The sequence below is a fragment of the Cornus florida genome, unplaced genomic scaffold, assembly GCF_030987335.1.
Source record: "Cornus florida cultivar Cherokee Brave unplaced genomic scaffold, ASM3098733v1 CherokeeBrave_3.0.0_Hap2_Chr01, whole genome shotgun sequence".
Classification (NCBI taxonomy): Eukaryota; Viridiplantae; Streptophyta; class Magnoliopsida; order Cornales; family Cornaceae; genus Cornus; species Cornus florida.
This window is the reverse complement of record NW_026775571.1, coordinates 4,770,646-4,914,824: the sequence shown is the minus strand read 5'-3', so window position 1 is coordinate 4,914,824 and position 144,179 is coordinate 4,770,646. Positions and strand designations below refer to the sequence as shown.

The following is a 144,179-nucleotide window of genomic DNA, read 5'->3' as shown; positions in this document are numbered from 1 at the left end:
TTCAGTGAGATATTTTAGGGGTCCACTAGATGGATTCCCGAGTTGTAATAGAAATGGAGAAGTAGGATGTATCAAAATCATTCTTTGTTAATTAAATTTTATTCTAAGGTTTTGGATTATTATTCTAGTTTTCTTTTCAGCAATTTATTTATTCTTGTTTTTCTTATTTGTATTCTGTGTTCGATTATTGCTAATTGGTTTGATATCCTCGGGTAATCGGGCGTGGGCCTGGCCAACCCGCATCCGGAAAATCCGGGGGTATCACATCACATGACTTTAGGAAAATCATTACAGAACCTAAACATCACATTCCATCTATTAAAATTGATAATATGAGTCATAGCATTCAAGTCCTCCATAAAATCCATAAATTAATAGAATTTACAAAATATACTTATCAATTTATTCCATATCCAGAATAGATGATTTCAAGTATTTACTATTCTTATACTTCTGTTTAAATACAACTAAACAGTAATAAATTATATATGCCAGAAAAATTCCAAGTTCCAGTACATAGTTTAAATGTTCAAAACAGTTAGCAACTCCCGCTATTTCTTAAATTTAATTTGCTCCAATCCTTAACCTAATCATGGATTAATATTTTCCATAGTATAACAGGTTTATTCCAGACCCAACAACAATTTAAAATAGCTTAAACAAAGTTCCAATACCCTATACAGACCAAACAGTGCACAGAAACCAAACTAAGTGCGTTCGTTGAGAGCAGGCTCATTCAAAATAAAGAGCCTGCTCTTTTTTTCAAAAGAGCCTGCTCAACTATCCTAGGAGCCGGCTCCTAGCATGATAGAGCCGGCTCCACATTCCTTTGGAGCCGGCTCTAAGGTAGAAAGAGCCGGCTCTAAGGTAGAAAGAGCCGGCTCCTCCTCTTCTTGGAGCCTGCTCTTCTCCCTTTAGTTGTCGTCGTCCGTTCTGCTGCATCTTCTTCGACTCCGGTGTTTTCCAGACCTCTATAAGGTTCTTAATGATTTTTCTAGGGTTCAATCTTAGTTCTAGGGTAATCTTAACCCATTGTTAACCAATCCTAACTTGTATAGAACACAACCCTTTTTGAAGCAAACAATTACAGAATTCTCAGTTCTAAACTAATTCGATTTAAAACGGATTTCTTCGGTGAAATTTGAATACTGTTTTTACTACTTGATTAAGAGTTTAATCTCTGCCCTAGATTAGTTACTAATCATCAATACACAATTATGATCTCCATTTAATCAAAGTTTAACATAAACACCGAGAAGAAATAAATAACAGAAACATCAAGGATTAGGCAAACCAGATTATCAACGAGACTAAAGAAAAATCATATATGCATAAATGACTTGTTATTACTTTTATTTAAGTTCGTTTTAATCTTTATTTAAATCCCTGGAGTCCAACTAGACATGCACAAAACACGAATTAACGGGAAAGAGAATAACAGAGACTTGCCTTTGAGTTTCATATTACAAACTCTAAATTGTCGTCTCTGAATTGTCCCTTGCTCTGCCTTCCTATGCCCCCTCTTTCACTCTCTGTTTCTCAACAGTCCCTTATGATACAGACGTAACTTATGGTCTATTTTTTCTAAAACCCTAACCCCAGTAAGCTTATGTATATATAGGCTTCAATTTACCAAACCCTAGTCCAACTCTAATTATAAGTCGGCCAACATTAAAACCTAAAACCCTAAATTCAGATAAATAAAATAACTACACTGTGAAATAACTAAATAACCTAATTAACCAATTAAGGTAACTAAAACAAATTACATAATAATAAGCAATTAATTTAATTTAACTCAAGAAAATAATTAAATGCACTAAAATAATTTAAAACAATTAAATCACACTAAAGAAATAAACAAATGCAATTTAAACAACAAAATAAATACCAGGACTATCCTTTTGAAATTAGGGGTATTATATATACATTATGTGCTAACTGAAATAACCTATTACTAATGCGAGACCAATCTTTATCTATCATCTTTGTCAACCTACTTGAAACCTGTTACGTCAAATATATGAAATTTAGATTTTTTTATTTTTTATTTTTATTTTTTATCAACTACTCTTCTCCTCATGCACTGTTAATATTAATTTATAATATAAGCAGCAACATCCTAGAAGTATGCAAAACTTTCAAAGAGAACTGGAAACCAAACAAATACATATACTAATAATTTTGCTGAAATTAAAGTTTTTTTTTTTTTTTTTTTTTTAAATATTTAAAATAAGACATATCACTTTCTTCTTGAAAATCAAGCCAGCATGGCAATAAGAACAAGTGCATATAAATATTTTTTGAATTTTTAGTCCGGGAAGTCCCGTGTGGGTCTTACGCCCAAATTTGGGTGTCCAAAAAATATTTTTTGGACTTAATTAAATATCTTGCATGTTATTTGATGTATATGTGAGGGTATATGTGGGTTTTTACATGGTTGTGGCATTATGGGGATTTATTTTTATGTGAGAGGCAATTTGGACCTTTTAGAGGTCAAAGGTGGGCCCCAACCTTTAACTATGTTGGTGGTGGAGGACAAAAGGGTGTTTGGGGCCTCTTTTTCTTCAGCTTCTCTTCTTCTCTACTACAGCCCACTCTCTCTCTCTCCCCCCCCCCCCCCCCCCTTTTTTTTTTTTTTTTTTTTTTTTTCACACCATTTTTACTTACATAAGAGCTTAGATTTCCTCCATCTCCACTAGGAATTGGAATTTGCCATTGAAGGCAAAGTTAACGAGCTTAACGAGATGTACGATTTGATCAGAGCGGATTTTCAATTTGGTGAATTTGGCATTTTTGAATTTTGGGCAAATTTTGGGGGTTTTATCTTCAATTTGAGGTAGGGGTTTTATGAAACTCAAATTCTTTGATTCTTGTGAATTAATTCTCTTATATGTGCCATGACTATGTGTAAAATGTGAATATGAAGCTTGTTGGTTAGAGTTATTGTGCAAGTGATGATATATACATGTTTTAAGTGCTATATATGTGTTAAATTGCGTGACTATGTGAATTATTGTGAAATGATATGCTTAATGGATAATGTCACATGAACTACTTGTCTAAATGTCATGAATGTGAAGTTGATTATATAGAAATTGATGTATTAATTATCTCCCAAGCATGCAAGTAAGATTGTGGTTAATGTATGAGAATTCATGTTGGCATAACATTGAAAGGGAATGTAGCATTCATGCCTTTACATTCGGTGAGTTTGGAAATTATTTTTGAAAAGATAAATTGACTAGGGAAAGGTTTTGAAAGGAAGTTTGTAAAAACTGGATGGTAAAGAGTTACCTTGTGTTTGTGGCATTAGTGGAACCTAGAGGGGATGTAGGAAGACTGCCCTACACGTGGTTGAGTTACCTATGCCCCAAATGACGCTAAGAAGTTACCTTAGGTCAGGGATAGTTAGCCAATCATTCTCTCGTGGTGCCTAGGAGTCACCTCGAGTGTGGTTATATTAACGGTTTGATGATAATAAAAATTCACCCTACTTCTATTTCGGTTGACCGAAATAGCCCTCATTTGCGCAGCCCTTTAGTTCAGTTTCAGCACTGATGATCCAACTTTGAAAGGCCATAACTTCTTCGTTTCTAATCCAAATGGGGTGATTCTTAAGCCTAAACTCAAGGATTTTGAGTCAGCTTTCCAATGGTACCTATTAAATTCTCAGATTCCAAACACAGTGAGAGATATTCATGTTTTAGTGGAGTAGTGTTAGTTTTTCACTTCAACCAGAAAAAGGGCAATTTGTGGGATTCTTAGCCAATATTCTTAAACCTTTTGGAATGTCTTGAAATGATTAGATTAGGTTGTATTAGCCTTGTTTGACTTGTTTAGAGTCAAGTCGCTCACTTTAATTGTGAATTGACCGTTTTGCCCCTTTGATAACGAATTTTGTCCTTTTTGACCTTTGTTTCCGCTTTTGCTCTCTTTAAGTCCCGTGATCTCATGAAAGGTCACATTAGTGTGTTAGGAGTGATTCCTATCTCTTAAGACCTCGGTTTATCATTTGCTTCCGCATTTCAGATCCGTTATCGGATTAACTTTCGGTTCATCACTGAAGCACCGGGTTGAAAAACTTGGGCCGTCACAACCATGCTGGTTTTTTTAACCTTCTCCGATCCATCCGAGCTTCACTATGTGGGTCCTACATGACCTTTAGGATGAAGGAACCCTATGGACGCGTCCAGTTACTAATAGAATGGCCTAAAAGGTTATTTTTACCCTTTTTAGCCCTAGAATGGGCGACTTCAATCCAATTTGTTTTCTTTCCATTTCAAGTGACCACAAATGATTATTTATGACTTAAAAGGCAATTATAAGGTTCCCAATGAGTTGTATGGTCCAAAATGACCAAATTACCCCTATAACTCTAATTGGACCGGTTTAAGGTTACAGTCGATTCTTTCACCCTTAAGTGAATCATATTGATTTATAATCATTATTATGGTGTCATTATCACCTTAGTGCACGATATTGGTCAAATAAACCATTTTACCCTTGGGTGGTTCTGAGTCGTGTCATAACCCGATTAAGGTTTCAGATCTTGGGTTTGGGTTATTACATAAAGGTCTTGAAGCAAACAGGATATAAGAACTAGGTAGGACCAATGAGAATCTGAGAAGGGGTTGGAATCTAATACCGACCCTTGTTCAATCTGTTCAATGGGTACCCAGAACCAGAAACATCATCATCTCCTTTTTCATTGTTGATTTCAATAGAAGAAGAAGAGAGCATAGAGGCATCCATTAGTCCTATTTTTGAACTTAATCAGGTTACCTTGAGAACTGATCATTAGCAAAATTACTTTTTCACTAGTTTAGTGTGCGAGTGTGTGCATAAAATTGGTTCTTTAGATTATAATATACGCTGAACTGAGCTATTGATGAAGAAATTTAGAGGGGCGGGGGGGGGGGGGGGGGGGGTAAGGGTGTGACTTATTATAAAGCAAAGATAGATAATGCAATTACTTTATACTATTAGGAAACTACATGCATGTAGGTGCCAAATTTGCATAGCTCATACTACAATTATCATAGGCCATAATGGCCCCTACACCCTCATACTTAACCAGATGATCGAAAGAAAGGAAGAAGAAACCCATAACCATATAAACCTACAACGTAGAAGAAGAGGCTCAGTCAAAAGCATTCCAAAATCTCTGATAAAAGTTTTAATACAAAAGTTTTGGAGTTTCTTCAAATCAATTATTTACCAGTCCAAAAAAATGAAATATAATGTCTTGAATACACACTTCCCTATCTATAGGTATGCCAAATAACTAAAGCAAGTGGTGGGTTTTCGAGTGCCTTAGCTTAGGAAGAAAAGGCCCAACTTTGATTCTAAGTTGATAAAGTTTAATTATATGTGAATAAGTAAAAAAGTCAACATATCGTCTATTTGTGATAATATTTCAAGCTTCGTAAAAAGGTCTCAAAAATTTGGTCGAAAACTTTCATTAAGTTTTTGGTTTAAGCCTTAAGGCCTCGACTTTGATTGAGTCGGTTCTGCTCCTTTGAGTGATTGGGACCAAAACACAATGTAATTCCCTTTCCCTTTACGCGGTCTTCATGGTCACATTCTTTCTTTTCTTTTTTATTTTTTTCTTCTAAATTTGTTCATATTCAATTCTCTTTTTATAACAAAGGGCTCCAGAAATCAAACAAAGAGAAAAAAGTGACCAATCTCACCTTTGGATGAAACAAACCATGTTTTGTAGTGACACATGTACATCAAACCAATAAAGCATTCGCATATGCACAAACCAAACAAATTCATACACACTGTCCCCATAAATACGAGCCTTAAACTATAGGCACCCATTCCCTTCTTAAGCAATACATCCGCGCCTTAAAGGATTTAGATAATTTAAAATACTAATTAGCAATAATCAAAACAAGTAAAAGAGAGAAATGGAACACAAAACAATGTCTACATATTTAAAAGAATAAAAATGTAAAAGACAAAGGCTGTCTAACTGAAGTAAATTAAATTTAATGCAAAAAAATGAAAATAAAATGATGGAAAGAAAGAACACATGCATGGTTTTAGGCCATTTCACTTGTATAACAACACATTTATTACATATATTATATCAAGTGCCAAGCAATATAGAAATACCAAAGTGAAACATTATAGAGACATTTTATTTGAACATGTGAAAGTCATTCAAATACTCTACTACAGAGAAGATCCTCAAATCAATTCAACTTCATGCAATAAACAATGCAAAGAGAACGGAACATAGAAATCATATTGTTGTATATTATAATTTTCTAAAAACAAAATAGTAGAGAAGATTCAGAGCATGTAAATATAAATTTGTATATATATATATATATACATATATAAATACACATTTGCAACAAAGACCGGGGATGTAATATAAAACCTAATAGAAAATAATCATCACAATTTCAAGCATTTGACGAAAATATGCAAATATACACACACACACATATACACAAACACACACACATGCACACGTTATACAGATGCTAAGAATTGTATAATTAGAAAATTTTCACAAACACCGATTCTACGTTTAAGTAGAGAAATTGAATTTCTCATAACAATCGATCGACATAAATGAAAGCTAACGAAGTTATATGTGTATATATATATATATATTGCATATATAGACAAAGGGAGAACCGTAGACGATAGTTGAGAGTTGAGATACAACTTTTGAAGGTCAAGGAAGTTGAGCTTCGGAGGGAGGGGGCGAGGACGCCATTGCTGCTTATGTAGAGAGAGAAACATAGAGAGAAACTTACTTAGATATGAGTGCATAGATTTAGGTTATGCTCAATTGATCACATCCGTTTAAATTATGAGTTTCGTTCAGCGGGTAAAAATGGATTGAGAAAATGAGAAAGTTTTTGTTTATATTAACTTTGCTACTTTATTAACTTAATAAAATTAGAAAATTGAACATGCCTCAATTAAACAAGTTAAATAAACCTTGTTAATAAGAAAAAAAATATGGTAAATGTAAGTTTCAATAACAAAATTTCTTTTGACACTATTTTTATTTTTCTATACTATAAAGTACGATCTCAATAACAAAAAATTATTTTTGTATAAGGTTTAAGAACTTAATGTGGTAAATAAAATGCGGTAAATAATCATTTTTGTTGTAGTTGGTTTAGATTTTCATTTTTTTCATTTCTGATTTAAATCTTTGATTAATACTCATAAAATAGGGTTATATATATATATATATATATATATATATGCACACACAAATTTTGTAGTCTGCAAATAAGAATAAAATATGGAGCAAAAATAATATTTTATTAAACTAGAAAAATTAGAGTACAATCCTCTGTAATATTCTTTATAAAAGAATAAGGTCCTCTGATTCGATCTCCTTTTTGTTGGTTGGATCCAAGGGTTGCATGACCTTGATCTTGAATCACCGTGGAATTTGAATGGAGAATGGCACGATTTTATGTGCTTGTTATTGATCATCATGAAATTTGATGAAGAACAGCACGATTTGATATGCTTGGTGTTCTTCGCTTTTGGGTTTGGATGTTGGGGATGAGTATTGGCAGAGTTTCTACATTTCTCTCTAGAATTCTGGATTTCTAAATTCTGAATTTGTGTGTCTTCCTCTTTCCTCTAGGCCTCTATTTATAGGTGTTGAACCAAGAGGGGGGTGAATTGGTCAAAACTTTGCTTTCAAAATTTTCTCGCACACTAAGCAAGCAATCAAATAACAGATAACACAAGATTTACAAGGAAACCCTCTTAATTATCGAAAACCTTGGTTCTTGGCCTCGGCGAATAAGCAATCCACTAGTTTTATGTATCTTGTTACACACTCAGCTGTCTCACTCTCTACACACATCCATGTGTGATACCCCTCGACTCCGAGACATGGGTTGATCAGGCCTAAGCCTAAACCCGAGGAGATACCAAACAATCAATATATAAACAAGCAGGAATACAAAAAGATTTAAGAATTAAATATTAAAGCTGAAGGAATTCTAAATATAAAATCCTCAAATAAAGATTACTAAAATCCAATCCTTCCAAAACCTCCAAGAGTACAACTCGGAAATCCATCTACTGGACTTTTAAACAAAATCCCAACTAAAACTGAATAACTGAAAATAAAATCCCAAATTAAAATATAGAGAGAAGTCCTACGTAATCGGATGAATGAGTGATTATCTCCGCTTAGCACGATCAAACTCTAAGGCTGGAACCATTGAACACTTGAAAAATAAGAGTGGGTCAGCCCCACAAACATGTTCTATTCTAACTGCAATCCATACATTGACCCGATACACAGATACATCCTAGATATCTCATAGTATTTATCTAATCCATAAATATACACACACACACACACACACACACACACACACACACACTAAGGGACATTCATTGGATGTGATACCCCTCGATTCTAGAGCCACGGGTGATCAAGTTTTAGCATAGAACCGAGGGATACCAAACAATTAATATGTAAACAAGCAGAAATAAAAACTGAATTAAGAATAAAATAATAATGCGCTGAAAGAAATCTAAAATAAAAATCCTCAAACTTTAAATAATAAATTAATATTATTTAAATCCTTCAAATCCGTACAACTCGGGAATCCTTCCAGTGGACCCCTAATATTTCCAAATGAGCAATAAATACAAATACCAAATCCAAAACTAAAATAAGAAAGGAAATCATATGTAGTCGGAAAAGTGAGTGTTTGTATCTGCATCAACACGATCAGCTCTAAGTCTGGTACTGATGAATACCTGAAAAATAAGAATGGGTCAGGCCCACATGCAAGTTCCAACCTACTATAATCCATACATAAATCCGATACGCAGATACATCCTAGATAGCTCAGCAATATCTAAATAGTCCGTAAATAAAAATATATCCATACTACAGGACTTTCCCTGGACTACAGGCCTGTCTCAACCTGACTAGCAGACCTAGCAGGGCACACATCAAACCATTATAGCCAGTTATGCATCCCAACGCATATACTCTCCCTAACCATCGATCCTGAGACTCAAGCTCATATCGTGGTAACATAAATATATATATATAAATTCCATCCAAAACCAATGAAGTGCCGCTCAACTGTTCATTGCCAAGATACGACATTTACTTAGGATTTTAATGTTTCAATTAAATCCCTATCATTCCTACTGCAGAAAAATATAAAGCAAACATCCGTTATGTCGTTCAACTGTTTTAGCTGACAGAACGTGCATCTATGTAGGATTTAACTGTTTTAGTTAATCCATTCCTTATATATGAAGAGGTAGGACTTAGCTTTTGATCTGATCCATCTTTGATATACCACCGTCCCATACCGGTGCATATAATGCATATGATCCATAAATGATGCGCACTCAAATTGACATCAAGTATATCTAGAAACCAGCATAATAGAAATCAGATATTATTAAGGTTCTATAATGCATCCAGTATATGATTATAATCAAAAAACTTCCATTTAAATTGTTAAAGCATTGATAGACAATTTAAACCATCCATATCCATCCAATTGACAAAACAGAAATTTCAACAGTTCATCAATTAACGCCCACATCATGGTATAATGACTATCAGAAATATGACCTGAGCACATTATACTAGAAATCCCTAACCATACTCTCATACTAGTTCATTTAAATTATTAAAACAAAGACTAGTAATGAAAGTCCTCTTTAATCCCTGATGACATGAAAATTATTGTTTCATTACATGACGTCCTTTTTAATCCTCCATCTTAAAACCTATGCCTGACATAATATGTCAACTAAAAAGTCTCACTGCACATCATATAAAACCCCAACAGTATTTTATACTTACCCAAATAAACTGGTTAAAACAAACCGGCAAATAAAAGCTCCTCCACTCCTGATAGCATTCAACCATGTATTTAAATTACATAACGTCCACAACTACAACCCAACCAACCCTCATGGAACTTAAATATATCATAAATATCTTTGATATAAAAGCCTAAACATACCTGTTATCTCAGTTCATTGAATTTGCTAAAACAACTGGTAACACAGTCCTCTTTCCCTCCGACGGCATTCACATTTAATATTTTATAATTCATACCATCTTCTCTAGTTAACCCACCAACTTATACTAACTATTTTAAAGATCTAACAGGTGAATTTTAAGTATTTACAACCTCCCATACTTTCCAGAAACTCCGTTCAAGCCCCTAAAGTCAGAAACATTACCAAAAATACCCCCTAAGGGGTTTCTGTTCAAGGGAGCCGGCTCCCCCCCATGGCAGTCGGTTCTTTATCTTCCAGAGCTGGCTCTCCCTCATGGAGAGGTGTCTCTACTTTAATGGGAGCCAGTTCCCTCACTTAGGGAGCCGGCTCTCTCCACCTGAGAGCCGTCTCTACTCCATGCGTCTTCTCTGCTTCGTCCGGTTGCCTTCTGCGCTTCCGGCGAAGCTTCCAGTCACTGTCCCAACACTTTTAACATTCCTAGGGTTCCATCTAAGTTCTTATAGTCCTAGAAACTCTTCACCTTCCATTATGAATTAATTTACAAAAGTTTCAATTCATAAACAAAACACAGTATGCAGGGAACCAATTTTAGTTCTTTAAAAACAACAAGTTACAGTCTGCTACACATGCATCAACCATCAGTTTTAAAGTTAAATTAAACCCTAGAGACTATAAAAAATGCACAGAACACAAGTTTATAGGAAAAAGATAGACTGAAACTTGCCTTTAGGTTTTGGTTTGAAACCTTTCAACGCCATCTCTAAGGTTTCTGATGAACTGATGACTACCGGCAACCCTCCTACTGCTCCAGTTCTATCTCACAGTAAACCATTCCTTCCTCCTTGACATGACCTTCAGTCCATAACTGAAAGCTTTTCTCAGTTTCCCTTCGTGGTTTTCCCCTCAGCCTCTCTGTTTCTCTCTTCTTCTAGTTACGAGGAAAAGGGTTTTTAAAACCCTTGCAGACATACTGTTCTATATATATAGACTCATGCAAAACCCTAATCCTAATCCCAGCATACTCATACGTCGGCTACCCTAATTACATAAATTAAAACCCTAAACTTAAATATACGCAAACACTGTATTAACAAATGACCAAACAGTTACATCCATTACAATTAAATAAATAATTAAATAATGACATTTAAAACAAATAAACAAAGGAAAACAAACAAATAAATATAATTAACTAAATAATTCAAGACACATAAACAATTAACAATTAATTTAAATACACACAATAATTAATTAAGCAAATACACATAAAACAAATTCACCATTAATCAATTATGGAAACAAAACACATACATCACATAATTAAATAAAAATGCAATAAAAATCAAAATTAAATTTATCCTTTTGAAAACTAGGGGTATTACACTAGACTACAAAGGGGGTCTCAACCTGAATAGAAGACAACATTCAAAACGCACCTGAGTGGGCATGAGTACCTAAGCCTAACAGGGTACACCTCAACCTATCATAGCCAGCTACGCATCCACTGCATATACGCGCCCTAACCATCGACTCTAAAACTCAAGCTCATATCGTGGTACCATAATCATATATTTAAAGTCCGTTTAAAACCAGAGTATGTCATTTAATTATATGTTGATCTGACATGAGATTTATAAACCGGTTAGTCACCCAACTTATTCAGTTGATCTGACTTAACCACAAATAACAATTAATCCGTGTAGTCACTCAACTAACTTAGTTGATCTAACCAAAATATAAGTAGGATTCAATTTTTACAATCCATTCCCTTATTCCAATAGGGTAGGCCTTAGCGTTATGAGCTAAACCATCCCTAATATGCCACCGTCCCATACCGATGCATACAATCCATAACATCCAGACAATTGACAGAATTTAATATAATAATTCAACAATTAAAGTCCAAAACAGTAATCCATGTACTTACAGAATAGTGTTTAATATTTCAGCAATTAAAATCCAAACCTTAATCCATGTAATTGCAGAAACGAGTTTAATATTTCAGCAATTAAAATCTAGAGTATGCATAGGTCAAATCTGATAAATAAATAACCATATTGTGCATCTAAAATAAGATTTATAATCATGTTATATCCCGCTAAATTGCTAAAATCAAATTTAGCAATTAATTTCCTTCCATCCGTTAACTGCATGCAAAGTTGTTTACTTTCATACTGTTTAATCCATTAGCCTACAAGCATAAATTAGACCATAAAAGGTTTTAATCCCACATGAAACCAGTATTTAGGACCCCCCAGTACAGTTCCAAACAGTCCAGAATACTTAGTTCGTCCAAACAACGCCCAAAGAAAATCCCAGAATGCATCTATATAAGAGAGCCTGCTCTCAGAACTTGAAAGCAGGCTATGTAAAGCATGGAGCCAGCTCCATGCCCCTTGGAGCCGGCTCTAGAGGGGTGGGAGCCGTCTCTAAACCCCCCAAAGTCGGCTCTGCACTTGAGGGAGCCAACTCTCTCTTCCATGGAGTCGGCTCTCTCCCTCTCTGAGAGCCTTGATCTATTTCTGACCGTCTGCTTCGTCTCCGGCCTCTTCCAACCCTTTTGTTCTTCATTAATACTGATCTAAACAGTCTAATTTATTTCCAGTGTCATCCCAGTTTTCTACTTAAAATAGTTTGCATTAAGAACAACAACGGAAACAATTACTGATTCATTACGCTTTAAGGTCCGACGATGAAAACAAATTTTGCAGCAACTATTCCAGATAAAATTAGACACATGCAGGCGAATAATCTATCATATACTAAGCATGCAAGATTCTGTTAATGTTTAATTAAAATCCTAGAGATCATCTAGGTATACACAGCACACAAGCCAAGGGGAGAGAGACAGAATAGAACTTGCCAGTGTGGTTTTGGAATCAAAACCTTGTCGCCGTCTTCCTAAGCTTTCCTACGAATTTCATTTACTATCAACCTCCTATTGCTCAACCTTCCCTCCTCCTAGGTCCGACCTTTAATCCACAGCCGAAACCCCAACTGTAAACTCTCTATTTTTCTCAAAATCTCTTTTTGTTTCTCTCACAATCTCTAGTACGTGAATAAGGTTTGTCCAACCCTAGATACACGTACTGTTGTATTTATAGGCTTAGGTATACATAACCCTAATTCTAATTATAAACCGAGAAGGAGCAGAAAATAATTTCATTTATAATCTATGTCAGCTACCCAATATGTGACTTCAAAAATAAAACCCTAATTTAATATTATAATTAATAACACTAATGTAATCCAATTAATTCCATTTAACCAATTAAAACCAATTTAATCCAATTAAAAAAAATAAAACTACAATTAATCAACCAATTAATCAAACAATTTAAGTAAATAACAATTAATCAATTAATTAAAATAAACAGGCACATAAACAAATAAACAAATTAAAATAATAGGCACATAAACAAATAACCAAATTAAAATGCCAGAAAATAATTATTAAAATACCAAGACTATCCTTTTAAAATTAGGGGTATTACATTCGTCCCCTCTAATAAAAAGAATTCTGTCCTTGGAATTTGCTCTTACCTTCTTCTAATATTTTAGGAAACTGCGAGCGAATGACCTCCTCTCGTTCCCAAGTAGACTCAGCCTCATTGTGATGACTTCACTGAACACGAACCAAATGGATAACCTTATTATGAAGAATTTGATCCCGACGGTCGATAATACAACATGGTGGCTCCAAATACATTGCATCCGGCTGTAACTCAATCTCCCCAACATCGATATGCTGACACCGATCCTCATCTCGCAGAAATTTCTGTAACATGGAAACATAGAACACATTGTGTACGCGATCTAAATTATTCGGAAGGGCCAACCGATAAGCGACAGCTCCACTCGATCCGTAATCATGAATGGATAGACAAACTGCGGTGACAACTTCCCTTTCTTCCCAAAACGCATTACACCTTTCATAGGCAACACTTTGAGTAGAACCTAACCCTAACCTAAAACTCCAATGCTCGAGTACAACGATTTGCATAACTTTTCTACGTACTCTGGGCAGTGCGCATGTGATCCCGAATAAGGGCAATCTTCTTAGAAGTATCCTTAATGAACTCAGGACCCAAGAATATGCTCTCGCCAACCTCCATCCAACAAACAGGCGATCGGCACGGTCGACCGTATAATGCCTTAAATGGTGCCATACCAATAGTCTTCTGGAAACTATTGTTATATGCAAACTTCACCAATGGCAAATAATCCTCCCAATGTCCCTTGAAATCAAGAACGCACGAACGTAGAATATCCTCCATAATTTGATTAATTCCCTCGGTCTGTCCATCAGTCTGAGGATGATAAGCAGTACTAAGATGTAACTCTGTACCCAAAGCTTGCTAAAAACTCTTCCAAAATCCTGACACAAAGCTCGAATCCCTATCCGATATAATAGACAACGGAATGCCATATAATTTCACAATCTCTGTAATGTAAAGTCTCGCCAACTGCTCCGAAGTGAAGTCAGTGCGAATAGGTAAGAAATGAGCTGATTTAGTCAACCTATCCATGATGACCCAAATGGAATTGTGATCCTTAAAGGAATTCGGCAATCCCTCCACAAAATCTATAGAAATGCTCTCCCATTTCCACTCCGGTATCGGTAGTAGCTGTAAAGCTCCTAGCGGCCGCTGATGATCAATCTTGACCATCTGACAAATACTACACCGAGAGACAAAAATAGTGATGTCCCTTTTCATACCTGCCCACCAAAACTGCAGCTTCATATCCTGATACATCTTATCTCCTCCTGGATGAACAGAAAACTCAGAATGATAAGTCTCAGTCATCACATCCTTCCTCAATTCATCAGCAGCAGGTACCACCAAACGTCGCTTGTACCTCAAACCTCCATCAGTCCCAACATAGTAAAATGGGACCTCCCCAGAAGTTATCTCTGCAATTTTGTCAATGCACTACTGATCCATGAGTTGTGCCTTCAAAACTTTATAAATGATAGAATGTGTAACTACCATGCAAGCCATAAAAGCATCCAACAACTCATCCACCGTCTTCAAAGCATTCCACTCAGTAGTGAATAGAGCAAAAAGACTAGCAACAAGTCGGCGACTGAGTGTATCTGCCACCACCTTCGTTTTCCCTGGATAATACTGTATAAAGAAATAATAGTCTTTCACAAACTCTAACCATCTGCGCTATCTCATATTCGGCTCCCGCTGAGTGAACAAATACTATACTCTTGTGATCACTAAATAATCTGAAGGATTCTCCCAACAGATAATGCCTCCAAATGGGTAAGGCAAAGACCACAGCTGCCAACTCCAAGTCATGTGTTGGATAATTAAGCTCATGAGGCTTAAGCTTTCGAGATCCATATGAAATTGGTCGCTCCTCTTGCATCAAAACACATTCAAAACCTTGCAAAGAAGCATTTATATAGAAAAGATACTCAATCCCACTCTGTGGAGTAAACAGAACCAGTGCAGAAGTCAACTTGTACTTTAGCTCATCAAAAGCTTCCTGACAGTGTTCATCCCATATGAACCGTACACCCTTTTTAGTCAGATGAGTGAGTGGTCCTGCTATCTTTGAAAACCCCTGGATGAACCTACGATAATATCCTGCCAATTCGAGGAAACTCCAAATCTCGATAGGTGAAGTAGGCTGACCCCACTCAACTACTGCTGAAACCTTGGCTGGATCTACCACTATTCCCCTTTCAAATACCACGTGACCCAGAAACTTCACCTCCCGCTGCCAAAATTCACACTTCTCGAACTTGGCATATAACTGGTGTTCACAAAGTGTCTGTAAGACTATGCGAAGATGTCTAGCATGATTCGTCCTCAGACATTGAATAAATCAAAATGTCATCTATGAAGACAATAACAAACTGATCTAAATATGCCCTGAAGACTCTATTCATTAAATCCATGAAAACTGCTGGTGCGTTAGTCAGTCCAAAAGGCATGACACGAAACTCATAAGACCCATATCTAGTGAGAAACATTGTCCTCAGAACGTCTTGCTCCCTAACCCAAAGTTGATGATATCTAGAACGTAGATCAATCTTAGAAAAATACGTAGCTCCCTTTAATTAATCAAAAAGATCATCAATCCTGGGCAAAGGGTACTTATTATAAACAGTAACCTTGTTCAACTCCCTGTAATCTATACACAGGCAAAGCGAACCATCCTTCTTCTTCACAAACAAAACTGGTGCTCCCTTGGGTGAAGTACTTCTACGAATAAAACCCTGGCTGAGTAATTGCTGAATCTGATCCCTTAGCTCCCTCGTCTGCACTGGTGCTATCATGTACGGCGCCCTAGCAATAAGCATAATGCCTGGAGCTAAGTCAATTATAAAGTGTATCTTATGACTATGTGGCAACCTTAGAATCTCCTGAAATACATTCAGAAAGTCCTGTCCAATTGGTATACTATCCAATGATACAGTAATCCCCTCCACTATTTCTTCCTCCATATGGAACAAATAAGTGCTAGTGACCCCGTTAGAACATGGCATAGCAACGACGTACATATCCTGACTAGGTATGGTGAACACAATAGACCTATCGTAATATTAACTTGGGCATGGTAGTGAGATAACCAATCCATCCCAAGTATCATGTAATAAGTGTGCATGTCCAGGACTAAAAGATTGGCTAGAAATCTGAGTCTACCAATATTTAGTGTCACGTGCCCATCACTCTTATATAGAATGGCTGTATTGCCTAAAGGTGTAGAAATACCCTGAGGTCTATTGCATACCCGCGTTGTCTTCCCAAATAAAGCAACAAAAGATCTAGATACAAATGAGTGTGTAGCACCCGTATCAAATAAAACATGACATTTTAAACCATGAATAAGAAACATACCCTCAACAGCCTGAGGTGCCTGAATATCCTGCGGCATGGGGTTAAAGACCCTGATGTAACGCAACTACTGCGGTGCTTGTCCCTAAGGTTGCAATGGTGATGCCGGATATATCTGTCCCTGAATCCGCAAAACCTGTGGAGTGGGTAAAGGTACCAGTGCCCTCTGTCCCTGCTTCACATGTTGTCCATGTCCCTGTCCTACTTTAGAACACTGTATAGAAGTATGACCATACTCTCCACAAGTGTAGCAACTACCCTGAAAAGTGCCAAATGGCCTCCTCTATTGGTTAGCCTGTGGTTGATTCTGTCCTGCCTGTGGTCCCCCATTCTGCTGCCTCTGAATAGGTGCCCCATCCCTGTAAGCATCTGAACCACCTTTGTGCTTCTTCCAAGACTATTGTCCCTGGAATTTGCCTTTGTCATTCTGTCAGTGTCCATTGCCATTTCCTTTCTCAGCTGATTGATTAACAGAGTCTCTATCACCCTGCTTCTCACCCTTAGCCTGTCTAAAGTCTACGGTCAATTGATACTACTGTAAAGCGGCGTCTACCACTTGAGCATAAGTAGTATAGGCTGGACAACCGGTAATAGATCATTTAATAGACCACATGAGTCCCTTAACGAAACTATTACGCTTCTTTTCCTTTATATCCACCTCGTCTAGAGCAAAAAGAGATAAGCGCGTGAACTGCTGCTCATACTCTGCCACTGTCATGTTTCCCTATTGCAGATTAAGGAACTTAGTCTTCATAGCTGTCCTAACTGTATAAGGAAAATACTTTTCATTGAAGCGAGCACTGAACTGATCATAAGTCAATGAAGTCCTCTCCTCTGTGATGGTAACTGACTCCCACCAGTGTAGTGTATCTCCAACCAGCTTGAATGTAGTAAGCATCTGCTTTTGAACCTCCGTGTACCGAACCAATCGAAGATGTCGCTCGATATCTTTCTTCCACTGATGAACTGCTTTCACAACGGTGGAGCCTGTGAACTCAGGTGAAAGAACTCCTGGCCTTTTCCTAAGGATTAGTCGGAACAACCGGTGCTAGTATAGGTGCCTGCTGAACCAGTGGTTGATTCCAAAGTGCAGCTATTACCCCTACTTCTATAGCCCGAGTAATGAGGTCATTGATATGAGGATGATACTCTAGATCTCCTTCTTCTATCCTGAGTCTGCTGAATTTCCTCCTGCTCTTCATAGAACTGACCATCCTCATCCTGAAACCCAGGCATTTGTTGCTCTTCCTCCGTTTGCTGACGCCGCATGCATTCCTGCTGCCTACGTACCGCTCTCCTCTGTCAACTGTTCATGTTCTGTCCTTTTCTAGCGTTAACCATGCTGTTAACATAGAAAGATAGACATTAGTATGATTTAAATGGACCGTATAGGAATACAATGAATCTTAAACTTAAGCTCTAATCAAGAGAAAACGCTACGCGGAAGTCTTAATACGAAATACCCTAGAGACACTTGAACCTGGAGTGCTCTGATACTAACTGTGATACCCCTCGACTCCGAGACATGGGTTGATCAGGCCCATGCCCAAAGCTGAGGTGATACCAAACAATCAATATATAAACATGCAGGAATACAAAAAGATTTAAGAATTAAATATTAAAGCTGAAGGAATTATAAATATAAAATCCTCAAATAAAGATTACTAAAATCCAATCCTTCCAAAACCTCCAAGAGTACAACTCAGGAATCTATCCAGTGGACCCCTAAACAAAATTCCAACTGAAACTAAATAACTGAAAATAAAATCTTAAATTAAAACATAGAGAGAAATCCTACGTAATTAGATGAATGAGTGAGTGTCTCCGCTCAGCATAATCAAACTCTAAGGCTGGAATCGTCGAACACCTGAAAAATAAGAGTGTGTCAGGCCCACGAACAAGTTCTATTCTAACTGCAATCCATATAGTGACCCGATACGCAGATACATCCTATATATCTAACAGTATCAATCTAATCCATAAATATATATATATATATATATATATATATATATATCCACACTAAGGGACATTCACTGGTTTACAAAAAGGGTCTCAAACTAAATAGAAGGCAATATCCAAAACGTACCTGAGTGGGCATAAGTACCTAAGCCTAACAGGATACACCTCAACCTATCATAGCCAACTATGCATCCACTGCATATACGCGCCATAACCATCGATTCTGAGACTCAAGCTCATATCGTGGTACCATAATCGTATATTTAAAGTCTGTCCAAAACCAGATTATGTCATTCAATTATATGTTGATCTGACATAAGATTTATAATCCGGTTAGTCACCCAACTTATTCAGTTGATCTGACTTAACCACAAATAACAATTAATCCGTGTAGTCACTCAACTTACTCAGTTCACCTGACCAAAATATAAGTAGGATTCAATTTTTACAATCCATTCCCTTATTCCAATAGGGTAGGTCTTACGTTGTGAGCTAAACCATCCCTAGTATGCCACCGTGCCATACCGGTGCATACAATCCATAACATCCAGACAATTGACAGAATTTAATATAATAATTCAGCAATTAAAGTCCAAAACAGTAATCCATGTACTTACAGAATAATGTTTAATATTTCAGCAATTAAAATCCAAACCTTAATCCAAGTAATTGTAGAAATTAGTTTAATATTTCAGCAATTAAAATCCAGAGTATGCAAAGGTCAAATCTGATAAATAAATAACCCTACTGTGCATCTAAAATAAGATTTATAATCATGTTATATCCCGCTAAATTGCTAAAATCAAATTTAGCAATTAATTTCCTTCCATCCGTTAACCGCATGCAAAGTTGTTTACTTTCATACTGTTTAATCCATTAGCCTACAAGCATAAATTAGACCACAAAAGGTTTTAATCGCACATGAAACCAGTATTTAGGACCCCCCAGTACAGTTCCAAAAAGTCCAGAAAACTTAGTTTGTCCAAACAGCGTCCAAAGAAAATCCCAGAATGCATCTATATAAGAAAGCCTGCTCTCAGAACTTGAGAGCAGGCTCTGTAAAGCATGGAGCCAGCTCCATGCCCCGTGGAGCAGGCTCTAGAAGGGTGGGATCTAGCTTTAACCCTCTACACTTGAGGGAGCCTGCTCCCTCTTCCACGAAGTCGGCTTTCTCCCTCTCTGAGAGCCCTGATCCGTTTCTAACTGCCTACTTTGTCTCCGGCCTCTTCCAACCCTTCTGTTCTTCATTAATATTGATCTAAACAGTCTAATTTATATCCAGTATCATCCCAATTCTCTACTTAAAATAGTTTGCATCAAGAACAACAACAGAAACAATTATCAATTCATTACGCTTTAAGGTCCGATGATGAAAACAAATTTTGCAGCAATTATTCCAGATAAAATTAGACACATAAAGGCGAATAATCTATCATATACTAAGCATGCAAGATTCAATTAATGTTCCATTAAAATCCTAGATATCATCTAGGTATGCACAGAACACAGGCCAAGGGAAGAGAGATTGAATAGAACTTGCTTATGTGGTTTTGGAATCAAAACCTCGTCACCATCTTCCTAAGCTTTCCGACGACATTCATTTACTGTCAACCTTCTACTGCTCAACCTTCATTCATCCTAGGTCCGACATTTAATCCACAGCCGAAACCCTGACTGTAAACTCTTTGTTTTTCTCAAAATCTCTCTCTGTTTCTCTCACAGTCTCTGGTACGTGAATAGGGTTTGTCCAACCCTAGATACTCGTACTGTTGTATTTATAAGCTTAGGTATACATAACCCTAATTCAAATTATGAACCGAGAAGGAGCAGAAAACAATATAATTTATAATCTATGTCGGCTACCCAATACGTGACTTCAAAAATAAAACCTAATTTAATATTACAATTAATAACACTAATGTAATCCAATTAATTCTATTTAACCTTTTAAAACTAAATTAATCCAATTAAAGAAATAAACCTACAATTAATCAACTAATTAATCAAACAATTTAAGTAAATAACAATTAATCAATTAATTAAAATAAACAAGCACATAAACAAATAAACAAATAAAAATAATAGGCACATAAACAAATAATTAAATTAAAATGCCAGAAAATAATTATTAAAATACTCATGAGCGCTAAAAAGTAAACTTTTAAACCCCTTAAGCTTGAGTGTTCTACGACATTTATCTATCTTATTTTCCCGTTTTAGTACTTATTTGTGTTTTTATCTATTTTAGGTCAATAATGTTAAAATGGGCTAAAAATGGTTTCTTAAGGCCTTTTTGGAGTCAAACTAAGTCTTAGTGATGATCCGGAGCAAAAAGAGGATGATTTGGAGCAAAAAGAGGCTGATGCTGAAAATTTGCCAAGTTGGATCCATCCAACTTTCTGAGAAAAGTTGGATGGATAGAAAATCAAAGTTAGATCGATCCAACTTTCTGAAAAAGTTGGATTGATCAAAAATCAAAGTTAGATCAATCGAACTTTTGCTGGTAGCGAGCTGTCTTATTCCGTGCGCGCCCAAAAGTCCACCTATCACATAGTAAGGGATTAGATATTTTTGGGCCTATATTCCTGACTTAATGACTAAGAAAAGGACCTTCTATATAAAGGGAAGTGACCCATTTGTAAAGGAGCTTTTTATCTTTTTATTTTTTACATTGTATTTTTTGCTTCTCTTTCTAGTAAAGTTAGAGATTAGGGTTAGAAGAAAAGGGGGAAGTGGAGGCATATCTCAAGATCCATCTCTAGACCAATCTCTCTCTCCATCTCTAGAGCTTCAAAGAAGAAGAAGAAGAAGAGGAAGAAGAAGATGGAGCCATATTTGGAGCTTGATTCTATGACCACATCCACCTCCTCCATGATTGGCTAGATCTACACTTAGGGCTTGGATGAGCCCTAAGTCTTGTGTAATCTAAACCCTTATATTTCTATTTTTGGGGATTTATATATATTGTTGTGATTAGTGTTCTAGCCTTGTGAATTTAATGAATCTTGGTATATTTCTATGATTTCTATGGTTTAATTCTTCCTATTAATTCTCTAGTTTATTTACATGTCTATGTGTGATTAAATTGGGAATTATTTCTTACATGATTCATATGGATTAATTCTTTCTATTGATTCTCTATCTGACTACATATTGTCTTATGTGTGATTATTTGGGAATTAATCTCTACACTAGATTCTCTATGTTGGTTGCATGTCTATGTGTGATTAATTAAGGATTTAGTGATGGCTAGACATGGGTTTTCATTGAATGGGTTTGTCAATTAATTTGATAGTTTATACTTATACTTGATGGGTTGTTCTACAATTTAATTCATGCTTGTAGGTAGGTAGACAATCTAAGCTTGCTTAGATATTCCATGGCTTATTGTTGCAAATTCCATGATTCTCTAGATTGATGTGTACTACAATTGTTGCTACTTAGATGGGTCATGCTTAAAATTGATGGGTTGTACTACACTTAGTTTAGGTAGACAATTCATACATAAATTAGATGGTCCATGCTTAATATTGCAATTGGTAGTCGCATTTTGTTCACAAAAATGTATTCCCCATTAATAGAAAGCAAATGGTTAATTACACGAGCTTAGTGGTAATTCCAACACCCTAAGTCCTCTCTTCATATATCTTAAATCCCTATCTCTAATTAGTTTTATTTCACTTTCTTTTTAATTAATTGCTTTCTAGAGTAATCAACCAATCTCTATCGTTTGCAATCTTGTGATACACTAGAGTTGAAGTTAAAATTCCAACACGTATAATCCCTTGGGACAATCCCTACTCACTCTTGCTACTTTAGTAGTAGTGTTGGTAGTGGTTTTTATAAATTTAAATTTGACCTAAAAGACTTTTCTTGAACCGCACATTCACTACATTATTTTGACGTATACAAGCGGCCTCGTCAAATTTTGGCGCCGTTGCCGGAGATTAACGGTTTTGTTGGAATTAAACTAGACAATAGTGTTCATTTGATTGCTTCTATTTTTTATTTTATTTTCCATTGTATATTCTTTTCTCTTGTTCTCATTATTATTTGTTCAATTAGGTACTTGACTACAAGGAAGGCAAACTTTTGAACTTGAAGCAATAATTGGAGCTTAAAGCTAATATTAAAATTTGAAGTTGCTTAAGGACTGTTTTAGTAATTCTTGGAACTCTTGTATTTTAATTGTTTCACTTCTTTGCATGCTTGTGATAGCCCTTGTTGAGGCTCATTTTATTACTTAAATTTTTATCCAAGCATAGGCCCATGTTGAAGCCATTATTTGTTGCATTTGGGTTTTAATTGTGAATAGAGGAATTATTTGATCCAAGTTTGGGGGGAAATTATATCCCTTCACCTTATACTCCTCCATCATATTTTAATCCTTATGAGATTGAGTCCAATTCATTTCATGCATCATCTTATTATGGACTTGATCACTCCTTTAATCCTTCTAATGACTATTACCCTCCCCTAATTTTATGATGAACCAACTCCACCACCTTCTAGGTACTCACCCGGATTTGAAGAAAAAGTGTTAGCTTTACTTGATGTGCATATTTCACAAGCTCCACTTATTAAGTCTCATTCTCAAACTTTAGCCAATTTAGAAGCTCAAGTTGAGCAAATTGCAAGTACTCTTTCTCGTCAAGAGGAGGAGGAAGAGGCAAATGAAAAAATGGCAAGAACTTCAATGTATGAGGATGAGGAGGGTGAGGAAGAAGTAGCAAGTGAGCTAATGCCTAGCACTCTATCTTGTATAGAGAAGGAAGTGGCAAGTGAGTTAGTGGCTAATCCAATAGAGCATAACATGATTAATGAGGACTTTCATTATTTTGATTATGATTTTATCTCGAACATTACTACTTTAGAGAGTGAGGAGATGTTGACCACACTTGAGGTAGGATAGAAGGAGGATGAACTCGTAGAAAAGGGCCTTCTTTCTATTATCTCCAATGACCCTCTTGAGGAATGCCTTTTTGAAATGTATAAAAATTGTGGTTTTGACCTTGAAAGCTCCAAAAATGAAATAAATTCTCTAATGGACTCCTTAGCTAACTTGGAAGGTGAGGAGATGGTATTTTTGAGGAAAAGGAAAAGGAAAAGGAGGAAGAGAATGTGTTTCTTGATATCCCAATTGAGTCTTTGAAAGATTTTGCCTTGTCAAGTGTAAGGCCCCTCATCATTGATTTTATTTTCAAGACCGTGGATGAAAGGAGCAATATCATCTCTTTCATTTCTTTTCAAGTCATTCTTTTGGAGGATGATTTCATTGTCATAAGTGGGACATTAAATGAGAAAAGTGAAAAGAGGATCAATAAGGATGTTTCATATCCGGTTTTTGATTCTTTTGATTAGTGAGTTAACCCAACGTCTTGCTAGAGACGCTAAACACTAGTATTCGTAGAGTTTCAAAACTCTATTCCTACCTCATTTCTTTTTATTTTTATTTTGCGTTCTTGTGTACATTCTTCCATCCATTTTTCAATCTCTATTTTTGTTACCATCATTGGGGCTTAGCATAGGATTTTCTGCACTTTCATGTTGAAAATTGAGCATTTTGCATAAGTTCGATCGATCGAACTTCAAACCTGCATCAAACCTGCATCCAAATCACTCACTGTCTCATTGATCCAAGAAAATCATCAGATCTCAGTACTCAGTTAGATAGATTAGAAAACCTTCGATCGATCCAAACATCAAGTTCGATCGATCTGTAGTTTCAACACTTAAAAAAATTTTGAGCCTGTATCAACCTGCATATTTCAGCTCTATGTCAGATCAATCGAAAACATTCCTAGATTGATCTAAAGTTCTTCGATCTATCCAACTTCATTATTGGATCGATCGAGATTCTATACTTAAAAAAATTTTCAAAGCACTACAAATTTCATACTCTCTATCCCATCGTGCGAGCATAGATCGATCATGGTGTGATCGATCCAAGTCAAGATCGATCACAGCTTTGCCCCTTTGAATTTTTGACTTTTTCTTCTTTCTATTTTTATTTTATTTTATTTTTCATCTTCTTTGACTTTTGTTATTTCTTTTATTTTATTTATTTTCTCTCAGAAAAAAAAAAGGTTTTAAAATTTGTTAAAAATACAAAAAATTTTGTTTATTTTATTTTATTTTCGAAAACTCCAAAAAGATTTTTATTTTATTTTATTTTCATTTTTACTTTCAAGATTTATTTTTATTTCGAACTTTTTAAAAAAAAAAAAATCCCAAAAATATTTTTCTTTTCTTTTATTTTATTTTATTTCCTTTTATCTTATTTAAAAATATATATATATTTTTTGTTTAACTTTAATTTTTCTTAATTTTTAATTTTTTAATTTCGAAAAAAAAATTAATAAATAAAAAAGACGGTTTTTCAATGTAGCATCCCGTCTTGCTAGAGACGTTAAACTTAGCACCCACATGACACATTGTGTCTTTTATCTCTTGTATAGTTCATGTCCATTTGCTTTTTTATTTATTTATTTTTCTTGTATTTTGTTTCATTGTACATACTTGTTATGTCATAAAAAAAATAAAAAATTAAAAAAAAAAGTAAGAAAATTTTGTATATACTTGTATTGTACATATTGATTTTTCATTTCTTGCATTGTATATATTCTTTCATTGCATTTTGTCTTCTTTATTTTTCTTTTTGCATTTTGTTCATGCATTTTATTCTTTGTTTTTCTTGCATTTTGTATATACTTACTTTCATAAAATGAAAAACATAAAAACTTTTCAACATTGTGCCCTTATGTGTAGTCATGCATGCTTTATGCTTTAGTTAGGGCTTGATCTCATATCTCTCTTGCATCTTGTGTTATATTGCCTTAGAATGTATAATTTGATTATTCTTATCCCATTTGATATTTGATGTGAGTTTTCTAGTGTGGTTATTCAAATGAGATGTTGATTCCAAGTTTGAGGGAGACCCTTTTCATATTGGATCATTACCGGGCTTCATACTTTTGCCACCACGGTATACTCTTTCCATCTTTTCTATTGTTCTCGTTGCATATTGAGGACAATGTGCGGTTTAAGTTTGGGTGTAAGGTGTCTTGTTGCATTCTACTTAAAGTTGAACTTTAAATGCATTATTGAGATTTGAGATCCATGTTAGCAATGATTTTGATCTTTTGAGGACTATATTGCTTAAAATTTAAAAATTGCTTGACTTGAGAGTCCAATACTCCTTGTATGCCTTGTGGATGCCATTTAGGAGTAAATTTTTCGAAAGATTGATATCTTGCTTGCATTTGTGGTCTACATCATCTTGGTTTGTGATTGTTTTGAGATTCACTCTAGGATTCTACACTAGCACAGGCGCACACTAGCATTCATTTGTGGGGTACATGCTTTGTTGACTATTGAATTGGTTATATCCCAATTGGGCTAGTAGTGCATTGAAAGCTTTCATTCTTGATAAAGGTGGATAACAACCCCTTTTCACTAAGTAGCTGGGATACTAGCCTCATCAAGCATTGAACTTCTCACGCCGAAAGGTGGAAGGCCCAAACTCTAGGTTAATAATTGAATTGAAAAAAAAAAAAGAAAAAAAAAAGTTGCAAAAGTAAATAAAAAAGTGAGGACTTCTCCCAAAAGGTGAGAAGTGGGAAATGATTAGATGGAGGTTGTTTTGATTTGTAGCCTAGTTGATTTGAGCTTGTAAGTCCGTAGGGGTGTTTGAACGCCTAATGCCCTAAAGCCATCTGGTTTGGGAGTCATTGACCTAATGCTCGATCTCATGAATCACTAGAAAGCTTAAGAGATCAACACATTGCACCATGCTTTCATCTTTGATCCTAAAAAAAAAAAAAAAAAAAAAAAAAAAAAAAAAAAAAAAAAAAAAAAGGTGAAAAAAATAAACACACCTAGAACAATAAAGCTTTAATAAAAGGTCCACTTTTTGTCTTGATGATCGGTACTAGATTTGTGTGCTAGTTTGAGCGTAAGGATGTGATTAATTTTTTAGTTGGCTAAGATAGCAACATATTTGATGACGGTCTACTCAAAAAGGATTCTAGAGTTGTTTTGATTTGCATGATCATTTTCTTGATGAGTGGAGGACCATATTTGTTTGCTTAATGTTGAGATTTTGGGAGATTGCTTGGAAAGGGTTGAAAAACTGCATACTTGCATACTTGGTGCCTCTTTTGAAAGAATGAGCTTAATGTTTGTGGGTATCATTTCTGAAAACCCTCACGAGACTTCACTCGTCCACTAGGGGTAACCTAGGGGTTTAAAAGGCTTGTTGCATGTGCTAAGTGCAATCGTGTTCCCTACGAAAGTGGCGTTATCCATTTATTGCCTTCTAGTTATAGTTGTTTAGTTGTTCATTTCATTTCTTTACTTCGTAGTTCATTGCTAAGGACTAGCAATATTTAAGTTTGGGGTGGTGATCGATCGAACTTTGCTATTTCCCACCTTTGGCTTCATTTGCTTTCTTCTTGCTCCACTTTGCTCCTTTCTTTGTATAATCCCAGAATTGCTTCAATTAAGCTCTTATTTTGCTGAGTTAGCTTATTTTTGGGATAAGTGCCTGAAAATGGAAATAATACGAAATCAATCTAAAATGGTAAAGTAAGATAGATAAAGGTGCTAGAATGCCTAAGCTTAAGGGATTTAAATACGCACTTTTAAGTGCTCATCACACCCCCAAACTTAAATATTGCCAGTCCCTAGCAATGAACTAGAAAGTAAAGGAATGAAATGAACAACTATACAAGTATGAATTAAGAAAACAATAAATGGATAACGCCACTTTCGTAGGGGACACGATTGCACTTAGCACATGCAACAAGCCTTTTAAACCCCTAAGTTACCCCTAGTGAACGAGTGAAGTCTCGTGAGGGTTTCCAGAAATGGTACCCACAAACATTAAGCTCATTCTTTCTAACGAGGTACCAATATTGCAAATAAGCATTGGGAGAAAACTACCTTAAGTATGTAATGTTTCAAACATTTCTGAGCAATCTCCCAAAATTTCAACATCAAGCAAGCAAATATGGTCCTCCACACATTAAGAAAATGATCATGCAAATCAAAACAAATCTAGAATCCTTTTTGAATGGACCGGCATCAAATGTGTTGCTATCTAAGCCAACTAAAGAATTAATCACGTCCTTACCCTCAAACTAGCACGCAAATCTAGTACCGTTCATCAAGACAAAAAGTGGACCTTTTATTAAAGTTTTATTATTCTAGGTGCGCTTATTCTTTTCACTCGATTATATATATATATATATATATATATATATATATATATATTCAATTATTAACCTAGAGTTTGGGCCCTCCACCTTTCGGCACGAGAAGTTCTGTGCTTGATGAGGCTAGAATCCCGGCTACTTAGTGAAAAGGGGTTGTTATCCACCTTTATCAAGAATGAAATTTTTCAATGCACTACTAGCTCAATTGGGATATAACCAATTCAATAATCAACAAAGCATATACCCCACAAATGAATGCTAGTGTGCACCGGTGCTAGTGTAGAATCCTAGAATGAATCTCAAAGCAATCACAAAATCAAGATGATGTGGACCACAAGTGCAAGCAAGATATCAATCTTTCGAAAAATTTACTCCTAAATGGCATCCACAAGGCATACAAGGAGTATTGGACTCTCAAGTCAAGCAATTTTTAAATTTTAAGCAATATAGTCCTCAAAAGATCAAAATCATAGCTAGATATGGACTAATCATAGAAATATCCCTCAATACACAAGTCATGCTCAAAATTTTGAAATTTAAAACTAACACTGTAAAGCACCATTCCCCCCAAACTTAAATGGCACAATGTCCTTAATGTGCAAAGAGAACAAAAGAAAGAGTATACCAGTGCAACTAAGCAGGAATGATCGGGAATGAAGTATCCGAAGTGGGTGGCATGGCCCCCCTAAACATGGGATGAACTGTGGTCCTGAAAATTGGCACTTGGATAAACTTATCAGATAACAAAATTAGATAATCAGTGCACAGTGGACATGTAAGTGTAAATGGGATAAACAGATAAAGAGATGAGAGAGGTATAAGGGTGGTCCTGAAAATCGGGTAGTATTCTCTCACTAAAGTCACTGTGATGCACCTGATGGAGTCAAATATACAGATATGAGAATATAATCATATGACATCCATAGCAAAAATAGATATATATAAAACAGATATAGTGCAGGTACAGCAAAAATATCAAAGCCGACAGACCGGCTGTAAAAATAATAGTACTGTACAGTGACAAAAATAAAGTATCAATAGGAGAGAGGGATCATGAGATAGAAGGAACTGGGAACTCAGAAGGATGAGGTAGGACGGGCAGGTCGGGCTCCGTGGATATCTCTTTATAGATCTCGGAACATGGTCGTCACATCCGTGCGGAATGCAGCAAAATCAGCTCTGTGGGTTGTGAGATCAGCTCGGATGGCAACAACAGTATCCTTAAGCGTCTGCAGACGTACTCCAAAGCCTGGGGTCAGATCTGGAGCCTCATGCATAGATGAATCAGAAGAAAGCTCCTGAGTCTGCTCCTGCTCATGAATGGGCGACACAGCTGGAGAGTACTACTCTGTATCATCTGCAGGGTGCTCTAAGTCAATATCTATATGATCTACAGCTGGATGGACTAGTGCGTCATCCACTGCGGGATCTGCTGCTGCTGCCTGTGCCTCTGCCTGGGCCTCCTCCTCCTCTAACTCTGCTACAGCCACTACCGCGTGGTCCTGCAGTCTGGTAATGATAGATCGGTAGCTCTTATCCCAGTCCTTCTTTAGGAAGTGATAGGAACCTCTCTCGGGGTGCTCCCGAGGATGGATGGGGTAACGCTGATCTATCAAAATTTGGGTGATGAGGTGGCTGAAAGGAAGAGACTTAGCCCGTCCGGGCGTCTCTTTGCTGATGTACTCGTCATATAGCTTCCTCATCACGCTCCAGATGAGCGCAGGAATAGACACCCAGTGCCCAGTGTAGAAGGCATAGAGGGTTGTCAGATAATCGCCCCTCCTCTGAATCTTGTGCCCCGCCATGTAAATGTTCCGATAGAGAACGGAATCAGTGAACCAAAGGTCGTCTGGAAGGAATGTTTGAGTGGCGAAGGTCTCACCACTGGCATGATTACCTGTAAGAAAAACCGTCATGTCGGCGTAAGAAGGCCTGAATAGCCTCGGATAAGTGTCCTGAAGCTCCGGAGGACATCTGTGTGGACAGCGGCAAGAGCGGGCTAGTGAGTCCACTGTGATAGTGATCGGATGGCCATCTACAGAAGTGACCAGCTCTGCTGTGGTACGCGGGGATAGTCGAAGGTTCTGGTAAAACAACTGTACTAGCTGCGGGTAGACCGGCTCTGTGACGGGGGCAAGAATAGCGGCCAGGCCCCTCTGAGTGATATCATGGTAAGCGGATTGGGTCAGCACCGATCTAGAAAAGAAGGCCATGTCAAACACTGACTCATGGTCGACCATCATGTGCGCATATCTATGCGCGGGCTTATCACGCTCCAGATGAGCTGGCTGAGCTGGTATTGGTGAATGCTCAGCTCCGGTATGCGGTGGAGATGGTGATGGAGTGAATGCAAGATGAGCCATAGAGGTGGATGGTATATGGTCATCCTCAGCCTCATGAGATGGTGATTGAGGTGGGGTAGCCTGTGCTGGCTCCTCCCGTGCATAAAAGGGCTCTGTTGGCTCCTCTGTCCGTGGTCTAATGTGTCAGTGGGGCCCGTGTTACCTGTTGGCAACGGTCTTCCTCTTAACCATGGCCTGCAAAAAGAAAAAGAAAAACTTGCAATGGAAGTTAGTACCAGAGTAAGAAATTTAAAGCTCAATATAGAAACATGTATGTCAAATAAAAATAAACAAAACAGATATGACATAAATCTATGGAAGTGGCAGGATATGAAACATGCTAAACAATGTAAGTATGAAATGCATCCAATGTGGAATATCACAGGCATTGGGCATATATAAGATAGCATGAACATAAGATATGATGAATGAAGTGTGTGTGTGAGATCTATGAAGTTCGATCGATCATGAAAAAGAGTGAGATCGATCATAAAAGTTGGATCGATCGAAAATAAGTGAGATCGATCTCACAACTTCGATCGATCGGGGACATGAGTTCGATCAATCTCTCAAGATCAATCTGAGATACAAGTTCAATCGATTGAACTGTGCGACGATGAAAACTCAAAGGTCACAGATCTGTGACTTTGGAAGCACGGGGCCCACACGAATGTGTTCATGGGCCCATCAACACAACAAATCATCTAATCCCATCACCCAATCATGGCCCATACTCCCAAATCGAATCAAATCATCAAAAATATATACATATATATATATAGATATATAGACACAAATGCTTCAAGCTTCAACAATGGAGGATTTTGTCATGTATATAGCATGTATTCAACATATAAAGCACGTATGCACAAGATTGAAGCTTAAATCATGAGGGACATTCTCGGATCTTACCTCAAACGATGGGAAAAGTTGAGATGTGGAAGAGTGAAGATGAATCTGAGAAGGGAGAGAGAGATTGATGCTTAGATGCTCGCCGGAAAGTTCACTGGAGGTGGGAGAGGTGATGGTGATGATGCACAGTGACGACGACGAGAGAAGGGGGTTAGGGTTTGTAGAGAGGGTGAGATCGATCTAAGGTATCGATCTAGAAAACCCTCGATTCTATTTTTAAAAGCATTCTTGACAGAGTTCGATCAATCGAACTTCAACTGAGATCGATCGAACTTTGATGAACTCTCTTCGAAGTATTTTTTGATTTTTGAAATTTGCAAAATGAAAAATTAGAAATTGGAATTAAAATTAAAAATTGGAAAATAGAGTAAAATAAAATAGAATAAAATATATTTTTTTTCTATTTTCTTTTTTTTTTGGTTAAATTTAATTGAATAAATAATAATAATTAAAAACGAATTAAAATATTTTTGAAAACTTTTTGAATCATAAAATAAAATAAAATAAAATGAAAATAAAATAAAAGTGAAAATATTTTTGGATTTTTAAAATTTGAAAAGTCAAAACAAAGTCAAAATAATGAAATAAAGAACTGAGATCGATCGAAACAAGAGTTCGATCGATCAGACAGAGAGCAAAAATATGCAGGTTTTTGGCTCAGAAAATTGGCTAAGTGTTGGAACATGAAGATCGATCAAACTTGGAAGTTGGATCGATCGAAGAACTTCTTAATCGATCATGGAATGTTTCGATCGATGAGACAGAGAGGTGAAATACGCAGGTTTATGCAGGCTCAAAATTTTTCTAAGTGTTGAATCATGAGATCGATTGAACTTGAAAGTTGGATCGATCGAAGGTCTCTTGATCGATCTAAGAGTTAGTTCGAACGATGGGACAGAGAGGTGATTTGTATGCAGGTTTCTGCAGGTCGAAAAATTTTCTAAGTGTTGGATGCAGAATGGAGTTCGATCAATCGAACTCAAGTTTGAGATCGATCGAACTATGCAGAATGCTCAATAATGACATGAAAGTTCATGCAATCCTCACCAAAGTTCCTTTCAATCATATGAACCAAAAACAAGTATCTAGACTTCGCAAGAAATGAAATTTAAGATAGAAATGGGGGAGGAATAGGGTTTTGACACCCTACGAAATGTCTTTGCTAGTCTTTAACGTCTCTAGCAAGACATTGGGCTCTTTTAGCCCGGATCAAAGATCTTATAATGTATCCCCTCCTTGTTGGGGTGATAGATGCTTTGAACTCCACCCAACAAATGGTTCTTTGAAGAACTTGTTGGATTAAGCTCAAAAGAAACTTTTGGTCCCTTGTCTATGCAATCACAACCTTTGGGCTTCCATGCCCTTTCAAAGCAAGAATTTGGAACAAGATTTTGAGAATGCAAGGTTGAAGATGATCCTTTGGAAGTTTTGGTCTTACACAAAAGCTCATTTCCTTGACATTGAAGATCATGACATTTATCTACAACATCAACCTCTCCTTCATATTTGTCAAATGAATTGGGCGTGGGATTAAAGATATTCAACTTCACCTTCATGTGGCCAAATGAGATCTTCATTATCCCCGTCCTACAATTGATGTTGGAATTAGCGGTTGCCAAGAAAGGACGACCAAGGATAATGGGAATTTAGCTCTTAAGGTTGAGGACCGGTTCCTTGTCTATGACAATGAAATCAACGGGAAAGAAGAATTTATCAATCTTAATCAAAACATCCTCAATTATACCCCTAGGCTTCTTAATGGATCGGTCGGCAAGTTGCAAAACTACCGACATCGGTTTCAATTCACCTAGGCCCAATTTGACATAAACCGAGTATGGAAGAAGGTTAACACTTGCTCCTAACTCAAGAAGCGCCCGATTAATGATATGATCACCAATAATGCATGATGTAGTGGGTGAACCGGGGTCCTTAAACTTTGGAAGAGTGTTATGTTGCAAAATCGAGCTTACTTGCTCTGTCAAAACCACTTTTCTTGGTGCTTGGCTCTTGTTCTTCTGCTTTTGGGTGCACAAGTCTTTCAAGAATTTGACAAAAGCCGGAATTTGCTTGATTGCATCCAATAGTGGAAGATTAAATTTCACTTGCTTAAACATCTCCACAATTTCATTGGTTTTTGCCTTTTGCTTGTCTTTTGAAATGGACCCTTTTAAGGCATCCAGAAATTGAACCTTTGGTTCAAACACTTTTTCAAAACTTTCTTTTGAACTCTCTTCAACACAAAAAGTTTTTAAATCATTTTGTTTCAAATCATTTTTCAGCAAAACCTTTTCAACATCATTTTCAAAATTTCTTTTTCAAAACTTTCTCATTCACAAGATCATGTATATGCAATGAAAGAGGAATGGGATGTGAAACGGGACGGGTGACAACTTGAGGTTGCACCGGTTGACTCTCTTCATTGGATATTCCAACTTGATTGTCTACAATCCTACCACTCCGCAAGGTAGTCACCGCATTAACATGTTCAATGGTGTGGCCTTCTGCTGAGGAATGGGTTTCCACAACACATTGTTGCTTAGGTGGGGCATTAATAGGCATCTTTCCCTTCTCTCTTGCACTGAGAGTGCTTGTTATTTTCCCTACTTGGGTTTCTAGCTTCGCAATAGATTGAGAGTAAGAATGAAGCAATTGAGTGTTAGCCTCTAGAGTGCCTAAAGCATTCAAAACTTTTTCTTCAAAGGCGGGACTTCTAGTATTACCTTGGGAATAAGATTGGTTGGGAAAATGAGAATTAGCAAATTGATTCCCTTGTGATTGATAAGGTCTATAACCTTGGGATCCTTGGTTTTGAAGTGGAGGTGGAATGTACTTCCTTTGAAAACCGCCTTGGGAAGGGTTTGAGCCCTCTCCTTAGTTTTTCCAAGAGAAATTCGGATGATTCCTCCAACTTAGATTATAGTGAGTACCATAAGGATTGTTCCCTTGGTTCACAAAAGCTGCATTGACTTGTTCATTAGGTTTATTTTGCACTTGTCCGTGAGGACAATGAGAAGTAGAATGAAGAACACTAGAACAAGTCATACATGTTTCATTTGATGCACGATGAGAATGGTTAGGAAAGGAAGATACTTGGTTCGCCGAGTTTTGGTTAATCAAAAATTGATCAAACCTTTGAGATAAAGACTTCATTTCGGCGGCTATTTCATTTGAATGGTCGACTTGATGTAAGCCAACACTCTTCCTACCTTGTGAATTTCTACCATTCTTGGATGATAGGGTTCTATGCAAAGAATTTTCACTCATGCTCTCATAAAGACGCCACATGTCATCCTCATGCCTATCAATGTATGAGCCACCCATGGAAGCATCAACCATACCCTTATAGTTGTCCGATAAGCTTTCAAAGAAATATTGAACTAATTGCCATTTGGGCATGTCATGATGTGGACACTTCCTAAGTAATTCATTGAAGCGTTCCCATGCCTCATGAAACGTTTCTCCATCCCCATGTGAAAATTCTTGAATTGAGGTTCTCATGGCATTGGTCTTAGAAACCGGATAGTACTTCTTTAAGAATTCTTGTTCATTTCTGCCCAAGAAGTGATTGAAAAAGGCCTAAGATTGTTAAACCAATACTTTGCCTTGTCTTTTAAGGTGAATGGAAAAAGTTTGAGTCTTAAAACCTCTTCCGGCATGTCCGTATATTTTACGGTGGAACATACTTCAAGAAACTCATCCAAATGCTTGTAAGGTTCTTCACTTGGAAGTCCATGATAGTTAGGAAGCATTTGAATGGTTTATGGCTTAATTTCATAATGATGTGCTCTAAATGGAGGCAATTGGATGCATGTAGGTGCATTATACTCATTAGGCACATAATGGTCTCTTAAAGCAAGAGGTGGATTAGTTACTTGAGGTGCAACATGAACACCTTGGTTTTGAATTCCTTGATTGATGATAGGAGGTTGTAGAGCATACATTGGCCTTGACATTCTATATGGAACTTGGCCTTGTTGTTGTGGTGGTTGGTGAATGAATGGCATTGGCATGCCTAATGGTACTTGTATGTTCTCATTGTGCACATTGGAATGAAGGATACCTTGTTAGTCAATGTGACCAAGGTCCTCAACATGATCATTATTATGGTCATCCATTGATAGATTGGCTCTATTTGAACTTCCTCTTCCCCTAGGATTTCTAACGATAGATTCAAGATGCAAATCAAGAGGGACAAGAGTTGGTCTCAATGAACGACGTCCATGCATGCACAATGCAAAACACAACAAGCACAAAGAATAAAAAACACTATGCCTTCACAACAATGCAATTAGACTTCTTCGACAAACACTTAATTCATACTCCCATGCTTTAACAACAATGATGCAAGAACAATTAAAAATAAGCCTCCATGCGGGCCGACGATTTAACTAAGGGATTGAGTAAAGAAAGTCTCACAAAGGTCCTTTAGTACTTCAACTCCAAATTTAAAGCTTAGCTTAGCAAATTTTAGAATTTTTAGCTTTTTTTCCTTGCTTGCTTAGCTTGAATGTTCCTTTGCTTGCTTCCTTTCCAACAATGCACCTAATTAAGTAAGAACAACACAATAAGTAACCAAAAAGAAAAATAAAAGTAAAGTAAGGACATGATCAAAAGAGTAGTAATCCTAATCAATTCCACAAATCCGACGTTGCCAAATCAAATCAATCAAATCCCTGACAACAGCGCCAAAAACTGATGCAAGTGTACCACCCCACCACATCAAGCTTGAGAGTGTGTGGATTTTAAGGCGAGGGCTAAGAGTTTTACATTTATAAAAGCCACTACTACCTTTCACTATAAATATAGCTAGGGCGAGTAGGGATCGTCCCAAGGGATTGTGAGGATCGAGCAATGTCGTGGAATCGTAATTAGGGCTAGTAGGTCGAGTGATCAAACAATTGGTTGGTTGGTTGATTAGAGAGCAACTAAATTAAACTAAGTGATAACAAAGAATGCAATTAAGAGTAAGTAATAGAGAGAGAGAGAGAGAGATCTTGGGGTTTAGAGATCACCACCAAGCAATGCATTTCTATACCATTGACAAGTGATTAATGAGGGCAAAAGGTGTGTTGCAATATTGGTGTGTGTGTATGTTTGGTTGATTCAACAAGCAAGGATGACTAGTTAAGCATGTATTGTCTAAATATCATGTGAAATGCACAATATATCTAAGCAATGAAGCATATATTGTCTAAATAACATGTGAAAGGCACAATAGATCAAAACAAGTCATTAATCCTTTCATTAAGCTCACAATCCAAATACAATACAAGGATAGAGACATAGGTTACTTGTATTCAAAAGCTTGGATCATCAAACAACAAACATAGATTGTCCTCCCATTTAACACTACACTATAACTACACTATATCTACACTACTAGCATGAAAATAAACTAAGGGAGAGGCACAATCCATCAAAGAATAAGTATGAACCATCAAGAGAATCACAAAAGCATTCCTTTAAGCACTATGTTTTGACAATCTCCAAATCTATAGCATCAATACACATAGACATGCATCAATAACACAAAATCTAGAGACAAGCACATGAACATCTACTCTAGCATACATAGACATATGGATAAAATAAAATGATTAATTGGAAACATTAAACCACATAAATCATTGAATAAACAAAATCTATATATATCAAAGTGTCAAAATATCAATTACAACACTAATCCCTCAATAATACACAAGACTAAGATATAGAAAGCATGCTTGGGGCTAACTCTAGCCCCAAGAGGATGTCTAGCAACTCATGGTGATGTTGCTCCAACCCTCAAGGGCTAACTCCATGGTTAAAATCTGCTCCTTGTTGATGAAGAACTCCAATGGTGTCTCTAGCCTCCTCCTCCTTTAAGCTTGCTCTCCAAGAGATGATGTGAAAATGATATTGGCTCTTCCCTTGTAAAAAGCAATCCTTATCCTTATATAGGTAGGTCAAAATGACATCCAAAATGAGCTGGGGTCATGCACACAATATTCCCTAATGATTGGATAAAGGATAACTTTCAATGAGATGGAAATTTAACTTTTTGGCACTGGAGGAAGTTCGATCGATCGAACCTTGGACTTGGATCGATCGAACTGGCTGAGATCCATCGAACTTAGGCTAGATCGATCCAACTGGTTGAGCTTTTTGGGAAAAAACAAATCTGAGATATTTTGGGAGATATTTATGGGAAAAGGACAAAAGTGGTTAGTGGGTGGTACAACTGTGGATATGATCAATCATTTGAATAACGACAAAAGTGTTCGATCGATCGAAGGGTGGTGTTGGATCGATCGAACTTTTTGGACTTTATGCTTTTGGGCCAAGGCTTGGATCTATCTTGAAGTGCTGAGATCGATCATTATTCGATCGATCGAACCTTGAAGTTGGATCGATCGAACTTTGCTACTTCCCACCTTTGGCTTCATTTGCTTTCTTCTTTCTCCACTTTGCTCCTTTCTTTGTTTGATCCTAGAATTGCTTCAATTAAGCTCTTATTTGGCTGAGTTAGCTTATTTTCGGGATAAGTGCCAGAAAATGGAAATAATACGAAATCAATCTAAAACGGTAAAGTAAGATAGATAAAGGTGCTAGACTGCCTAAGCTTAAGGGGTTTAAATACGCACTTTTCAGCGCTCATCACACCAAAATTTGACGAGGCCGCTTGTATACGTCAAAATAATGTAATGAATGTGCGGTTCAAGAAAAGCCTTTTAGGTCAAATGTAAATTTATAAAAACCACTACCAACACTACTACTAAAGTAGCAAGAGTGAGTAGGGATTGTCCCAAGGGATTATACGTGTTGGAATTTAACTTCAACTCTAGCATATCACAAGATTGCAAAAGATAGAGATTGGTTGATTACTCTAGAAAGCAATTAATTAAAATGAAAGTGAAATAAAACTAATTAGAGATAGGGATTTAAGAGATATGAAGAGAGGACTTAGGGTGTTGGAATCACCACTAAGCTCGTATAATTAACCACTTGCTTTCCATTAATGGGGAATACATTGTTGTGAACAAAATGCGACTACCAATTGCAATATTAAGCATGGACCATCTAATTTATGTATGAATTGTCTACCTAAACTAAGTGTAGCATAACCCATCAATTTTAAGCATGACCCATCTAAGTAGCAACAATTGTAGCAAACATCAATCAAGAGAATCATGGAATTTGCAATAATAAGCCATGGAATATCTAAGCAAGCTTAGATTGTCTACCTACCTACAAGTATGAATTAAATTGTAGAACAACCTATCAAGCATAAGTATAAACCATCAAATTAATTGACAAACACATTCAATGAAAACCCATGTCTAGCCATCACTAAATCCTTAATTAATCACACATAGACATGCAACCAACATAGAGAATCTAGTGTAGAGATTAATTTCCAAATAATCACACATAAGACAATATGTAATCAAATAGAGAATTAATAGAAAGAATTAATCCATATGAATCATGTAAGAAATAATTCCTAATTTAATCACACATAGACATGTAAATAAACTAAAGAATTAATAGGAAGAATTAAACCATAGAAATCATAGAAATATACCAAGATTCATTAAATTCACAAGGCTAGAATACTAATCACAACAATATATATAAATCTCCAAAAATAGATATACAAGGGTTTAGATTACACAAGACTTAGGGCTCATCCAAGCCCTAAGCGTAGATCTAGCCAATCATGGAGGAGGTGGATGTGGTCATGGAATTAAGCTCCAAATATGGCTTCATCTTCTTCTTCCTCTTCTTCTTCTTCTTCTTCTTCTTCTTTCTCTTCTTCTTCTTCTTCTTTGAAGCTCTAGAGATGGAGAGAGAGAATGGTCTAGAGATGGATCTTGAGATGTGCCTCCACTTCCCCCTTTTGTTCTAACCCTAATCTTTAACTTTGCTAGAGAGAGAAAAAAAAAAATACAATGTAAAAAATAAAAAAGATAAAAAGCTCCTTTACAAATGGGTCACTTCCCTTTATATAGAAGGTCTTTTTCTTAGTCATTAAGTCAGTAATATAGGCCCAAAAATATCTAATCCCGTGCTATGTGATAGGTGGACTTTTGGGCGCACACGGAATAAGACAGCTCACTGCCAGCAAAAGTTCGATCGATCCAACTTTGATTTTCGATCGATCCAACTTTTCTCAGAAAGTTGGATGGATCCAACTTGGTAGATTTTTAGCATCAGCCTCTTTTTGCTCCAAATCATCCTCTTTTTGCTCCGGATCATCACTAAGACTTAGTTTGACTCCAAAATGGCCTTAAGAAACCATTTTTAGCCCATTTTAACATTATTGACCTAAAATAGACAAAAACACAAATAAATACTAAAACGGGAAAATAAGATAGATAAATGTCCTAGAACACTCAAGCTTAAGGGGTTTAAAAGTGTACTTTTCAACGCTCATCAAATACCGAGACTATCCTTTTAAAATTAGTGGTATTACACCATACACCAAAGTAGACACTAGTTTTCACAACCAATACACATACACTAGTACACCATAATGCATCCACGCACTCCACCTATCCTAAGCAACCACGCTTGGACCCAAAAAGCGCTTAATAGCTTAATCAACCGTAGGGTGAGCGATCATGCCTCACTACCATTTACAATAAGTGTCAATACACTAAATATAATGAATTTTTGCAACAATTAGAATAGGTTGGGCAACACAGAATTCCAAGTTACTGCCTTAGAACTGTAATCCGCTGGATCTACGGTCTGAGGGGTAACATAAGAAATTCCTTTTGAGATTAATTCACCAGCGCCTCATACAGTCTTCTTTCACTGTGGTACTCATGTTCATAGCTTTGCATAATCAAAAACAACATGAGTATATCACAAAGTTCAGTCAAAGTTCTTGGTTCAGAAAATAACAGCTTCAACACAAAAAGCTTTGGCATAAGATAGCTTCAGCATAGATAGCTACAGCACAGAAAGCTTCAGGAAATAATAGCCTCAATACAGAATAGCCTCAGCACAGATTAACTTCAGTACAAAATAGCTTCGGCACAGAATACTCAAAACCAAACCATGCCATATCTTAGTCACAAACTGAACTTTATCAATCTTGATTCATCAAAATATACTAGCTAGCGGCATAGATCATCATGAAATAGCTAAGTATAATCCAATAGCACTTGAATCCAAGATTTCTTCAGAAAAACAAGCTTAACTAGTGACCACACCATCCAAGTTCATTTTCAACATATTCTTAAAACACACATAGTCTGAACAAGTGTAAAAAGATGAATTATACCTGTGTCAACCTTCAAAATCGATCACAGCAGCTTGAAGCATCAAGTTACTACTCAATACATCCCTCGTATCAGCAACTTTGACATCAGCCTCAACTCAGCAATCAGTACACACCTCAAAGTGGATTCAATGAGTTTTTCTTGTATAGATCATCATCAAATAGTAGAGAAAAACTTTCTTGACATAGTATACTTTAGGTTTCTCAGCAGCAGCTCAATGTGTAACGTAATTCAAGAGGCTTAAACCCTAAGGAGCCTTATAGCAGCATATTTATAGTGATACTGAATTACACAAGGCCTCACATTCCACGGATATACAACTGTCACCACTAGCCAATGATTGAGAGAGCACATTTCAGATATTTTCAGAGCAATAGACCAATACAGACCTGCCACCTCAGCTAATTTTGTCACTATTCTTCCAGCTACAGCAGGTTACAAGTTTGAGTACTGAATTCCATTTCTATCCAAATTTAGCCTCTAAGTATGATATATTCTTGCATATACCAGCTCTCTAGGACCACTGAGACGTATCACATTCTTCTCTAGGACCGCTGAGACGTCTCACATTCTTGAGCATAGCTAGAAAAGACTGTACTGCCCTCAAAACAGATTTAACACTACTCAGCCCTATGATAGAGTCGAAGATGTATTCCTCACAATGCAGGTTCAATTTCAGTGCAACGCAGGTACCTGAGCATACGTATAGTGCTGAACCTTCACTATCCGAGGCTGAGCACCTGTAGTTGTTGAACCTTCACTGTCTAAGGCTGAACACCTATAGCTGCTGAACCTTCAATGTCCGAGGCTGAGAACCTATAGCTGCTAAACGTCTGAGGCTGAAGTATTGCAATACTTTTTGACATTAAAAGGCAAACATTCCTTAAGGTAACTTAGGACCAATAATCTCTCCCTTTTGCCTTTAATGACAAAAACCAAATAATCTTGAAAAAACTTTTAAAGATAAAGGTTCAGTAAGTAAAACAACCCAAATGTAAAGGAATAGCTTGAAACTATCCTTATTTCAGTCCATTTCTCCCCTTTTTTAACATTAAAGGTCAGAAGGTGAGTAGGACCAATAATATAAGTTCAAGATAGAGGAGGAACAACCCTGAGAAGAGCTCGAAGTGTTGAGAATCTCTGAGGAAGAAGAGGTTTGGTTATGATGTTTGCAAGTTAATCTTCAGTAGGCAAATAGGTAATATCAATAAGACCTTTTTGAACTTTATCTCTGAGAAAGTGATACCTGATATCAATGTGTTTACTCTTCCAATGCAGTATGGGATTCTTACTGATAGCAATAGCACTTTGATTATCACAGAAAAGTTTAGGAGGTCTTGAGAATTAAATGCCAAGATCTGAGAGAGTAGTTTTCATCCAAAGTAATTATAAACTAGCTTGTGAGGCAACTATATACTCAGCTTCAGAAGTTGAAAGAGATATAGTGTCTTATTTTTTACTCAATCACGAGACCATATTTGAAACCAGAGTGTAGCAACAACCCGAGGTACTTTTTCTGTCAGGTAAAGATCCACCCCAATCAGCATCTGAGAAGGTTGCAATAGACATTGAGGATGAGTAAATGTAGAATAGACCATATGAAATGGTGCCTTTGACAAATTTGAAGATTCTTTTGGTAGCTTGAAGATGAGAAACCTTTGGATTACTTTTAAATCTGGCCACTAAACCCACTAAATACATTATATCAGGCCTTGAAGCAGTAAGATACAGCAAACTACCAATGATTGACCTGTAAAGTGTTAAAGGAACAACTTCAATGTTGCACTCCAGTGAGAGTTTGGTATTAGGACATAGTGGTGTTGAGATAGCCTTACAATCATCTATTTTGAACTTTTTAAGTAGCTCCAAGGCATACTGTTGCTGAGAGATGAAGATTCCAGAGGAAGTTTGTGTAATTTGCAGGCCTAAAAAGTATCTGAGAGTCCCCAAGAGTGACATTTCAAACCTTGTCTTTATGAGATTGGCAAATTCTGAAGCTAATGAGGTATCCAAGCCACAAAACATGATATCATTAACATAAATTTGCAGAATTAGAACTGTTCTTAATGAGTTTTTACATAAAGAGTATTATCAACATTGCCTCTGTGAAATCCTTGTTCAACTAAGAATTGATGCAGCTTCTCATACCAGGCTTTGGGGGCTTGCTTGAGACCATATAAGGCCTTACTTAGTTTGAACACATGAGAAGGATACTTCAAATCTTCAAAACCTTTAGGCTATTTCAGGTAAACTTCTTCATTTAAGTCTTCATTTAGGAAAGCTGACTTAACATCCATTTGATATACTTTGACTTGTTTGTGACAAGCAAAAGACAGAAGCATTCTAATGGATTCCATTCTAGCAACTAGAGCAAAAGTTTGATCATAATCAATTCCATCTTGCTGAGCATAACCTTTACACACCAATCTTGCCTTATTTCTTATTCCTAATCCCTTCTCATTCATCTTGTTTCTTTAAATCCACTTTGAACCTATCACATTCTTGTTTTCAGGTCTGGGAACAAGTGTCCAGGTATCATTATTGTGAATTTAATCAAGTTCCTCTTGCATTACAGCTAACTAATCTTTACTTTTATGGATGGCAGCATAACAAAGTGACTGTATTCTTGACTATCTTTAGCTTCTAAATCTTTCAGCTTCTTTTTGTTTCTCATTTGAACTCCGGCTTGAGATGAACCAATGATGTTCTCAGCTTAAACCTGCTTCTGCAGCACTGGATAGGTGATTTCTTTTGGGTTTTCAGGTTCAAAAACTGAGGTACTGGCTTCATTTGAACCAGATGTGTTGTAACTGTCTTCAATAAGTGTTGATTGAGGATTCTCATCAAATTTCACATTAATTGACTCAATCACCTTCGAAGACCTGAGATTGTAGCATCTATAAGCCTTGTTTTTTATAGAATATCCCAAGAATATGCCTTCGTCAACCTTTAAATCAAGCTTTCCCAAACTATCAGTGTGGCTTAGTATATAACACTTGCTGCCGAACACCTTGAAGTAGTGAACAGTTGTAGGTCTTCCATACCATAATTCATAGGTGTTTTGATTGAATTAGGTCTGAGAAGAACCCTATTTATGATGTGCACAATAGTATTCACAGCTTCAGCCCAAAAACCCTTTGCCAAACCTTTTTCAAGCAACATTATTCGCCCCATTTCTTGAATTGTCTATTTTTTCTCTCCACGACTCCATTTTGTTGAGGTGTAGCTACAACAGAGAATTCTTTCTTAATCCCTTTGTCATCACAATAATGTTCAAATTCTTTCATGGTGAACTCTAAACCAAAATCAGACCTGAGCTTCTTTATAGTATAGCTTCTTTCATTTTCAACAAGATTGATAAACTTAATGAAGTGTGTAATAGCTTTAGACTTTTCTTTCAAGAAGTAAACCCACACCATTCTACTGAAATCATCAATGAGCAGTATGAAATACTTACTACCACCAACACTTGTGGTTCTGGTAGGGCCACAAAGATCCATATGTATCAAGTCAAGAGCCTTAGAGGTATTGATTTCCTTGGAAGGGAATGACACTTTGGTTTGTTTCCTTGTTGACATGCTCTACAAAGGTGATCATCCTCAAAACTGATGTTAGGCAGTCCTTTAACAGCTTTCAGTTTTAAAATCTTGGACATATTTCTTGAATGAAGATGACCTAACCTCTTGTGCCACAACTTTGCTTCATCACAGGTTGTTAAATTACATTGAGAGACCTGACTTGCTTCAGTGACTATGTACACATTTTCTGAAGATCTATTAGCTGAGAATAAAACTTGTTTTGATTCAAGATTAATCACATTACATCTTTCTTTATTGAAGCAAGCTTTCCTTCCCACTGTCACACAATTGACTTAATGCTAAGGAGATTATGTTTGAGTCCTTCAACCAATAGAACTTCTTGAATTTCTGGCAATTCTTCAGACTTACTCACAGTACTAATTCCAACAATCTTAGTCCTTTGATTATCTCCAAAGATAACATTTCCACCATCAAATTGCTTTAAAGAATTAAATTTGGAACCATCACCTGTCATGTATCTTGAGCAGCCACTATCAACATAGCATTTGTCCTGAATATTACAAGCTTTAAAGGCTGTATACACAAGAAGACTCACAGAGTTCAGCTTCTTAGGAATCCACATCATTTTCGTCTTCACCAATGATCCTTTGTCCTTGACCTTCTAAGCCGAAGCTAAGTCTGACTTCTTAACATACATTCTAGTTATCTTGAAGTTCCTTATAGCCGAGGTAACAAAGTCTCTCCTGTTAAAGTTTAGAGCACTGCAGGTGTTATTCAGTAACTCACCCTTGAACCTTGGAGGTTTTATGATAGGAAACCGTGTATACACTTCACCAGATATGGCTTTGACAAATACAAAGTGAGTTTGATTGACCTTCGTGGCTGAATCACACATATAGCCAATTCCAATCTTCCCAATTTGCTTTGTGAATTGCTTCTGGATCTCAACTATCTTTAGGGATCTTTTTTCAAGAATGAGAGACAGTTCTTCTTTACACTTCTTGGTAGACCACTGAGTGTTGACTTGAGATTTCAATAGGCTTTGAAAAATAAGAGAAACTGAACATAGCATTGAAAGTTTAAGTTTAAGATGTTTAGTAAGAATTTGTTTGGACTCTAACAATTTTGAATTGAGTCTTTTTATCTGGGACTTTTGTTGATTACACTTCACTATAAGCCTTTCACATTCTTCAAGAATTTCCTTAATCTCAATGTCACTATCTTCTTCAACTTGAACTGAAGTTTGTGGTGCTTCGAGAATTGCCATAAAGAGACCTTTATCTTCTTGTGTCTCCTCGAATTTATCTTCTTCAGGAGCTGTATCCCAATCTGATAAGTGCTTTTTTACTAAACCTTCCTTTATAGTTACCTCCCTCATTCTTCTTCTGACTTTGCCCCTTTGAGTTCAAACATTTGATACAACAGAACCAGGTTTACCACAACCATAACAGGTTACATTTTGTAGCTGATTCTTCTTTTTAAACCTAAACTTCCTGAATTTCTTAACAAGGTAGACTACCTCATCTTCCTCATGATCATCTTCAGACTTTGTTTCAGTTTCTTCAACAACTTCCTTTGCTTTAAGAGCAGCTTCTCTTCTATGAACAACTGGAACACCAATTCTCATTTCATAAGCAGTGAGAGAGGCCTGAAGCTCGTTAATCTTCATTCTAGAAAGATATTTGTCTTCAAGAATTGTCACTTTAGGATTGAATCTAGAAGTGAGTGACCTCAGTATCTTCTTACAAACATTAACATCCTTAATATCTTCACCAAGAGCTCTCATATTACTGACAAGGTCATTGATCCTGAACATGTACTCAGTAACAGTTTCTCTTTCTTCCATCTTACAAACCTTATACTGAACTTTGAATAGCTGTATCTTATTCTCCTTAATAACCTTATTTCCTACATGAGCTATCTGAAGAGAATCCCATATTTCCTTGGCTGTTTTACAATTTTTAACTCTGGTAAACTCTTGTTGCCTCAAGGCACAGAAGAAAACATGTTTGGCCTTGCCATCATTAGCCACAGCTAATTTATCTTCAACAGAAGGGTTATCAGGATTAAGAATCAAAACACCATGTACGGTAGCATGCCAAACATCATTGGACTGAGACATTAAGAAGGCTTCCATTCTAGTTTTCCAAGAATTATAGTTTGAACCTTCAAACCCTGGAGCTTTGTTGATAACTTGACCTTCCTCCATTGTTGGGATCAGCTGCAGGCTTATTAGAACCTCACAATGCAGACTAAAGCTCTGATACCAATTGTTGTACTAAGAGGGGGTGAATTGGTTAAAACTTTGCTTTCAAAATTTTCTCGCACACTAAGCTAGCAATCAAAGAATAGATAACACAAGATTTATAAGGAAACCTTCTTAATTAGGGAAAACCTTGGTTCTTGGCCTCAGCTAATCAACAATCCACTAGTTGTATGTATCTTGTTACACACTCAGCTGTCTCATTCTTTACACACACCCATGTACCAAAGTAGACACTAGTTTTCACAACCAATACACACACACACACTAGTATACCATAGTGCATCCACGCACTCCCCCTGTCCTAAGCAACCACGCTTGGACCCAAAAAGCTCTCAATAGCTTAATCAACCATGGGGTGAGGGATCATGCCTCACTACCATTTACAGTAAGTGTTAACACACTAAATACAATGAATTTTTGCAACAATTAGAATAGACTGGGCAACACAGAATTCCAAGTTACTGCCTCAGAACTACAATCCGCTGCATCTATGGTTTAAAGGGTAAAATAGGAAATTCCTTTTAAGATCAATTCACCAGCGCCTCATATAATCTTCTTTCATTGTTGTACTCATGTTCATAGCTTTGCATAATCAAACACAGCATGAGTATATCACAAAGTTCAGTCAAAGTTCTTGGTTTAGAAAATAACAGCTTCAGCATAAAAAACTTTGGCATAAGATAGCTTTGGCATAGATAGCTTCAGCACAGAAAGCTTCAGCAAAGAATAGCCTCAATACAGAATAGCCTCAACATAAATTAACTTCAGTACCGAATAGCTTCGGCATAGAATACTTAAAACCAAATCATGCCATATCTTTGTCACAAACTCAACTTTATCAATCTTGATTCATCAAAATATACTAGCTAACAACATTAATCATCATGAAATAGCTAATTATAGTCAAATAGCACTTGAATCCAAGATTTCTTCAGAAAAACAAGCTTCACTAGTGACCACACCGTCTAAGTTCATTTTCAGCATATTCTTAACACACACACATAGTCTGAACAAGTGTAAAAAGATAAATTATACATGTGTCAACCTTCAAAATCGATCACAGCAGCTTGAAGCACTAAGTCACTACTCAATACATCCCTCGTATCAGCAACTTTGATATCAGGCTTATCTCAGTAATTAGTACAAACCTCATAGTGGATTTAATGAGGTTTTCTTGCATAGATCATCATCAAATAGCAAAGAAAATCTTTCTTGACATAGTATACTTGAGGTTTCTCAGTAGCAGCTCAATGTGCAATGTAATTCAAGAGGCTTAAACCCTAAGGAGCCTTATAACAGTATATTTATTGTGATACTGAATCACACAAAGCCTCACACTCCACGGATATACACCTGTCACCACTAGCCAATGATTGAGAGAGCACATTTCAAATATTTTCAGAGCAATGGACCAATGCAGACCTGCCACCTCAGCTAATTTTGTCACTATTCTTCCAGCTACAGTAGGTTACAAGTTTGAGTACTAGATTCCATTTCTGTCCAAACTTAGCCACTAAGTATGAAATATTCTTACATATACCAGCTCTCTAGGACCACTGAGATGTGTCACATTCTTCTCTAGGACCACTGAGACATGTCACATTCTTCTCTAGGACCACTGAGACATGTCACATTCTTGAGTATAGCTGGAAAAGACCGTACTGCCCTCAAAACAGATTTAATACTACTCAGCACTGTGATAGAGCCGAGGTTGTATTCCTCACAATGCAGGTTCAATTTCAATGCAACGCAGGTACTTGAGCATACGTATAGTGTTGAACCTTCACTGTCCGAGGCTGAGCACTTGTAGCTGCTGAACCTTCACTGTCCGAGGCTGAACACCTGTAGCTGCTGAACCTTCACTGTCCGAGGCTGAGCACCTGCAGCTACTGAACGTCCGAGGCTAAAGCATTGCAATACTTTTTGACATTAAAAGGCAAATATTCCTTAAGGTAACTTAGTACCAACAATAGACTTCTTAGATCCATAGGATAATGACACGTGTCCTCTTCTGATAGGGATAAAATCATAACTGGACCGGGCCAGTTATATTATGATAATTATCCTTAAAAAATAATTATTCCAAATATATTTCATTAGAAATAATTATCTTTTCCTTTAATCATCTAGGTTGGACTAATTAAATAATTTAAGTCGACCAAGCTTGGGCTAATTAAATAACTTAATTAAACATTAGACCTATATTTAATGGGTCAATTTGTCAAAATCAAAGCCCACTAAAATTTTAGTGTCTACAAATTGGCCCCACTTTGAGTCCCATGTTTGACAGGACTTGTCTCCTTTTTCAAGTGTGACTTGAAGTATCCAACTTGGTCTTTGAATTGTAAAAGGCTTTCCTATCTAATTTTGGATTATAAGATTTCCTCTTTTCCTTTTTTATCGAACTTTGGATTAGAATTTTACTTTCCAATTTGAATTTGAATTATATAAATCCTAATACAAATATGAGGTATTTTGTTACCTATATATACCACCAATGTTATAGGGTTTGCTATCAATTCCAAAGCCTCTGAAGACTTGATAGATTGCGGCCTCTACTCGAACAAATAATTGGTATGATTTTTCTTTCTTCTTTTTATGCATTTTTTTTTTCTCTCCTTTTTTTTTCACGCAATTTTTTTTTTCATTTTTTTTTTTCTCTTTTTTTCCACGCAATTATTTTCTTTCTTTTTTTTTTTCTCTTTTTTTTTTCAAGCAAATTTTTTTTTTTTTTTTTTTTTTTGGATCCACTGATCCGTTGGAATGCATCTTTACTAGTCCCTCTCGGACCCATTGTTCCATTGGAATGCATCTAGTCCATCAGGACCCATTGTTCTATTGGAACACATCTTTATTAGTCCATCAGGACCCATTGTTCCTTTGGAACACATCCTTTCTAGTCCGTCAGGACCCATTGTTCCGTTGGAACGCATCTAGTCTATCAGGACCCACTATTCCGTTGAACGCATCTAGTTCGTCAGGACCCACTATTCCTTTGGAACACATCTTTACTAGTCCGTCAAGGCCCATTATTCATTTGATATGAAATTCACATACATTCTAGCAGGGTAGGAAGGGTCTGCTAATGATTCGAAGATTTTAAATGAGTGCATCCAGAATGAGGATTTCAATTTTCCATCACCACCCGAAGGTAAAAATATTACCTTTCATTATTTATGCATTTATCATTACAAATACATTAATTTTAATACTTAACATACTTAACATGACAGCTAAGTTTTATTTAGTGGACTCTGGGTACGCCAATCAACCGGGATTTTTGGCCCATTACCGGGGTCGACGTTACCACATGCAGGAATATCGTAGACATACTAGAGGACCACATGGTAGAGAAGAGGTATACAATTTTAGGCACTCGTCATTGAGGAATATCATAGAGCAATGTTTTGGGTTGGTAAAGATGAGATTCGATATATTGAAGCAAATGCCCCCTTATCACTTTGACACTTAAGTTCTTATTGTCATTGCTTGTTGTACATTGCATAATTTCATAAGATCCCAAGGTGAATCTGATGAAATTTTTTATTCTGAAACCCCTCAATCTTCACAAAATGAACCTGATGTGGATGACGATGTTCAGGTGGTCAGTGCTACTAATACACAGATACGATAGATGGATATTTATCGTGATGGTATTGCCAACCTAATTTGGGAGCACTGTAATCACTAATTATAAAACTGTCTAATAGTGTGTAGAATTTTAATATGGATAACTGTAATAACTAATTATATTACGTAAATTAAACTCAGATGCTCCTTATTTATGGATAACTGTAATAACTAATTATATTAGGATATCAAATATTAAATGCTTTAGTACTTGTAGGCGCACTTATGTATAGGCTTGAAGGTGAGCGACCACAATGTGCATGTGGTAAAGGTCCTATGCATCTGTATAGGGCTCGAACTCCAAAAAATGATGGTCGACAATTCTATAGCTGTCCAGCTCGGGAGGTATGGTTTTAAACTTTTAGGTGTTATTTCTGTTACTGTTTCCTAATTGTATAATTTATATTTCTTGTAGTCACATATGAATGCATTTATATGGGTGGATGAGTTACACCAAGGTGCACAAGTTGAAGAACAGGTTCAATCTGACTTGGACAGAGTCATTGCAATGATTTAAAATGAACAATGTAGACAGAAATACATGCTCTTCCTAGGTTGTGGATGTCTTGCTATCACAATCATGTTTATTGTGATTGTCCTCTTGTTGCTCATTGTCGTTGTTATTGAAAGATGAAGTTAGATAAACTTCCATCTTTTGTAATATATGACATGTAATACGTATTTAGTTAATTTCCTGTGTTTCATTTGGTATGTAATATATACTTAAATGGTATATTTTGAACTGCGTATTAGTTGCTGTTGTATTCTCTTCTCTGTCATTTTGGGAGTGAGCTTTAGGGCATTTGTAAAATTTGTTACTGAGGTCATTTACACTCTAAATTTGCAACTTAATATGAAAAAAGGTTAAATATATCTTGTTTACTACTTCTAATTATTTCATTCCTACCGTGTGTTATGTGTCATTTTGTTTTTATCTAATGTTGTTCATGTGTTTTGTTTTGCATAAGGTTATTTACACTTTAAATTTACAACTAAGCCTGAAAAAAGGTTAGATATATCTTGTTTACTACTTCTAATTATTTCATTCCTACCGTGTGTTATGTGTTATTTTGTTTTTATCTAATGTTGTTCATGTGTTTTGTTTTGCATGAGGTCATTTACACTTTAAATTTACAACTAAGCCTAAAAAAAGGTTAGATATATCTTGTTTACTACTTCTAATTATTTCATTCCTACTATGTGTTATTTTGTTTTTATCTAATGTTGTTCATGTGTTTTGTTTTGTATGAGGTCATCTACACTTTAAATTTACAACTAAGTCTGAAAAAAGGTTAGATATATCTTGTTTACTACTTCTAATTATTTCATTCCTACCGTGTGTTATTTTATTTTTCTCTAATGTTGTTCATGTGTTTGGTTTTGCATGAGGTCATTTACACTTTAAATTTACAACTAAGCCTGAAAAAAGGTTAAATATATCTTGTTTACTACTTCTAATTATTTCATTCCTACCGTGTGTTATGTGTTATTTTGTTTTTATCTCATGTTGTTCATGTGTTTTGTTTTGCATGGGGTCATTTATACTTTAAATTTACAACTAAGCCTGAAAAAAAGTTAGATATATCTTGTTTACTACTTCTAATTATTTCATTCCTACCGTATGTTATTTTGTTTTTATCTAATGTTGTTCATGTGTTTTATTTTGCATGAGGTCATTTACACTCCAAATTTGCAGCTTAGCCTGAAAAAAGGTTAGATATATCTTGTTTACTATTTCTAATTATTTCATTCCTACCGTGTGTTATTTTATTTTTCTCTAATGTTGTTCATGTGTTTTATTTTGCATGAGGTCATTTACACTCCAAATTTGTAGCTTAGCCTGAAAGAAGGTTAGATATATCTTGCTTGAATTAAATTTGTGGATGGTGTCCCTTGTTAATTGAATTTTGTGAGCGGTGTCCCTTATTGAAATAATTTTGTGGGCGGTGTCCCTTGTTAAATGAATTTTGTGGACGGTGTCCCTTATTGAATTAATTTTGTGGGTGGTGTCGCTTGTGTTTATTGTGTTTTGAAATTTTGGAAATGTCCATTTTTAAGGGGAAATCATGCCGGATTTTTTAAAAATAAAATAAAAAAAATTGAATTTAACTCTGCTTTATATTTTACTACTATAGGTAATGTCTTGTTTTACATTCAAATTCATTTTTTGCTACTACATTGAAGGACATGGCAGTAAGTTGTAGGCAGTGGCATTAGTGGGATTGATAGGAAGCATTCTCCAGTTGCTGTAACTCCAGAAAGCTAGTGATCTCTAAGTTAATCAAATGGAGGCCTATGCAAGTATAAAGAAGTGGGTGTACATTTTATGGAATGAATATTAGTGATCTCCAGTTGTGTGTACATTTTATGTAAGTGTAATGAAGTGTGTGTGTACACACATACTATTTTTAAGGAATGTCTAGCTCCTTATATGTGGAAGTATATATGTGAATGGTGCAACCCTCAAATTCTTAAGATTGTGATGTACAAAGCAAAACTATATGTGGAAGTATATATGTGAATGTTGTTCAGTCTTGTAAGAGGGATCTTCCTTGATTGCTTGCTTTTAATCTTTATTCATATTTATCAATTCTGCTTATGGTTGGATATTGTATGAAATATTCACAAGTCCGTTATCAAAATAAATACTCAAGAAAAGAGAAAATGGTCTCATGACTAAACAAAAAAAATATTACCAATTTGAAGGACCTCCACTACAAAATTTCAAACTAATCTAAGTGAAGTAAAACTATTTACAAGCTTTAATGTCCACCAAATATCAACTCTGACCAATTCAAGAATATCAACGTTTTGGCTTTGTTTCTTGTTAGTTTTAACTACAAGGATCTCTCTCTCTCTCACATTCATCATGAATTTATATATATATATATGAAACAAAACAAAGTTAAATGGAATGCAAGCCAAAAGAAAAAGATAAATGGAGTGCAAAGATCTGCTCTCATTGAAACATTATTACAAAGTTAGATTTGTAATTTGGTTGCCATTAATCATGTTTATACAGATTTATTCATTATTACAAAGTTTTAGATTTGTAGTTTGGTTATCACTATACATGTAAATTTATTCATAATTTTTTTTCCCAACTCTAATGCAGAATATTTTTTTTTTTTAATTTTAACAAATTATCTCAAATCATAAAGAAAAATGGACTATTTACATATAAACTTATAATTGTATTCATATATATAATTTTTCAAAACAGAAACAAAACAGTCTTTACCAAACAGGTATTCTGTTATTGATTCAGAATTTTTGATAACAAAACACCTAGTCCCAAACATGTTTTGTTTCCGGATTCCTTAAAACGCATGACAATACCAAACGCGTTATCATGTTTCTGATATACAATTATCAAAAACAAAATAATCGTTACCAAACATGGATCCGATTTCTACTAAAAATATACCAATACCAAAACAGTTATTTACATATCATACCAAACCATAACATATAACGTTATCGCCATCCAAACGGACCCTTAATGGATCAGTTAATGCTTCTTTTATTTTTGTAGATTAAACCTCTTGTGTAAACAGATGGCTTGGGATGGACACTTCCGAAGGTGTATCAGGATCGATATAGAACTTGGCATCGGTAAAATGAGATTCTGCTTCTGTAAATGGTTTATGGTACTCCACAATCGTTTATACGCCATTATTGTAGAATTTGAAACATTGATGAAGATTCGATGGAATGACGTCATTACTATGTATCTAAGGCAATAGTTAGCTTTACCCGAATCATAACAATAACCCTCTGTCCTCCTTGGTTAAAACCTTGAATAATAAGACGGCTACGAGATACTCGTCGACTGTGATGCTGAGATTTTTCATCGTATATTTTGGCATGAGATTCACCGCTAATCCACCATCAACAAGAATTCGAGTAACTTTTTGTTCTTTTATGTAACCAAAAATGAAAAGAGGACAATTATGCAGCTTCGAACCCAACTGAAGATCCTTGTCAGTGAAAACAATTGGTGCATAATATGAATCAAGCATACCTCTGACTACTTCATCATCATCGGACTTTTCAATGATGGTTGCATCCTTTGCATGATTTTCTATAGTCTGGGCTTCATTTTGATCCTTGTTATTCTCATCATTAGGGCTCATTTTCTCAGTTAAAACCATGTAAGCTGTCACAACTTCGTCATCTATATATCCTTTTGGAAAGAACTCTTGCAAAATAATGGACTTCTGGATCCCTTTGCTCATAGAGGCATGTTTGGATTACTATGTCTTCTTGACCCATTTTATATTATGGCCATACTGTTTATGGCGATATTGAGGTTTCTTCTTCCTTTGCCCCCTGTCAGAATAATTAGTTTGAAAAATGTCAGCTCGTTGCTTTCGTAGTTTCTTTCTTGTTACCGAAGTCCATCCTTCTTCATCATTCTGAGGAAAGATTCTTCTAATTGATGAAACGTCAAATATATTTCCTTGGCCAACATAGATGGGGATTGGTTCCGATGAGCCAAACTGGATGATTCTGCAATATATCTCAGAATTTGAAGGTTGAGAACGAACGCTCCCCACGACAAAGGTTGTCAAAGTAACAGTAGTATGATTTGAAGTTACAACTTCGTCTGTGTCCAACAACATTTTTCCTTGTTTTGCCAGATTCGTCACCACCTCCTTGAAGATAAAACACTTTTCAATTGGATGACTGACAATATGATGATATTTGCAGTATTTTGGGTCATTAACACGTCCCATCTCTTGAAGGCGTTTGCATTCAGGGAGTTCAATAATTTTACTTTTAAGTAAGCATTCCAATATGACAGGAACATCGAAATCGGGGAATGGATATTCTTTCTTCTCTAATTCCTTTAGCATAGGACGCTGTCTTTCCCTCTCTTGAAACTGGCGAGGCTTTTTGTTATCCTTCTTGTTATCTTTAACTGATATCTTGATTGGGGTAATTAAGATAGCCATGGAATCTTTAGCAGCGATTTTTGATAACTTGTCGCCCTTCTTCCAGTCCTTCTTGTCTTTGCGTGGTTCTATGGTTACCAGACCTTTGTCGTCATGGGATTTTATACTAATCTCTATGTCATGGACACGTGTAGCCAATTCTTCAAATGTGCGAGGTTTTATGCTTTGGAGAATGTAAAGAAGGCCCCAATGCATTCCCTGTATACACATTTCTACAGTAGAGATTTTTGACAATCGGTCCTTGCAATCAAGACTAAGTGATCGCCACCGATTAATGTAGTCAATTACAGGTTCATCCTTCCATTGCTTCGTGCTAGTCAATTCTATTACACTAACAGTACGACGAGTGCTATAGAACATGTTTAAGAATTCTCATTCTATTTGGTCCCAACTATCAATTGATTCTGACTTTAGGTCGGTGTACCACTCGAACGCGTTTCCTTTAAGGGAGTGAACAAACTGTTTAACTAGTAAGTCCCTATTAGTTCCGGCATTGTTGCAAGTCTTGACAAAATAGGCAATGTGTTACTTAGGGTTGCCCTTTCTGTCAAATTGCTGAATCTTCAGAGGTTGGTATCCGACATGCATCCTCATACTGTCGATTCTCTTTGTATAGGGCTTTGAGTACATGAAAGTGCTCTATGAGACTCCTCCGTATTGGGCTCGAATTATATTCGTTATCATATCTTGCTATTGTTCGACAAATAATGAAGAGACTGAAGAAGCATGATTGGTTTGACTAGCCGCTTGTTCTATCACCGATGTCTGTTTGGGGTCCTCTATACGAGTACCTTGTGCCATAGAATTAGGATTCCTAGACGGTGGTGGTGTAGAAGTTGCAAGATTCCCAGATGGCACTGCTGTGGAAGATGTGGGATTCCTAGATGGCACCGCTGTGGAAGCTGTAGGATTCCCAGACGGTACTGGTGATTCACCAAAGGTCTGAACCTCCAATTTGTTCATCAGTGTAGCGATTTGCAAGTCCTTTTCTTCAAAAGTCTTTGTGAGGTTCTCAATGGAACGAGCCATAGTTGTTAATTGTTCCTCCACCGTGGCAGTTCCAGTCATCATAGCAGCGACTATATCTGAGTATGATAGGCCTTGAGATCTGGGGGTGAACTGACACTAGAGTGAGCATCATGGATGGAATAAGGTGAATCTGGTGGCGGAATCTCCTCTAAAACAACGTCAGGTTTCTAGACATGTTGAGTTTTCACGTTCGCCAGCTTTGCAGGATTGGTTTTCACCAAGTCTTGCTAATGTTTGGATAACGCGATTGCCTGGGACTTGCTACGTGTCACAGGGCTCGCCAAGGTACTTCCATCACTTGATTTGGCCTTCGTGCCATTTTTCATGGTGGCTTTGGCGTTAACCTTTGCAATAGCGATGTTCTTTTGGACTTTCTTATTTGTCTGAGTTTCAAGGGGAGCCATATAATCTGATAATGAAGAAACTTGATGGTACGAGAAAGAAATTGAGAGGCAAAGGATGTCTCACTGGGTGTGCCAGAGATTTGTACACACAAATTTTGTAGTTTACAAATAAGAACAAAATATGGAGCAAAAATAATATTTTATTAAATTAGAAAAATTAGAGTACAATCATCTGTAATATTCTTTACAAAAGAATAAGGCCCTTTGATTCGATCTCCTTTTCGTTGGTTGGATCCAACGGCTGAATGAGCTTAATCTTGAATCACCATGGAATTTGGATGAAGAACGGCACGATTTGATGTGCTTGTTGTTGATCACCGTAAAATTTGATGAAGAACGGCACGATTTAATGTGCTTAGTGTGCTTCGCTTTTGGGTTTGGATATTGGGGATGAGTATTGGCAGAGTTTCTGTATTTCTCTCTGGAATTCTGGATTTCTGAATTCTGAATTTATGTGCCTTCCTCTTTCCTCCAAGCCACTATTTATAGGCTTCTTGTATCCATTGGATGATGAAACGTGTCCTCTTCTGATAAGGATAAAATCATAACTGGGCCGGGGCGGTTATATTATGATAATTATCCTTAAAAAATAATTATTCCAAATATATTTTATTAGGAATAATTATCTTTTCATTTAAACATCTGGATTGGGCTAATTAAATAATTTGGCCATGTATATGAATGGGTCTTCTATTTGGGATGGTGGTGGTAGTGTCTAGGTGTTGTGGTGGTGGTTGGTTTCGAAGTTAAATGGCATTAGTTAGAAAGGTTAAATGAGTTATTTCATGAGTGGGGGCATTTTGATAATGTTTTAATACTACAATAGCCTAAAGGAGCGTGTTTGTAAACTTTTCAAATCTGAGGGGGGTGATGGGACTGCGCGCAAGGTGTTAGTGCAATTAATTAACCCATAAAATTAAATAGGCCCAATAGAAAACTTGTACAATAAAGAAGTTCAAAAAACTTCTCAAATCTCCAACAACAATAGGTTTGACTATCACTTCCCTAACACTAATATAATAGTAGTAACAGTATAATTAATTAATTAATTAATTGTAAGAAATTTCATTTTGTTGTAAGGTTTCTATAACACCGGCACAGAGAGTTTTGGCTGATCATATGTCTATGTCTGATATATTTCATAACAACCAAATATATATGGTGGCATTATTGTATTAATATGCATGAAAAACTTCGGGAATTGCAACTTGTCTGTTTATAAATTTAAAATCAATCTTCTTTAATGCACTCCTAACGAATCTTATGACCCTCTCTCTCTATATATATATATATATAATATGTATATATTTATCTAAATATACATGGGTGTTGTTTATATAAGAAGACAATCGATCAAGTCTTCATATAATTTTAAGAAATAAGTTTAGTATAGCAAAGAGGCCTTAAAACATGGAGGTAGAAATGGCAAGGTCTTCATCTCTTCTTCAGATATCTAGCTCAGCTAGATTTTCATCAAGTGAAAGAGATGATGATGAGGTTGAGCTACAATGGGCTGCCATTGAGAGACTACCCACGATCAGACGGCTTAGAATGTCTCTATTTGATGATGATGATGGCGAAAACAGTATCAACGGCAAACAAGGCAAGACAGTGAAAGATGTTACTAAGCTTTGCCCACTTCAGAGACAAGTGTTCATGGAGAAACTCATCAACCACGTTGAAGTAGATAATGGTCGATTGTTGCTTAAGATGAGAGAACGCATGGACAAGTAAGTTTCTGTATCTTATGACATAATATTCAACTAAATGTGGAATCAAATATTTATGAATGACTTGTGTTCAGCTTTTTTTTGGAATAATAGCACTCAGTTGATGAACAAATGTTTGTGAACGAACTCGTGAAAAATAAAAAAAAATAGTGAACACTTTTCAGTATTTGCTCCAGTTTGTGACTTCTTTTCTTGTTAATCTTTATACCAAGAAAAATTATCAAAGGAGTGTACTTAAATAAAAATGTTTTGGGGTGAGTTTAAGCCCACATGAACCCACCCCTGAATCCGTCCTTCCATGCAAATGTGACACTATAGAATATATATGTCTGTGTGTGTGAGAGAGAGAGAGAATATATATATGTGTGTGTGTGTGTGTGTGTGTGAGAGAGAGAGAGAGAGAGAGAGAGAGAGGGAGAGTAGGCCTGCATGGTTTGATACACTACAAATATACTAGTTAGTTTCTTGGCTGAAATTGTGCAAGTATGAAACAGGATTGTGTCATCCCAACAATAGAACTCAATGCATGTCTTAGAGGCACTGGAAATTGTTAACCTCCGATTTAAAGTTTTGAATTTTTTGTCGCTTACACATACAACACTTTGGTGTGCATTGGATCTATTGATTGATGATAACTTGACATGCAAGTAACCACGTACAAAACAATAATATGACTAAAGAATAGGACAAATAGGGTACTTCGCCCTTTTAAGTTATATTTTGATGTTTTAAGCCCAATATATATATATATATATATATATATATATATATAAGTGGCCTTTTAGGATTGGTTTGTCACCCAAGTACTGGCTTGCCACTTGTTTGACGAATAAGGATCCTCTCCATTTGCACAGTAATTCATTTCCTTTATTTTTGTGAGTGAAAGTACATCCCAACTTTTTTCTAGAGTGCATTCCAATATTTTCCTACTGTGCATCCCAAACATAACTAACGTGGCCATTTCTGAACACTCTTTTCAAAATGGAGGAAATAACACACTATATCACTAGAGGTGATTTTCACCCCTGGTTTGACATCACCATCTTGATGAATGAAAGAAAAATCGAATAAAAAAAAAAAAAAAAGGGAGAAAATTTTAAATGTATGAATTATTGGCATTGGCCAATCACAATTAGATATGTAAGTAAAAAGTTAATTTTTTTTTTACACATTTCTAAAACTATTGCTTGCATATTCAATGATAATTGGCCCAGTATAAAATTACTTAAATGATCAAAGTAATTTATTATTATTATTATAGGCTAGTTTCTTTCTATGTAAAATATTTTTTCCATTTTTCGATGCTTGATTACACATAAAATTGAGTAAAAAAATTTACCTATAAAATATTTTTCACCATTTCAACAAAAATGACTTAGGGATACAACATTCTAAAGTCATTTTATACCAGCCCCAAGAAAAAAATAAAAGTAAAAATATGAAAATATATGTTTTTCTAAGGTAGAAAAATCTCCTCAATACAATAATTTGGGATTTCTCCAACATCCCGAAACTCTGCTGGACACTTGCTGTAGCCTATTATTCCCTCCACCATTCTGAATGAAATTGAAAGGTGAGAGTTTGAGTTTATCAACAAATCGGTGCATGAATTTTTTGTCAAAGAAAAAAAAAAAAAAAACACATGATACATTATTTGTGTCATTAGAAAAATATCGGTTTGGTAGTTCCTAATTAATAATTAATTATTATTGACAACACTAACAATTGGAAAATATCTGTGTGTGTGTATATATATATATATATATATATATATATATATATATATATTTGTGTGTTTAGTTATATATGTGTACTTGAAATAGTATAACCCCTTCCTCCCAGAGAGGTTAAGTCCCAAGTGCGACAAATTGATCGACTAAGATACAGGGTCAAGTAAAGAATATTGAAGATGTTTGCTATGTACGGTTAATCTCTTTGATTGCAATATTATTATTATATATTTGCCGCAAGTGGGTAATAGATTTAATCACAAGATAAATTTGGACTTTTAACAACTATATGAATCTCAAATAATTGAAAATAATACCAATCCAGCTGTAGATTCGAAGCCAAAGGTGAGATGGTGGCACAAATAACACACACTCGTCAACATTCACTTCAAAAAGTTAAGATGAGAAAATATTACTAAATTATAAATTTTTAGTACTCTCTTAATTATTAAGCTATATTTTGATGTACATTGTTATATCAATAAATAGGACAACTTTTATTAGGGGGTGGATAAATAATATGTGAATCCGCAAATTCGATCCATCCGTCCAAATCGGATCGAATTATTACACATACGGATCAATGATAGATTCAAAAAAATTGAATTTGTAACTCACGGATCGTATTACGGATTAGACTATTAAAATCTAATATGATTTGTGAGTCTGATCGTGTTAGTTGATGATCATTTAATGGATTCTAAGAATGTTATTAGTCAATTATCATTTAAATATATTAATTAATATTATAAATTAAATTTTATCTACTAGACTATGGTTAAAATAAATAATATTAGACAATTTAAAAAAAAAAAAAAAAAAAACCCGTAATCCATGGATTCAATCTGTCATTTCACGAATCTGATTCGATTCATTATTTCACAGTGACAGATTCATTTTCTTTAATCCGTTAAAAGTGGATCGAATTAAAATTAATATTTAATTCGATACGTGACCATCCTAACTTGTACATTTCATAAATATAAAAAACACAATGTTCTGACATACCGGTCAAGCTTACACCCTACCGACAATATATCTGACGTCATCACAACCACCGCATCATGGAGTATCTCGTTTATAATAATTTAGTCATATGCACATGATTTGGGTTGTTTTTAATTAAATTAATCTTTATATTATACAGCATAGTATCCTGTAGTTCGACTTTTTGAGGTTGACTTGGCTGTGTTATCGATGAAACCCCAGTCCCAAAAAAATAATTTACTTGGCTGTATTCACCAAGAAAGAGGGTTTGGACTATGTTATGAAACATTGGTAAGTTTCTGTCGGAGCTGCCTTTCTTATGAGTCCAACATCAATACATAGATATTTGCTCTGTTTTATTATTATTATTATTATTATTTTAATATTAATTTATTTATTGCATTTTAGTATTCTCTTGTAAAACATTGTCTTGCTGCCAAATGCACAGTTAGTTAAATAATTGTACAGGAAGCTTCATGTGACTTTGGGTGCATGGATAGAAAGAGTGCTAAACAATCAAACATTTTTTCCCAATTATTTGGGTCGACTACATGAATCTTAATTCTATATATCTTCATGTATGACGCAAAACCAGTGAAAGAAACTTAACTTTAAACCCTATCATGAAGATCTCAAAATCACCCCAACAGGAGTGAGTCATCTAATTTAACCAGCAACAAAAGCTTGAACTGCCCAACATGATGTTCTTCCGAATCCAACAAAGACAACCACTTCTTCTAAAACAATATGAAATGTCCATCCTTCCAACACACTCGATTAAAAAAGATCACGAATAACGTTTGAACTTAACCCTTCAAAATCTAGAACAGGATGCATTATATATGAAGAATACATTATGCAGACATAACCGCAGTATGTTCTTTGGGGAAAAAGTCCATGCAATTTTAATCTAAGCCAATGTTCAAATTATATAACCAGTCCAGTGATTCTATACACAACTTCAAAGTTGTACACTAAACACCTACAAAACTACAAGCTTTGGTTCGTTAGCATTTTCTGAGGGAAGTTAGTTGCTGGCTAATAAAAGTAAAATCACATTCTGAATCTAGCAAAAGATTGCTAGGTTAATCTTATAGATATGAATGCCATGGTTTGCACAACGACATTGGTCACCACCCAATGCTTTTCAAATGAATTTGTAGAAAAACAGAAATCATTCCTATATTTCCCAGCCATTTCTAAGTTCTAACAGAGAAGATTTTTGTGGACAAGGGGTGACACGGAAATTATTATTAAAATGTCAAACCTAGATTTATGAAATGTCATTGCTTGAACAAATAGATTTTTGTTGTAGGGTTGGTGTGAAATTGCCTACCGTGGAGGTCAGATTCATGAACCTGTGTGTGGAAGCACAATGCCAAGTGGTACATGGCAAGCCTCTTCCCACTTTATGGAACTCTCTGAAGAGCATCTTTTCTGTGAGTGGACTGGACTGGCTTGAACTTTTCTTGCTAGAACTTACCATGGCAGTGTTGAAAATGAACTTGCTTTACTTTACCTTTCGTATGTCGAAGCTTCTCATCTGTATGATTATGGGCAGATCTTTGTCAAAGTTCCTTTCTGCAAACCAGAGGAAGCAAAAATTAGTATCACAAAAGGAGCCAGTGGGATAATCAAACCTTCAAGGTGGTAAAATCACCGTATATGCACAAATTCATACACATGCATCAGACATACACATAAAGAATAATTCATACTTAACAATGTTGTTTCTGTTTATGTGTTCCCAACTTCCGGTTACACAAGTAAATGGTTTCTCACTGACGTTTTATAGTAGGATGACCCTGTTGCTTGGCCCTCCAGGGTGTGGGAAAACCACTTTACTAAAGGCCCTTGCAGGAAAACTAGACAAATCTCTGAAGGTCCTCCCCTCCTCTCTAATATTTGTTCAAACATACATATATATGTTCTTCTCACTTGTTAATGCTTAAGGATTCAAATTAAGTGTGTTATAGTTGGCAAAACAAACAAGGCACTTAACATCCCTAGTACAGTGTGAACCACATTTGTAACAAAGATTACCCATGAGAACAGGAAGATCTCTGGCTAGCAATCACAACTATACAACATGCATACTTTTGAATCTGTAAACACAGAGGGGCAGACAAACTGTCATGACATTAATTGCTAGACAACTTAATGGGAAGTCTTTTGAAGTTCTGATCAGTGACCAACCAGAGTCGATTTCTGTTCAGGTCACTGGTGAAATTTCTTACAATGGATGCAGGCCGGATAATAATCTTACGACTCAGAAAACAACAGCTTACATAAGCCAATATGACCTGCTTATTCCTGAGATGACAGTACGGGAAACAATTGATTTCTCTGCTCGTTGCCAAGGTGTCGAAAGCAGGACAGGTAGGTACTCTTTTCTTGGCCTCTGAAACAATCTCCGATTTGCCATAGGCAATGCAGCTTGATATCACAGATGTCTATTAGCTAACTTCTCGGTCTCTCTGTAAAGGAATCATGGTGGAAATCAGTCAAAGGGAGAAGCATGCAGGAATTATTCCTGATCCAGACATAGATACATACATGAAGGTAAATATGATTTGTTCATATATATCTTTTTTCAAGAAACAGAAGTTTTTTTTTTTAAGCTAATAATGTATAGGAACATATATATCATTGCCATGTAAGTGGGCAGTGTCTGAGGAAAAATACACTATGTTTTCTCCTTTACAGGCGATATCAATCAGTGGGCTAGAGAAAAACCTTCAAACTGATTACACTCTGAAGGTAACTTGAAGGATTTCCGGAAATACAGAATCCTGTATAAAATGGGATGAAGCGTTCTGATGTAGTGATACCAGCAAATTGTGCAAGAACCATTGCTTTTAATCTGTTCTCCATTTTGATACCATATTTATTGCTGCTCAGATCCTTGGACTGGATATTTGTGCTGATACACTTGTAGGTGATGTCATGAGACGAGGCATATCGGGTGGTCAGAAGAGAAGGCTGGCAACCGGTGGGTGGTCAGCGAATTTTATACATTTTTTTATTACATCCATTCTTTAGCTTTAAATTCTCAAATATCCTCTTCATTCTGCGTCAACATATTTAAATTGTTACTATACAAGCTTGATAAAGACATTGACACCATTAACTAGATCAATCTGACCTTGTGAATTAACAAAAATAGAACAGACCCCATGGCTATCAACACAACAAAAGTTTTAGTAGAGACCATTATTTAGAATCAATTTAGTATTAAGCAAAACAATTTTAGGAAATATTTCTAGGAATTTGACTGTTGTTATAATGAAAGGAACATAGGATCAAAAATTTTACAATAACATGATATATAATTCTCTTAGAAGGTGGTGCATTTCATTATTCCAATATGATTCTTGAAACAACTGGAGTTGTAGTCCACACACGTATACATCAAACATTATCATCATGATCATCCTTAGCTTTTCCCATATAGATGGGGCTGGCCACATATTCTTTTTCCCACTCTTTTCTATTAAATACCATATCTCCTCTAATATTTATATATCGAGCTAAAAAAAATAGCAATACAAGAAAAAGTTGAATTGCTAGGTCAGTGAAAATATCAACACATGATGATCTAATATTACAGAAGTTTGAAATGTACTATAAACAGCAATACAACTACTACAACAACTACCAGGCAAGTACTTGGGGTCAGTTACATGAATCCTATGTTTCCATTTTGCTCTATCTAAATCCATAGCTTCGGTCAAACCACATGCTATCTTATTCTTCCTTACTAACTCTACCCACGTTAACTTTGGTCTTTCTCTTTCCCTAGTATTACCCTCAATGTGACTATGTCACTCTTCCTAACTAGCGAACTTAAAGGTCTTCTTTGCGCATTGTCCAAACCATCTTAACCATTTTTTATTTTTTATTTTAAATTGTATCTCCAATTTGTGGTACTTAACCATCTGTTTTTCCCTAAATTGGTACTCACACACATATCTCCATGGAGGGTCGAACCCCTGACCTCCCTTTGGGAAGTAAGGGCCTGTTACTTAACCATCTCCCGAATGTGATCATTTCTAGTTCTATCATTTCTAGTCTTACCGCACATCTGTCTCAATATTCTATTTTCTCTACACTCACCTAATGCACGTGCTTATTCAATTGAACTTCCCACCCAATCATAACGTGATACACCTATCACACAATGCACTCGATGCACTCTTCCATTTAACCCATCCTATCTTGATTCTATGATTAATGTCATCTCAAATTTCTCCTTCACTATGAATAATTGGAGCCTAAATAACGAAAATGTTCAGTTTTTTAACCTCTTGATTCTCAATCCGAACTACATTCTCATGTGTATTTTTAGATTTACTAAAGTTACACTCCATGTATTCAGTTTTTATTTATACTTATCCTAAACTCTTTTATTTTATTTTATCTTATTTTTTATAAGTAAGATTGAATTAAAAAGAGTTCAAAAGGGGAACGCAGCCCACAAAAACAATCAAGGACCAAATAGGGCCCTTAGCCTCTCAATATGTCCAAAAAATCAACTCTCTCCCCAGGGATTTACAATTTTTACAAGAAACTCAACAAAAAAGAGAACTAAAAATAGTGAACTTCGGCGCCCCGAGAGGAGTCTCCTCCCCATCAAAGGATCTCTTGTTCCTTTCCTTCCACAAGCACCACCAAACACACAAGGGCACCACTCTCCAAAAATCACAGGCTTGGGGACCCACTATACACTGCCTCCAAGCCTCAATCATGCCTAACAAAGACGGGGGAATAACCCACTGGACGCCAAACAAAGCAAAAAAGCAAGCCCCAGCTTTCCCTAGCCACAAGATAATGCAGCAAGAGATGATCAACCCGACTTATTAATTTAAAAGGTAAACTACTAGGGGCTTCTGTAGCCTATACCGGACCGACTCTTCATCCCGCTTGCACATGCTACACCAATTGACAATAACATGTCCCCTCCTCCTCAGATTGTCCAAGTCAGGATCCTTCCAGATTTGTCATCGAAGCAAAAAAGGCCATGAGGGGTGCTTTTGTGCACCACACAACTTTTCAAGGGAAAGCAACCGCCGGGAGATCAGAGAGCTCTATCGAAAGAACGCACATCAAACCTCCCATGAGAAGAGAGCACCCACACTCTAGAATCAACTACACCACAATCCACCTCCTGGCAATACGACATCTCCAAAATAGCCAGGGCATCCTCCAACTCCCAATCCTGAAAATCCCTCGAAAAACGCACATCCCAGGTAGTCCTCCTGCTATCAAGCTGATAACAGTCGGCCATCAAGGCATGCCTATCAGCAGCAATCCGGAAGCATGCCTAAACTCTTTTAATTCTAATGCTTCTCTAAACCTCCAAAATTTGGCATTAACTCCTCTAATCTCATTGACTAAAACAATATCATCAGCAAGTAACACATCATGGAATATCATCTTGGATGTATCTTGTCAACTCCCTTATAACCGAGGCAAAAAAGTATGGGCTTAATGCTGACCCTTGAGGTAAGCCAACAGTAATTGGGAATTCACTTGTTTCCCCTACAGGTGTCTAACTATACTTAACCATCATACATGTCTTTTGTTGCGTCAATAAATTTCTTTGTGATTCCTTTCTTTTCTAAAACCCTCCATATTAGATCTCTCTTCTCTCTATTCTTTCCATTAGTCTCCTCAACAAGTAAATAGCCTTCATCGTTGACCTTCCCACAATGAATCAAAATTGATTTCCAACACTTCAGTCTCTCGTATTAGGCATTTTTTAATCACTCTCTCCCAAAGTTTCAGAGTGTGACTAATTAATTTAGTGCCACAATAATTATTACAACTTTGTAAATCCCCTTTATTTTTATCTACAGCCATTATAATACTCTTGGTTGTTATTATCTTATTAAACAATTTTGTTAACCAACGCAAGCCAACTTCTCCTAGAACTTCAAAACCTCAATAGAATTGCCTGCACGGCTCACCATACATCTTCTCAGTTGTTATTATCTTATTAAACAATTTTGTTAACCAAGACAAGTCAACTTCTCCTAGACACTTCCAAACCTCAATAGAAACACCATCAGGTCCTAAAGCCCTTCTACAAACAGCAATATATACTGAATTTTAGTTTCACATTAATCATCATTTGCAAGATTTCTCAGCTTATTTTCCATCATATATTTCAGTTGTTTTCTCCTTACCTAGGCTTAAGTTCCAATTGTGTATTTCCTATGGTAGGAGAGATGATTGTCAGTCCAAAAAGAGCATTTTTTATGGATGAAATCTCAAATGGCTTGGATAGCTCCACTACCTTTCAAATTGTAACTTGTCTTCAGCAATTAGTGCACGTCACAGATGTTACTGCATTGATCTCACTTCTTCAGCCAGCACCAGAAACCTTTGATCTCTTTGATGACATTATCTTATTTGCGGAAGGAAAAATAGTATACCATGGCCCTCGAGCCGATATTCTAAAGTTTTTTGAGGATTGCGGTTTCAGGTGCCCAGAAAGAAAGGGTGTTGCTGAATTTCTTCAAGAGGTACATACATCAAATATCGTACATTCTTTTTCTTCTTCAGATTTACCTTATTTCACATGCCCAGCTACAATATGCACAGGTAATCTCCATTAAGGACCAGGAACATTATTGGTACAGTATTGAGTTGCCTTATAGATATATTACAGTGGATGAATTCTCTGAAAAATTTAAGGCATCTCATATTGGACAAAGGCTAGATGAGGAACTTTCAAAGACATTTGACAATTTCCAGTCCCAGCAGATTTTCCTTTCCCCTAGCAATGACAGCAAATACTCTGTGACCAGATGGGAGTTGTTCAAAGCTTGCATTGACAGAGAAGTTCTACTTATGAGACGAAATTCATCTGTTCACGTATTCAAATTAGCACAGGTAATTTAGTTTTCAGATTTAGTCTTGGGTATTCCATTTGTTAGCTACTTACTTACAGGAATGAATCCTTATGCAAGCGTTCTTTTTTCCCCTATTGCAGCTCGTGATTGTTGCACTCATAACAATGACAGTATATCTGCGTACCAGGATGGATGTGGACTTGAAGCATTCAAATTATTTTATGGGCTCTTTGTTTTATGGGATTATCAGAATCCTGACCAATGGAGTTGAAGAATTGTTTATGACTGTCTCTAGACTTGCGGTTTTTTACAAACAGAGGGATTTTAACTTCTATCCTGCATGGGCTTATGCAATTCCAGCTTCTCTACTGAAGATCCCCTTTTCCCTGGTGGAGTCCTTTACTTGGACAGCTCTTACATACTATGTCATAGGATATAGCCCAGAAGTAGAAAGGTGAGAAAGAAAAGATCACCTAATTGCACTTTCTCCCTCCAAACACGCACACAAAGCTAATTAAGTTTGAGGGATATAGGATTTTAACCCTAAGCTCCGCCAGAGGGTAGCGCAAGGCCGTGATCCAGACCTAGAAGGGGAAGGGGGGTGAAAAGGTCTTTCTAGGTTAATTAATTGAATCTTTTAACTAACTTTTAAATTTACCTAAACTAATAGAAATTTAAATAGTTAATCTTAACTGCCAAACTAATAACTCAATCCATCATCTCACAAATCACAAAAACAATGAAGTAAGGTAAAAACAACACAATGGACAGTTTTTCGAGTGAAAACCTCAGGGGGGAAACCACGGGACCTGATACACAGATCAAATCAACTAATGAAAGAAGTATTACAATTAGGTTAATCGGTTTTCCCAATTCCTAGAAAAAAACCTAATTACCTCTTGACAGACTGATACCAAACTTCACTTAAGTCTCGAAGCCATTCAACTCCTCTTTCAACAGATCCACGCTTCACTTGATTTTCTTCTCCACAAGCACTTTGATCTCCATGACTAGTCATCCAATCCAAGTATCTTCTTTGGTACCGAGTACAGTGTAAGCTCAGTAATAATGGACGATCAACACCTTACATGCAAACTCACCAAACTTTTTGGATAGATGAAATAAACCAATAGTCTAGCAAAAATCTGCTAAAATTCACTCTCAACTCACGCTATATGCTCTAATTCTAAGTTATGCTCAGAGAGAAAAAATATTATGCTTGTTTAGTTTTTCCTGAGCACAAGAGGTTTTTATAGAGTTTAACGTTATAAAACACTTGCCTCAGCACAAGAGGTCTTTATATAGAGTTTAACATTATAAAACAGTTGGGGATTTAAGAGATTTGTCTTGAAAAGGAAACTGATTTTCGTATATTGTAAATGACCGAGACAAGCCGACAGTTGTCCAGTGACCTTGGACTGATTCTTTGATTGATTGAAGTGCCTTGTGCTACTTCAAACCAGGATTTTATTCTAAGCAGTTTCCAAAAACACTTTAATGCATATCAAAAAGGGATTTTATGAATCAAACAAAGAAACTATGAAATCCTAGTTGATGAATGCATGAACCTTAATTTTTCCCTTGAATGTAGATTTGCTTTCTTGAATATGCCCTTAGACAAGAGGTAACCAATTCACTCTCTAACTAACATTCAAAATCTATCTAAAAATAAAATAAAATTACAGACTTCCAGCTCTTGGCATGAAATTCGCCAACATAAATCACATTGCCTAAAGTTCTTTCAATTTAATGTTGTTTCTAGGTTTTTGTGCCAATTCCTTCTGTTTTTCGCTCTACATCAAGCATCAATAGCCCTCTTTCGTTTCCTTGCATCAATTTGTCAAACTGAGATGGCTGCAATATTTAGCTGTAACATCTCCATACTTTTTATGCTGTTGCTTGGCGGATTCATTATTCCACAATGTAAGGACGTCTGAAACTTCCTTCACTAATTTCTGTTGGAGCCATATGAATCGTTTTCTGATCAATATAATCTTAAACTTGACAGCTTCTTTGCCACCTTGGTTGTGGTGGGGTTTTTGGACTTGTCCATTGTCATATGCAGAAATAGGAGTGTCCATAAACGAATTCCTAGCTCCAAGATGGGAAAAGGTCAGAATTTATCCACAGAATACTATAGTCCTTTGTTAACAAAACTAAAACAAATGTTAAATTTATTGTTCGTCAACTACAACTACTACTGTTTATAGGTCACATCAGGAAACTTGACTGTTGGACAAGAAACTCTGTCACGCCATGGGGTGAACTTTAAAGCTTACTTCTATTGGATATCACTGGGTGCACTGTTTGGATTCGCAATAGTTTTCAATATTGGATTTACCTTAGCTTTGACATACCTTAAGTGTAAGTTTGCCTCTGCTTCGTATTCATCTCTGTTTATAGATTGAGAATGAAGACTGCTGACCCGCAATAAAAATTTGTATGAAATTAGCTCCAGCAACATCCCGGGCAATTATTTCTTATGAAAAACTCTGCCAGCTGCAACAAGATGAAGATTGCAAAGATGAGACACACAAGGATAAAGAACCACCTTCAAAAACACACGCATTACATTATACAGGAAATGCGGGTGAGATGATACTTCCCTGTATTCAACCTATTTCTTATAAAAAGATGACAAACAATATGGACTCAAAAAGGAAAGCTAATCAGTTTTTGTTACAACTTCAATATCTGAAGATGCAGCAAGGATGGTCTTACCCTTCGAGCCTATGACATTAACATTTGAACGTGTTCAGTATTTTGTTGATACTCCACTGGTAATTATTCATTTTCATGTTAGACTCTCATGAGTTAAAGATACCATTTGTTGGTCACTGTTTCTGATGCATTTGTTTTGACGCAGGAAATGAGAAGACAAGGATTCACAGATAGAAGACTCCAGCTTCTTCATGACATGACAGGAGCATTCAGGCCAGGAATTCTTACAGCTTTGATGGGTGTAAGCGGAGCTGGAAAAACAACTCTCATGGATGTACTTGCTGGAAGGAAAATTAGTGGTTCTACAGAAGGAGATATCAGAATTGGAGGATTTCCCAAGGTCCAAGAAACATTTGCTAGGATATCAGGGTACTGCGAGCAGACTGATATTCATTCTCCCCAAATTACTGTAGAGGAATCTGTGATATTCTCAGCTTGGTTGCGGCTACCCCCTCAAATTGATACACAAATAAGAACTGTAAGATGTGTTTTTTTATATATTATGATGAAATGCGCCTCTACAATATTCAATTTCAACTCAATCTACACATAGTTTCTCCATCTTTTGAAGATTTATTGACTTTTTGGAAAAGCTCACTGTACTGGAGAATTTGAAGTTTGTGCCTGGTGCTTGAAGGATTAGCCGTAGGCTCTGATGTTAGAGTAGGCTATGCCTAACTAGACCTAGAGGGAAGGTGAATTGGTCTTGTAAACAAAACAACAAACTTTAATCAATTTTTAAATTTCAACTATCACAATTAACTGAAATTTAACTATCAATCGAAAAGCATGTAAAAATAGATAGAGTGCAGAAATATAAAGAGCAAAATACACACACCATAAGGAAAAAATTCATCCACACACACGAACACCAATTTTTAAGTGGGAAACCCCCACAAAGAGGACCTAGTCGAGGCAAATCAAATCCACTAACAGAAGAAAAGTATTACACACTAGAGTAACCAAATTCTAAACCCAAGAATCCCCTGTTACCTCTAACCCAGACTCACGTCATACGATCCAATCCGATCTATGCTTCTATCAGTCAACGAATCCACTCCTCAAGTAATCCACTCTTCAACCTGTGATTTGATTCCAATGACTAGTAGTGTCTGATTGTTGGTTTGTTGTGTGAAACTTGATGTAGTGTTGAAATCCTTGAAGCTTTAGGAATTACAAGCTTATATATTATTAAGATGAGCAGAAGTACAATAATACCCATGATCATTACTCATTACTACAATAATTACATCTAACACTCCCCCTCTAGCTGGAGCATAAAGATTAAACATGCCCAGCTTGAAGCACAACCGTTGAAATGCACCACGAGGCAACGGCTTCGTAAGAATATCACCTAGCTAATCCTTAGAGCAAATATATGGAGTAACAATTTGTTTCCGCATCAACAAATCTCGAATAAAATAACTTATCAAAAAAAAAAAAAATCTCGAATAAAATAACAATCCACCTCTATATGCTTGGTACGCTCATGAAACACAGGATTGCTAGCAATGAAGATAGTAGGCTGGTAATCACAATGCATCGACATAGAGTAGGAACATTAATACCCATATCCTGGAGAAGAGAGCGAACCCATAACATCTCAGAGGCGGTGTGAGCCATGGCACGATATTCAGCCTCCGCACTAGAACGAGCAACTACCGTCTGCTTTTTACTGTGCCAAGTAACAAGATTACCACCAACAAAGGTGCAACAACCAGATGTAGCCAATCAGCATCACTAAAACCTATTACAGATAAAGAAGAAGAAGGCTTATACAACAATCCATTACCAGGTGCACCCTTCAAATAACACAGAATACGACAAACAGCCTCAAAGTGAGGTCGGCGAGGGGCATACATATGTTGACTGACCACACCAACAGCATAAGTAATATCCAGGTGAGTAATAGTAAGATAGATCAATTTCCCAACTAGGCACCGATATCAGCCAATATCGGCAAACAACTCCCCATGTTCACCATCAAGTTTGACTATAGAGTCCATAGGAGTATCAGCCGGTCGAGCACCTAAAAGACTGATCTCAGCCAAAAGATCAAGAACAAATTTCCGTTGAGACAAGGAGATGCCTTGACGAGAACAAGCAACTTCAATCCCAAAAAAATAGCAAAGAGCGCCTTAGTCTTTAGTATGGAAATGTTAACCCAGATATCATTTCAATTCTACAATGCTTGTTGAATCGCTTCCAGATATAATAATATCATCGACATAAACAATCAAAACAATCTTACCAGCAGAAGAGTGATGAATAAAGATGAAATGATCAGAAGTAGAGCGCTGAAAACCAAACTCAATCACCATAGCACTAAATCTATCAAACCAAGCACGTGGGGACTGTTTTAGGCCATAGAGAGCCTTCCGCAGTCCACAAACAAGGTGCTCACTACCATCAACAACATAACCAGGTGGTTGATCCATGTAAACCTCCTCATTTTCTTTTGATAAGTTAACGATATATTAACAAAAACGCACTCAGAGAGGAGTGAACCATTAACAAAAAATAAAATAAAAGAATGTAAACACGTCAATACAACAATAAGTTGTCAACAAAATCCAATAAACTATCTACAGATGGGCAATTTATCCCATTAACCCAAGAATAAAGATAATGAAGAATATTCGCCTTGATAACCCACACAGACAACTCCTGGCCTTCAAAAGATCTCCTATTCCTCTCATTCCACGACCCCCACCAAGTACAAAGAGGTGCAACCCTCCACGCCTTCCTAATCCGACTATCCACCCTACTCCCTCTCCAAGCTTCTAACATATCCAACATGTTACTGGACACTACCCATTCCGCCCCAAAAATAATCAGCAACATACTCCAAACATCCGCTGCCACCCTACAATGTAACAAGAGATGGTTAACCGATTCACCCGCCATCTTACACATACAACACCAATTAATTGTTATTCGGCGTCTTTTTCAGAGATTATCCAAAGTGAGAACTGCCAAGCGCCGTTGTCCACGTGAAAAAAGCCACCTTTAGTGGAGCTGAAGTCCTCCAAACAGCCTTCCAAGGAAACTCATTACTTTTCAGAATCATAAGACTTTTATAAAACAGCCTCACCTTAAACACCCCTCTAGAATCCCCCTTCCACACCATCTCATCCCTTCCTTCCCCCTCCACCACTTGACAATAAATTAATCCCATTAAATCAGTTAACTCCACCAACTCCTAATCGTTAAAATTTCTGCGAAATCTCACATCCCAACTAGCTCTCCCATATCTGCCACCACCGCATGCTTCACCTCCGTTAGAATGTTTATGTATATATATACTTATGTTGGGTCATTATGTAATTACCCATAGTAGTTAGGATTATTGTGTAATTAAGTAGCATTGTGTAATTAGGTTATAACTCTATTCCTTTATATAAGCCTCATTTGGCTAAAGGGTGAAATACAATACAGTGACACAAAATTCTCTCTCTCTCTCTCTCTCTCTTTCTCTCATGAATTTGAACATGGTATCAGAGCTATATGAATTCATGGGTGTGGGAAACGACAATTGTATTGTCCTTGTATGAGATTGGAATCGCGATCAGAATCGCAAGTGTGTTGTTGGTGTTTTTGCCGGAAGTTCTGGTCGTCGGCAGGTTGAGAGCATCATTCGTCGCCGTCGTCGTCAGATCTGAAGCCTCCTTCGTCGTTAGATCTGAAGCCCCTTTGGCCGCTCGTGTCGTTGCCGCTTTGGTTGTCAGCAAGCTTGCCGACATCCACCATCGTTATTTGCAGAGGTGAGGCTTCATCGATTCGTCTTTTTTCTTGGTCAGAAGTTGCAGAGGTTCGCCGCTGTATGCTTGCCGACGTCTGTCAGTGGGTGAAGAAGAACAGTCGTGTTGGGCTACGTGGTTATGCTATTCCAACCCTGGTTTACTAAAACCGAGATAGTAGAGAGCTGGTTTTGATCCGGCCCGATTGCCCAGATCCAGCCCGATTGCCCAGATCCGGCCCGATTCTGCAATTTTTTCCAGGTTCGTTTTTTTTGTTATCTTCTCCATGGCTACGAGTTCAAACCTATTATCTTCTACCTCCTTCAATCCTCCCATGACTTCAGTCAAGCTTAATAGCAAAAATTACATTTTATGGGCCAAGTCAGTAGCCATTTTCCTAAAAGCCAAAGGCTTTGGCACTCATTTGGTTAAGGATAAACCCAAAGACAGTGATGCTGATTTCAGTTCATGGGAACAAAGGGATGCTCAGATCATCTCCTTAATGCTGAATTGTATTGAACCTCATATTAGCTCCAACTTGCTATATCTAGACACTGCCAAGGAGATATGGACCCGACTCCAACAGTTATATTCAGGTACTGGTAATATAACCAGAATTTATGAGGTGTGTCGACAATTTTTTGACCTCCAGCAAGGGACTCACAGTTTAGAAGAATACCTCTCACGAGCAATGGGACTTTGTGAAGAAATGAACTTGTATCAACCCATCACCTCTGATGTGAAAAGCATGTAACAACAACGTGAGGATTTTAATGTTGTTCGGGTTCTCACATGGTTATCATGAGTATGAACCTATTCGTGCACAGATTTTGGGTAGCCCTGCACTTCCCTCTCTTCCTGATATGTTATCCAGACCCCAGCGTGCTACTTTATCTAGTGGTGCTTCAGGGGGTGCTTCAAGTGGTGTCACTGCTCCTCCTAGCAGTGAACGTTCTGCCTTAGTTGTGAACCAGGTTGGTTTTCAGTCTTCTCGTGGCGATGGTGGTCGTTTTACTCGTAGTCGTGGCCGTGGTCGTGGTCATGGCAGAGGCAGAGACTCAAAACTTTGCACTTACTGCGGTCTTATTAATCACAATGTCAATTACTGTTGGGATCTTCATGGGAAACCACCACCTTCTTCCTATACACATCAAGTGACTTCTAATGATGAGGATTCTTCTTTCTCTGTCACACCCATTGATCCACATGTGGCTGTTGAGACTGTTATGGTCACGATTCCCCAAGATGAGTATGCTCAGTTTCTGTCTCAACAACAGACTTCCACCTCATCCTTCATGGGGTTCTTTGCCTACATGTCTTTTGTCCTCTAGTCAGAGTCCTTGAATTCTTGACTCTAGCACATCCGATCACATGACTGGTAGTTCTCATATCTTATCTCATTTTCAGTCCGTTCCTTCCTCTCAAAGTGTTACTCTTGCTAATGGATCATCAACTAAAGTTTTGGGTTTGGGAACTATTCATCTTACCTCTTCTATATCCCTTTCCTTTGTATTATATGTTCCTCAATTCCCTTTTAATTTGTTGTCCATTAGTAAGCTAATTAAATCTCTTAACTGTTCCATTACATTTTATCCCACATGTTGTCTTTTTCAGGATCTCAAGACGAAGAAAAGGATTGGTACGGGACATCAAGTAGGTGGCTTGTATTACTTCGATCTTGCACCATCTCCCACGGCTCTTCAATCATCTTTGTCTTCTTTCCAGTGACATTGTCGTCTCGGCCACACATCATTATCAATTTTGCAGCGTCAGGTCCCCGGTCTTAGTCGTATTGAGTCCATGTCTTGTGAAACATGTCAGCTTAGTAAGCACTGCCGTGTATCTATCAAACCGAGAGATAATAATCGTGTTGCTAGTCCTTCAGTTAGTTCATTTAGATATATGGGGACCAATAAAACATATTTCTATTAATGGATTTCATTATTTTGTGACTTTTATGGATGATTATTCTCGGATGACTTGGTTGTTTTTAATGAAAAATCGTTCTGAGTTGTTCTCTATTTTTCAAATATTTCGCAAAGAAATAAAAACTCAATTTGGGTGTTCCATTAAAGTTTTACGTTCTAACAATGCCAAAGAATATTTCTCGGATCCTTTTGAGACTTATTTTCATGCTAAAGGCATCATTCATCAATCATCTTGTACTTATACTCCACAACAAAACGGAGTAGCTGAACGTAAAAATCGTCATCTCCTGGAAGTTTATCGTGCCCTTTTATTTCATATGCATGTTCCCAAACGGTTTTGGAGTGATGCTGCTCTTATAGCATGTCATCTTATTAATCGGATGCCCTCGTTAGTGTTAAAAGGTAAATCTCCTCATTCTGTTCTATTTTCCGACTCCGCATCATTTAATCTTACTCCACGAGTCTTTGGATGTGTGTGTTATGTCCATAACCTTGGACCCGGTTTGGATAAACTCAACCCTCGTGCCACTAAGTGTGTTTTTCTTGGGTATTCTCGCACTCAGAAGGGCTATTGTTGTTACAGTCCTCATTTTCAATGCTATTTCACTAGTGCTGATGTCACATTTTCTGAGTCTCCCATATTTTTCTGATTCTACTACTCCTCTCGATATTACTTCTGAGCCACCTATGCCAACGGTTCCCTCTCTGTTTCTTGCTTCCGCACCACCTCGCTCTGTTGTCCCATTGCAGGTTTATACTAGACGACTTCGACCGCCTACTTCGCTCCCTCCATCTCCTTCAGAGTCTTCGGATCCGACGCCTTTACCTGATGATTTGCCTATTGCTCTCCGTAAAGGTATTCGGTCGTGTTTTACTCCACATCCCATTTCTAACTTTGTCTCCTACCATCATATTTCATCCTCTTTATCTTGTTTTTTTATCCAAAGTGTCTGCTACTTTTGTTCCTAAGACTTTGCAGGATGCTCTCTCTGATTCGGGTTGGCGACAAGCTATGGTAGATGAAATGGATGCCCTTCACCATAATCGAACATGGGATCTTGTTCCCTTACTTCCGGGCTCCAAAACGGTTGGTTGTAAGTGGGTCTACATAGTTAAATACCTTCACGATGGGTCTATTGAGCGGTTGAAGGCTCGTCTAGTGGCAAAGGGGTACACTCAGACTTATGGTATTGATTATGATGAGACTTTTTCCCCTGTTGCTAAGATTTCTTCTATTCGGGTTCTTACTTCCATTGCTGCCAATTGTAACTGGCTGTTGTTTCAATTGGATATCAAAAATGCCTTCTTACATGGTGACCTGGTTGAAGAAGTTTATATAGAGCAACCACCTGGGTTTGTTGATCAGGGAGAGTATCGTCACACTATTTTGTCGCCCAAAAAAAGCCCTGTATGGATTGAAACAATCTCCACGGGCTTGGTGGCGGCATTAGAATTTGGTCTTAACAGATGCTAGACCAATCATTCGGTATTTCACTTGCGCACTAAAGCTGGCTTCATTTTTCTTGTGATGTATGTAGATGATATTGTGATCACAGGTGATGATTCTGCAGGTATTGCTAAGTTGAAGTTGTTTCTGCAAAATCGATTCCACACTACTTGGGTAAAGTTGGGTACTTCTTAGGTATTGAAGTTGCTAGATTAAAGGAGGGTATAAGTTTATCTCAACGAAAATCTGTGTTGGACTTGCTAGAAGAAACGGGTATGTTAAGTGGTTGTCCAGTTGATGCTCTTATGGATTCAAATACAAAACTTGTGTCTGATGAGGGTGATCTATTTAATGACCCGGGCAGATTTCGTCGCCTTGTTGGGAAATTAATTTATCTCAATATCACTCGACCTGATATTTCATATGCAGTTAGTGTTGTAAGTAAGTTTATGGGAGCTCCAAGAATGCCACACTGGATTGTTGTTCTTCGGATTATCCGATATCTCAAGCAAGCTCCAGGTTTTGGGTTACTATACAAATCAAATGGTCATCTCAGGGTGGAAGGTTTTACAGATGCTGACTGGGCTGGTTCTCCTTCAAATAGGAGATCTACTACAGGCTACTGTATATTTGTAGGAGGAAATCTTGTTACATGGAAAAGTAAAAAGCAAATGGTGGTAGCTCGATCTAGTGCTGAAGCTGAGTACAGGGCAATGGCCCATACCACTAGTGAATTGACATGGATACAACATTTTCTAAAAGAACTTGGGTTGACAGTTAAAGCTCCTACTCCATTGTTCTGTGATAATCAAGCAGCTATTCATATTGCATCAAATCCTGTGTTTCATGAGAGGACCAAACATATTGAGGTTGATTGTCACTTCATTCGGGAAAAAATATTAAGTGGGAGCATCTCTACTCCATTTGTGAAGTCTGAAGATCAACTAACTGATATGTTTACCAAAGCACTGGATCATAACCGGTTAAGGACTATCTATTCCAAGCTGGGATTATTTGATATATATTCTCCAGCTTGAGGGGGAGTGTTAGAATGTTTATGTATATATATACTTATGTTGGGTCATTATGTAATTACCCATAATAGTTAGGATTATTGTGTAATTAAGTAGCATTATGTAATTAGGTTATAACTCTATTCCTTTATATAAGCCTCATTTGGCTGAAGGGTGAAATACAATACAGTGACATAGAATTCTCTCTCTCTCCCATGAATTTGAACAACCTCAACCATCTTATAAAGTCTAGGAAACCTGCAAGCCAACGTCACATCCCCACACCAAACATCCGTCCAAAACCTCACAAAACTACCATCCCTAACTCGAAACCGTATCCGCTTAGAAAATTCATCCCACCCCCTCCTAATACCTTTCCATACTCCCATACATTCACACCTCTAGACACCCACCCTCCCTCCTCTTCCCCAAACCGGCAAGCAATAACACGCCTCTAAAAAACTGTCCTTTCACATCCAAAACCATTTTCCTAATAAAGCTTTATTAAACATTTCCAATCTGCGCAAACCCGAGCCTCCTCTTTGAATCGGAGTGCACACTTTCTCCCAATTCACAAGATGTTACTTAAATTCCTCCCCTACTAACCCCAACCCCCCCCCCCAAAAAAAAAAAAAAAAAAGTTTCCTTTAAACTTATTAAGTCTCCCAATAACTGCTTTAGGTATAGGAACCAAAGACATGAAATAAGTAGGAAGGTTAGCTAAGGTACTCTTCAACAATGTAAGTTTGCCCCCTTTTGACAAATACCGCTTCTTCCACCCCGATAACCTCTTTTGAAACCTCTCCACCACTGGATCCCAAATATCAACTCTCCTCAAAGAATCACCCAGTGGCAGCCCCAAATAAGACATAGGTAGGACCTCCATTCTCCAACCCAAAATAGCTGCCAACTCCTGAATATGTCCCACATCCCCTACAAGAACAATCACACTCTTTCCAATATTAATCTTCAACCCCGAAATCACTTGAAAACAGGCCAAAACACACCTCAAATGTCTCACTTGATTCACAGTAGCATCACAGAACACAATAGTGTCATCAGCAAAGAGTAAGTGAGATGTACAAATCTGATTTGGCGCACAACCCACCACAAAACCTTGAATAAATCCCAAAATCTCTGCCCTCTTCCTGAGTCTACTAAGAGCTTCCATTATAATAATGAAAAGAAAAGGGGACAATGGGTCCCCCTGTCGTAAACCTCTCGAACTTGCAAAAAAGCCTGTTGGTGACCATTCACTAAGATAGAGAACCGAGCAGTCGAAATACAATGATAAATCCACCCCCTCCATTTTGTACCAAACCCCATCCTCTCCAACACATATAATAAGAACGCCCAATTCACATCATCATATGCTTTTTCAATGTCCAATTTACATACAATCCCTGGTTCACCACTCCTAACTCTAGCATCAATACATTCACTAGCAATAAGCACCGGATCGAGAATTTGTCTTCCTCCAACAAACGCATTTTGCAACTCCGAAATGACCCCATCCATCACTTTCCTTAACCTATTAGCCAGAATCTTCGCAATAATCTTGTACACCGCACCCACCAAACTAATTGGTCTGAAATCCTTAGCTTCAACCGCTCCCCACTTCTTAGGTAAAAGAGTAATAAAAGTGGCATTCAAACTCTTCTCAAAACACCCCTCCTCGAAAAAAGCATGCATAACACCCATCACATCCTCTCTCACCACCTCCCAATTCTTTTGAAAAAATGGAATTGTAAAACCATCCGGCCTCGGCGCTTTATCTCCATCACAACTCCTTAGAGCTTCCAACACTTCCTCCTCCCCAAATGGCGTCTCCAAATCCCCTCTATCCTCATCAGAAATTTTATCGAACACAATATCATCCATCCCTGACCTCCAAGAGACAGACTCCGTAAACAGCTCCTCATAAAATGCCACAAACCCTGACCGATTCTCCTCCTCAATTTCAGCCATAACACCGTCAAAGCATATTCTCCCCATATTGTTCCCTCTTCTATGAGCATTAGGTAATCTATGGAAAAACTGAGTATTTCTATCCCCTTCTTTAAGCCACAGTGCTCTCGACTTTTGTCTCCACAAAACTTCCTCCATCACTGCAATCTCTTTAAACTCAGCCTAACAATCCTCCCTTCTACTCCTCTCCAACACTGAAATCCCCTCACCACCTTCCTTCCTATCCAACTCTGAAATCTCCAACAGTATTTGATTCTTCCTCCACTCCAACTTACCAAACACCTCCTTATTCCAAACCTTAATATCTCCCTTTAAGTATCTCAACTTTGAAGCCAATTTGAAACTTGGGTTACCCTTAACATCATAAGCTCCCCACCATTTCATAACCCTTTCTTTGAAATCATCAACTTATGGCCACATGTTTTCAAATCTAAAAGGAGTTCGCCCTCTCCTAATCCCTCCACAATCAAGCAAAATAGGTATATGATCAGAAATTGCCCGTACACACGCCACTTGAGCCACATCCGCGAACTTTTCCTCCATCCCTACTGAAATCAGAAATATGTCCAGCCTAGAAAAAGGAGGATCCCTCCCACTAGACCATGTAAAATCTCCTCCCACCATGGGAAGGTCCAACAGCCTGTTAGCATCCACAATCTCAGAAAAATCTGCCATTGCCCACGCACCCCCAGAAGATCTCTCGTGCACTACCTGATTGGGCAAAGGAAACCATGGAAGATGAGGTGGAAGGCCGTTGTTGAGACATAAACTGAGCATACTCATCGCGGGAAATTGTCATGGTGACCATAGCAGGCTCAATAGCCACTTGTGGAGTAGTTGGTCTGGCAGAGAAAGAAGAATCCCCTTTATTAGAGGTTACTTGATGTGCATAGGAAGAAGGTGGCAGTTTCCCATGAAGATCCCAACAGTAATTGACAGTGTGATTAGTAAGACCGCAGTGAGTGCAGAGTTTTGAGTCTCTGCCTCTGCCACAGCCACGACCACGGGTAAACCGACCGCCATTGCCACGAGAAGGCTGATAACCACCCTGGTTCACAACTAATGCAGAACGTTCACTGCTAGGAGGAGCAATGACACCACTTGAAGCACTCCCGGAAGTGCCACTAGTTAGAGTAGCATGCTGGAGTCTGGAGAACATATCAGGAAGAGAGGGAAGTGTAGGGCTACCCAAAATCTGTGCACGAACGGATTCATATTCGGGTGACAACCCCTTGAGAAACCGAACAACATTAAAATCCTCACGTTGTTGTTGCATGCTCTTCACATCAGAGGTGATAGGCTGATACAAGTTCATTACTTCACAAATTCCCATTGACTGGGAGAAATATTCTGCAAAACTGTGAGTACCTTGCCGGAGGTCAAAGAATTGTCTGCACACCTTATAAATTCTGGTGATATTACCAGTCCCTGAATATAGCTATTGGAGGCGGTTCCATATTTCCTTGGCAGTATCCAAATACAACAGGTTGGAGCTGATATCTGGTTCAATACAATTCAGCATTAAGGAAATGATCTGAGCATCCCTTTGTTCCTATGAACCGAAATCTGCATCACTGTCTTATTACTAGATAGAGTAGCATCACTGGCTTATCTTTAACCAAATGAGAGCCAAGGCCTTTGGCTTTCAGAAAAATAGCTACTGACCTGGCCTATAAAATATAATTCTTGCCATTGAGCTTGACCGAAGTCATGGAAGAATTGAAAGAAGCAGAAGAAAGCAAGTCTGAACCGACAGCCATGGAGAAGGAAAGAGAGAGAAGAAAACCAAACCTGGGAAAAAATAAAAATAAAAAAATAATAATAATCCGGATCAGGGCAGACGGGCCGGATCTGGGCAAAAGGGCCAGACCTAGGCAAACAGGTTTGGATCTGGGCAAACGGACCAAATCAAAACCAGTTCTCTGCTATTCCGGTTTTAGTAAACCAAGGTTGGGATAACTTCACGCCTGCAGCCAAACACCACCCTTCTCCTTCACAATCAGCGCAGGCAAGAACCAGAACTATGCCACCGATAATAAACTCCAACACCTGAGGTTCGCAATGGAGAATCAAGGCTAGTACACACCCTAGCCCTTGCAGCGGCGACGGCAACCCAACACAAGCGGTGATTTAACAACTGAGCAGAGAGGGTTCACGATGATGGAACCTCTGCAACTTGCGACAGCCAAGGCAGCCTCGGCCAACAAAACGAAGGGCTTTAGATCTGAGAACGTCAGACAAGAAGCGCTGAACACAACGGCAGCTTCAAACCTCCGGCTCGAAAAGAACGACAGCCAAACCTTCCACGAAGAACAGAATCTCAATTTTGATTTGTAGAAGAACACCACAGACGCAATCACAACCACAATCTTAGTTTCCCATTGCTTCGTACAGCTCTGATACCATGTTCAAACTAAAGAGAGAGAGAGAGAGAGAGATCATGGTGGCTATAGCAAATGTGTATTTCATACATACAAAACCCTAAGCCTACAATGGCTTATATAAAGATATAAGACTCAACTAATTACACAATGACCCTACCAACTATATGCAATTACATAATGACTCAAAATATTCTAACAAGTCCCAACGCATGCCTTCATTATAATTTCATGAACATAGCTTCTAAACAATATATATGATCCAAATAGAAGTTATAGTCTCCATGGTCTCATTACAATCATAAAGTGAGAAATAATGTTAAGGGATTACATGAGTAGAGATAAGGGAGGAAATTCCATAAGAACTCCAAAAGATAGATGGGTGAGTTCCTAAGTCATTTCCCTCCTCCAAAAGAATATTACAAGCATGTCATCAATTATAATATCCACCATGTGTCAATATACAAGTCCAAAAGTAAGCTACACAATGGATGTCACAATTATCACAAGTAGCTCAAAAATATTGCCAACATCCCAATCAAGCTAGGGATAAGGAACTTCCTCTTGGGCAATGCCCTTTCCTGAAAAATATAAGAATCAACGGGGTGAGCAACGAATTGCTCCATAGGAATGTCTCATGAATATAAACTAGGTTTCTCAAAATTTTACAAACATTGCATGGCCATACAATACAAGGGACATGCTCCCTAAAGTCTAGTCTCAAGGGAAACCTAAATAGGATCATCCTAGTCTAGCATAAATAATATAAATTCATTCATCAAGACAAGCATAAATGATATAGTGTAATGTACATAAATTCACAAGTTGCAATAACACATAAATGCCAACTTGAAAATAAAAGTCGAAATCAATTAATGGGATAACTCGGAACACACCCACACTCCTAGTCACATAGCCATGCTATGCGCCTAAATAAAAATAGTCATTTTCGGATTATTAGTTCGCCGGAAACTAACCGATTGGCCAATATAAAGTGGGGAAACTCATGTTTCACCCGCAAGAGCCAAGCCCTCGCATTCTCAAAGTAACAACCCCCGAGTATCTCCCAAAATCAACAAACAAGTCCACAAAATAATCCATATACCATGATATGCCCAAATTGCACTTCACATGCGCATATAAATTATACTAATCACACAATCCATGTCTTATGGTCCAAATCACTATAATAGCATACCCTTTGATGCAATGTCAACAAATTGGGTATTTTAAAGTCATGTGATTTCATGTTGTTATTATATCAAATTTCAAGTATGTAAAAGTTTAATGTCATTATAGAAATGTACATATTCAAAGTTAACCAATACAAGATAACAAATACATAAAAATCCATGAACAACCACAACATATAAGACATTTTAATTACAAGTAATTGTACATACTAAAATCTAACACTTTAATAAACATCAATTATATCAAAAATGAAACAAATAATATGTTACACATGAAAATTAACATAAGAACTCAATAAAACATTATGGACATGCAATTAAATCATTATATAAGCTCTCTAATCCAACCCCCACACACAAGTGTATGCATAACTCACACAATGGTCATAAAATTCCAAGAACTCCTAGGTTATAAGCATAATACACCCCTACCTCAAGCTAAGAGCAAACCCTAGCTAATCCAAAGGAAAAATGTGCTCCAAATCCGAAATTGATTGAGGGGTTTTGTTCCTCTTGTAGTCCTCGTCAACTTCCCTTCTATGGCAAGCTCAAAACCTCAAAGATTGGAGGTGAAATGGTGGTGAAATGGTGGAGAAATGGTTGAAGTAAAATGAAAAAGAAAAGAATGGGAGAGAGAAGAGAAAGTGTCGGTGGAGTGGAAGAATGAGAGGGTTTGGTTTGTCTTCCACTTTCTCACTCTAAACAAACACACGTATACATATCACACACATTCTCATCCACACATATCTCACCCACTAGTCAACCTAGGCCGCACAACATAACAAAATGCAATTAAAATAAATAAATATAAAAGGGAAGGATATATATATATATATCCTCACACTTCCACTCTCCTTCCTTCCCCCACTCCTCTTCACTCTCCCTGCTCCACTCCTTCCCTCATAGTTCACTTCAGAAACAACCCTTTCAGCTCTCTCACCCCCTTCAACACATTCACACTCTTCTCCTTCTTCCTCGCCTATTCATCGAGGCACTGCTTGAAACAACTCCATCACTTTCACCTCCTCCCCTTTCCACATCAACCCCAAAAGCTTACTTTCCTCTTCAATGCCATTCATAAACTAGTTATCCTCAACCCCCTCCATCCCCGAGTATTTCTAACCATCCCTAATCACTGCCAAAACTGCCAAAGGAGTGTGAATTCCTACCATACTCTCTTTACCCTCAGCCCTGGCATCCCATATCTGAACCGTATTCTCCAAAACATCCTCATTTATATCAAAACCATCCAACCCACTGTCTACACTAGACTCTGCTCGCACATAATCAGTACCTACATCTTCAATCACCATACAACTGCCCCCCTTTGGCATAAAATCTTCCCTATGTTCAAAAGCATTTGTCAACAGCGTTATCAACCCCCTCTCTTCCTCTACGTGAATCAACTCCTTCCTCACTGAATCTATAAAACCGTTCCCTTCATCATTCACTTCAGGTATCGGTTCAAGTCTCTGACCCACCAGTGCCCTCCCCCTCCCCACCCTCTTACCTACTATCCTCACCACACCAGAAGACAGAATAGAAGAAGAAGAAGCATGTGTAGAGGGAGAAGAGTTCAACACAGAGAACATACCTGAACCTCCACCACCAGCATTCTCGACCACTTCTTTCCTATCGTCCGGCTACGTATCTGAAAATCACGGCCGCCCCCCCCCCCCCCCCCCCCCCCCCAACAAAATCATTGCCAAGCTATGCGTCGAAACCTTCACTATGCCCATATCTTCAGATACATTAACTTCAGGCCTCATATTACTCCCATATTGGTCTAGGCCAAGACCCAAAACCCCCACTGGACCAATATCAGGCCCAATACTATGTCCTTCCCCCTCAAGCCCACTCTCATTAACCCTATACAGCCCAAAAGACTTCACCCCCCCTCCCCCAAACCTTGGTCCATATGCCTAACCCAGAACACTCCGGCCCACATGTGAACCCCCATCATTAAGCCTCTTCCCATCCCTCACCGGGCCCATCTTCCCATTAAAAGGCCTCAGCCCACATCATGGACTCATCCTCATCCCTCGTTACTACCCTTTGGCCCAATCTATCCCGTTTCCAAAGAGCCTGCTCATGAACCCACTTAACCTTATCCTCAAATCTCGCTGAAGATAAGGAAAGAAAATATAGCTTAGCTCCTCTACTCTCTCCATGTGGCACCTTCCTCCACTCATTCATCACACTCATGTCTGACGCGTGACTCCCCCATCTTCTTCCTCCCACATACCTCACCACTCTCTGCCTCTCCCTTTCCTTCAGCCAATTTTGGAGTTCACGGACACCTTCCTCTCCTTTACTAAATATTCTATCCCATTCTTCCTCTGTCATCAGATGAGCCCCATCACTGCCTTCTAAGCTTTCCATTGAGGGAACAAGATCTAGAAACACCTCTTCCTAAATCGGAACTCTGTAACAGAATCTGTTATCGTGCACAAACTTTGGACAATCTTTCCCTATTCTCACTGTGATCCTGACACTTTCAGCATCTCTCGTTTCATCCGCCTCCGCGCTGACGAAACCACCACATATATCTGCCACTTCAACGAACAATTCATGGCACCAGAGATGCAAAGGGAGCCCAAACAACCTAATCCACTTAAGCCCTCTGCCCTTAAGCACCTCACAACACCCAACCCGAAACGACCACACATCAATCCTTAAAGTGGCAGATCCCCATTGCCGTCGTCCTTCCTTTAGAACCCTTCACGCCTCCGCTAGAGAAGGAAACCTGAACAGAAGGAGAGAATCCGGTAATGGTGTCACACCCACCCCACACGATGTATTCCACGCCCTTGCCGCCCACTCCTTAATCCGATCACAACCTCCAACCTCCTTATCAAAACGTCCTACCAAACAAGATGATAGCATCGATCTTCTCCCTTCCACTGATTCCTCGTCAAGATACAATGAGGGCCCTCGATGGGGAAGCGCCGACTTAACACATCCCCCCAATGAAATCCTCGGCAGCCGGGCAACCTCAAGAATGTAGGTCACCATGAAGAATTGCATTTTTTATAGCAAGCTGATATAAAGGCCAGGAACAACAAACTGCCACAAAAAGAAGAATTAGTGCAGAGTTAAGACGGGCTACAGGAGAAAAGGTCTCTGAGTAATCAACGTTATAGGTCTGCCTATACCCTTTGGCAACTAAACGCACCTTAAGATGGTCAACAGTACCATTAGGAAGATACTTAACAGTGTAAACTCAACGACAACTGACAATCCGTTTTCCCGAAGGGAGAACAGTAAGCTCCCAAGTCTGATTCGTGTGAAGAGCACTCATTTCCTCATCCATACCATGCTTCCATCCAGACATAGATAAAGCTTGCTTATAAGATGAAGGAGTAGAGATAGATGACAAGGTAAAAGCAAAAGATTGCATGGAGGAGGAAACACGATCATATGAAATGAAATTAGCAATGGGATGTTGAGTACAAGTACGTTTACCTCAACGTAATACAATTGGTAAATAATCCGTGGCGGAAGTGGATGATAGAGGAATGAGAACCTCTGGTTGAGAAGATGACGTGTTCGGACCATAAGAAACAACAGACCTAGATTGTGACCGTCGGTAAACCTGCAAAAGTGGATTAGATAATGGAGGAGGACTAGTAGATGGAGCTAACGACATCGAAAGGGTAGGTAAAGATAAGGAAGACTCCCCTCACAAGAAGATATAAGATCAGAAGTCAAATGCTGACCAGATGATGTAAAGAAAGCAGTGGACTCATAAAAAGGTAACATCCGCACTCACAAAGTAACATCGAGACTCGGGACTGTAACAATGATACCCCTTCTGAGTGTAGGAGTACCCCAAGAAAACACTCTTATGAGCACGAGGAGACAGTTTGCCATGACTAGGATCTAGAATGTGAACAAAGGCGACACAACCAAAGACACGACGAGTAAGTTAAAGAGCAATCATAATATAAAAGAGAGAAAGGAGACTTGTTATTCAAAACAGCAGAGGGCATACGGTTAATGAGATAATAAGCAGTAAGAACTGCATCTGCCCAAAAATATTTTGGTACTTTCATATTAAATAACAAGGTGCGAGCAACATCTAACAGCTGGCGATGCTTTCTTTCAGCAACACCATTTTGTTGAGAAGTGTGTGCACAACTAGTCTGATGAATGATACCACGATCTGCACATAAGGAATTGATGACGGACTGTGTATACTCCAATGCATTATTAGATTGAATAACCTTAATATGTTCACCAAATTGAGTTAGAATTTCGTTATAAAATTTAGTAAAAATATGAGGTAACTCAGATCTCTCTTTCATCAAGAATAACCATGTCAATCGAGAATAATCATCAACAAAGATGACAAAATATAAAAACCCATTCAAGCTGGCAGTTCGAGAAGGACCCCAGATGTCCGTGTGAACTAAATCAAAGGACTTAGTCTAACGATTTTGACTATGACTTGGGAAGGAACTACGATGATGCTTCCCTAAATAACAAGCTTCACACTCTAAAACAGACACAGGACTCACGTAGGAATAGCTAACCTCAACTTGGCCAAAGATGGGTGACCCAAACGAAAATGCCACTAAAGAGGAGAGACTGTCGCACTCAAAGCTGATGATACGACAAACCGAGGTTGACCAAGATCCAAGTAATATAACCCGTCCTTCTTATGTCCCGAACCAATCATCTTCTTTGTACTGAGGTCATGAAAAATGAATGAAGTCAGGGTAAAAGTTACAGAAAAGTGTAATTTTTTAGTCAATTAACTTACATAAATCAAATTAAAAGGAAAACAAGGAACATAAAGACTAGAATGTAATGATAATGAATCGGTAGGGTGAAGGACACCTTGCCCAAGAACAGGCCAAGAGGAACTTTCAGCTAAAACAATGTGATGTTTAATAGGTTTTAAATTTGAAAAGAGAGATGATGTACCAAACGTGTGAACTAGCTCCAGAGTCGATGACCCATGACTGAGAAGATTGAGCCACACATGCAATGTCACCTGTATTAGCCAAGGTAGAAGTAGTAGCGGATGGAAAAGTAGTTAACCTTTGAATAAGCACACTAAGTTGATTGATTAGTGCATCTTGAGAACCAAAATTAGAAGCTATATGTCTAGAACTATTACGTGTCTGAAGTACGAAATTTGGCTTGCCAGATTTTTTCCAGCAGTAAGGTGCACTATGGTTTGAACCACCACAATGATCACACTTACTATCACCACGACCACTAGAAAAGCCACCAACACGGGAACTTCCACAAAAATAAGATTGTGGTTTAGAATCATCCATGAACAAAATTGTGGATCAGAAAAGAAAGGAGAATTATCAGTCCAGAACAAGTGTGATATCAGATTCAAAGTCCAAATCCAGTTTTCTTAGCAACACAAGAATCAAGGCAATACCAACTCACTATAACAGAAGACTGCTCATACAATGTTTCTTAGCCACTCAGAGGTTGAGCTCCCAGTTGACAAATCAAGGATTGAATTTCTTTCATAACAAACAAGCAAATTGGTGTAATTCTGACTGTTCAGGGGTCGAGTATGTAGATTCAACAAACAACCATCCAATCATCAATCATGCTACCAAATCAAGGTCTAAAAACCCCAATTCTGATGCAGATTTCCATAGCCCAAGCATCCAAACAGATTTTAGAGCACTTACAGAGGGATTTTAAGGCCAAAAATAGCAGGTGAATAACTGCTGAAGGCAAGAAGGTAAATGTCAAACCAATTTTTCAGACAAAAAACACTCCAGCAGCAGTGAAGCAACAAACTAACACTAACCAAGTGCCTTCAAAGTCTAGATGGTCCCTTTAGGTTAGGTTTCAACGAACAAAAACATAAAAAGGACCCTAATCTGCAGATCGAAAAATCTTGGGCCGAAATACCAAAATTGTTTAGAAAAAATTGAAACTGCACTCAAACAACGTGAAAACGAAGAACCAAAGCCACCATAATTACCAGAAAGTTCTGGTGAGTCAGACCATGTGGTAGTTGAACGGTAGGTGCTAACGTCAGCAAGGCATCATGCTGACATCAGCATACGGATGACAACCTTCAACTTTTCTGATGTCCTACAACTTGATAAAAAAAATGTTATATCCTCAATCTCCTGCTCTGATACCAAGTTAAAATTTGTATATGTGTGTTTTAGGGTTAAAGATTAGAGGAATAAAGGAAGAAAAGAAAAGATACGAAAGAAGAGAAGTCTGATAGGAAAATAAGAGGCGTGTGTAAAAACCTACACCCCTCAAGCTTATATATTATTATTAAGATTAGCAAAAGTACAATAATACCCATGACCATTACTCATTACTACAATAATTAAATCTAACATGTTTCAAGACTCACCACCTATATAAATGATGAATGAAAGAAAAGTCTAGCAATTGGATTGCTATAATGCACCCTAAATTGCCTCACAAAAAAATATGATGCTCCAAGTGCTAGCATTTCTCCGCATAGGTTTTCTGAAGACTTGTGATCTATATAACTTGGAAGGTGAAAAGGTTTAAGTTAATAGAGTTTGAATGAGATCTGGACACTGTTGTCCCGCAGATCTTGCTTCAATCAATCAAAAGTACTCCCGTTGCCTTCAATTGATCCCTCAGTTGACCAAAGTTGCGGTAGTCCTGGATACTTAAGGATTTCTAAAATAGTAACTTTCTAAAACAATTTTAGGCATCCTAAAAAGGATTTTTGTGGATCACACATAATTTCAAAACACCTAATATGTGTAATGAAATGACACACATGAATCATAAATCATGAATCCTATTTGGGTGACTGCATAAGTGAGAAATCTAATTGCCTTTTTGCCCAATTTTTAATTTTTTTTAATAACTAAAATGTATTAGAAAGCGTTCAAGAGGGAAACACATCCCAATATAAATACAATAAACCAAACAAAAACAAAAACAAAAAAAAACAAAAAACAAAACAAAACAAACCCAAAAATAGAGCCCAACGAACCCAAAAAGTCCACTATCTCATCTAGAGATATACAATTTCTTCCCATTACCCAGCAAAGAAGGGAACTAATGATAAAAAATTTCAGCGTCCCAATAGGGGTTTCCTCCCCCTCAAAAGATCTTTTGTTATGCTCTTTCCAAATGCTCCACCAAACACAAAGGGGAATCATCCTCCAACAATCATGAGCATGAGCCCGCACCCTTTGGCCCCTCCAACTATCAATCAACTCCCTTGAAGACGAGGCAAAACCCAATGAATACCAAACAAACCAAAAAAAGGCTCCAGCAATCATAAGCCATAGGATAATGCAAAAGAAGGTGATCCACAGATTCTCCATCCTTCTTACACATACAACACCAGTTGAGTATGATCTGTCTTTTCTTTTTCAAATTGTCCAGAGTTAAAATTTTACCCAAAGCCGCAATCCAAGCAAAAAATGTCACACCCTAAGAGGAGCTTTGAACGCCAAACCGTCTTCCACGGGAAGCTAGTACCCTGAAAACCAGCGAGGCAAAGAAAAAAAGAGCGAACATCAAACCTCCCTTGAGGAGAAGGCTTCCAAACCAAGGAATCAAGCCCTCTACCATCCACATCTTGTCCATACAAAGGATCTAACAAGCCAAGGACATCCTCAAGTTCCCAATCCTGGAAAGATCACCGAAAACGCACATCCCACGTAAGCCTACTACTATCAAGCCGATAACAGTCAGCTAACATAGCATGTCTATCCGCAACAATGCTAAAAAGTCTTGGAAACAACCAGGACAGGGGGACATCCCCACACCAACAATCCTCCCAGAACCTAACATCCCTGCCCTCCCAAACTTTGAATCTAATATGCTTAGACAACTCATCCCAACCCTTACAAATAGCTTTCCACACTCCCACACCGGCAACAAATCTCACCGGCCTGGAAGACCATCACCCTCTCTCCTCCCCAAAGCGGCACACTATAACCCTCTTCCATAAGCGATGTCTCTCACTACCAAATCTCCATAACCGGTTCCCAAGAAGCACCCTATTAAAAGGGATCATCCTCCTAAGACCAAGCCCCCCCAATTGAAACGGCCTGCAAACATGCTCCCACCTGACAAGATGATACTTGAACTCATCACCCCTTCCACCCCAAAGAAAATTCCGTTGGAGATGATAATTGCCTTTTTGCCCTTACTTCTAGCTTTAAATTTCACCAATTTTCCCTAAGATAGAGGTAACTCAACTAACTTAGCTAACTTTTAATAAACAAATAAAAAATAAAAATCAAGATTACAGACTCCATTTTATACAGAATTTCCCAACCAACACCCTATTGGTTTTTTTTTTTTCTTTTTCTTTTTTTTTTTTTGATAAATAAGATTGTATTAGAAAGTATTCAAACCGGAAACAGATCCAAAAAAGCCACTAAACTCTCAAAGAGTCCAAAAAAGCTACTCTCTACCCCGTGGAGTTACAATTTCTCCCCAAAACCCAACAAAAAAGAGAACAAAGAATAGAGAACTTTAGCGCTCCAATAGGGATCTCCTTGTTGTCAAAGGATCTCCTATTCCTTTATGTCCATAAACACCACCAAACACACAGTGGCGTTAGCCTCCAAAAGTTGCGGGCTTGGGCATCCACTGTATATCCTCTCCAAGCCTCAACCAAATCCCTAGAGGACCTAGGCAAAACCCAATGGACCCCAAACAAACTCAACAGAAGGCCCCCAACTGTCTTGGGCCACAGGACATTGCAGCAAAATATGATCAACCGTCTCCTCGTATCCTTGCACATATTACACCAATTAACAACAATTTGATTCCTCCTTCTGAGGTTGTCCAGAGTAAGAAACTTCCCTAGAACAACCGTCCAGGCAAAAAAAAACAAAAAACAAAAAAAGGCCAATCCATATAGTTCGTCTCATTCAACCTAATGGTGGAAATACAAATGCCTGGATTGTGATCACTACTACCTCCCAATACTGGAGTCAGACTACGAGAAGACCCAGCTTCTTTTTTTTTTTGATAAGTAGGAGAAGACCCAGCTTCTTTTGAAGTCACCTCTGAGCCAGACATTTTATCAAACAGTTTCTAGGTATACAATCCTCAAAAACAAAAGCAGCAACAAAATATGTAGAGAACCACCTCTCTGACACACAAACTTCAACTAGAAAGATTACCGTCTTATGAGATGCATAAAAAAGCAACTACACAGTCACCACACAAACCCTAGAAAGCAACAAAGTAGACCATACCAGAATCATGAACGACGAAGAAAAAGCCACTATTGCAGAACCACACGAACACGTAAAAAACACCAATCGAGACTGCAACAGATCAAAACAAGTCCAAAAATCCCAAGTTGGATCCGCGGTAAGTGTGGATGTGATTAACACTACTTCCTTGCAAACAAATCCCATCTTGGAATCTCTTCAAAACCCTTCACACCCACTAGGATTTACACAAACTTGCCCTAGGGTTTCAACTACACACCTAGACCTTTACAAACCATGCTTCGATAGCATGTTGACTTCAAGATATAATCAAATCAAGAGTAAAGTATAAGAAGAAAAAGAAGAAGAAGAAGAAGAAGAAAAAGAGAAGAAAGAGGATGAGAGAAATAGAGCGAGAGAGATGGGGAAAGAAAGAAAGAATTCTTTCATCCTTCAACCACATTCTATTTATACTAATAAGTTTCAAAAATTACACATAAGCCCCAATATTATATAAGTAATAACAAATAAGCCCCTGACGACAAGAAGGCCCTCAACCATCCATGAGACACCTGTAGAAAGAGTACACAACAAATCTCCCCTGCATAGAAGCGACCTAGACACAATAATCCATTCCCTCACCCACAATCTCTTGAAGCAAATCCAAGAACCCAAAAACATCCTCCAACTCCCAATCTTGAAAAGCCTGGAAAATCAAACATTCCAGGTTGTCCTCCTATTATAAGCCGACCAAAGGCCTATTGATCTAATGCTCTACTAGTGCATAACTACATAAAATCTAGTTACAAGCTAATGCCTTGAATATTTCAAAGACATGTTTTCACTGTTTGGAAATGTCATAAAATGTATTATTATTTATAACATTTGTTTGGCAAGACCTACCCCAAACTCATCTCACCCCTTTACCACTCAAGCCCAAAGGCAATATTATGTGACACTTAATAGCTCATAAATGAACAATGTCCTTTTAGGAAGCAGGCCAATCTAGTTGTAACAACCCGAATTCAAAAACATCAATTTCATTAATAATCCTCAATTACATCAAATGATCCTCATAGAATATATGTATCATACATTAAATGACCGTTGCGCTACTCTGATGCACTACCTCACAAAACAGCTTACAACCTAAAACACATGGTTAAGGTAAGCTCCAAATATCAAAACAGATCAGCATGCAAACTCCTCCACTTGGACCTTTGTACCTTAAAAATGGTGGGGTGAGACAAAGTCCCAATAGGAAAAACCATAACAAGAATTTCAAGGAGGTTTCATGAATAATAAGCTTCACAAACTATACATATGCCTGTGAATATATCAGCAAAATACATATATCCAATTTAAGCAAAACAATTATTTTCACAGTCAATAAAGAGATTTGAAGCAAAATCACTCCCAGCCATTCAAGCTATAAAGAACGCAAGAGTGATGAAGATACTATGAAGAAGGAATCCTACACTTTCTTCCTGTTTCCCTTTCTTCCTTGCTCTCCCTCTTGTTTTTCTCTTTCTTTTCCTTTGGTTTGTGCTGTAACAAAAGGAACGCAGCAACAGGTGTAAGGTTGTGCAGAGTCATGTGTCTCTTGGGTTGTGATATAAGATCAGGTGTTAGGAAGACTCATATGGCTTTGCTGCCACTAAGACAGATTTCGGATTATTGCAACCTCTCCCTACCAACTAAATAACCACACAAAGGCCTCCAAATAAAATCCCATAACTTCAATAAATCATACTTTATACCCAATGTCACTAATCATGATTAAAGGTCACTAATCGTGATTAAGAGTCACTAAGCATGTTTAAGAGCCACAAAGCACGATTTACTAATTAAAAAAAAAAAGAGCCACTAAGCACGATTAAGAATCACTAAACATGATTAAAAGGCCTAATTAAATATTAGGATTAGGATATCACACTAGTCCATCACAAGTTTTATATAAAATTACTAGTTTATTATCATCGGTATACTTCATATACGGTGCTCAAAACACATTAAGTTTAGCATAAGAAAATGATAACACATTCTATATTGAAAAATTTTCATTTGCCATTTCGATAGCCAAGACAGTATGACTCGCATTTAACTAAGAGATTAAACTGCAGGGAGTAAAAATACATAATATGCCAACACAAAATACCTGGCATTCTCCGCAGTTTGCACAAATTAGAATTTGTTTTTCAATTGGAACTGGTTCATATTGTGGTTGTTTCAGTACTTCTGTAAGCCTTACACCTCTATTGAGTACCACCAGATTCGCAACATCAAGGTCTTGCCCAATTAAGCAAGGGCAGCCACTTCGCAATATTGTGGCAAATCCATTTTTGAACTACCAAACTCGGGGTACAAAAGCAACTAGAATGCATCTGGCTTTCTGAGATTTCTGGAGTGATTGACCCAAAATAAATAAATAAATAAGAGAGAGAGAGAGAGATTTCTCAACTGATGTAGAACACGTGCAGGAATTCATAATGGATGTACTTGGAAGAGTTGAACTTGATGCAATTAAAGACGCTTTAGTCGGCATCCCTGGCATAAGTGGTCTATCAAATGAGCAACGGAAGCGACTAACCATAGCAGTGGAGCTTATTTCTAATCCTTCAGTCATATTTATGGATGAACCCACATCAGGTTTGGATGCTAGAGCAGCTGCAATTGTTATGCGTGCGGTGAAAAATGTAGTTGACACAGGAAGAACAGTTGTGTGCACCATCCACCAGCCAAGCATTGATATATTTGAGGCATTTGATGAGGTATGAAAAAATTCTTTACTGATTACTATATCTTATTCAGCAACAAATAGAATTATCAGAAAAGGTTCAAGGGTGTATTCAACCAGCTTTGTCTTCCAATGCAGTTGAATAAATCATGCTATGAATACAGGCTTTTACAGCAATGAAACAGTACACTCGACATATAGGCAAAACACTCATAAGGTGATTCCAGCAAGAATAAGCTAATGTTGGTTGGACACTACTGGGTCACAAAGCCCCTAAATCTAAGGAAATTGTGAACGAATTCTGCTAAATGGTTACAAATAGTAACAAATTTCCTAACCACAAAACTGGCTAAAATAGAATTGCAGAGATGACATAATTTGTCTGCAACAAATATATAAGAATCATATTGGAAATATGTGGGGGGTCCTTTGGAGTTTGTAGATAGCTTGATTGTATAACTTTCTTTTTTTCGTATGCTTTGTTCCTTGGGCGTGCAACCCTCTTGAGTGCTTTTAATGAATTGTTACTTATCAAAAAATGTATTTATCACCTTGGAGAGATCAGATGTCCCCTACCACATCAGGAAGATTTCCCAACTGTGTACAACTAAACCAACAAGATGGCTGATGACAACTTTTACGGTCAGCATTGGAAGATCAGCTGTTCTCTGTTGTATCATGGAAGATTTAATTATTCTGAAAATCTTAAGGTTTTTTTTTTTATTAAAATTTAAGATTTTATATAACTACCGGTACTCAACAGTCCTCATTGTTCAAGTATTAATTGTTTTATGCACCCAAAGAAATTTGCTCTCTTAAATTAACAACGGCATATTTTTTGTTTATGAAACCCTAAAAACAAGAAGTACCAGTAATAGGTTACTCTCTGTGCAGTTGATTCTAATGAAGAAGGGAGGACAGATTATTTATTCAGGACCGTTGGGTCAGCATTCAAGTAATCTTATTGATTATTTTGAGGTCAGTTAGCAATACAGTACTAATAATACAGATATGTAATTTCAATGAAATTTAAGCTCAAGATATAATGTCCATGATCTATAATGACCATCCATTCCCTTCGTCACAGGGAATTCCTGGCATCCCAAAGATTAAAAAAAACTATAATCCAGCAACATGGATGCTAGACATCACCACAGAATCTGTAGAGGCACAAATTGGTGTAAATTTTGCCCAAGTTTATAAGGAGTCTCAGCAGTATAGGTGAGTATTACAATTGAATGAGTTTGTATAATCATTCTATTTGTGAACTGTTTTGTCTATAATCTATTCATCTTGCAGAAAGTGAAATAGGTATGCTTATACTGCTCATCAATCATTAAAACAAGGACTACAATTGAAATGACAAATATCATTATATTTTTCTGACCAATGTTGATGCTAATGATTTGCATTAGATTACCTTACCAGATCTCCTTTGCTTGCAGAGAAAACACAGAACTTATTAAGCAACTAAGAAAGCCACCAGCAGGCACAAGAAAAATGCATTTTCCAACTCGTTTCGCGCGCAACTCATGGGAGCAATATAAAGCATGCCTCTGGAAACAAAATTTATCATATTGGAGAAGTCCAGCATACAACTTCACACGCTTCAGCTTTATGATCATTTCATCAGTGTTCCTGGGAGTACTTATGTGGCAGAAAGGGATGAAAATGTAAGTCACCCATTTATATTGTGAACTTAAATGCATGAATGAAAAACACCAAAAATGTGTAGAAAGGATGGTTCTTTTATTATATTTAATCCGCCTTTATATATAACTTGCTAGCCAATGGGAAATCATAGCTTGTCCTAATACAACAAATTCAGTACAGAGAGAAATGGAAGGCCATAAGAAACACCAATCTTTCTAATATCTTAATACAGCTATATCTCTATAGTATTGGAAGTAAAGCACTATTTATTGTACCGAACTAAACAAACAAACAAAGTGATATTTCTTTCCAATTTCCTTTTTTTGGAAGACATGATGAGCAGGGCATGCTCAACATAATATCATCATTGTCCATGGTATTGCAATTGTTAGGCACGAGCAATTGTTCATCAGTCATACCAGTTGTGTCAAGGGAACAATCTGTCCTGTACCGTGAGAAGTTTTCTGGAATGTACTCATCATGGGCCTACTCATTTGCACAAGTAAGAGTAATCATAGACATACAGCTATATTACTCTCATTTTTTCCCTGCACAACTATATTACTCTGACTGGCTTCTATTTATGAAGGCTTCTCACGGCTTCCATAGAAATCATGACACTCATTCCTTTGTTGTTATAGGTGACCATTGAATTTCCTTACATATTAGTACAAGCAGTTCTATTTGTGATCATTACCTATCCTGCAATAGGGTTCTACTGGTCAGTGGACAAGGTAGTCCGGTACTTCTATGCAACATTTTGCACACTGCTCTACTACACTTACCTCGGAATGCTTGTTGTGTCACTAAGCCCAAATGCAAAGGTAGCTTCCATATTGGCAACAGCAAGCTACACCATTCTTAATCTATTCTCAGGATTCCTAATACCAGAACCGGTGAGTCAACTACTCTATTCCATATCTCTCCTGTGCTTATGCCTTATGGTTTAACAATATTAATTGATTATTTAGTTAATGAATGAGACATCAAATGACCGACAGCAACAGTCGTAAAAGCTACGTTCATCAGTAAGTACAGTTTCAACCGAGTTTTGTACAAGCTGTCCATTTTTTATTAAGGATAAAACCTTGAAGTGAAAAATAACTCAGCAGTTCTATTTAGTTGTTTTCATTTTATTTTTAATTCCTTTTTTTTCCTGCAAGTTGAGGGAGAATTGGAAAAGTCATCTAATCCTGATTATTTTGATTACAAGTGTAAAAACTAGTTAATTCAGTGGAACTCCGGAAAATTGGATCGCATAATAAAAAGAAAAAAGGGGCAATTTGGACAAACTTTTGGTTTTAGATTCAATAGAATTATTAAAAAATTAGTGAATAAAGACCACAACTGCAGAATGCTATGATAATATCATAATCATCTATCTGAAATTGATTTGTAAGAGTTTGCTAAATATTATATAAAAAATACTTATCAAAATATATATATATATATATATATATATATATATATATATATATATTATATAAAATATACTTCTTTATAGAGATTCATCAAGATTGATGGAGTAGATGGTAATATTATTCTGATATGCTGTCTTATTGCAGGCTCTTCCTAAGTGGTGGGTGTGGTGCTACTGGATTTCACCAACATCATGGTCCCTAAATGCTATCATTACATCACAATATGGGAACATAAGACAAGAAATAACAGCATTTGGAGAAAGAAAAGCAATCAATTCCTTCTTACAAGACTATTTTGGATATTACCAAGATAGATTAGGTGTTGTGACTGTCATTCTCACCATCTTCCCTCTTTTATTTGCTTCTCTTTTTGCATATTCTGTCGGGAAACTAAATTTTCAAAGGAGGTAAAAAAAGAAGAAAAAGAACAGAGAGATTGTCATTGTTGTCTAGTCATAAGAACTAATACAATGACCATTTGAAATATCTGTCTTGGGTTCCTTTAATATGGATAGAATTAAAATTGTACTCTTCATCAAGTGTGACATGAAGATTTATTTAGACAGCATCAATATCTGAAAAGAGAACATAAAATTAATAGAATTTTTGTGTCTTTAATCATTTTACATAAACAAATCAATACTATGGAACATTACTGCATAAACAAGAATGGTTATACATCAGAAGCAAATGGACAATTTTCCAGAGAAAAGAAACAAGCATTTTTTTTTTAATAACACATAGATGTCATGTAAAATGCATCAAATAGAAAAGGAATGCCATGCTTCATGAAGTAACAAGAAATGTTTCTATTGACACACTCATTTTAGTCACCTTGGATGTCATAAGTTGAGGATGCAGTCACAGTATTACTTAACAGTATCGGAAACCCAGGTCATGGATGTCTTAAAGTAGCTCGCGAACTTTACCCGCTAAACTTGAAACCATGAAACAAGCACATGTGTTCTTAAAGAGCTATTCCTACTCAGAATTCATTTTTCAGAAGAGGCTCTCAGTTGTTTTCCATTTTCATCTAAATTACATGTCTTTCTGTCACCCAAGTGGTTGCAAGACCATTATTGACAACCATCCAAAATAGTAATCCACCTAATCTCAGCTTCATGAGAGGATTTGCCTGGAAATTTTTCATGGAAGAGAACACAATTTAGGCCAAATGGGTTGGTGGTGCTATCATTGTAAGATAGACTGTGAGTTCCACCATTAAGCCCAGATAGTTTCCTTAAAAAGGCAGATACCTAACATGAACATTCCCATTACTTCCTGCAACCTATTAGTTACAGTTTTCCTTTTGTGCATAACAACAGTCCCATGGCACACAGCAAGTGCTTTCAATTGACATCCATTTAGAACATAGATGACATCATAACCAAAGTCAGATAAGTTGCCAAAAAAAAAATAAATAAAATAGAGGACTGAATATATATAATGCAACCTAACTTCCCATGCAAGTGTGCGACGACAAAAGAGACTAACTAGAGAGGCTGAGTGTTATTGATACTAGAAATCTTATGAGATCCAGGACCTCTAGGTGAAAGCTTAAGGTGGTTAATTACCTGCAAGCATTCTTGCACGCGATTTCTTAGGTACAAGATCATGCTTGGATTAACCAATACAAAAGATAATAAAAATTAAATGGACTACAAAGAATACAGTTGCCCTCAACACAAACTAGAGTTGAATGCAGATGCCTCATCAAGACAACTACCACCACAAAAAAAAATTAAACGTTCAAAACATAATCAAGAAGTTGGCATAGCAAAGAAAAAGATGTAGTTTTATTATAGATACCCAATACACGAACAATGTAAGTCAGCCATTAGAAGTTAGAACATGAACGCGCGTTTGTTTGTTTTTGTGTGTGTGCGAGAGAGAGAGAGAGAGAGAGAGAGAGAGAGAGAGAGAGAGGAGAGGAGTAAGAATTGGGAAGACTTTAGACATTTCCTGCTTCTGTTTTGCTCTACACATGACATGATTGCTTATGATGTACCAAGGTAGCTGTTACTTAAAAAAATAATAATGTACCAAGGTCAGCATTAAAACTTAAAATGATGACAGAAGCAGAGTTCGTGAATGGACACACATTAAATAATGAATGCAACAGCATAAATGCAAGCAGATCTGAACACCATGAAAATCCGAAGTCATGCATTCCTTCTTTGAACAAACATAGTAAAGTAAAAAACAGCAATAACAGTACAATTGGTATTTCACGGGAACAGATGACTCTTTCTAAAAAAAGAAAAACCCACAGGTCCAGAGAAAGGCAAACATCACCTTGATCAAAACATGAACACTGTATATACATGAAAGACGCTGAAATAGTTCACTTGGACAATTTGCTTATTCAAAGGAAACCTCAATGCTTCACATAATACACGGAAGCGTCTGTAATTGCAGTTATCCAACCCAGGAAGTGACAGCCCGGTGACCAGATCAATTAGTAACTACACTGATAAGCCCATTGTGGCATGCAGGACATCAGTTTAGCCATAAGTCCTATACAAAACTTGGACACTAATAGAAAGCAGTCACACCATTAGCCCTCAATTAGATATCAACTAAAGCCTCCATTTCTATTTCCTCATTACTTTTAGGACCATTAGCAGCCATCATCTGTTTCTCCTTCTCCAGATCGTAGACCTTGTCATTCATACCTTCCTTTCTATATGCCTCCACCATTATGGAGTAAGTTGTGGAATCTGGTGGGCATTGCTTATCTTTCATTCGCTTAAAAACTCTCTCCATCTCCATCAAATCCTCTGCCTTTGCACAAGCAGAAATAACTGCATTATAAAATGAGGTGTTCTCTGGTATCTCCAACTTCCCAGCAAACTGGACTGTACTGACCACCTTATGAAAAAGGCCTGCATTAGCATATCCTTTAATAAGGCAGCATAAGGTCTTGGTGTCTGCCTTCATACCCTCAGCACGCATCTGGTCAAATGTGTACTCCATATGCTTTGCATCGCCTGCATCCGAGAATGCCTCAATCACATTGTTGTAGGTTGAGGTTGTCCACGGAAATGAAAGCTTACGCATGTACTCCATTACTGATGACATCTTGTCGTACATCCTTTTCTTCCCATAAGCACCAATCAGAATATTAAAAGTGCGTGTTTCTGGCTCAATTCCAAAATTGCGGAATTTCTCATACCATCTCTCCATCATTTCAATCTGACCCTTGTTACCAAACAAGCTAAGAATAGTGTTCATAGTCCATACGTCAGGCTTACATGTGGTGCTCTCAAGCATTCTCAAGAGCACATTCTCCATCTGGTCAAATTTTCCAGCCTTTCCATAGCCGTTTAACACTATGTTTTGGGTGACAGTGTTTGGGGTTATTGATCGTTCAGACATTTGCTCATATAGGGACTCAACCAATTCAAATAGTGAACCATCAACACAAGCCTTGATCAGGATACTGTATGTAAAAACATCAGGCTGGCAGAGAGGTAAGGTCTTCATATGGTCAAGAATTGAGAATGCTCCATCAATTAGATTGCTACGACAATAAGCAGCTAGCAAGGCCGTATAAAGTTCTGAGGTGGGTTCTAACCCTTCTTCAATCATTGTGTCAAAAAGTAGACGGGCACGTTGGGGTTGGCCAGACTTCCCAAGAAGAACAAGGAGCTTCATGTAAGTCCCTTCTTTTGGTTGATAAAAAGGCTGCTCCTTGAGCATTTCAAATACCTGAAAATTCAAATGGAGCACTGTCATTCCAAGGGCCTAGCTCAAGTGACATCTCCTCCTCCTCCCACATGGGGTTGAGGGTTCAAGTCCCCACTGGGACAATAGTGGGTGTATTAGTGCATTGGGGGTTGTGAGTCTTACCTATCCAAAAAGAAAGTCTAAACCAAACTATATATCACACACACAAACCTATTAGTTTTTGTATAAATATTGAGGCAGCATTGGTTGTTTGATAAACTGAGACAAGACAGAAATGGAAAAACTAAAGGGAAAAACCTTATCAACAAGACAACGAAATAAACCCATTATGGTTTCAATTCAGCTATAAGCCTATAAGTTAACTTTTAAAAACTGTCTTTGCATAAGAATTTGCAAACACTATACATTTTGAGGGATGATATTAAACACAACAGAAACTTATATATGATAGCACTAATTCAAATATCATTCAATAAATAAAAAAGACTGAAGCTACGACAATACCGTCTTCAGCAATGCAAACAAGGTAATAGAATCAATCAATGGAAGCTCTATAAAATATGCATTGCTATGCAAATGTGCTACCAAACCTAGCAGAAAATTAAGAAATAATTGCATGTATAGTAAAGTTTCCAGAGAAGGGTAATTCAAATGCATACACATTTAGAGATATATATATATATATATATATATATATATATATATAGATTAAATTTTCAAGGGAATAGCTAGAAACAAAACACAAAAGGGTCATTCATGTACAATTGTACATGTATAAGCTTGCGAAGTAGAGATAAAACACAAAAGGGTAATTCATATAGATAGATATATAGAGAGTAACCTTATGAAGTAGAGATAGAACACAAAAAGGGTAATTCCTGAGCATACGTATACCTCAAGGGCTTCAAGCCATTGCTTTTTCTGAATGCGGTCCGACAGGGCTTCAGTGACAGTGTTGGCCCAAGCCCGGCCGTTGTTCTTGCGGTCCAACTTCTTCTTGATGTTCTTTATGGGGGTTCTCTTCGATCTTCCGCCAATTGAAGTTTCTGAAACTCCTGGGTATTCTCCTTCCTTCCAGTGCCTCCTCTTGGGCACCGAAGTCGTAGAAGAAGAAGTGGTGGGCGATGCAAATGCACAGTGAAAAATAACCCTAGAATTTGGGGGTTTGACTGTGGAGGAACTATTCTTGTCTTGAGAGGAAGATAGAGGAGAAAGGAGGAGGGAGGAGGAGAATGAGAGAGAAAACAATGCCGACGGCGACGTCATCACTGATTGCGCCTATTTTCCTTCCTTTCCAACGTTTGAAGAAAATGGAGTGGATGAAGAAGATTGGGACTTGGGAGCATCTACGTGGCCCATTTGGGGGCTATTACTTGGGGCGTGTTTGGGGGATGTTCCATATTGTTCTATGCCCTTTCCTACAGTGCAAATGAACACTATTGAGAACACCAACTTGTTTGGTATGGGCTGTATTGTGTCCAATAGTATTTGAACAATTTCTGTTTTTGGGCCAATTTCTGAAACAAAAAAATCATGTTCCAAAGTGTTCCCAAATTTCAGCCGGCCCACTATTCACTGTAGAAAGGAGAACAACAACCCAAAGTGCAGGAATTCTTAGAACACATATTTAAGAATTCTTAGAACAACAGCCTAATTGTGAACTTGCCTCCATCTCTATTCTCGTTCTCAACTGTGAACTTGCCCTAATTTCTGAAAAAACACTCTGACTTGCCCTCTCTCTCTCCAACTGCAAGCTACAAAATCTAAAAGAATCAGAAGTTCCATCTCTATTCTCGTTCTCAATTCTGAAGTTGCCCCCTCTCTCTCTACAATTGCAAACTACAAAATCTAGCAGATCTGTGAACTTGCCCCCCTCCTCTTTCAAGAACTATCTCAACTCTGCGTTTTCCGGCGAACCCCACCTCTGTGTTTTCCGGCGAACCCAAAGCTTCGGCGCGTAGATCTGTCACTCCAGCAAGCTCTTGTGCGCTCTCGTCTGCCGATTCCGACGAACCCCACGTCTGCGTTTTTTTAACTGAATTTTTGTTTGATCCAAATTCTCAAATCTCTTGCAATTTTTTCAAATCTCTTGCGTAGACCATGATTATCAAATTAACTCCTAATAAAACATGAAATGGAAATGGATATGGAAATGGAAAAGGAAAATGAACTGTGCATATCTCACTCTAAAATAACGAATTCTCTCTATTTTCGTAAAAACCCCATCCAGCTAATTTTTGTCCTCTTGCATACTTCAATGCACAAAAGACAATTATATATATATATATATATATATATATATATAATATGACTTATTAAATTATATATATTATCTTAAATTATATATATATATATAATATGACTTATTATTATATAATATAATATATAATAAAATTTCTTTTTCTATATATATATATATATATATATATATATATATATATATCAAAATAGCTTGAATCCTCATTTTTTATATTTGTCCATCTGAAATTTAAAAAATTTAAATTTAAATGGAGAAAGAAAATAATTGTGACTTATTATTAGATAATATAATATATGATTAAATTTGTTTTTCTATTTTTAGTAAAAAGGTACTGAAGAAGCAAATTTTTTATTTACAGGTTTTTATTGGTAATTTTTAAATTAAAAAAATCCAACACTCGTACTAATTTCATGCAATGAAATTTATTGGTAATATTTACAAGTTTTTATTGGTAATTTTTTAACAAAGGAAACCCAACAATTTTTTTTGGTAACTTATAGTTTTGGAATTTGTCACTTAAAAAATATATATATTTCATGATTTTTTTTTTTAGTGATTTTGGTTACACTTTTATTCTTCTAAACATGTTTTGTTCTCATATTTCTTAGAACAATATACATTACCAAACATGTTCTACCATGTTTTTGTTTCAAAATTCTCAGAACAAATATGGAACACCAAACATGTTTTGTTCTCGTTTCAGAACATCACACTACAAAACACTTGTTCTGTTCTAAGCTAGAGCAGTACACTACATCACACTACACTTCCCAAACGGGGCCTTAACCCCCTTTACCGCGGGCATAAAGTTACTACGTGCAATTGTCATAAAAAATCAAAGGGTAAATTACATTCAGGAGTTAGCTAAAAATTCAAACACCTATCCCTCAATTATTCAAAATATCATTTGCTTCCCCTAAAACAAACTTCCATTGATTAATTGATGATGTCAGCAATTTAAAATTGCCGAAAGCCCATTTTGCCCTCAAATATATATAAAGACCATTTTGCCCTTTTGTCCCCCATCTGTCACCCAACTTTACCGCGAATGTCATGCCCAAAATCCCATGACTCAAGTCGTGAAGAAATAAAATAAAAATAGATAATTAAATAATTAAATAGATAAATAATTAATTGAAGAAAAACTGATGTCATTCATATATACCCTTATTCAAAGGTGAATAATCATACAATAATATCCACGGATTTATAATGTTGTCCCTGCTATTTACCCTTCAACGACCCGAGTATACCATTCAAAAAATAATAATAATAATAATAATAATGTGCAAATATATTTAATTAACAACATACCTTAGACTATTTAAGTGAACCCATTTACATACATCATGCAATAATTGTTCAATCCCACCACATAAGTCATGGCCACCATGTTACAATCCATAAAGTGAGAAATAATGTTAAGGGATTATATGAGTAGAGATAAGAGAGGAATTTTCATAAGAACTCCTAAAGATAGATGGGTGAGTTCCTAAGTTATTTTCCCCCTCCAAAAGAATATTACAAGCATGTGTCATCAAATACATTATCTAAATACACCTTGAGTCAAAATACAAGTTGATGCTACCCGTGCGTGTGCACAAAAATGTTGTTACTTTAAAAAATACCAAGTGGGCATCACCTTTTAAAATTTATAAAAGCCAGTTAACACTAATACAATGAAGTATAGTGAGAAGGGATTGTCCCAAGAGATTGAACACATATTGGAATCAAATCGAACTTTAGTGCTAATGAGATTGTAAAGAGAGTTGGTTTGGTTTGTTTAAACTACAATTGAACTTAGAAACATACAATGTAATAAAACTAAAATGATTAGGGTGAAAGAGATAGGAGAGGAGTCTTAGGGTATAGTAATCACCACTAAGCTCATGCATTAAACCTCAAGTCTTCATCTAATTGGGGAAAATTATGTCGTAAACCAAATGTGACTACTAATTGCAATAATCAACATGACCATCAAATTTAAGTATGAATTGTCTACCTAACTACAAGCATAATTAAAGTGTAGTGCAATTCATCAAGTTTAAGTATAAACCATCAAATTAATCTTGATCTCAATCCTTTTATTCCATTTATTTTCTTTTATATTATTGAATTGTATCACAACACAACAAATCAAATCCTCTTTCTAAATTAAAATAGTATTAATTGAAGACTCAATAAACCACCACAATCCATGAGGTTCGACACCCTCAACATAGCCCTATCCTAAAAGGATTCGTTCTATTGTGAGTGGTATTTTATTATTGATAAATAAAAATACACATTAATTTTTGGCATTATTGCCGGGGACTATGTTACGGATTTGTTGAGTTCTAGATTAATTATAGTTTAATTTATAATTTTAGGACTTTTTGACATCTCACCTTATTTCTTTTTCTTTTCAAGTATAGGAATTAAGGAGAAAGGGCGACGAAGCTTAAGGAGAAGAAGTTACGGTTTTAGGACCTTTTATGATTTCTTTTCGATTTATTTCTTTGCTTGAAATTTTTTTTTTTTACTTGTTATCATTGAACTTAGCCTAAATTGTTATGAGAATTCTCTAAATTAGAAATGACTAATAATGGTGATAATCCAAATGGGGCACATGTGCCACAAACACTTGTTCCTCCACCACAACCACCATTGAGGGATCACTTCATTCCCACCTCATATACATCCCCTTTTTGCTTTCAATTTTCACAATCTGATGCAACCCACTTTGAGATCAAGCCAGCTATGATCCAAATGCTTCTAACTTTCCATGGGTTTGCTACTGAAAATCCCTATAAGCATATAGATGAATTTCTGGAATTGTGATCAACTACCAAGTTAACCACTTTTTTTTATGATGCTTTTAGGATGAGACTCTTCTAATTTTCTCTCAATGACAAAACTAGAACTTGGTTGCACTCCCTACCTCATAATTCCATAAGCACATGGGATAAGTTGCAACAAGAGTTCTTGAATAAATACTACACTGTGGGTAAAACCGCACAAATGAGAAGAGAGATCACAGCGTTCTCCCAAATCCCGAATGAACAACTTCATGATACTTGGGAGAGATACAATGATCTTCTGAGAAAGTGTACACATCATGATATTGCTAAATGGCATTTGGTGCAAATCTTCTATGATGGATTAGTTGATCCACAAAGGAACATGGTAGATGCTTCTAGTAATGGTGTTTTCCTGCATAAGAGCCCAAATGACGATTGGGAACTGTTTGAGGCCCTAAGTGAAAATTCTGTACAACATGCTTCTTCCTCTAGGTCTAGGTTTACACCTGGTATCCTTGAAGTTGAAAGTTTTTATGAAGCAGAAAGATTTAGAGAGCTTGCCACTCAAATGGAAGTGTTGAATTGAAAGTTTGGCAAAGTTTTGTCAGCTGTCAGTGCTCTTAGTTCTTTTCAGCACTCCTCTTTACCAAAGGAGGTGTGTTCTGTCTATACTAGTCCATCTCATTATGCTGCCAGTTGTCCTCTTATAGGTTAATCTTTTGAAAATCCACAAATGAAAACCAATGCTACATTCTCCAGTTTAGGCTACAATCTAAATCCCAATATTTTTAACCCTGGCTGGGAGATCATTCCAATATATCATGGCAGAATCAAAGCCAAGGCAAAACTATTCCCCAATCTCAGGGACAGTACCACAATTCGTCCAATCATTTATAAAGTAATTCTTTCAATCAATCTTCTATCTACTGTCCTCCTTAATTTAGGAACCAGGCTATTCTAGATCCTCCTCTTCTTAGGTACTGGTCTAAATTTGAAGAGAAGGTCTTGACTACACTTAGCAATTTTGATTCTACCACTCAATTGGTACATTCCCATTCCCAATCTATAGCCAAGATAGAGGTTCAAGTGGGGCAAATAACAAAAATGCTCTATCTCGTATAGAGAAAAGAACTTTGCCAAATCAGTCAATTGCAAATCCAGTCAGGCAAACTTACATGATTAATGAGACTAATCTTTCAAGTACTCGTCATAAGCAAATTAATGTCATCACCACTTAAGTAGTGGAAATATCATAGATAATCAAATTGAGGAACAAGAGGTAGAAAAAGAGAAGAGTAGGATTCACATTAATCCCATTCTTCCAATTCCACATCCCAGAGATGTTCCCTCACATCCTACTCCATCAAGCTCCAAAGGAATTGAAGGTGAAGTCACTTCTTCATCTGCTCCCAACCTTGAGATAACTTATGAGCCAATAGTGCCTTTTCCTCAACGTCTCATGGAACCTTCCTATTATGGTAAGTAAGGAGAGAAAATTTAAGAAATGATGGAGGTTTTTAAACAAGTTAAAATCAATATTCCTCTCCTTAAAGCCATTAAACAAATCCCATCCTATGCCAAATTTTTAAAAGACTTATGCACCTAAAAGAGAAAATCAAAAAGCCAAGTCTCTAAGAAAATCTATCTCAGTGAGAAAACCAGTGCAATCATTCAGCACAACACTCCTCCTAAGTTCAAAGATCCTGGTGCTCCTACCATTTCGTGCACCATTGGAAACACTGTGATAGACCGAGCACTTTTTGACTTAGGAGAGAGTGTTAATCTTCTTCCTTACTCGGTGTATGAGCAATTAGGCTTAGGAGAGCTTAAACCCACATCAGTTATGTTGCAACTTGTTAATCGATCTATGAAGCAACCACATGGGTTAATTGAAGATGTTCTTATTAAAGTGGACAAGTTTTATTTTTTGATTGACTTTCATATCCTGGATACAAAACTTATTCACGATCCCAATAGATATATTCTTGGTCGTCCATATTTAGCTACAGTGAATGCCAACATTAATTGTAGGACTGGGGCTATGGATATTTCTTTTGGGAATATGAAGCTCAAATTAAACATCTTCAATGCTACTCCATATTCCTTAGAGAAAGATGAGTGTTTCCTTCTTGATGTTATTGATGAGGATTCAGTCACAGTCTTTCCAATAAAAGATCCTCCTTCTCCTTTGATTTCAAGTTGTCCTCCTAGTTCTTCTTGTGAGTCTTCTCACAAACTTGAGCCTAAGCCACTCCCGAATAAGCTTAAGTATTCTTTCTTGGTTCTTGATGGAACTACACTGGTTTTTCCTATTTCAAATATCATAATCACCTTTAGGACTGGTATTGGGATAAGGGAGGTAGTTGAGTTGATAGATACAGGCTAGGGAGTGGTGTATCGTCGAGCTAGCGACGTTAAACTTAGCTTAGTGTTGAGCTATCGACATTAAACTTAACATTTGTAGGTTTGTAATTAAGTTTATTCGAGTATTTTTCTTTTCTTTTTAGTTTAGGTTAGTTTAGGTTTGTTTTGTTTAAAATAAAAAAAAAAAAAGATTGGTTTGTATATAATGATATATATCTATTTTACTCCATATACTTGATACTTTGATGTGTGCTTTGGAATACGATTATCTTGTAAGGACTAAGTTTGGGAGGTGAGGTGACGATTTTACCCTTCTGTGCTATAATTCATGATCTTTGCTGGTTCTACTTATTTGGTAATATCTTTCTAACTCTACATCTGTTTTCGCACATTGAGGACAATGTGCACCCTAAGTTTGGGGGTAAGGTAGTGTCCTTCAAAATATTTTTGTGATATGATATGCACAAGAGGATGCATTTTTACTGTTTTAAGCATGAGTTTGAATCTATTAATTGTTATGATGTCCATATATAGTCTGATATTAGTTTAAGATGGCTTGTATGTTGAATTCATGCCAAATAGGGATTTTTGAAAAAAATTTATATCAGTTGGTGGCTTGCGGTCCACTTTGTCAGGGTAGGTACAATTTGATGATTCTGTTTCCTAGAATAATTCACCTTGCACATGTTTACACTTACATACATTCTGTGAGGTATAAACTTGAAATCTTATTATGATTTGTGTTAAACTAAAATGAACAGGTGAATTTGATGATTTTGAGAACCAAGGTATAATAAACAAATATATATATTGAAAGAAATAAAATGGTATGTATGCAATGAAAAAAAAAAAAAAAAAAAAGGTTATTCACCAATGTGAAAGAAACAAATGAAAAGAGAGAAACAAAGGGTCAAGTTTGGGTTTATACCTAAATGGGCTTGAACGATTAAGTCCTTAGGGGTGTTTTAATACCTAATACCCTAAAACCATCTAGTTGGGGAGTCATTGGCTGAAAGTTCGTTACAAGAGTGATTTAGAAAGCTTAATAGACCTAAGCATTACACAATACCTTTTTTTTAAAAATGAGTGATGAATGGAATAAATGCATACCTATATAAAGTTAAGAAAAACACCTTACGGATTAGAATTTGAAAGGTCTACTTGTGAATTGAGGGATATCATGAGTCAGTTATAAGTATGGATAGGAAGCCATATGTTTAAAATTGTGAGTTCACTATTAAAAAGGATTTTGGGGATCAGGATTGTTAAATATGTGATTAAACTGACATATGGGGACCACAGCTGCTAACATGGTATTGAGAGTTTGACATTTTTCCTATTTAATATAGTTCTTTATACTTGTTATAGTTGACTGATTAATGCATAACTGGGATATTATGATATGAAAACAAGTCTGAATGAGCCTATTGTGTAAGTAAGGCATTGAGTTGAGATGTTTGTGGGTACCATCACTGGAAACCTTACGAGACTATAACTCATCCACTAGGGTAACCTAAGGGTTTAAAGGCTTGTTGCATAGGCTAAATGCAACCGTAATTCCCACGAAAGCGGGTTTTTAGTTCTATATTGCTAAGGGACTAGCAATATGTAAGTTTGGGGTGTGATGAGCGCTGAATATTGCATATTTGAACCCCTAAATATATGTATGTTAAGACCTTAAGTAATACTTTTATCCAGTGTTAGACTGATTTATGTTTACTTTGTGTTTACAGTTACTTTCCCAAAGATATGGTTAAAACTGGGACTTTAAGATGAAAAGATTGATATCGAAGCTTACAAAGTCGTTGCCAATCATCCGAAGCAAGCTAAGAGTCAAAATCGTGAAATTTGGAAGAATTTAATGCCAAGGCTCGAGCCTAAGTTCTAAGGCTCGAGCTCAGCAGAAAGAAACAAGAAATTCAACTAAGGCAGCAAAGCTTGAGCCTTGATCTCAAGAGCTCGAGCTCAACCTAAAGGTGCTCAAGCCTTTGCCTAAAAGCTCGAGCCCATCAGGCGTCAAAAATTTGAAGAGTTGTTTAAGAAAAGCCATGCTTCCAAGACCTCGTGCCAAGACTCAAAGGTTCGAGCACTGTTCCATAGAGCTCGAGCCCTGAGACAAAAAGCTCGAGCCCAAGAGCTAGGGCTTGAGCACCATCAAAAGGGATCAATCACTATTGGAGATGTAATGACCCGAGTTATATTCAACCCGGTGCATTAGCGGTGATCCGAACGTAAATCCAACAATGAATCGGAATGCGGATGCAAAAGGTAAAACAATGGTTTCTAGAGATACTACATGTCTATAAGACACCAACGTGACCTTCAATGAGGTCACGGAACCCATAGAAAACAAGTGCGGAAGCGCCGTTTCAAAAACGGATAAGAACAAACCTAGGGATAAAATGGTCATTTCGTACAGAAATGGATGCTACCAAGTATACCATTGGAAAGACAGTGAAAAATTAATAAAAAGGGACTCAAGAATGACTTGATTTGGAGTCCGGACGAAGAAGATATCAAGTCTTGAAGTTAAGGAAAGAAAACCCCTTTCCGGTTCAAACCAAATTCTAATACTACCTCACTAAAACTTGAATAACTTGAGTTACAAATGGAATATGAAGCTCTAATTGGTATCATTGGAAATCTGATTTCGACGCGGTCAGTTTAGACTCAAGAACGGACCAATTCGGAGTTAAAACGAGTGAGATATGGCCCATTGAAGAAAGATGTCTAGAGCAGGAACTGTTCCCGCGGGGGCCCGCCAAACACCGCAGATTTTGTCGGGCGCCCTCCAGAACACTGCGAGGGCCCACCAAACATGGCAGATTCTCGCGGGCATGCGCCAGAACACTGCGGGGGCCCGCCAAATGAGGCAGTGGGGTGGTCTGGAACCTCAAAAAATGCAGAAATAGTGTTTTTAGCAGAAAATTGAGGTTGGGGCGTGGTTTTTGAGGTCAAGATGACATTTTTGGGAAAAATATGAAAAAGAAACTCTCCCTAAAATCATATTTTCTACGTGAAGGAGTTGAGAACGAAATATATTTGTCAAGGTAAAATTTCCAAAATGCCCTTGCATCAGATTTGTAATTAAAATGTTGAAAAGTGTCCAAAGGAAGTGCATTTCATGAAATGGTGTGAATTGTGCCTAAGTGAGCATGCACGCAAACGTATTATATCTATTTAGACATGCGCCAATGGTTCACGGCCTCCGTAAACACTCAATGCAAAAAGTGACCCTCCAAACCTCCATTTCACAAGAATTTGTCTAAAAACATAAAATATGGAGACTAAGAGCATATGCAAAATTTGGAAAGGTGTTTGGCCCTTGGCCACACCTCGAATAAAGTAAATAGACCTCAAATGAAAACTCATAACCTAAAAATACCTCCCAATGCAAAAATGATACCTAAAAACCTTAGGTTTCTCTATTGTCCCCTTTAAAAGCAATTTTCCATGAATAATAAATAAAGGTGAATCTAAATATAAATTGGCTCTTGGCCACATATTACACATTCAAAATAAGTATCAAAAGGTGCACTTAATTGCACATTACATGACTTGAACAATAAACACAAGTGTTTGACATAGTAAGCAAAATGGAACAAGATATGCTAACATGTGCATATTCTAACATAGCAAAAAATACTCCAAGTAGTCTAGCAAGTCTAAGATTATTGTGCATCCCACATTATGGCTTCTTTACCTGAAAAACACCCAGTAACTTAGGGGTGAGTAAACAAGTTTACTCGTAGGGAATGCATGGGTTTATCTTTGTACCAAGTTTGCAATTCAATACAATTTAATTCATGCTATCAAAGTAACATTAGAACTGTCAACATAGCACAATGAGATGTGAATTCACAAAGTTAACAACTTGGAATTTAAATGTGAAATCAAGCCAAAGTGGATACTTAGATATTGCCTGGATTAAAACCGTACTCTTGAGATCACTTTAGGGCTATTAACCCATGGGTATCTCCCCCTAGTGCGCACTATAGTTGTAGAGGGACAATCCCCCGTACTAGAACCAAGTCCTAGCCTAGTCATGTTCTTGATAATATCCCAAGTTTCCAAAATCAACAAGTAGAGCAACTAGTCATGATATGTGATAAAACACAATAAGTTCCCTGGATTACATGACTAAATCATTAGTTTAACATGGTAGAAATTAAGTAGACCAACTAGGTAATTTCTCTAGATTTCAAGAATTGTCTAAATGATTCCAATTTAATATATGACATGGAGTAATGCATGGCCATGCTTTATATCAAGTCACAAATGAATTACAGGCATGGTATAATTAATTTGAATTTAAATCAACATAAATCAATTAATCCTCTAGATTTAAAAGCTCATTTAAATCATGCCAAATTAATACACAACAAGGATCAAGTCATGGTCATGCCATTTATCAAGTCTAAAGTGAATTTCATACAAGTTACCATTAGTCATTTATTTCTTATTTCAATACAAGACATGCATATAACTTGGATATCACTATAAGAACAATTAAATTACTTGGAAGATAAATGATAACATCCCCTACCTCACAAGAGGATTGTTCCTCTTGAATCCAAGGCAACCGAGCTTAAAAAGGAAAAACCAAACAAGGGTTTTGTAGAGGGGAGTGGGAGGAACCTAAAGTATTCTAAGTTCAAAGTTCTAAGGTGAGTGAAAGGGCACCAAAAATGAAGTCAAAGCTACTAGTCAAGCTTTTCTCCAATGGTGGCTTCCTTAGGGTTCTTGAGAGGAAAGTGATGAATGAATTAAAATATGTAAACCCTAAGCTAAATTGGTGGGCTTCTCCACTCACTAGGTACTCTTGCACTACCTCACACACACACATTAATGCGAGACTAAAGGTGAGTCCTACACTTGTCATGAATCCAAGTAAGCTTCCAAGATTAAATATTACCTCTACACTTATCAACTATCCATGCCAACAAGTGCACCAATCCTAGGACAACAAGTGGGTGAATCTCCACCCTCTATGTGTCATGAGATTAAGCCTCCAAGTGGTTCCACCACAAAATCAACAAATGGCACCATAGGAATGTGACACTTGTCACATTTTCCAGAAATTGTAAAAAGGTCCTTTTTGAAAATATCTTCCAAATTAATTTGCAAAATGGTCCCTAAGACGAAAAATAATTACTTTACTTAATTACCCAAAAACCCTTCAAGTTATGGATAATTACAAAAAATTTTGTTTTCATGGCTTTTACAAAGAAAGTAAGCATTTAATATGCATTTCTACAAAAATAAAAATGTAGATGTCATGGAATTTAAATATCATAGGCCGGAATCAAATCCGAGCACAAAAATGAGGTTATGCAAGTAAAAGTGAAAAACGAGAAGATGACGAAATAAGGAAAAGACGAAAAAAGAAAATTTCCGAAAAAAGGAAAGGAAGTAAAATGACTGGGTCGTTACAGGAGACAAAATCCAAAAATATTCTAAGTGTTGATGGAAAAGACGTTTCGAAAAATATTTTAAGAAATTTGGCTAAGTATAAAAGTGAAGCTCGAGCACCATTCCATAAAGCTCGAGCCATGTTCCAAAAAGCTCAAGCCCTGTTCCTAAAAGCTAGAGCCCTAATCCATAAAGCTCGAGTTTAACCTTTTAAGCTTAAGTTCTCTATGACATATTAGACTTTTTAGATGCGGGATTTGTCCTTATTAAGTCTTATTTCATCCAAGATGGGCCAAAAGACATTAGAAGACCTAAAAGCCCATCCAACCCTTATTAGAAGTTAATTCTTTTATAAAAGGAGGCACAAGGCCATAGATCATATATCATTTTTGCTAGTTATTATTCTCTCAATTAGTGGCGGCTAGTAGGATTTTGAAGAAGAAGATCCAAAGGAGTTTTTGGTGGTTCATGGAGATGGCTTCTACAACATCAACGAAGACATCTTTCCTCTCCATGAGTAGCTAAACTCCATCTTAGGCCATTGATGTAGCCCAAATCCGAATACTATGGTTTGATTGTTTTGTACTTTAGGAATTTAATATATTATGTATTTTAATTGCATGATTATGGACAATTGACTTAATTCAATTGGATTTTAATGATTAAATAGTATTTGAATGATTAATACATTGTCTTAGATTTAATTGCTCTTAAATTATACTCAACCCATTCTTATTGGATGGTATTTGGTGGAGGCCTATCGGATATAAGAATGGAGATCATGTAATGGTGTTCAAATATTTTCATGAATGAGTGTTTTCATAGTGTATACCTAAGGAAGACGAGTTATACTTCAAAATTAGTTAAAAGTAGGTAGGTAGATAATTCGTGCCAACCGAATATAGTTTATAGTTAATTGAAGTTTATGGAACATCTTTCTTTAAATCTGAATTAAACGAATGTTATTGAGTTTAATTCCATATAATACATAATTATTGAAATCCCAAGGTTGAATAGTTGACCATAGTATAAGGTTCGTGGTGAAGTCAATTCCTAAGTATTTCTTCTCTTGATCTCAATTCTTTTATTCCGTTTATTTTCTTTTATGTTCCTGAATTGCATCACAATTAAACAAATCAAATCATATTTCTAAATTAAAATAGTATAAATTGAAAACTTGATAAACTACCATAGTCCTTGAGGTTTGACACCCTTAACATAGCCCTATCCTAAAAGAATTCGTTCTATTACGAGTGGTAATTTATTATTGATAAATAAAAACACACATCAATGATCCTAAGGAATTTTTGGTGGTCTATACAGATGGATTCTACAACAACAATGAAGACATCATTCCCCTCTATGAATAGCTAAATTCAATCTTAGGGAATTAATGCAACCCTAGCCAAGTAGCATGGTTTGATTATTCTTAACTTCGGAAAATTTTCAAAATTATGTATATTGATTGCATGGTTGTGAGCAATTGACTTAGTTGTATTAAGCAATTGGGTTTTAATGATTGTAATATATTTTAATGAAATTAATCTCTTGTCTTAGAATTGATTATATTATAATTGTATTCAAACTTTTTTTATTGTGAGATATTGGCGGCTAAAGGTTTCTCTGTGAACCTGGTGCGTTTGTGATTGACACAAAATTGATCCGATAACAAATCCCAAATGCGAAAGCAAAAAAAAAGAGAAAGGGTCTCTAGAGGTGAATACCACCTCTAAGACACTAAAGTGACTTCCCAAGAAGTCACAGAACTCAAAAGAATACAACGTGGAAGCTAAGGTTTTAAAACGGACAAGTTATGCCTGTAGAGCTAAAATGGTCTTATAAAAAAAAAAAGTGTATACTTCTGTACATACCATTGGATAGAAAACAAAAAAATTAATAAACTTTGAGTTAAAAATCAGTTGATTTGGAGTTAGAAAGAAGAAGATATGAATTTTCGAAATTTAGAAAAATTTACCAAAAATGTGCCCAGTGAACAGTGAATTTGCTGCGATCATGTTTTTGTCGAAACGCACATTTTTCAGGGCTAAAACGGGACTTGTTGGAAAGAGTTTGTGAAGAAACCCCCCCTAAAAATGAGTTTTCTAATCAACCATGGTCCGAACCAAAAATAATTTGCAACCTAAAATGACCAAAATGCCCCTAAGATAAATCAGGTCAAGAGAATAAAAAACATGCTGAATTTTTACATATAGTTAATACATCAAAAGAGATTGGCCCTTGGCCTCATTATACATATGTCAAAGTAGAGTCAAAATAAGACACTTGAGTTTATATTACATGCCCAAAATGAAGCAAGTCATGCTTCTAAACAAGTTAAACTTTAATGACATCAAAGATAACAAAACATGCTAACACGTGTATGACAAAAAATATACAAAAATGTCCAAGTGAGCCAAGTCAAGCTATGGATGTTGAGCATTCAAAAACAATGTCTCTTTACCTAAAAAAAACCCAAATCAACTAGGGTGCGTAAACAAGTTACTCTGTAAGATAATGCGTATGCGTATAACCTAAAGTTTTAACGGTTTTGCAAGTGTAATATAAACGGTTACATGTTGTACATGCCACCTAACGTCTATGTTCAAGTGGAACTATGGGATCATCCTAAAGCTATCATAAGACATTTTAAACACAAACCACAATAATTAAAGCAATTAAACTACATTGGAATAGCTAATACAAAACAGCAAGTTACAACGTCTTAATGTTATCAACTTGGAACGAAAATGTGAAATCAAACAAATGGTGGATATAATTGAACATCTCGCCGGAATAAAACCAACGTGTTTGGTTAATTTTGGGTTACTAGCCCATGGGTAACCTCCTTAAGTACGCACTAAGTTTGGGGAGAACTCCTGCACTAGAGCCGTGCCCTAGCCTTGTCACAACAACGACGCCCCAAGAATCTAAAATCAACAAATTGTAAACAACTTACACTAAGTACACAATGCACTTAACCACTCACCATGCACAAACAAGTTAGAATACACACAAATCATGCCTTAAGTCCTCAACTACAATGACATTTACAACTTATAGTCTACAATGTGAATCAAATAAACCTACAACTATGATATCAATACATGAAATCCATTCATGTAAGTATACAACAAGTTCCAAATCCATGATTTAAACATCAATACAACATCAAATACACAATTAAATCAATGGAAATAATTACATATAATTTCTAAAATTATACAATTAAAATCTTTAGATTTCAAAACATCACTAAATGAACTCAAGTTAATACAAGTTAAAGATGAAGTATAAGCCTTACATAAAACAAAGCCCTAAGTTAATTTCATGTTATATACATCTATATACAACCCTAAAATTTGAAAATAACATGTAAACAATGTATATCAACTCCAAGAACACAATAAAACACTAAGGGTATAAACATAAGACATTCCTTACCTCACTAAAGGATTGAACCTCTAGAATCCAAGGAAAATGAAATCAAATGGAAAGACCGAGTGAAGGCATTCTAGAGAAAGAAGAGAGGAAGAATTGGTCTTCAAGGTGGAAGACCAAAAATTTAAAGAAAGGGGGTCAAAAATCAGAAATAGAGGCTAGGGTTTCAGGGTTTATCAGAGTACCTCACTAGAGGATTGTTTCTCTAAAATCTAAGGCAACTGAAAGTAAATGAAGAAACTGTGAAAATGTGTTCTAGAAAAGGAAGAGAGGGAACTTTCGTCTTCAAGGTGGAAGACCAAAATCTCATAGGAAGGGGGTCGAAATTTGAGAATGGTGGCTAGGGTTTCAAGGTCTTTCAATGGAGTTTAGTGAGAGGTTAGAGATGACTATCACTATCTCTAGAAATTCCATTAACTTTAGGGCTTTTGGTTAGTCAAACACACTAAAGTAACACTACCTCTCTCACATACACAAACATCCACCCTCCATTTGTCACCATCATAGGCCTCGTCACAAGATTAAATCTAGGTTTTACAGTTGTCACCTTCTTAAGGCAACAAGTATTCCAATGGTAAGTTAACATGTTGTCCAATGAATGAGTGACACTTGTCACTCTTTTTCCCAAATTACAAGTTAATCCCTCCACTAAATATCTCAAAGAATAATTGCACAAAAGTCTGTAAGACAAAATATCTCAAAAACTTAATAACACAAAGTACCCCGAAAAACAAAAATATTTCTGAAGAAACTATGCATTCATACCCCTAGAAAATAAAAATAAACGAGCATGCTTTTCAATAAATTTAAGACTTACGCGGGTAGTAAAAGATAATATAATGTAATGCACGTGGCGCCGAAAATCGGTTCCGGACACCGAAACCTACCTCGGGTCAATCAAAACCCTAAGGCAACGCGGAAAAGAATAAATCAATAATTAAATAAAAAAATAAATAAATAAATAAAAAATAAATACCGAAAAACGGAAAAGGAAAAAGAAGACTCGGTCTTCACAACTTACCTTCCTTAAGGAGATTTCGTCCCTGAAATCAGACACATCCTATGACGGACAAAACCAGGACCAACCACAAGGTCACACCCAGAAACACCACATCAAGTTCTAAAGTACAACTCCCAAAACCTTAATCAAACGAAGGAACAGAGATCCATAAAACCGTGAGACGCATCTTTAACTTAATCAATACGCAATCCAATGAGAATCACCAAAGAACTCCAACCAACAATAATAAAATGAACCAAGGTACCTCGAAAAGGCAACGTGGCATAATGAATAGTGACTAGAACTCATCCACAATGTACTCAAATGTATGGTACCATGATAGTATCTAGAGCCCGCCCATACTTACTCGTCAGTAAGGTAGTATTGTCGGCAATTAGCACCCGCCCACAGCACACAATTTTGTACAGTAGCATGACAGTATATAGCCCCAGTTCAAAATATGCCCCCATTAAGTCTACCCGTAAAATCTCTCGATACAAATGACATTAATGCCATAAAACAATCATTGCCAAAAGCATTGTGGTAACCAGACATCCTGTGAGAGTTGGGGTATGGTCCAAAGACATCCAGCCAGACCATCTCAGCCAATCCTAAAACTCCGACAACAATGTCATAGGCACCGTCACGCTTAAGGCCTTAAATCCTCAATACGAAGAAAACCGACAACTCATGAATCACAAAACACTTAGATCAAATCACCTAACCAAATTAAGGATTCTCCAAAACTCCACTATCAAACAACTCTCAAACATAAATCCAAAGCCTGATAAGTCTATGTCCTCAAGCAACAATAGATCGAACTCCATAAAATTATAAAAGCAATAATATCTCCCAAGTCACAATGATCCTTACCATAAGACAATACACCAAAAATCCTACACACAAAGTCTCCTTAATATAACAAGTCTCCAAATCGAGTATCATATCTTGAACCTATCCTTTAAACAAAATCTCTCCACGAGAGAATCGAAAAGAGAAGTCACCATAAAGTAGTCACCTGTCACTAATGTGAGAAACCTTGAACGAATTAGAAAACCCGAAGTATCGACAAGTCCCCCAAAATAGTTCAAAAGTTAAACTCTCTAAACAAGCCTTCAATGATAACAAAACTGTGCAAAACATTATCCTGAAACAGATCCACCTAAAAGTAACACACCAAAATCATAACACTGGATTAAAAACCCTATCATGGACAACCAATCCTCGAAAACCTAAGCCTACCACATAAGTAATGACCCTGTCATTTTCCTTCCTTTCCTTTTCTTAGATTTTTACGGATATTTTTTTTTTCGTTGATCTTTTCTTTTCTGAGTTCGGTTTCTTGTTACTTAGTGTTGACTTGAGTGCTCGGGAATAGTTTTCGAGACTCTTTCCTTTGGATTGACAACTTCCTTAAAGGACTGCGTCATGTCCACATTTTCATTTTTCAGCACTATTCACTTTTCGTCTTTTTCCCCATTTGTCACTTTGTTGGCATAACTTCAATTTTCATGTTCAGAGTTGAGTTTTAACTTCATGAGTTTTCATTCCAGTTGATTTTCTCGAAATGCGTAGCTTTACTTTTGGAGAAAAGCTCGCCGGTTGTTTCCTTTTCCGGCAGCGACGTGGATGGAAGGATTCTTCAGAGACATTCTTATTTCTTGGGGTGTTTTTTATAAATATCTTTTGAAGATATTTATTTCAGGGGTTTTCTGGACAGTTTTGCAGTTATCACTTTTTGTAGGGGCCATTATGCAATTAATGAAAGCTATTGCAAAATATTTCATTTTGAGCCTGGATCCTTGTATGGGATTCATTTTCACTTTTCGTCGAGTCATGTAATCTTAGAATTGTGTTCTGGTCGTTTACCCCAGTTTTAGGGTTTCTGACCCCGGTTGCCGTCGAACTTGTTCGGGGCATATCTTTCTACATGGGACTCGATTTTCAACGCCGTTTCTTCTATTAGTCATTTTATTTCATTTCGGTTCTTTTTCATTTAAGGTATTTTTCCAGCGCGTCTACTCAAATTCTACTTTTTCGGACCCGGCGGGACCCGTTCGGGGCACTTTTTGGGTTTTTCTATAAATAAGGAGTGTCACAAGGAAAAGTCAAACTTTTCCATCTTTTTCCCTCTTGGCCAGCTACCATGGAAGCCCAAGGGGCTGCCACCCTTCTTCTTCCTTTTCCGGCCACTTTCTTTAGTAAAATGCCGTAGTACCTCAGTGTTTAATGTCTGCCTTGACGAGTCCTTTGATTCCAACTGATTGGAATCCCTTTTTAGCCATTTTTTGAGTCGGGTTCGAAGCCAATTTTGGATTTTGGTGTGACCTCCTTGGTGTTTAATGTCTGCCTTGTTGTCCCCGATAAAACCTAAAAGTTTAGTAGCATTCGAAGCGGTTTCATTTCGGTAGGGATTTGAGATTTTATCTCAAATGGAGGTAGGGGATGTTATAGGTTTATATTTTTGTTGTCTTGCATGTTATTGATGCTTATACAACCTGTATGCATACTTTTGTTCATAATCTAGAATTTAATTTAATTATTTTCTATGTATAAGATTTAATTCACATGGTTGTATATGTGATAAAATTAAATTGTGGCATGCTATTAAATTTAGCCTTGATATGTTTATTAACATATATTAAATTGAGGACATTTGAATAAATATTGAGACTTTATTTAATAATTTTCTTTTATAAAAGTTTAATTCACATGGTTGTAACTAGCATGAAATCAACTTATAATGTGATATTAAAATAGGCCTTGGTATGTTCTTTAACCTATGTTAACTTGAGAACATTTGGAATTGTTTTAAAATCTAGAGAAAATTAATTAATTAGTTTAATTAATTTTATTTTAAGTGTTGTAGCCACTTAATTGGATTTTTAACTTGATATTGTTGATGACCATGCTATGTTCCTTAACATACATTAATTTGAGGCCATTTGGAATTGATTTGAAATCTAGAAAATTTAATTATTTTTATTTAATTAAATTATATCTAATTGTTCCATGGATTTAATTATGTTTTAGAAGTTGTTTCAATGTATAAATCTTGGATTTTGGACTTGTTGTGTATTCACTTGGTGGTGCTTTAAGTATTGAATAACATTGTTGGTAAATTTATATTCATGAGAACGTGTTTCCAATATTGAATATATTATTGTTTTGTGTAATGAATTGCACACTTCGTATTTGACATTGTATATGCCATTTTAGAATTGAAACCCTAAGACATGGATTGTGTGGTTTCAACCTACTTGTGTATGGAATGTGGTTTCATGCATTATTTAATTATGTATAAGTTGTGAACTTATTTATTGATTTTGGAGTCACTTGGGACATTGTTATGGCTAGAGTTTGGCTCTAGTGCGGGAGGTATGAGGTCTCCCCAATTTATAGTGTGCACTAGAGTGGTATTCCCAGCGGGTTAGTGCCCGAAATAACCGTTTAGGTCTTGGTTTTACTCCGAGAATTGATGTCTAAGTCTTCCACTATTTGATTTCGCATTCAATTCCAAGTTGACAACCAATGTTTAATTGTGACTTGTGGTTTTGGTTAATGGTGATTTGATGTTGTTAAGTACATTGATGCATTATGATTTTTAATGAATCATCGCAGTTTTAATGTCGTTGAGTACATTTATGCATTATGATTTTTAATGAATTATTGCAATTTTGATGTTGTTAAGTACATTTATGCTAAAATGTTTAAATGTAGCTTAGGAATGATCCTATAGATTTATTTGGAACATAGACGTTAGGTGGCATGACCCACTTTAGTTGTTTCCGCATTTTAGATTTCAAGTTGATAACTTTGATAATCTATATATTGTCGTATTGTACCGTATACTCTTATACTGTTTATTTGCATAAAAATGTGGTAAATGCTAGAAATCTTTTATGGTAGCTAATGATGCTCCTTGGGTTTCAGTCTTGACATAGATGCTAGGTGGAATGAACCACAATGATTAAATTATGCAAACTTGTAAAACATTAGGTCTTGCATGCTCATCTCCTATGAGTAGCTTTATGTTACTCACCCCAAAGTTATCAGGGTCATTTTTCAGGCACATGATTCAAAATTTGGGGATTTGCATTTGCCTAAGGTGATATGTAGATTTGAAGTTCTTTTAAATGTATTTTTGTTCACATGCAAGTGTTAGCATGTTTAAATTTTGCTTACAAAGTTGTAATACTTAGTTAGGTTCAATATGCCGTTTTTGCCTTATAATATGTAAAGTGTACTTGGATACACTATTTGGAACCTATTTAATATGTATGATTCGTGGCCAAAGGCCACTAACCTTAAAGTTTATAGGTATGCGTTTAAATTTCAAGTTTTGTCTTTGAAATGTAATTTTTCCAACTTTAGAAGTTTAGCATGTGATTTGGAGTAAATGTTATGAAATGAGGCTTTGGGTCATTTTAACACATTTCAATATGTAAAGTACATTTGTTGTCATCTTGCACAGCTTTAAATTTTGTTTTTGGACCATTTCATGATGGGGGTTGAGGCTTGGGTTAAGCCTCATCAATTCTGGTGCATAACAGGTCTTTTGGCACCATTTTGAGTCATTTCGACCGACCAAAAGGTCATTTCAGTCGACCGATGGCTTTTGGATTTCATTTGCATAATAAAACTCATTTTCCAGTAGCTAAAAACGCTGTTTGGGCTCATTTCGGTCGACCGATTCTTTATTTCGGCCTACTGAAGTGTTTTTCTTTCATTTTCCAGATTTTTGGTCTTTCTGGGTTTATTTCGGTCTACCAAAATGGCCATTTCGGCCTACTGAAATAGCTTTCACACAAATGCCTTTCAGCTTTGTTTCAGCTTTATTCCTCTGAGTTCAAATGGTCATATCTCCTTCATTTCTAATCCAAATGGGCTGATTTTTGAGCCTAAATGTAAGAATTTTAAGTCAGATTTCCTATGTTGCCAATGCCATTCTCAGATTTAAACCACAGTGGGAGTTATTCATATTTTAGTGAGACAGTATCAGATTTTGTTTAAAACGTAAATGGGAGTCTTGTGGGATTCTTGATCAAAGTTCTTAGAACCTTTTGGAATGTTGTGAAATGACTGGTTTAAGTTGTGTGGACCTCATTTGACTTGCTTGGAGTCAAATTTCCATTCTTACTTGAAAATTGACCATTTTGCCCTTGATTAACGGATTTTGCCCGTTTTGACTCTCGTTTGTTCTTTCGTTTTCTTTGAGTTATGTGACTTCATGGAAGGTCACATTGGTGTCTTAGGGATGGTGTATATCTCTAGAGACTTTGGTTTATCTTTCATTTTCGTATTTTGGATTCGTTACCGGGTTAACTTTCGGTTCATCATTGACGTATTGGGTTGCAAAACTTGGGCCGTCACAAATGGTATTAGAGCTCTTAGGTTCAAAAACCTATGGATAATGGGTTTTGGGTGAATATTATGCTTTTGTTGCCATGCTCTATGTGTTTATATGCTTCTTGATAACATGTTTTGGCTTGATAACATGTTTATGTGCTTATGTGTTATATGTAGCATGTCGTTTGTTCAGCATGATTTTATTCTAATGTAAAGAGCATGACATATGATGTATGCTAGATTAGATTTGTATATGCATAATTGTGTTGCATATTTAGCATGACACGGGATTGGTCATTAAGGCACGAGTTGAGGTTAATGGTGATTGTAGTCACATTTTTGTGGTAGTATAGGTTGTTATCAACCTAGCATTGGCTTTGGATAGGTGGACGGTCACCTTTTGTTTAGGCTCTTGTGAGTTGAGTCATTAGGCATTGCCATAGTGCTGGATTTGTTAGTTTTGGGCCATGATGAGGTTATGAATCTCTTAGGATCCTTGGTTGTTCGGGATGATTCCTTTGGGATTGCGATTTTTGTGGGCGGGTACGTTTGTGGACAGGTGCATAACACTATCATGCTATCGTACTGGCTAGCTACAAGTGCAATTCGGATGGAATCAATGTTAGTTTTGTTTTGATAGGCGTAGTCCTTTTGATTGATGATAAAGATGGTTGTTTTGGAGATCAATCGTAGTGATTGATTTGGTTGTTGTTGGTATGGCTATAGTTGCCATTTTGTTTGAGTTCTCCTTGCGTGATGACGCTTTTTGGATCAAGTCAATTGATTGATGTTTTGGGTAGAGAAAGTATGACATTGTTAGTGTCACTTGTAGTGTCACCTCTAGATTCGGAGATAGAATGTTAGAGTCTTACCATTGTGGTAAGGACTCACATTTATTTTGAGACAGGTTGTTGTCGCATTGGTTTTTGGAGTTAGTTTATAGCTAGGACTGGTCTTTCTTTTTACCTAGACACTCTAGGACACGATGTCCATAGGGTTCATTATTGTATCATTTTATTTTCTGTAGTTTCATTTCCTACCATATTAGTAGTATGATTTATAATATTGCAATACATGAGTAGGTGGAGGTGTATCCACATTTGCTTTCTTGTTGCGTGGCATTAGCATGCCTTATTTATATGCTTAGAGATACCATGTTGTTACTATGCTTTAGTGACATGATGTTGTGCTTACGTGGAGACGTACTGCATGTACCCTTGAATTTATCTATTTGAGTAGATTTACTTACTTGGTGGTTGCATTTTCTTATTATTTGCATGACTTCCATGTTTAGTCTTTTTCCTTTTTATTCCCCTCGATCGCACGTAGTGTGTATGCGGGTTTCCATAATGGTTTCGTTGTGAAATTCCTTGTAAATGAGTTATCACATTTATTTTATCTTGAGCTGTCCACTTCCCTAAGGTGGGAAGAATGTTCTATTTTCATGTTTGTCGTGTTGACACTTGTGGGAGAATAGGGTTTCTCCTCCTTTTCTTGGTTCGTGTTAGGGACTTCACAAGGGGTGAGTCTCTTCTCTTCATTGTGTTGTATACAGTTTTGGGGTTGGTCGGTCTGTGAGGATCACTATTGTTGTCTTGAGTCCTTGGTGAGGATTTGATGGATTTTGTGTAATAAACCGGCCATTTAACCTCCTTTCCTTTTTCTCAAATTTTACGGATAAATTTTTTCCGTTTAATTTTCTTTTCTGAGTTTTGTTCCTCGTCACTGAGTGTCATCTCGAGTGCTCGAACATGGTTTTTGAGACTCTTTCGTTTAGATTGACAACTTCCTTTGAGAACCGAGTTATTTCCGCATTTTCATTTTTTCGACACTATTCACTTTTCCTTTTCCCTATTTCGTCTTTTCCCCGTTTGTCACTTTTTGGCACATCCTCACTTTTCATGGTCGGAGTTGGTTTTTGACTTCACGTTCCTTCGTCTTTAGTGGTTCCCACGAAATATGTATCTTTACTTTTGCAAGAAAGTACTTTGGTTGCTCATGGTGTCCATAGGGGCATGGATGCACAGTTCTTCAGAATCTTTTTCTTTTCTTGGGGTGTTTTTCATAAATATCTTTTGAAGATATTTTATTTCAGGGTCTTTTAAGAAAATATTTTTGGAAGATATTTTCATTCTGGGTTATTAGTGCAGTTAACCCTTTTTGGAGGGGCCATTGTGCAATTAACGAAAGTTATTACTTTTAGAATTTCCTTCTGATCGTTTTTCTCCAGTTTCAGAGTTTCTAGACCCGGTTGCCACCGAACTTGTTCGGGGCATATTTCTCTGCTCGGGACTCAGTTTTCGATGTCGTTTCTTTCGTTGTTCATATTTTCTCATTTTGAATCTTTTTTGTTCATAGAGTTTTGCCATTTGAGCATGTTTGCTCAAATTCCAATTTTTCGAACCCGGCGGGACCCTTTCGGGACACTTTTATGGTTTTCCTATAAATAGGATGTCTTAAAGTGAAAAGTCACTTTTTGATCATCTTCTTCCCCCTCTTGGCCTGTAGCCATGGGAGCTCCTTGGGCTGCCACCTTTTCTTATTCTCCTTCACTTGATTTCCTTAGTGAAAAGTCTTCGGCCTTAACATTTATTGTTCGCCTTGTCGTGCTCTATCTTTCCCCCTTATTAGAACCCATTTCTGACCATTTTGTGAGTTCGGGTTTGAAGTCAAGATGTGATTTTTATGGGGCTTCCTTGGGATTCTTGTTCACCGTGTTGTCCTCGACAAAACCCCGCTTTATCGTCAGATTCGGAGCACTTTTCCTTTGGTGGGGATTTGAGATTTTCATCTCAAATTGAGGTAGGGGTGTCATAATTTATTTTCTTGATGTATTGCATGCTATTGATGTTTATACAACTTGTTTACATGTCTTGATATAAAATCTAGAGATTTTATTATTTATTTTTCTTGTATGAGATTTGATTTTCCCGGTGGGTTATAGTATGGTTTAAACTTGTAGCATAACATTATATTAGCCCTTGATATGTTCATTGACATATATAAAATCTAGAGCATTTGAACAAGTATTGAAGATTTTATTTAATATTTATCTTGAATAAATATTTAATTCATGTGGCTTTAACTAGCTTGAAATCAATATGTGTTAGCATATTATATTAGGCTCTAGCATGCTCTTCAACATAGGTGAATTTGAGAGTAATCGGAGATATTTTGAAATCTAGTAATATTTAATTAATTTGATTAATTAATTTATTCCATGTGCACTATTCACTCCATAGGAATTCCGACTTGATATTATTGATGTGCACGCCATATGATTTCATATATATTATTTTGAGAATTTTTGGACAACTTTGATTTATAGAGAAATTAATTAATTATGTTAATTAATTTCTACTTAGGGTTCTAATGAGTTAGACTTGTATTTCATGGGACTTTTGCTTTATTATCATGTATCGTGACTTGTTGCAACTTAGCTTCATTAATGTAGTTGATGAACTTGCACCCTTACATTGGAATGATTTAATTGTTCAAGTGTCGTTAAACAAATAATTAAATCATTAATCTTATACTAGTGGTATAATTGCATCAATGGATCCCTTGTATTTTAAATCCTAATTCGTAGTCTATATAGATTCACTCTATGAATTCTTGACATTTCACATGCCATCATAGTTGAGAACTTAGGGCATGACTTGTGCGTTCCAAAATCTTGGTTGTGCGTGAAATGTGGTTTAATGCATTACTTGTAATGACCTGGTCTTTTTTCTTCCTTTCTTTTCTCAGATTTTTACGGATATTTTTTTATTTTTTTATTTTTTCCGTTAATCTTTCCTTTCTGAGTTCAGTTTCTTGTCACTTAGTAACATCTCGAGTGCTCTGGAATGATTTTTGAGACTCTTTTATTTGGATTGACAACTTCCTTTAGGGACCGAGTCATTTCCACACTTTCACTTTTTCGACACTATTCACTTTTTCGTCTTTTTCCCTATTTTGTCCTTTTCCCTATTTTGTCTTTTCACCGTTTGTCACTTTGTTGGCATAACCTCACTTTTTGTGTTCGGAGTTGGTTTTTGACTTCACGTACCTTCATCCTAAGTGGTTTCCACGAAATACGTATCTTTACTTTTGCAAGAAAGAATTCTAGTTGCTCCCGGTGTCCATAGGGGCATGGATGCATAGTTTTTCAGAATCTTTTTCTTTTCTTGGGGTGTTTTTCGTAAATATCTTTTGAAGATATTTTATTTTAGGGGTTTTTAAGAAAATAATTTTGGAAGATATTTTCATTCTGGGCCATTAGTGCAGTTTTTACTTTTTGGAGGAGCCATTTAATTGAGATTTGAAACCTAAAGAAATTAATTAGTTTATTTAATTAATTTATATTTCTATTGCGTTAATGATATAATCATGTGTTTGGCATTGGTTATATGTTTAAATCATGATTTTGGATTTGTATTAGATTATTTAGTTTATGTTTTCAATATTGGATTATGTTATTTTAGCGTGTTCGCGCTCTGAAGATTCGACATTGTCATCCCATAGTAGTTGTGGATTTAGAGCATGTATTCTGTGGTTTCAACCTATTTGTGCGGTTTCAACCTATTTGTGCATGAAAGTAGTTTTGTGTACTAATTATTACGTATATAAGTTGTTGACTTATTTATTTTGGAGTCACTTGGGACATTGTTACTGTGTTATGGCTAGAGTTTGGCTCTAGTGCGGGAGGTATGAGTTCTCCCCGTCGAGATAGTGCGCACTAGGGGTGGTATTACCAGCGGGTTAGTGCCCGTAATAGCCGTTGAGGTCTCGGCAGAATTCCGAGCTTAGATGTCAAAGTATTCTACTATTTGATTTCACACTTTTAGATTTCTAGTTGATAACCTAGAGAATTTATGTCTTGATGTGTGGTATTAGAAATTCTAATTATACTAAATTGCTATATTTAGTTGATTTCACACTTTTAGATTTCTAGTTGATAACCTAGAGAATCTATGTCTTGATGTGTGGTATTAGAAATTCTAATTATACTAAATTGCTATATTTAGTTGATTTCACATTTTTAGATTTCAAGTTGATAACTTTGAGAATCTATGTTTTGTTTCTTGGTATGGCATGCATCTATGTTGGTTGATTGCATAGATATTGTGATTCATGTTTTGTTGTTTAAATGTAGCTTTGGAACGATCCTATAAATTCATTGGAACATAGACGTTAGGTGGCATGACCCATTTTGGTTGTTTTCATATTTTAGATTTCAAATTGATAACTTCGAGAATCTATAACTTGTTGCCTTGTATGTAGCATGCTTCTATATCATTTGAATTGCATGAATGATGTGATTTATGCTAGAAATCATCTAGGGTAGCTTAGGATGCTCCCCGAGTCTCACCCTTGACATAGACGTTAGGTGGCATGAGCCCTTTAACATGTTTCACCTTAAGGTGATAAAATTGTAAAACGTTAGGTCGATGCATGCTCATTTCCTACGAGTAGCTTTATGTTGCTCACCCCAAAGTTACTGGGGCATATTTCTGGTACAGGATACAAGATTGGAGATTTGCACTTGCTTTGGGTGATTTGCAGAATTGAAGTTTCTTTAGAAGCATTCTTGTTCACATGCAAGTGTTAGCATGTTTAAGTTTTGCCTATAAAATATAATTTTTCTAACTTAGAGGTTTGACATGTCCAATGTTGTAAATGAATTGTAATAAGGCCATAGGCTATTTCAGCATGTTTAAAATGTTATTTTACACTTGTGTGTATGTTCACATCATCACACACTTGCATTTAATGCAATTTGATCATGCCTTGAGGGATTCAAATGAGACTTAAAGTCTCTTTTTCAAGTTTTGGTGCATAGCAGGTTCATCTTTGCATTTTTGCCCAGTTTCGGTAGACCGGTGGCCTGTTTCGGTCGACCGAACCTCTCTTGGTTTTCATGGTTCAACAAAAATCCCAATTCCAGTAGCCTTTTTCACTTCGAGGCTTATTTCGGTCGACCGGTTCTCTACATTGGTCAACCGAAACTCATTTTTTTTTATTTTATCTCGAGCCTTAAACCGGTCAACCGGTTTGTCACTTCGGTCGACTGAACTGAGAGCTCATTTTCTCTTCTTTTTCCAGGCTTATTTCAACAGACCGATGCTCCATTTCGGTCGATTGAAATGGAGCTGCCTTGTTAATTTTGTTTGGTTGTTGTCTCTTCAGGCTTGCACCAATTAGTTTTCTTACACTCAACTTCGTTAATCATGTTTGGGCCATGTAACGGCATATGTGGTCTAGTTGAACTAGGTTTTGTTTCCCTTGGTTGTCATTGATGCCATAGGGTACCATTTGACCTTTCTCCTCTAGTTTCCTCTTCTTGTTATTTCTTTGAGTTTCATGACTTTATGGAAGGTCATTTGGGTGTCTTAGGGATGATGATATCCCTATAGACCTTGTTTTTGGTTTCGCGTCCGCAATTCGGATCCGTTATCAGATCAACTTTCGGTTTATCACTGACACACCGGGTTGAAAAACTTGGGCAGTCACATTACTCGTATCTTGATACTATCTTGATTTGCACAACTTGTTGATTTTGGGACTTGGGATATCAATCAAGAATTGACATGGCTAGGATTTGGTTCTAGTACGAGAGATAGAGAGCTCCCTACACTAAGTTGTAATGACCCAGGTTTTTCAATCCGGTGCGTCAGTGATGACCCGTAAGTTAACCCGATAACGGATTCAAAATGCAGAAGCAAAGGATGAAACTAAAGTCCCTTGAGATATAAATCATCTCTAAGACACCAACGTGATATTCCATGAAGCCATGGAAGTTAAAGAGAGCAAAAAAAGGAATTAGGAGTCAAAACGGCCAAAATTCATCAATCAAGGGCAAAATGGTCAATTTATAATTGAGAAGGGAAATTTGACTCTAAACAAGTCAAACAAGGTTAATACAACCTAATCTAACCATTTCACAACATCCCAAGGGGTTCCAGAAACTTTGGACAAAAATCCCACAAAACTCCTTTTCCCGGTTTAAGTGAAAATTGACACTATTCCACTAAAACATTAATAACTCCCACTGTGATTTGAATCTGAAAATGGGTTTGGTATCATTGGAAATCTGACTCAAAATCCTTGAGTTTAGGCTCAAGAATCACCCCATTTGGGTTAGAAACGAAGAAGTTATGACCTTTCGAAGTTGGACCATCAGTGTTGGAACAAATCTGGAAGACAGGCGCGTGGGGGGTTTTCGGTCGACCGAAATAAAGGTTTGGACGACCGAACTGGACAGAATACTTTCTGAAGGCATGTTTTTACAGGTTGGTTGGTTCGGTAAACCGACTTGAGGCCATCGGTCCACCGAAATAGAGTTTCGGTCGACCAAAACTCCTCGAAAAGCTGTTGTAAGGCTGTTGAAGGCCCAAGGTGTTAAGGTTCAACCTATACTTTGATTCCAATGATGATTTGGTTCAAAATTGAATGTTTAAAACTGATTTGTAATGAAATATGGATGTGTAGACATGGCAATAACCTTAATATGAATTGTTTATGCGTAAAACAACGGTTCATGGCCCTATACACATCATTTACAGAATCTCACATGCTAAATCTCTAAAGTTAGTTAAAGTATGCTTTTAAGGCAAACTAATGCACCAAGTGTATACAAGTGTGAAAGTAAACAGGTTTGGTCCTTGGCCTCATTACACACACATCCATAGAGTATCAAAAGGTACACTTAAGTGCACATTACATGGTTTGAATAATAAATACATATTTTGTCATAATAAGCGAAATGAAACTAGATATGCTAACAAGTGCATATTCTAACATAGCAAAAATACTCCAAGTAGTCTAGCAACTCTAAGATTGTTGTGCATCCCACAATATTGATTCTTCACCTAAAAAACACCCAGTAACTTCAGGGTGAATAAATAAGTTTATTCATAAGGAATGGGCATGCATATGCTTAATTTATCACAAGGTTTACAATTCAATATAATGCAATCCATATTATTAAAGTACATTAGAACTTTCAACATAGCATAATGAGATGTAATTTCACAAAGTTATCATCTTGGAAATTAAAGTGCAAAATCAAACCAAAGTGGATACTTGGATATTGCCCGGATTAAAACCGTACTCTTGAGATCACTTTAGGGCTACTAACCTATGGGTACCTTTCCCTTAGTGTGCACTATAATGTAGGAGGATAATCCCCCGTACTAGAACTAAGTCCTAGCCTTGTCAAGTTCTTGATAATATCCCAAGTTTCCAAAATTAATAAGTTAAGCAACAAGTCATGACATGTGATATGAACACAATAAAGCTCCATGAATTATGACTAAATCATTAGATCAATAAAGTAGAAATTAAGTAGACTAACTAGTTAATTTCTTTAAATTTCAAAAGTTGTTCAAATGATTCCAATTTTATATATAACAAGAAGTAAATTATGGCCATGCCATATATCAAGTCCAAATTGGAATACAAGCATGGTACAAATAAGTAGAATTTAAACCAACGTAAATTAATTAATTCTTTAGATTTAAAAGCTTATTTAAATCCTATCAAATTAATACACAATAAGATTCAATTCATGGCCATTCCATATGTCAAGTTCAAAGTGAATTATAAGCAGGCTACCATTAGTCATTTATTTCTTAATTTAACATAGGTCATGCATACAACTTGTATATCATTGCAAGAATAATGTATTCACTTAGAAAAATAAAGTAAAACACCCCCTACCTCAATAGAGAATTGAATCTCTATAATCCAATGCAACAAAGCTCAAAATGGAAAACCAAGCTAGGGTTTTATAGAGGAGAGTGAGATGAAAATAAAGTATTCCAAGTTCAAAGCTCTAAGGTGAGTGAAAGGGCTCCAAAATGAAGCTTAAAGCTTTAAACCAAGCTTAGCTTCAATGGTGGTTTTCTTCGGGTTCTTGAGAGGAAAGTGGTGAATGAATTAAAGTAGAATGGAAACCCTAAGTTAAAAGTGGTGGGGATCTCCACTCACTAGGTGTTCTTACACTACCTCTCACACACACTAATGCAAGACCAATTGTGAAGCCTACGCTTGTCATGAATCTAAGTAAGCTTCCAAGATTAAATATCAAACCTACACTTGTCAACCATCCATGCCAACAAGTGCTCCTATCCTAGGCCAACAAATGGATGAATCTCCACCCTCCATGTGTCATCAAACAAGGCTTCCAAGTGGTTTCACCACAAAATCAACAAGTGGCACCTTAGGAATGTGACACTTGTTACATTTTTTAGAAAATTGCAAAAAGATCCTTTTTGAAAATATCTTCCAAATTAAATTGCAAAATAGTTCCTAAGACGAAAAATAATTACTTTATTTAATTACAAAAAAATGCCTCAAGTTTAGAGTAATTACCAAAAGTGATGCATTTATGCCCTTTACAAGAAAAGTAAACATTTAACATGTTTTTCTACACAAGTGAAAATGTAGATATCATAGAATTTAAATATCATGGATGTATGCAAAGCCGGAATCAAATTCGAGTGCAAAAAGTGAGGTTATGTAAGGAAAAATGAAAAACGACTAAAGGACGAAATAGGGAAAAAGACGAAAAAAAATTTCTAAAAAATAAAAAGAAGGAAAATGACTAGGTCTTTATAATAGTGCGCACTAGGGGAAGGTACCCATGGGTTAGTAGCCCTAAAGTGATCCCAAGAGTATGGTTTTAATCCGGGCAATATCCGAGTATCCACATTGGTTGATTTCACTCTTTAAATTTCAAGTTGCTATTCCTTGAAGATTTAAACCTTGTCGTGTTATGTGAAATGCTCTAATCTTGTTAATTGCATAGATATTATGCCTTATTCTTGATTTCATATATAACTCTTATCGTGTTAATTGGAATGTTCCACTCTTGTTACTTGCATAGATATTATGCATTATCCTTGATTTCACACCTTGTCCTTGTTGTGTCAATTGAATTGTTTCAATCTCATTAAATTCTTAGTTATCTCATTTCATGTTACTTTATGCTATCGTGACTTAGGAATGATCCTATACATGTAACTTGACTTAGATACTAGATGGCATGGTCTATATGTAATGATTTTTATCAATATGCAAAATCTCTAAACCCTTAGATTTCAAGTGATATCTCTCGAAGATATAAGAACCTTATCGTGTTATATGGAGTATTTCCTATCTTGTTTAATTGCATAGACATTATGCTTATTTTGTGTATTTAAACCTCAATCAGTATACTTGAAACTGAGCACTTGCTTCTTGTATCTAGATTCCATTTAGTATACTCATGTCTTGTCGTAATGACCTGGTCATTTTCCTCCCTTTCCTTTTTCCTGAAATTTTACGGATAAATTTTTTCCGTTTAATTCTCTTTTCTAAGATCTGTTTCTCGTCTATTAGTGTCATCTCGAGTGCTCAGAATTGGCTTCTGAGATTCTTTCATGTGGATTGACAACTTCTTTGAAGATATTTTATTTCAGGGGTATCTAAGAAAATATCTTTTGGAAGATATTTTCATTCTGGGGCAATTTCGTAGTTAACCCTTTTTGTAGGGGCCATTGTGCAATTAACGAAAGTTATTGCAAAATGTCTTGTCTGGAGCTTGGATCCTCGTACGGGATTCATTTTCACTTTTCGTTGACTCGTGAATTCATAGAATTTCCTTCTGGTCATTTTTCTCCAGTTTTAGAGTTTCCGGACCCGGTTGCTGCTGAACTTGTTCGGGGCATAACTTTCTTCTCGGGACTCGATTTTCAACGTCATTTCTTCTGTTGTTCATATTTTCTCATTTTGAATCTTTTTCGTTCACACAGTTTTTTCGTTTGAGCGCGTTTGCTCAAAATCCACTTTTTCGGACCCGGCGGGGCTCGTTTGGGGCACTTTTTGAGATTTCTATAAAAGGGGGATGAGATATTTCATTCTTCATCTTCCCCACTCCCCTTGCACGACCTGAAGCAGCCATGGATGCCTATGGAGCTGCCACATTCTCTCTCCTCCTTTGATCTACTTTTCCTAAGTGAAAAGTCTTCGGCCTTCACATTTTTTGTTCCCCTCGACGTGTTCTACCATTCCCCCTTATTAGAATTCATTTTTGACCATTTCTTGAGTTTGGGTTTGAAGTCAAGTTGTGATTTTCATGGGACTTCCTTCGGATTCATGTTGATCGTGTTGTCCCCGACAAAACCCTCCAGTTTCCGCGGATTCGGAGCACTTTTTTTTCTGTGGGCCTTTGAGGTTTTCATCTCAAATTGAGGTAGGGGGTGTTATAATTTACTTTCTTACTATATAACATGCTATGGATGCTTGTACTCCTTGTTTACATGCTTGGATATCAAATCTAGAATTTTTATTAATTTTAAATTTCATGTGTGAGATTTAATTTCCCCGGTGGATTATAGCATGTTTTAAACTTGTGGCATGATAATATATTACCCCTTGATATGGTCATTGACATATATTAAATCTAGATCATTTGGACAAGAAATGAAGAATTTATTTAATATTTATCTTGAATAAAATATTAAATCATATGGCCTTAACTAACTTGAAATCAATATGTTTTAGTATATTATATTAGGCCTAAATACACTCTTCAACATATGTAAATTTGAGAGTAAACGGGGATGTTTTAAAATCTAGAGAATAATTAATTATTTGATTAATTAATTTATTTATTCCGGTTGCACTATTCACCCCATTGGAATTCCGACTTGACATTCATGATTTACATGCCATATAGTTTCACATATATTAAATCTAGAATATTTGATTAGGTTTTGGAACTTTTCAATTATTATATTTCTAGTATTAAAGTTTAATACTCAAGGTAGTATCTTGCTTAGAACTTGCTTGTATCATGGTTTTAAAACAAGTATTGACATGTTGTATAACATACTTTAAATTGAGGTCATTTGGATGACTTTCAAAATCTAGAGATTTTAATTAAATGAAATAATTAAAATCCATTTAATGGTTCTATGCACTTGATTAAGTTTCTAACCTTGTATTCATGATTTTCTTGATAAGTTCCTTCACGTGTATTACATTTTTCTTGTATGGAACTTAACTCACATGGTTGTGTCGTGTATGAAATGAACTTGAAACTTGACATTGAACTTGGCCTTGACATGATCCTTGACATAACTTGTTCGTAGAACATTTGGATTTTCCATGTAACCTTGATAATTTAATCCCTTAAATAGATTAAATTTCCTTTTATGTCTCCCTCGAGTTAATTATGCCTTGATATCATGTATCTAGACTTCTTGTATCTTGGTTTCATTAATGTGCTTAATGAACATGCTCATTTGTTTCGGAATGGTTTATTCACACATGTGTTGTTTAGTATACAATTGAATCATGTATCTTATACTTATGGTATATTTGCTTCGATGGATTCCATGTGCTATTTTTCTTGGTTGTGGTCTATATAAATGCACACATTGATTCCTTAACATTTCACATGCCATCATAGTTGAGAACTTAGGGCATGACTTATGTGTTCCAAAATCTTGGTTGTGCATGATATGTGGTTAATGCATTTCTTGTATTTTAATACAATCTTAACCTGCACAACTTGTTGATTTTGGAACTTGGGATATCAATTAAGAATTGTCATGGCTAGGACTTGGTTCTAGTACAGGGGATTGTCCTCCTACAATATAGTGCACACTAGGGGAAAGGTACCCATGGGTTAGTAGCCCTAAAGTGATCTCAAGAGTACGGTTTTAATCCGGCCGATATCCGAGTTTTCAGATTGGTTGATTTCGCTCTTTAATTATGCCTTGAAGATTTAAACTTATTGTGTTATGTGAAATGCACCAATCTTGTTAAATCGCATAGATTTTATGCTTTGTTCTTGGATTCATGTGTTTTCCTTATCGTGTTACTTGGAATGTTCCAATCATATTAAATTTCATAGATATTATGCCTTGTTCTTGATTTCATGTATAACCTCTTTTCGTGTTGTATGAAATATTTCATCCTTGTATAATTGCATAGACATTATGCCTTATTCTTGACTTCATGTATAATCTCTTTTCGTGTTTCATGGAATGTCCCATCCTTGTTTAATCGCATAGATCATATGTCTTGTCCTTGATTTCAAGTATACTTCACGTCGTGTTAATTGGAATATCCCAATCTTGTTTACTTGCATAGACATTATGCCTTGTTCTTGAATCCATGTGTTATTCTTGTGGTGTTCATTTGAATGTACCCATCTTGTCGTTTGTATAGATATTATGTCTTATTCGTGATTTCAAGTATCCTTCTCATCGTGTTTTTGGATTATCCCAATCTTGACTTGTTTCATATATGAATATATATCATGATTCTTGTTGCTTATACTCCATGGTAGCTTAGGATGATCCCTGAGTCTAATCTTTGATATAGACGTTAGGTGGAATGATCCCTTTTGAATTATATCATGTTAGTCCTAAAAATCTCTAAAGAAATCGAGTCGATGCATGCTCATTCTCTACGAGTAAACTTGTTTACTCACCTCGAAGTTACTGGGGGATTTGATCAGGTACGAAGACTTGGTTCGTGATGCTTGCTGTTCAGTGTTATGTATTCATTGCACTCTTTAATGTCATGTATTATGTATTCATTGCACTCTTTAACTTTAAGAACATTGTGAAAACCTTGAAAAATCAATAGTCTTTTCTTCATAACTTTTACATTGGGTCTGGTAATTCCATTCTTTCTTCTTCATAAGGTTTCTATGATCATGTATGAGGTGTGGCCAATGGCCAAACACCATTTCATTCTAGGTCTTGCATTGTAGTTCCATTTATTCCATTTTTAGGCATTTTTGGCCGTTGAGAAGTCTTATTTTGCATTCTTGGCATTTTGAAGCCGCGGAACATTGGAACGCGTCTTAAATGTCTTTTTACGTTTGCGTGCATGTCCACATTGCACAAAACCCTTGAGTTTCAACTTTTGTCTTATTTTTGGGCGATTTTATGAATTTTCATGAAAAATTCCTCCTTGGAGTGTCATTTGAAGTTCCTCCTTGTCTTGGCATGTCTTAGGTGCTTGAACGGGGCTAGAAAGTGTTTTCAATCATGTTCGGATCATGTAGGATACATGTAGAACCTTAGCAATGGCCCAAGCACCTTGCACACACCTTGCAGCAGCTTTTCCTAGCAGCAGCAGAGGTGTCGGTCGGCTGATGGAGCTCCATTGGTCGGCTGACGATTCCCTCGAGACCATTCCAGTAGGCTTTTTAGGGAAAACCCTTGTTTTGGCCGGCTGACGATTGGGGTTCGGCCGACCGACGGTTAAGTTTCGGCCGGCTGATGGTTGCATTTCGGTTGACCGATCCTCCCTGGGAAAATCTCCTTCCAGTTTCCTTGGATAGTTTTCTTGCATTGACTTAATAGGATCATGTCTCACTCATTTCTGATTCAAATCTAGTCATTCTTGAGTCTATCTTCAAGAGCTTGAAGATAGCTTTCCAATGGTATTAACCACTTATCAAAACTCCACCTATAGTGAGAGTTATTTCAGTTCTAGCGAGATAGGTTCGTGGTAACTCTAAACGGAGGAGGCCACTTTGTTTTATTTCATAACCTTTCTGTCCGGACTCTGAATCAGATGATTCTTGAGTCTAACTTTGTTCATTTTTCGTTGTCTTTCCAATGGTGTGCTCAGTGGCACCCATTTCAGTGTGAAATGACCATTTTTCCCTTGGTTCATTTCTTTTCGAGTTTGGCATTCTTACTTCATTGTCTAGCTCATTTGAGTTTCGTAGCTTCATGGGGAGTCATCTAGGTGCTTTAGGGATGATGTACATCTCTTGAGGCCATTTTTCCTTCTTTTGCTTCCGCATAATGGATCCGGTTCGGGTCATCATTGGACACGCTGGGTTGAAAAATCTAGGGTCATCACACTTGTATACTTGCTTTATGTGTTTCCGATCTCGTTTAGTATACCTGTGTTTTGTATACTTACAAAGCATGTTTTCATCTTCGTTTAGTACACTTGTAATCGGTATGCTTGTATGTTGTGTATCTCATTTCAATTGCATGAATGATGTGGTTTATGCTAGAAACACTCTAAGGTAGCTTAGGATGATCCCTGAGTCTCACTTTGACATAGACGTTAGGTGGCATGTCCTTTTTGAATTATTTTAAGTTAATGTAAAAATCTCTAAAGAAATCGAGTCGATGCATGCTCATTCTCTACGAGTAAACTTGTTTACTCACCTCGAAGTTACTGGGGGTTTTGTTCAGGTACGAAGACTTGGTTCATGATGCTCATCTTTCCGTGGATGACTTGTAACTTTCAAGTTTCTATTTCATGCAAATGTTAGCATGAAATGTCATTTTGTAACCTCATATGTTTAAACTTGTATTCTTCAATTCCATTTGTGTAAAGTGCACATAAGTACACTCTTTTCAATGTATTTGACATGTATGAGATGAGGCCGGAGGCCAATGACATGTATCTTGTATTCTATGCACTTTCATTTTTATGGTTTAATATAAAAATATTGAAAAATGCTAAGTTATTGCTTCATAACTTTTGCATCGGGTGTGGGAAATCCATTGTTTTTCTTTCATAGGGTTTCTATGATCATGCATGAGGTGTGGCCAAGGGCCAAACACCATTTTGCTCTAGGTTATGCATTTTTGTTCCATTTATAGTGTTTTTAGGAATTTTTGGCCGTTAAGAGGTCATATTTTGCATTGGGGTTATTTTGAAGCCGCAGACCATTGGGACGCGTCTTAAATGTCTTTTTACGTTTGCGTGCACGTCTACATTGCACAAAACTCTTAAGTTTCTACTTTTGACATATTTTTGGGCGTTTTTATGAATTTTCATGAAAAATTCATGCATGGGGGTGTCATTTTGAGATCTTCCTTGTTTTGGATGCTTGAACGGGGCTAGGAAATGTTTTGAAACATGTTCGGATCATGTAGAATGCATGTAGAACCCTAGGATTGGCCCAAGTACCTCACACACATATTGCAACAGCTTTTTCTACTGTAGCAGATGTATCGGTCGGCTGATGAGGGTCCATCAGTCGGCTGACAAGCTTCGAGGGTCCATTCCAGTAGCCTTTCTGTGAAAAATGGCATTTCAGTCGGCTGACCATGGGGGTTCGCCCGACTGATGATGCACTTTCAGTCGGCTGATCCTCGCCATCGGTCAACCGATCCTTCCTGGAAGCATTATCTGCATCTTTTCCTTGGACAACCTTGTGGTTCCAACTTCATATGATCATAACTCCTTTGTTTTAAATCCAAATTGGGTCGTTCTTGAGTCTAAGTTCTAGAGCCTGAAGTCAGCTTTCCAATGGTAGCAACCACACATCAAAACTCCACTTATAGTGAGAGTTATTCTAGTTCAAGTGAGATAGGATTGTGGTAATCCTTAAATGGAGAAGGCCACTTTGTTTTAATTTCATATTTTTTTCCGTTCGGATTCAGAATAAGGCAATTCTTGAGTCTAGCTTGGTTCATTTTTCATTGTATTTCCAATGGTGTGCACAGTGGCACCCATTTCTATGTGAAATGACCATTTTGCCCTTGGTTTATTTCTTTTTGAGTTCTGCATTCTTACTTCAATTGCTTGGCTCATTCGAGTTTCGTAACTTCATGGGGAGTCATCATGGTGCCTTAGGGATGGCATACATCTCTTGAGGCCATTTTGCTTCTTTTGCTTCCGCATCTTGGATCCGTTTCGGGTCATCACGGGACACTCTAGATTATAAAATCCAGGGTCGTTACATTTTGGTTGACTTACTTCCATGTAGGTGGTGAAGTTTTTGACCTAGTTGTCTTTCATTTCAGAGATGGAGTCGTGGAGTTATCTTTCTTAGAACTGGTGGTTCTTTTCCTTCGTGTCTTCCCTTGGGGAGTTTTTACCGTGGTTGTTGATGGAGTTTGGTATGCTCGGTGTGAGTGGATTAGTGTGAGATCATTTTGTGAGGACTTGTGTCCATATCATTGAGGATTTATTTAATTCATGAGGTGACCTCGATGCTCTTTTAAGAATGTCTTTTGGAGACTTGTTTCAATTTTAGAGACCTGGATGTGGTTGACTCTTAGGAGACGTTTTAGAGGATCGCTATTGGATATGGCTTGTTTGTGAAGTTTTCTCGTCCTAGTTATGACTAGGCGTGGTCTTGAGGAATTGTAGTTCCAGTAATTGTTCTTGTATGGAAATTGAGGAATTTTGATTTAGCTTGGTGATGCTAAGCACGGTTTCGAGAGATTCGTTTTGTGACCTTAGTTGTTAGGATTTTGATATGTGTGCCATGTGGTGGACTTATTTTTTAAGGATTTAGTTATCCATGATAGGGATGTGGATTCGATGTTTGATTACGGTATGGTCTTGTAGTTGATGTATTTCAGGGAGATGTGTGGGACTTTCAATGAAATGTCTTATTGTGAGATTCGTTTTGATTTTTGGAGGTGCTAATTTGCTAGTCAGGCTTTGGAATCTTGATTAAGGTCGTTGATTATAGTATTTTGAGACGTTGGAGTTGTTTGTTTTGTTGTATTAAGGATTTAAGGCCTTAAGTGTAGTGGTACCTATGGCATTGTCGTCAAAGTTTTAAGATTCACCAGAATGGTCCGGCCGGACATCTTTGGACCATATCTCAACTCTCACAAAATGTTGGTCTCCGTGGTGCTTTTGGTGATGATCATTTTTGACATTGATGTCATTTGTTTCGAGAGGTTTCGTGGGTAGACCTAGTGGGGGGATAGGTTATGAGTTAGTGTCTTATACTGTCATGCTACTTTATAAGTTGTGTGTTATGGGGGAGTGCTAGTTGTCGTCAATGCTACCTTACTAATGAGTAAGTATGGGCGGGCATTAAGCATTGTCATTGCTACCACACATTTGAGTACGTTGTGGGTGGGTTTAGGTCGCTATTCGTATTGCCACATCGTCTTTGTTCGGTACCCTGATTTGATACGTGGTTAATTTGGAGTTCTTTTGGTGGTTGTTTTTGGATCGATATGATGGTTCATCAAGAGGGATGCTTACGGTTATTGTCTTTCGACCCTTTGTCTGACCTTGGGTTTGGTGTGTGAGTTTCGACTTGTCGTGTAGCCGTGTGGTCACTTCTCTTTTGAGAGGTTGTCCTGTCATGAGCACGTGGGTGCGAATGACATTGGTTTGTACGTTGTCTTTCAATTCTGGGATTGCTTTTATAGCATGTTGTGTGGGATACTCGGAGATATACTCCATAGTTATCCTAATTTCGCCTTTTGTTTTATCTAGGCCGGATTTCGGGGACGAAGTTCCTTTAAAGAGGGTAGGCTGTAATGACCCAGTCATTTTCCTACCTTCCATTTTTCTCAAATTTTTACGGATATTTTTTTTCTGTTGATCTTTTCTTTTCGCCTTTTGTTTTGTCTAGGCCGGATTTTGGTTTATCTTTCGCTTTCGCATTTTGGATCCGTTACTGGGTCAACTTTCGGTTCATCACCGACGCACCGGGTTGCAAAACTTGGGCCGTCACAACGTAGCTCACATATCATAATCTTGACAACCAAGGTCAAAAAACTCCACGCATCAATGCAGGAACAATAATATAACATGAACACCATGTAATGATAAAACTCGTGAATGAAACACCAAAACAAAATGCAAGCATAAAAATGTCGAATTAAGACCATGTCCCTAGTTATAAAACAAACATATATATAGTGACCATGCCACAATCTCAAAACAAATGTACACTGTGTATGTAACTCCAATGCAACACAATGCACATATGTATGTACTCGACACTCAAGTAGCAGGTACTCATAAAGCAGAACACATGACCCAACCTATACATGTGAATCATATGATGCGAAAAAGATAACGTAGTACTGGAATCACCGGAATCACATTCCGCAA

The 144,179-nt window shown here is 36.8% G+C and overlaps 2 protein-coding genes and 1 pseudogene across 6 annotated transcripts; 2 read left to right on the top strand and 1 right to left on the bottom strand.

Moving 5' to 3' along the window:
* Positions 1-34,687: 34,687 nt before the first annotated feature.
* On the top strand, positions 34,688-34,786 carry LOC132283030 (small nucleolar RNA R71; annotated as a pseudogene).
* A 23,138-nt stretch (positions 34,787-57,924) lies between these two features.
* Positions 57,925-99,545, top strand: LOC132282358 (pleiotropic drug resistance protein 3-like). 5 transcript variants are annotated; one of them, XM_059784334.1, is made up of 24 exons: positions 57,925-58,118; positions 62,151-62,274; positions 62,397-62,482; positions 62,634-62,718; positions 63,052-63,214; positions 63,321-63,397; positions 63,542-63,595; positions 63,737-63,827; positions 67,061-67,362; positions 67,442-67,732; positions 67,833-68,146; positions 69,455-69,615; positions 69,701-69,804; positions 69,903-70,056; positions 70,145-70,210; positions 70,393-70,472; positions 70,559-70,891; positions 95,725-96,015; positions 96,876-96,959; positions 97,069-97,202; positions 97,427-97,654; positions 97,965-98,136; positions 98,276-98,530; positions 99,200-99,545. In XM_059784334.1, the coding sequence occupies exons 1-24, from the start codon at positions 57,940-57,942 to the stop codon at positions 99,464-99,466; spliced, it is 4,095 nt and encodes a 1,364-aa protein (XP_059640317.1). In that variant the 5' UTR covers positions 57,925-57,939; the 3' UTR covers positions 99,467-99,545. The 5 variants fall into 5 exon arrangements, with proteins under 5 accessions (XP_059640317.1, XP_059640099.1, XP_059640030.1 ...); XM_059784116.1 differs by having other exon boundaries at positions 70,366-70,472; XM_059784047.1 differs by having other exon boundaries at positions 70,145-70,252; positions 70,387-70,472.
* A 1,650-nt stretch (positions 99,546-101,195) lies between these two features.
* Positions 101,196-104,092, bottom strand: LOC132282652 (pentatricopeptide repeat-containing protein At3g06430, chloroplastic). Its single transcript, XM_059784430.1, has 2 exons — positions 103,640-104,092; positions 101,196-102,766 (listed from the first exon to the last, which is right to left on the bottom strand). The coding sequence occupies exons 1-2, from the start codon at positions 104,009-104,011 to the stop codon at positions 101,624-101,626; spliced, it is 1,515 nt and encodes a 504-aa protein (XP_059640413.1). The 5' UTR covers positions 104,012-104,092; the 3' UTR covers positions 101,196-101,623.
* Between the last annotated feature and the right edge of the window lie 40,087 nt (positions 104,093-144,179).

What these genes read in the sequence shown, in the direction of transcription:
- LOC132282358 (XM_059784047.1), top strand. Translation starts at nt 57,940, where the DNA reads ATGTCTCTATTTGATGATGATGATGGCGAAAACAGTATCAACGGCAAA. An exon ending in TTGCTGAATTTCTTCAAGAG is followed by an intron (nt 67,363 to 67,441) that starts GTACATACATCA and finishes CAATATGCACAG; the next exon opens with GTAATCTCCATTAAGGACCA. An exon ending in GGGCCTACTCATTTGCACAA is followed by an intron (nt 98,137 to 98,275) that starts GTAAGAGTAATC and finishes TTGTTGTTATAG; the next exon opens with GTGACCATTGAATTTCCTTA.
- LOC132282652 (XM_059784430.1), bottom strand. Translation starts at nt 104,011, where the DNA reads ATGACGTCGCCGTCGGCATTGTTTTCTCTCTCATTCTCCTCCTCCCTC. An exon ending in AATGGCTTGAAGCCCTTGAG is followed by an intron (nt 102,767 to 103,639) that starts GTATACGTATGC and finishes TTGAATTTTCAG; the next exon opens with GTATTTGAAATGCTCAAGGA.